Genomic DNA, 143,869 nt, shown 5'->3' with positions numbered 1-143,869 from the left:
CTTCCAGATATTGAACCCTGAACCACGCAGGACATGGAAGGAATCACTCAACACAGGACCTCACAGGGTCTGTAATTCCTGTAACAGAAGGCTACTATTTACCCCTTTACTATTTCCTTTTGTTTCAAACAGGCCTTCCCCAGTTTCCTACAGTTGAGATTTGTACCACCCCTGCCATGGGCATGGTCACACAGGCCTGAAAGACAGTATACAGGCTGCCAACTGTTAACTGTCTCTTAATAGAGACCAAAATCTGATGGGTATTCTTCTTTGCCCAGTTGGGCACCTGCCCTCTTGGCAGATACAGCTACATTCAAACCTTTGAGGGAGGGCAACTCAAGTTCACTGTCGACTCTTCCTACACAAAACAAAACTGTCCTGGACTCTCTGGAGCCATGTCCATGAGAAGAAGGTATCAGCCAAGTCCATCACGTAGGGTATTGCTCTAATGCCATACAGGGTGATCCATGCTCTTGGCTGTAACCAGCACCTGGGAATGTAGCAGGAGAGTCATCTTGCTCAGTTCTCTGCAAGCCACAGTCAGGGCTTGTGTGTGACGGTTATTCTTCTCTTCTCTAGCCACAAACACAGTCTGAACAATCTCTATAAAATGCATTCTGGCACAGGAGAAAGTTGTTTGCTGCACAGAGGCAGCTAACCTCTACACAACTGGGCTCGGACATCTGCCCAGCAAACTGCAGTCTATAAGTTCAATATGCAGCCTCCAGTTCTCCTAACCCAAGGAGGTTTCGGCCAGTCTCTGAATCAGACTCCTCCCCTCTTGGAGAATTTCAAAGTCCTGATGGCTCCCAGGTCCAGGGAAAGTACTCTTTTCTTTGCCCCTTTGTTAACCCTGTTTATTAGTTACAGGGCCCTGCTATCCTTGACTTCCCACCAGTCCCCTTTGTGGCAAAGCAACAACCAGGCCTCTCCCAAGGGAGTGCACTAGAAGAGGATATTAGCCCCTCCTCTTTCAGCAGCAACAGGTACTGAACCCTTTCAGTACATTTGCAAACAGGGAGCTTTCGCTAGCTCTATCCGCAGCTTTCCCTACTTCTCTCGCTGCTGCTTCTTCTTTCAGGGCAGCGGGCAACTCAGGCATCCAGCCCCCCCCCTTGTTTGACCTGGCTCCTAGGGGCTGAGTCTGCCTAGCAAACAGTTCTAAACTTCTAAGTCACCAGGGCAGCTGCGGATTTCAGGTCTGTTTCTCCTCCGCTTTTCACCGGGGAGTTTAGTTGTTTTTAATGTATTAGAATTATTCTTAGGAACCTTAATCTTTTAATGATTACCAAAAGTGAACAGTCAGAAATTTTAGATTAATATTTATGAACACATTTTAAAGTACTTTTACTCTTAAGATATATCTAGACCTTTTGTAATAAAACTAAGAGCAGGTATCGGTTTAATTTAGCATTGGAAGGGTTAAAAGAATAAACCAGGGCAGAGAAAGACTGTGCTTACAGAAAACTTGTTGTAACCTTGAAGTTAGTTGATAATGCATCTGTTAGCAGTCTGCAGCCAATAACATAACTGCTAACACCCCCCTTCTTTGTCTCAGCCCAAGCCCGTTTCTTTCCCTCACAGACTTCCCCCCCTACTTTTGATCTCTCCGACCAATTCCGCTGTCCCCCAGTCCAGCTGTTTGTCTCTCTTTAAACAGTGGGAGTTTCGAAGAAAACTATAGACTGCTCCTATAGAGTCCTCTCTCCCGGAGGCTGGGGTCCGACCCGTGGGGAAGCATGACTCTTAGTCGGCCTGGAAAGATAACAGGTACATAGGGAGATTTTTTTGCAGACAGAGAGCCTGGAGACCATCTGAAATTCAGTTACAGATGCTTTCAGAATCAGGATAAGGGAGGGAGGGAAAGACCAGATTATATCCCCTATGAGGATTTTAATAAATAACTGAAAATGGCAAGTCAAATAAAACACATAATCACAAAGACAAAGATAACAGACCACAAGAGACACACAATCAGGGGTTAACGGGGTCTATAGACAGTTAATAATAACTTCAGCCTTAGGGTCAGGGCCAGTAAATCTCTCCGTCCTGCAGAGCTGCAAGCCCCCCCCCCTCCCCCCCGTGTCTACCAAAGAGATAAGAAAACCATAAATAACAAGTTCTTTGAAATTTACTACTTTGTTAATTTGCTAAGCAAATAGTTAACTTGAAAAGGCTTCTCTCTTGCTTTTTACAAGCAATCTTGGAACCTAGCCAGCCTTTATTTTAGCCTTTAAATCTACCCTAGCACTTTAAAATTTCAATTTAAAACAGCGAATTTACAACCCAGGTAAGAGCAACTGATAGACAGAAATTTTTGTTAGCGAAGTGGGCTGATTCCTTCTCTAATGGCGAGCAAAAGACTCTGAGAACTATTAGAAACTCTTGCAGCCCATTGCGGGTCCAGCCCAAACATTCAGCCAGATGAATGAACAGAAATACAAAATAAATCAAAGTAGCTTTCACTTCACACAGACCAGTAATGAGCAGCCAAAATAGACAAGCACTCATATTCACACTCTCTCAGTAGACTAGCCCAGACTGGAGCTGAGCAGATAAACAAAACAATGCCCAACTCCCCAAAAGGGTATGGGGGCACTCCTGGCACCCATGTCCCAGAACAGAATTCTCGACCAACGTCTTGGTGAGAACCTACCGGAGGAGTTAAGACTGCATCCAGTCCCCCTTTTCAGTAGAAATTGGCTAGTCCCACACAAACAAACAGCTGTTCACTCACAGTTTAAACAAATTCCCAAATTCTAAACAAATTCCAAATTTCAAATTCTAAATTCTAACAAATTCCAAAATCCAAAACAAATTCCAAATTCCAAACAAATTCCAAATTCCAAACAAATCCCCAATTCCTAAGGGAGCTCTGTGGCTTCCTGGGAGGTGATCAAGCTCCCCTTCCACTCATTCCGAGTGGGCCAAATGGTAGGGTATTGGGGCCCCTACCTTACCAATTCTGTCAACAGGTCCCAAGGTGTGTCCATCCATGCTCTCCAGATGCTGGCCGGGTCCTGGGCTGAGGTCCGGGAGTGCCCGGAGTTCCCCCGGTTCAATTCTGCTAAATTAGCAGAGCGGCGCCTCCCGGGGGCCTATCCGGCTCCCCTGGTCCTCAAACCCAGTCCATACCGGAGGCCAAGAGGCCACGATGGGTGGTTCCCCGGTCTTCCCGAAATGTCAGGGAAGCAATTATGTTACAGAAAAAACCGGACCAGAACGAAACAATGCTCTGAGAGTTTGGAGTTACACTTTTATTCACTGCGGCGGGCTCAGGGAAATGAATCCAAATCTAAGCACAGCTACAAGCAGAACTTCCCTTTTTATAGAAGAGCCAGCCCTTTGTGTGCTTGCTGGCCGCGGCCTTGAAAACCATACAGTTCTATCCAATTAAAAAATGCACCTGGAATGGCATTGGGTGTATCTAGTCTCTGGCCTACAAGGTCAGATAGCTAAGTTTATCTCCCCCACTATTCAAGCAGGCTAGAAAGCAAAGTTACTTTTTCAGAATAAGAGGCCATCCAAAGAATAGCAGAGAATTCCAAACAGTATTTTTACAGAATAGGGGTTTTCCTTCACATTACAACTTGGTCACGTGAAAGGTCAACTGATCCCAAACCTTATATTTCTGGCCTGTCAACTTTTAGACCAAAGGCCTCTGTATACCAGTTGATTTTAATGACACTTGTGCTTAAGAAATTGGAAAGACACCTGGATGAAACACAGGCTCATAGGAGAGGCAACAAGGCAGGAAAGCAGCCCTCCTTTGTTCCCAGCGACCAGAGGCGACACCCCTCTTCCCACCACTCCACAGCCACACCTCAGATGTAGGACAGCAGGTCTGAAAGCAAAAAGCCACATGTAATAACCATGGTGTCAGATGGGTAGGAGCTCGATCGGGATGATCACTTAGTAAGTTATGTAATGACTAATCACTGGGATGTACACCTGAAGTTAATATAACACAGTATGTCACCTACAATTTAAAAATGAAAGATAATTCAAATAAATAAAGTGATTATTGATAGGTTAAAAAAAAAGAGGAAAACAAAAACCACACCTCCCAACAGCACACAGCTCAGTCTCTCTGTTAAGACCTTTTTCCTGTTACTGGAAAAAAAAAAAAAAAGCCCCAAGTTGGCAGCTTCTGAAATATGTCAGTTATGCAACAGTGAGCAAATAATCTTCAATTCAGGAGTCAGACCAGACTCCATCTGCCAGGGAGCTTAGAAAGGTATTTCATTGCAAATAGAAAGGAAAAAGAAGTGGATGTGGTTTAAGCCCAGGGAGGTATTTTTTCAAAGAATGAAGAGTTCTGAGGTGGCTCAAGGACTGTGGGAGCACAAGCAGTGCTGTGCGGTCTCCCTGCTTCTGCCTCTGCATCCGCGCCTCTCTCCCTCCTTCTCCCACCACCTTCTTCTGCTTTGGGCTCTCAGCTGCCCAAGCACAGAGTCATGTGTCACACAGAGATCAGAAACTCTCGCTTGATATCAGGTCAAAATTCCTGTGGAAGTGAATCTGCCTGTCTCAGATGCCCGCCTCTGGCCCAATAGACTAGGCCTGAGGGTGAACCACACAGCACAGTATGGACATTGGGACACATGGAAGGTCATGGTGGTCTGGCAGTCCCTCTACAAGTGACCACTTCCCATCCCAGGATATAAGGTAACCGATTTCTTTGACAAAAGTGGAGGGAGACAGCCAGTTGGCCTGGAGGTCAAATCCCCCCAGTATTAACTACAACAATCAAGGCTTAACTACAACAAGACGGCGCACAAAGACTCCTAGGGGGTGCACCAAGAAAGCATAAAAAAAATGCGGAGACAAAGAAACAGAACAAAATTGTCAATGGAAGATATAGAGTTCAGAACCACACTTTTAAGGTCTCTCAAGAACTGTCTAGAAGCCGCCGATAAATGTAGTGAGATCCTCAAGAAATCTAATGAGACCCTCGATGTTGTGATAAAGAACCAACTAGAAATTAAGCATACACTGACTGAAATAAAGAATACTATACAGACTCCCAACAGCAGACCAGAGGAGCGCAAGAATCAAGTCAAAGATTTGAAATGCAAAGAAGCAAAAAACACCCAACCGGAAAAGCAAAATGAAAAAAGAATCCGAAAATACGAAGATAGTGTAAGGAGCCTCTGGGACAGCTTCAAGCGTACCAACATCCGAATTATAGGGGTGCAGGAAGATGAGAGAGAGCAAGATATTGAAAACCTATTTGAAGAAATAATGACAGAAAACTTCCCCTACCTGGTGAAAGAAATAGCCTTAAAAGTCCAGGAAGCGCAGAGAACCCCAAACAAAAGGAATCCAAAGAGGACCACACCAAGACACATCATCATTAAAATGCCAAGAGCAAAAGACAAAGAGAGAATCTTAAAAGCAGCAAGAGAAAGAAACTCAGTTACCTACAAGGGAATACCCATACGACTGTCAGCTGATTTCTCAACAGAAACTTTGCAGGCCAGAAGGGAGTGGCAAGAAATATTCAAAGTGATGAATACCAAGAACCTACAACCAAGATTACTTTATCCAGCAAAGCTATCATTCAGAATTGGAGGTCAGATAAAGAGCTTCACAGATAAGGAAAAGCTAAAGGAGTTCATCACCACCAAACCAGTGTTATATGAAATGCTGAAAGGTATCCTTTAAGAAGAGGAAGAAGAAGAAAAAGGTAAAGATACAAATTATGAATAACAAATATGCATCTATCAACAAGTGAATCTAAGAATCAAGTGAATAAATAATCTGATGAACAGAATGAACTGTTGATTATAATAGAATCAGGGACATAGAAAGGGAATGGACTGACTATTCTTGGGGGGGAAAGGGGTGTGGGAGATGTGGGAAGAGACTGTACAAAAATCGTGCACCTATGGATGAGGAGAGTGGGTGGGGAGTGAGGGCGGAGGGTGGGGTGGGAACTGGAAGGAGGGGAGTTGTGGGGGGAAAAAAGAGGAACAAATGTAATAATCTGAACAATAAAGATTTAATTATATTAAAAAATAAATAAATAAAAAATAAAGAATGGACATTCTAAAAAAAAAAAAAAAAAGTGGAGGGAAATGTCATAACTGACTCAATAGGGAGAAAAGAACTGTCCTGTGGGGTTGAAGGCCAGGAATGTGGAGACCCCTGGCCCTAGGGCAGTGATGGCGAACCTTTTGAGCTCGGCGTGTCAGCATTTTGAAAAACCCAAACTTAACTCTGGTGCCGTGTCACATATAGAAATTTTTTTATATTTACAACCAAATATTTATATTTTTGATATTTATTTTATATATTTAAATGCCATTTAACAAAGAAAAATCAACCAAAAAACTGAGTTCGCATGTCACCTCTGACACGCATGTCATAGGTTTGCCATCACTGCCCTAGGAGAAGCTTTCGATCCACCTCAGCACGGGGTCTGGTTTGCTCTCCAGCACAGAGAACCAGTAAAGAGGGTCATTTCGGTTCTGTAGACACAACCTGACAAAAGCCATGGACTAAGGCAAGTATTTCAGAAATTCAGGTTTTCACCCTTTCTTGGCACAGAGACCTCTCCTACACTCACATTCATGGGCAGAGGTGAACACGGGCCTTAAACAGTATTAGCCCTGCCCCACCCCTAGTAGCCTTGGTCCCTAGTGAAGTAGCCTGGGTGCCAAGTGAAGCCAGGACTACCTGACTCTGACCTCTCAGGAGATGCTATGACCCTCACAGTGACAGACGACATCCTGGGAGCAGCCTGGGGTCCTTCCAGGTGTGGAGGGTGACAACCACAGCAGCTCCATGGGGAAGCCCCTGCTCAGTTCAATGGTATATTCTCAGATCACCTCCTGGTTCTCAGCCCTCCTGCTACCCAACCAACCCACTTCCCAGCATGAACTGACAGTGGGGCACACTCTGGTGTTTGCTGGTGTTAGGATCTTCTATCTTTGTCCTGAATTCCCTCAACATAAAACACCGAGAACTGAGTTGCTTAAGTTCGGGGCATTCTCAATCACTCTTGTCTTCGGATATACTTAATTCAAGCTTGCTGGTGTGCTTGGCCTTTTCAAGCTACCAGTGTTTATATATTAGAGCCAAGAACCCAGGTATCTACTAGAGGGGACAACATATTTATAAGCTAAATATCTATCCAGGCACCTCGTCATATCCTCATAGATGCTATAAGCCCTGAACATCCCTGATATGAGGGATAAGCTGAAGAACTGTGTTCCTGCACACAATAGAGGCCCTCAACAGGAAGATTTGCAATGCGTGGACGATTGTAAAACCTTTTAACCAGGAGAACAGAGATTCATGACTTTGTACGATCACCAAGCTACTCAGAGCCCAAGACACTTCTTATTATTGTCCATGCCGTGTCTATTAGGCCCCCTGATGACCCATAGCAGGTGTCGTCTCATAGGCTTTACTGTTGTTGCTTTTGTGTGTCTGTGAATATTTCAATCCGAGAGACCTTATGATGGCTGGTCTGTGACCTGTGTCGCTTCTGGGTAGAAGCAGATAAGGGCAGTTGCACCCTCTGAAATGCCCTTTTCTCTGCTGTCATGGTGGGTGCAGCAGCATTGGTGCTTATAACATGTTGTGTAACCCGGCATTCCCGAAACCTGAGCAAATGCAGGGGAAATAGCTGCTCTTGAAGATCACTTGGATGGATCTACCTGGACCTTGAGTGAGATTTGTAAGTTGTCACTGCAGCATACGTAGCCCATCTTTACTGCCTAAATTTTGAATACTAACCTACTTGACTTTCAGTTACCTAAGCAATAGAGTCTCTCTCAGGCTGCCTGACTCAAACAACCTTGAGCCACAGAGGGACTCACAAGGGCCCTCCCTACCTGAGCAAAACGGTACTTTGCATATTAGTTTAGTAAGAAGACAGAGTGAAAAAATGGAAGAGTTGAGTGAATGAAATCCTGAATTTCTATTTATAAGCCTGTTTGTATGGTTGAATAAAGTGTTTTCAAGACATTTCCAGGCCCATTGACCTGAGGAAATAGCACCGTCATCCTACTGCCAGCTTCTCTGCACTTTATTTTATTTTATTTTATTTTTTATTGCTTAAAGTATTACAAAGGGTATTACATATGTGTCCATTTCCCCCCCCCCGCCCTAGACAGTCCCCTAGCCTCCCCTATCCCCCAGTGTCTTATGTCCATCGGTTATGCTTATATGCATGCATACAAGTCCTTTAGTTGATCTCTTACCCCCCTACCTCCTGCCCCCCAACCCTCCCCGGCCTTCCCGCTGCAGTTTGACAATCTGTTTGAGGCAGCTCTGCCTCTGTTTCTATTATTGTTCAAAAGTTTATAATGGTCTCTATTATCCATGAATGAGTGAGATCATGTGGTATTTTTCCTTTATTGACTGGCTTATTTCACTTAGCATAATGCTCTCCAGTTCCATCCATGACGTTGCAAATGGTAAGAGTTCCTTCCTTTTTAGAGCAGCATAGTATTCCATCGTGTAGATGTACCACAGTTTTCTAATCCATTCATCTACTGATGGGCACTTAGGCTGTTTCCAGTTCTTAGCTATGGTGAATTGTGCTGCTATGAACATAGGGGTGCATATATCCTTTCTGATTGGTGTTTCTGGTTTCTTGGGATATATTCCTAGAAGTAGGATCACAGGGTCAAATGGGAGTTCCATTTTCAGTTTTTTAAGGAAACTCCATACTGTCTTCCATAGTGGCTGCACCAGTCTGCATTCCCACCAGCAGTGCACAAGTGTTCCTTTTTCTCCACATCCTCTCCAGCACTTGTCGTTTGTTGATTTGTTGATGATAGCCAGTCTGACAGGTGTGAGATGGTACCTCATTGTTGTTTTGATTTGCATCTCTCGGATGATTAGTGACTTTGAGCATGTTTTCATTTGTCTCTTGGCTTTCTGAATGTCCTCTTTTGAAAGGAGTCTATTTAGGTCTGTTGCCCATTTTTTGATTGGATTGTTTATCTTCCTTTTGTTAAGTTGTATGAGTTCCCTATAAATTTTGGAGATTAGGCCCTTGTCAGATATGTCATTGGCAAATATGTTTTCCCACACAGTGGGTTTTCTCGTTGTTTTTGCACTTTAATTAATTCCCAGAATGCTTCATTTCACATGCAAGTGGCTGGGGTCAGGCCAAGGTCAAAGGTCAGATGACAACTTCAGGCCAAGGGAATGTGTTCTGTGATCAGAGGGCTGGATCGGAGCAGAAAGAGGAGGCTACAAGCGCTGCTGAGTTTTGAGCAAGCCTAGGATGCCTGGCCCTGGCCACAGAGGCCTGAGAGGATAGGAAGTGAACTAGAGGGATGTGAGTTCTCCAAAGACTCAGTTCCAAAAAAAGAGTGAGGCTGGAGGACCTCATCAGGAGGTCTTATGATAGAATAAACAACCTAGAACAGTCAGAAAACTTACTTAAAAAACAATGAGAATGGAGTTGGTCCTCTTATGTTAAAAGTTTTTATAAAACTAACATAATTATAACAGTGTGTTACTAACACAGGACTAAATAGATCAAATGTAAAGGCCACCAAAACCAGGGCCACGTATGTCTATACCAGCGGTTCTGAACCTGTGGGTCGAGACCCTTTTGGCGGTCGAACGACCCTTTCACAGGGGTTGCCTAAGACCATCCTCCATATCAGATATTTACATTATGATTCATAGCAGTAGCAACATTACAGTTATGAAGTAGCAATAAAAATAATTTTATGGTTGGGTCACAACATGAAGAACTGTATTTAAAGGGCCATAAGGTTGAGAACCACTGCCCTAGGTGAACCCATTCAAAAATAGTGGGAGAGTTTTTATTCTGGAAGATGACTCCTGTGGAACTATTTGCAGTATGGTTAATCAGTCCCAGTAAAGGCAATTCAGGCTGTATTCGTGCTACTTGGGCTGAGGAGATTGCCTGCTCAATTCTTAGCAACTCCTTTCTAGCTTCATCTGTTAATGTTTGGGGTGAGGAAAGGTCAGATTCACTCCTAAGTATATTAAATAAATTTGTCATTTCTCCTGTAGAGATTTTCAGTTAAGGTCTTGACCAGTTAATGTCCCCTAATAATTTCTGAAAGACATTTAAAGTTTTAAGGCAATCTTTCCTTATTTCCACTCTTTGTGGCCTCATGCATAGACTTTCAATTATGGTTCCCAGATATTTGAAAGGTGTCTCTTTCTGTACCTTTTCTGGAGCAATTTTTTGAGACCCATTTGGGGAGCTCCTTTTCTAATTGGGAAAACATTTCCAAAGTCTGCTCTTCTTGTGGACTTGCTAAGAGCAAGTCATTCATGTAACGAATAATGAAACATTGGGAATATTTATCCTTTAAAGGCTGAACAGCTTGAGCCACATTTTTTGACACAAGGTGGGGCTATTGGCCATTCCTTGAGGCAAAACCTTCCATTGATATCTTTTCATGGGTTCTATATTATTAATAGATGGCACTGAAAATGCAAATCTTTGTTTATCTTGAGGTGGCAAGGGAATGGTGAAAAAACAGTCCTTAAGATCTACTACTATAAGAGACCAATCTAGAGAGATTTGCGAAGGTGCTGGGAGTCCAGGCTGTAAAGCTCCCATGGTATGCATAGTAGCATTAACTGCTCTAAGATCATGTAACAATCTCCATTTTCCTGCCACCTTCTTAGGTATAGTAAATATAGGCATATTCCAAGGGCTATTGGAAGGCTCTATGTGACCAGCTTCTATTTGCTCCTGTATTAATTCATGAATCTGACCTAATTTCTCCTTGGTTAATGGCCACCCATATAGGTTTATCATTTTTCCATTGTATAGGATTAGCATGAGAGTGAGAAGACTGAGCAGTGACCACCCCTAAAAAGGTTGATATCCTGATCCTCATCTTCCTGGGTTTCCTTCAGCTTGGATGGGCTCTTTAATTCCTAAGCCTTGACCAGTCTGATATCCCATCTGAGTTATTAACTGCTGTCCTTTGCCAGTAATAATACAAGTAAATCTCCTAAAACATTGGTCCCATAAATTAACTGCAATTCCAGAGACAATGTAGGGCTGAAACCATCTTGTCTGTCTTTCCTCATCTTGCCACCTTAAGACTGCAGCACTATGTTGTGTGTTATCAGGAACTCCCACCCCCCTAATTGAGCCCATAGCTTCTACCATGGACCAACTTGGAGGCCAGAATTCTTTGCTGATAACACTGACATCTGCTCCAGTGTCTACTAAGTCTTTAAACATTTTCCCTTCTATTCTTAAATTAATCATAGGACGGGTTTTGCTAATTTCCTGTATCCAATAGAAGCCTGAGCTTCCAAATCATTGCATTCTTCTTTTCTTATTTATAGCCTTTCCTTGCTGAACATAAGGTAAAAGTAGTATCTGAGCAATTCTTTGTCCTGGAGTAATTTGCATAATATGATTTCATTCTAATATAACTTTAATCTCTCCCTCATAGTCTGAATCTATGAGCTCAGGCAAAACAGTTAACCCTTTTATGTTTCCACTTCTCCCTAAGATTAATCCTAAAGTTCCCGGTGGCACAGGTCCCCAGATTCCTGTAAGAACAGCTCGCCAAACCATATCGGGGGTCAAAGTGACCGCTATAGTACTGTTAAGATCTAGGTCTGCACTCCCTGGAGAGGCTCAAATCAGGGAGTCCCCTGTGGGCCTTTCAGGGCAGATTTCCCCTATTGATGACAGGACTGGGGATAGCCCCTCTGGCCATTTCCCTGTGGTTGGCCATACCCTATGTCTTGATCTAATGGCTGCCCTTTTTTATGAAATTTCTATCTACATTGACCAGCCCAATGGTGGCCCTTCTGGCACCTAGGACGCAGAGAGTTTGAATTTGCGTTGATTGACTCAGGAGGCGGGATGTTCATGCCTTTCCATAGAGCGCCACCTTGTGTCCTTCTTGGTTGCCTACATTCTTTTTTAAAATGTCCTGTTTTTCCACAGTTATAACACCTTTTATTCCCCATTGTTATAGCAGTGGTGAGTAAATTTGCTTGAAAAGTCCCTGACCCCTCATTCTGACACGCTCAAATCATTTCTGTAATAGTACTATTTTTCCTTGGAGGTGTAAGGCATTTCTTACAATCAACATTGGCATTTTCATATGCTAATTGCTGAATTAAAATGTCCCCACCTATTCGCTGTTGCCACCTGTCTGGTGAATCTTTGTTTTTCCTCTCTAGGCAAAAGTCTTCTCTTCTAGATGTCCCTCGTTGAGGTGCCAGATGTGAATGTTCCCCATGTCCCACATGGTTCAGGGTTCAGGATCTGGAAGAGGGGCTGCACGCAAATGAAAGAGATGAGACAAGAAATAATAATTTGGAAATATTGGGGTCCAGGAAGGCAAGCCCAATGCAAGAGAAAGGACTTCCACCAGTGCCCAGGCCTTACCAGCTTTATATTCATTACTAGAGGCCCGGTGCATGAAATTCGTGTGTGTAGGGGGGGGGGCGGTATGTCCCTCAGCCCAGCCTGCACCCTCTCCAACCTGGGACCCCTCGAGGGATGTCCGACCCCCAGTTTAGGCCCAATCCAACATCAGGATTGGGCCTAAACAGGCAGTCAGACATCCCTCTCACAATCAGGGACTGCTGGCTCCCAACTGCTCGCCTGCCTGCCTGCCTGATTGCCCCTAACTGCTTCTGCCTGCCAGCCTGATCACCCCCTAACCACTCCCCTGCTAGCCCGATTGACGCCTAACTGCTCCACTGCCAGCCCAATTGTCCCCAACTGCCCTCTCCTGCAGGACTGGTTGCCCTAACTGCCCTCCCCCTGCAGGCCTGGTCCCCCCCCAACTACCCTCCCCTGCCCTTGGCATGCTGGCCTGGTCCCCCCCAACTGCCCTTCCCTGCTGGCCTGGTCCCCCTCCAACTGCCCTCCCCTGCAGGCCTGGTTGCCCCAACTGCCCTCCCCCTGCAGGCCTGGTACCCCCCAACTCCTCCCCTGCTGGCCTGGTTCCCCCAATTGCCCTCCCCCTGCAAGCCTGCTCACCTCCATGTGCCCTCCCCTGTAGGCCTGATCTTCCCCAACTGCCCTCCGCTGCTGGCTATCTTTGACCACATGGGGGCGGCCATCTTGTGTGTTGGAGTGATGGTCAGTTTGCATATTACTCTTTTATTAGATAGGATTGGATACACATCTAGCTCTTAGGCAGGTAATTGCGGTAACAGACAGACTATGTTAAAGGTCAGGAAATATTAGAAGGATTTACTCTGAGACTATTTGATCAGGAAATAACTTGAGCCCCCATTGTCTGGACTAGACAATCGGAGCATACCTCTGGCCCATGCCATGGGTTCAAGGTTCACCAGCATTCCGGGATCCTTGTTTGCACTTTTCTGATAGTAGAGACAATGGGTGGCTTCCTGCAGACAGAGCAGGAGAAAGTGTCAGCACAGGTGGTCAAAGTTTTCTCTCCAGAGGATGCACTTGCTGGGTAAAGGGTCACACTGGCAACTCTCCAATGGAATCTGATAGTGCTTTTGTGATCCCAATGCCACGGTTTGTTAGGTGAACAAGAAGCTGAACTTGGCAGAAGCACCAGGCAGAGCTGGGCAGTGGGTTCTTTTCCACACACCATCTCAGATCCATTGGTAGTCACTGCAGGGTTAAAATGGCTCTGGAGTCTCATACCGGCTGAGTATATGGCAGTTGAGTGGCCATGTCTGCTGCTGATATGGGGGAGGAGAGGGGCAACATGTGTGCTAGTGTTTGCTGTTCTTGGTGTAAGAGGACAGGGCTCCACAGGACCTGAGGGAACCCAACCAGGGGGAGCCACTGAGCTGCATCAGTGAGCAAGTGAAGGCACCTTCTGGGTCTCCTGCAATAATCCCGGTGCTCCCATCAGCTGGGCTTCCAGGAAGCCCAAGGTCAGTTACAACACAGACTGACAGCTAGTGGGACAACAATGTCATCTCCACTGGAGACCTGCAGGAGATCCCCACCATCTCTATGTGGGCTGAGCCCTCCTAGGTGTCCTCATGGGTACCAGGGCAGTCTCTCAAATTTCCTTCGTTATAGGTCCTCAGCCTGAACTCCTCTGCACCACAAAGGTCACAGGTAAACACGTAGCAATGTTGTAAAAAGGGACCTGGTTCAGAGAGAAGTTCAGTCTCTCCTGGCTGATGCTGACGGGGGAGTGGGGGTAACGAGTGGGGGTGGTGGGGAGTGGGGGGGGGAAGAGGGCAGCATAGAGCTTGATTCTGGTTGAGCTTTACAGAGATACACAGAGGCAGCTAAGGGGGATGCCCACACATCCAGCCTCCACAAGCAAATCCTGTCCTTGTAGGGATTCTGACATCAGCCTAGATCAGTGATCGCAAACCTATGGCACATATGTCAGAGGTGACACGCAAACTCATTTTTTTGGTTGATTTTTCTTTGTTAAATGGCATTTAAATATATAAAATAAGTATCAAAAATATAAATCTTTGCTTTACTATGGTTGCAAATATAAAAAAAAATTCTATATGTGACACAGCACCAGAGTTAAGTTATGGTTTTTCAAAATGTTGCCGAAACCGGTTTGGCTCAGTGGATAGAGCGTCGGCCTGCAGACTGAAAGGTCCCAGGTTCGATTCCGGTCAAGGGCATGTACCTGGGTTGCGGGCACATCCCCAGCGGGAGAAGTGCAGGAGGCAGCTGATTGATGTTTCTCTCTCATCGATGTTTCTAACTTTCTATCTCTCTCCCTTCCTCTCTGTGAAATATCAATAAAATATATTTAACAAAACAAAACAAAACAAAACAAACCCAAAATGCTGACATGCTGAGCTCAAAAGGTTCACCATCACTGGCCTAGACACAGAGATCTGAGGCGGGCAGATAAGAAGGAGGATGGGGTGGCACTCTGAAGAGCTCATAGTGAAGGTGTGAACATGAGAGAGACACACAGACAAGGACCAAAGAATGCCACCAGCTCCAGGGATTGTTGGACATGAGGGCTGTCTGGTCACCCAGTGGAAGAGTGTGTCTGGACCTGGCCCTACAGAGTAGGGACACTTAGGAAATGCATTCTAATGGGCATAGCAATCAGGACAGAAGGGAAGAAAGCCAGAACATCTGAAGTTGCATGCACTGGCTCCACCACTCTGGCCCCTATGCTGGCTCTCTGAATTTGCTAGCCATGTCTTAGAGACACCAGCAGAGGGCAGCATGAAGCCACTGCTCCTGCTGCCCAGCTAAGCCCAATTACCCAAGAAAGGAAGCTGTGCCCAGAGCCATTTCCAAAATAAGTCTCACAGCTTCCCTCTTGGTTCCAGCTTGGAGCTGAGTCAAGATCCAGAGAGGTTGTGGGGTACACATTTTTGGGAGGACTGCAGTTCCTTCATTTATTTCTTTGTTCATTTATTCATTCAACAGTTATGGAGAGTGAGGTAGTTCCCAGCCCTATTATGGGCCCTGGGACTTACTTCATTGTATGACTCAAGTGAACATACTAATCACAGTAACACCAAGAAGGAATGCTTGCACGGCATTCATCAGGGCCAGTGCTCTTCTGGCTGCCATACATGAGCCAGTCCATTTATTCCTCACAGCCCTGTGTGGGGGGCACTATTCATAGCCCATGCTTTTTTTTTTTTGTTATTATTGTTTTTTTTTTAGTTTTTTTTTTTTATTGCTTAAAGTATTACAAAGGGTATTACATATGTATCCATTTTATCCCCCCGCCCTAGACAGTCCCCTAGCCTCCCCTATCACCCAGTGTCTTATGTCCATTGGTTATGCTTATATGCATGCATACAAGTCCTTTAGTTGATCTCTTACCCCCCTACCTCCTGCCCCCCAACCCTCCCCGGCCTTCCCGCTGCAGTTTGACAATCTGTTTGAGGCAGCTCTGCCTCTGTATCTATTATTGTTCAAAAGTTTATAATGGTCTCTATTGTCCATGAATGAGTGAGATCATGTGGTATTTTTCCTTTATTGACTGACTTTGCCCATTTTTTGATTGGACTGTTTATCTTCCTTTTGTTAAGTTGTATGAGTTCCCTATAAATGTTGGAGATTAAATCCTTATCGGTGATAACATTGGCAAATATGTTCTCCCATGCAGTGGGCTTTCTTGTTGTTTTGTTGGAGGTTTCTTTTGCTGTGCAGAAGCTTTTTATTTTGATGTAGTCCCATTTGTTTATTTTCATTTTAGTTTCCAATGCCCTAGGAGCAGTATCGGTGAAGAAATTGCTTCGGCATATGCCTGAGATTTTGTTGCCTGTGGATTCCTCTAGTATTTTCATGGTTTCCCATCTTACATTTAAGTCCTTTATCCATTTTGAGTTTATTTTTGTGTATGGTGTAAGTTGGTGGTCTAGTTTCATTTTTTTGCACGTATCTGTCCAATTTTCCCAACACCATTTATTGAAGAGACTGTCTTGACTCCATTGTATGTTTTTGCCTCCTTTGTTAAATACTAATTGAGCATATTTGTTCAGGTCGATTTCTGAGCTCTCTATTCTATTTCATTGATCTATATGTCTGTTCTTGAGCCAGTACCAGGCAGTTTTGAGAACAGTGGCTTTGTAATACAGCTTGATATCTGGTATTGAGATCCCACCTACTTTGTTCTTCTTTCTCAGGATCGCTGCAGCTATCCCATGCTGACTTTTGGACCAAGAAACTGGCAGGCCTATCTAAGCTGCAGTTTTTCTCTGCTGCCTCTTGCAAAGAGTGAGGACCCGAAGGTCATGGCTCAGCGCATTCCTGGACAAGATGCTGGTGCTGAGACCTCTGTGGAGCCTGGGCTGTGACTCCAGGGTTGTGCCCAAGGGAGAACCAGGCCTGGGTGTCTGTGCCATGTTGAGGATGGAGGAGAGGCAGTAGGTTGGTGGGAAATGCAAGGTTGGCAAGCATCTCCCTGCCTAATGCATTGAGTGGCATGTGAGCTCCCTGGGCCTCAATCTCTATCTAAATTGCTCTGTCAAGGCTTCTCCCTGCTAAAACTGCAGGAGTCAATGGTCACACAGATTCAGATCCGTGGGGCCCATTTCAGGAGCAAACAGATCTCAGAACTGTTTTCAGTCTTTGTTACCTGCCATTGTGTCCAAAGTCATTGTGGCCTGAACACTGATCACTTGTTTCTCGAGTCCATAGAAAGGCAGATCAAGTAATTTAGAATGGTGAGTCCACCTTGCTCTCCAGATGGGAACCTTGAATTTAATGTACATGTAAGTCAGCGGTCCCCTGAGGGAGTATAGACCCCGGGGATTTGCTTCTGCTACCAGAGGGGAAACAGCTACCAAAGCTGGCAGCGTTCAAGACCCGGCTCCAGCTGGGCTCTGCACCTGGAATTGTAGGGCCTCATTCCTGCAGGATCATCCTTCTGTGGAGCCCTAGGGCTCTGCTGTTCTCACTCTCAGCCATTCCCAGGCCAGAGGTTGGGGACTTGGGGTTCCGGCTAATGGCCTGCCATTCGCATTCCTCAGCTCTCCTTTGTGCCCCGGGCCACCTGCTTCCCTCTGTGTGGCCATCAGAGATCCACCTGTGCCAGGTCACAGTCAGGGCTGGACTTGTACTTGCAGGTGGCAGAGGGCCTCTGACCTGGAAGATTGTCATATTGTGTAACTTCCCTGTGCATTAACATGCCAAATACCAGGAAATCATACCCGTTAACCAGGAAGATACCTGATGTCATCATGGGGATGTCGGGAAGTGAACTTTGCAAAGTGATGTTGTCTTTGTAACTCTGAGTGCCACCTCATGTGGCTCTTCAGAGGAGTGCCAGCAGAGCTCCCTGGAAGGCTTGGCAGAGTCATAGGGTCAAGTTGGTTCCACTCTGGACCCAGTGCATCAAAAGCTCAGAGACATTCACTGTTGTGAGGTCCCTAGGCCCGTGGTGGGCAAACTGGGGCTCATGAGCCACATGGGGCTCTTTGCCCCGTTGAGTGTGGCTCTTCCACAAAATACCACATGCGGGCGCGCACGTACAGTGCGATTGAAATGTCATGGCCCATGCTCAGAAGTCAGTTTTCAGCCTAGGCGAGTCTGTTTTGAAGAAGTACTGTTGATATTGGGCTCTGTTGACTAATGAGTTTGCCAACCACTGGCCTAGGCGATCCAGATGTTTGTCCAGTTTTGGAAACCACTGCTCAAGGAAATACAGCCATCCTAGCAGCTCTCTGCCTGCCTTTTACCTTCATAGGGAGACCCAGAAACCAGGGGGCCAGGGCTTCTCCATCCGTGTAGCCCTTCACAAGGTGAAGGGGGTCCTGCTTAAGTCCACAGTGTCAGATGCCACATAATATATTTCAACAGCTCATGTCCCTTTAGTAAAACACAACTCCTGACCCAAATCCTTCCCTCTGCATTTCCTGGTCTGACTGCCTCCTGGCTTCAGGCAATGGGCCTGGGTCTGGAACATCTCTGCCAAGTGTCAGAGAAGGTGAGGCACCGCACAGGTGAATCCTGAGTGGGGAATTGTGCACATGAATTTGGGATCTTTGTGCATGTGTGAGTGTGTGAGTTTCTGTATAGAAACCAGGAGACCCAGCATCCTGCTGTTAGCAGCCTCAGCCTATAACTCCCATCCCCACCCAGCCTATATCCAGGTGCCTTACTCTGCACACCCTCACTGAGGAGCATTGGTTGGTGGTGTCAGGGGCTCTGGGTGCGGTACATACATTCTTGGTCATGGACAAAGTGTTCACAAATGGCCTTGAGCTGAGCACTACGACCCCTGGCTCAACAGAGATTGTGTGGGTGATAACATGAATCCCCTCCTGCAGGTCCTGGCTCTTATTGTCACCATTGTCCTCCCCTTCAAAGCCTTTATCTGACCATTGAATGTAAGGCTACTCCAACCCCAGTCCCCATTACAACACCCAGGTTTATTTTCTTATTGGCAGTTGTGGACATCTGAAATCATCCTGACCATTTACTTGTTGGATTTTGTCAGTGTAGCAAAGTCATTAAGAGGACGCTGGAGCCCTGGCTGGTTGGGCTCAGTGCATAGAGCGTCGGCCTACAGACAGAAGGGTCCCAGGATGGATTCCAGTCAAGGGCACATGCCTGGCTTGCAGGAGTGTTGGGAAGTGAACTTTGCAAAGTGACATTGTCTTTGTAACCCTGAGTACCACCTCATGTGGCTCTTCAATGTAGTGCCAGCAGAGCTACCTGGAAGGCTTGGCAGAGTCATAGGGTCAAGTTGGTTCCACTCTGGACCCAGTGCATTAAAAGCTCAGAGACATTCACTGTTGTGAGGTCCCTAGGCCCGTGAGGGGTGTGCAGGAGGCAGCCGATCAATGGTTCTCTCTCATCATTGATGTCTCTCTCTCTCTCTCTCTCTCCTCTCCCTGCCTCTCTGAAATCAATCAAAATATATTTTAAAAAATAAAAAGAAGATGCGGAGCCAGACACCCTGTGCAGCTGAGGTCCTGAGCAAGTCAAACACACTCAGGGAGCTGGTTCCCTTCTTGGTAAACATGGGCTATGCAGCACAATTCACCATAGCTAAGATCTGGAAACAGCCTAAGTGCCCATCAGTAGATGAATGGATTAGAAAACTGTGGTACATCTACACGATGGAATACTATGCTGCTGTAAAAAGGAAGGAACTCTTACCATTTGCAACGTCATGGATGGAACTGGAGAGCATTATGCTAAGTGAAATAAGCCAGTCAATAAAGGAAAAATACCACATGATCTCACTCATTCATGGACAATAGAGACCATTATAAACTTTTGAACAATAATAGATACAGAGGCAGAGCTGCCTCAAACAGATTGTCAAACTGCAGCGGGAAGGCCGGGGTGGGTTGGGGGGCAGGAGGTAGGGGGGTAAGAGATCAACTAAAGGACTTGTATGCATGCATATAAGCATAACCAATGGACATAAGACACTGGGTGATAGGGGAGGCTAGGGGACTGTCTAGGGCGGGGGGATAAAATGGATACATATGTAATACCCTTTGTAATACTTTAAGCAATAAAAAAAATAAAAAAAAAGAAATATTACAAACAAACAAACAAACAAAAAAATGGGCAAAGAACCTAAATAGACACTTTTCAAAAGAGGATATTCAGAAAGCCAAGAGACATATGAAAACATGCTCAAAGTCACTAATCATCCGAGAGATGCAAATCAAAACAACAATGAGGTACCATCTCACACCTGTCATAATGGCTATCATCAACAAATCAACAAATGACAAGCGCTGGAGAGGATGTTGAGAAAATGGAATACTGGTGTACTGCTGATGGGAATGCAGACTGGTGCAGCCACTATGGAAGACAGTATGGAGTTTCCTCAAAAAGTTAAAAATGGAACTCCCGTTTGACCCCATGATCCCACTTCTAGGAATATATCCCAAGAAAACAGAAACATCAATCAGAAAGGATATATGCACCCATATGTTCATAGCAGCACAATTTACCATAGCTAAGATCTGGAAACAGCCTAAGTGCCCATCAGCAGATGAATGGATTAGAAAACTGTGGTACATCTACACAATGGAATACTATGCTGCTGTAAAAAAAGAAGGCATTCTTACCATTTGCAACAGCATGGATGGAACTGGAGAGCATTATGCTAAGTGAAATAAGCCAGTCAATGAAAGAAAAACACCACATGATCTCACTCATTTATGGATAATTAAGACCATTATAAAATGATGAACAAAAATAGATACAGAGGCAGAGCAGCATTGAACAGACTGTCAAACTACAGAGGTTAGGCCAGGGAGGGTTGGGGGGGTTGGTAAGAGATCAACCGAAGGACTTGTATGCATGCATATAAGCATAACCAATGAACACAAGACACTGAGGGGTATGGGAGGCTAGGGGAAGGTCAAGGGGAGAAAAAAAAAGAAGACATATATAATACTCTTTGTAATACTTTAAGCAATAAAAAAATTTTAAAAAAAAAAAGCCAGCCTGGGGAGGGATTTGGCAAACAGCAGGGGTCAAGAGTTTGCTCATTCTCTCCATTCCTGATGTCCAAGGGGAATGTGCTGCTTAAGGCCCAAAAGTCTGTCCTTGGAGCCCCTGGTTTCATTAGGTCCCTGTGCAAGAGGTGTCGTCATCCCATATCCCTGGGTGAAGGGAACTGCCAGTCCTTAGCCCGTGAGGGAGTGAGAGAGGCTGTCTGGAGAGTCTCCTTGAATCCATATGTCCCTCTTGTTCCAGGTCATGGGTTCCTGGGTTCCTGGATGAACTGTAGTTACTATCTTTAGACCCTCATGAGAATCCTGTATCTTTAGATTTATGCCACCTTCACAGGGGCTAACTTGCATGGGTCCCCCTATTGCTTATAAGATTTGGGAAGTGAATTTCAGGGATGTGGTTGCCTCAATCCTAGATCAAGGCAGAATAGTGACAGGCAGATGCATTTAGAGAGAGGAGCTCTGAACAGGGGATCAGGTGTGAGGTGAGGGGGAGAACAGGCAGAGCAGAAGGCTGGAAGGGGAATGCAAGAATTTGAGCTTGTCCTGTAGATTTTTACTATTCCCTGACTAAAAGGCGACCATTACATACTGGGAAACAATCCATGTGAAGTACCTGACTGTCTTCTACAATTTTATGTCTAAAGATACTGTCCTTCATGCACAGTATAAACATGAAGACATTCCCCTCAGGGCAGAGCATAATCCCACTACCCCTTATAGAAAACAAAAAGAATTATATAATGCTTACCAGTCCGTTTTCTCCTTGTTTTCTTGGCTGTGAGAAAATTTAGGCCTTTCCAGAAGGGAATGGCAAGAAATGTTCAAAGTGATGAATACCAAGAACCTACAACCAAGATTACTTTATCCAGCAAAGCTATCATTCAGAATCGAAGGTCAGATAAAGAGCTTCACAGATAAGGAAAAGCTAAAGGAGTTCATCACCACCAAACCAGGATTATATGAAATGCTGAAAGGTATCCTTTAAGAAGAGGAAGAGGAAGAAAAAGGTAAAGATACAAATTATGAACAACAAACATGCATCTATCAACAAGTGAATCTAAGACGCAAGTGAATAAATAATCTGATGAACAGAATGAACGGGTGATTATAATAGAATCAGGGACATAGAAAGGGAATGGACTGACTATTCTTGGGGGGGAAAGAGGTGTGGGAGATTCGGGAAGAGACTGTGCAAAAATTGTGCACCTATGGATGAGGAGAGTGGGTGGGGAGTGAGGGCGAAGGGTGAGGCGGGAACTGGGAGGAGGGGAGTTATGGGGGGGAAAAAGAGGAACAAATGTAATAATCTGAACAATAAAGATTTAATTAAAATAAATAAATAAATAAATAAAAAAGAAAATTTAGGCCTTAACTTTCATGCTTGGTTTCAGTAATCCTTTGCTGAGTCATCGTATGTATATCTCCCTTTCTTCTTAAAAGTTTCTGTTCTTTCCTTTTTCTATTTGCCTTGACGATTGGTTTGATAGGTGCCTCTAAACATGAAGTAGTCTCCCACTCCTCTGGTAAGCAGAACGGACTTTAATTGAAAATAGAGAATGGAATGAGCAGCTGAAACTAGTAACACTCACACCGAATTGGCGAAATTGCTCAGCTGGTGAGAGGGTTTGCAGCCGGGAAGAGCAGAACTCCCCTGGAAAGGTAAAAAAAAACCAGGGATTTGGGCAGGAAAGTTTGCCAGACCTCTGAGCCCAGAGGGTCGGAGGGAGACCGCGTGGCAGACAGCCGCGTCCCCTGGGACAGGCACAGCCCCTGACGGGGGAAAGGAGAACCGCGGGATTCCTGGCGCCGCCAGGGAAATTGAGAGCTGGGTTCTGTGACCGCGGAGGACTGAGCCTAAAGGGGGCAGCCTGAAGAGCTGACCTGACCATGCAGTCCCGGTAAGAGAAGAAGCTTACAGAAACCAAGCCTTCCCCGTTTCCGCGGCGGGCGTTTGTTTGTCTGTTTTCACTGAATCCTGTTCATGGGACATTTCGGATACAGACACTCACCTGTGCTGAAGAGAGGGAGAGTGTGCTGAGGAGTGGAATCTGGGGAGAGACTGGGGAGAGAGGGGTAGCCAGGAGAGGTGGCAGCGAATTGAGTGCTGAGACACCCCTGAGCCCAAGACTGGGGCAGCCATTCTCTCCAGAGAATGAGACTCCTCCCCCCCGGCCCCCAGGCAAGGAGCACAGCCACACCCAGACTCCACCCTGTACGAGATCAAGGATTAGAATAACCTTATCAGTCCCTGGGAGTTAACAGGGTCTGGCCTATAGAGGGATTTTCAATCCCAGCAACAACATAGCACTGGTAACTAACTATTATGCAGTCAGCTCTGGGCAGTGAACTTCCACTGGAAAGAGAGGCCCTATAGCCCCAGAGGCCAACCCCAGAACACTGCCACCCAGAGGCTGACCCACAAACTGACTCTTTGCTAAACACAAAATAAGGCAGTCTGGGAAATAAATGCGGCATGCTTTAAAATAAGGACTGTGGTTCACAACACAGAGGAACAGTATATCGCAGGGAAACTCAACACTCTCCTGAATACCTGGAAGGTCTAAGGCGAGCCACACTGAAGAATAGAAGAACTGAAGAACCTTCACTACTGCATTTTTTTTTCTTTTTTCACTTTTTAACTAAGAAATCAATTTTTTTTCTGTTCTTTTTTTTTTCTTTTTCCATCACCTGATTGTACCCTTTTAATTACTACCTTCTTATTTTTTAACCAGTATTATTACTGCTACCATTTTACCATTTTTTAAAGTGCCATTTTATTTTCTCTTTATTTTATTTTGGGATTAGTGTTCTCCATTCTATTTTCATTGTTATATTATTGGTTGATTCTAGTTTGTATTCATATCCAGGGAGCTGTTGCTGGAATTTGTTGGGATTAATGGCTGTTCTATAGGAGTATTCTCCTCATATAAAAAGTCTCTTCCCCTCTTCCACTTCATTCTCTCTTTTCGCTCTTTTTTTTTTCTTTTCTTTTCTCGCTTTTATTTTCCCCCCTCCTTTTTCCCAATTTCATTTTTGCACTCCTTTTTTTGGTCCCTACTTTTCTTTTCTTTTTTTTCTTTTATCTTTTTCTCTTCCTTCTTCCTTATCCCCTAATTCTCTTAATTCAGGTGGTCACCTTTATTTGGGGTTATTAATATTGTGAATATATTTGTGTATAGTGCATGGTACGTGGTGCCTTGTTGTGTTGTATTTTGTGCCTTTAAATCAAGGCAGCAGATCCAAGCAACAGCAACCTCCTGAGCACCACATCCTCTGCTGAGGAACAGCAGCTGTACGTGAAACCTCACCCCACCAGCCAGAAGAGCCACCACAGCTGTGAACAGCACCCACCAGAGGAGCTGCTGCCAACTGAAGAGCAGCAGCTACCGCAACCGCCCGAAGAGCAACCACAGACCAAGGAGTCACTGCCACCCAGGGAGCAACCACTGAACGACTCAACATCTAGATATGTCAGTGAGATCAAACATGGGTAGACAAAGAAACCCCCAAAGGAAAGAGAAGGAGGACTCTCCAGAAAAGCAGCTAAGTAATACAGAGGCATGCAACATGACAGATAAAGAACTCAGAATAAGGGTCCTAGAGTGCATAAACCGGATGGAGGAAAAAATCGACAACCTCTGCAAGAAGCAAGAAGAAACAGATGAAAAAATCGATAACATATGGAAGAAGCTAGAAGAAACAGATGAAAAAATCGATAACATATGGAAGAAGCTAGAAGAAACAGATGAAAAAATCAACAACCTAAGTAAGACCCAAGAAGAAATGAAGAGTGATATAGCTGCAATGAAAAACTCCATTGAAAGTATCAACAGTAGACTAGGAGAAGCGGAGGACCGAATTAGTGAATTAGAAGACAAGGAAGCAAAACACACCCAAAATGTACTGCAATTGGAGAAAAAAATTAAAAGACAGGAGGAGAGCCTAAGGGAGCTTTGGGACAACATGAAACGAAACAACATACGAATAATAGGAGTACCAGAACAACAGAAGGATGAACAAGGATTAGAAAACCTACTTGAAGAAATACTATCAGAAAACTTTCCTTAGGTGGGGAAGAAAAAAGTCACACAAGCACAGAGAGTCCCAAACAAGGTGAACCCGAAAAGACCCACACCAAGACACATCATAATCACCATGGCAAATGTTCAGGACAAAGAGAGAATCTTACAGGCTGCAAGAGAGAGACGGAAAGTTACATACAAGGGATCTCCCATTAGACTGTCAAATGACTTCTCAACAGAAACACATCAGGCCAGAAAAGAATGGACTGAAATTTACAAAGTGATGCAAAGCAAAGGACTGAATCCAAGAATACTCTATCCAGCAAGGGTATCATTCAAACTTGAAGGGGAAATAAGAAGCTTCACAGACAAAAAAAGGCTAAGGGAGTTTGTCACCACCAAACCAGCAATGCAAGGAATGCTAAAGGCACTGGTATAAAAAGAAGAAATAAAAAGCTCAGAAAGAAAACAGCCACACACACACACAAAAAGAAATGGCTACAAACAAGTACCTGTCAATAATAACTTTAAACGTAAACGGACTAAATGCTCCAACCAAAAGTCATCGAGTGGCTGAATGGATAAAAAAACATGACCCATACATCTGCTGTCTACAAGAAACCCACCTCATTAGAAGGGACTCACACAGACTGAAAGTGAAAGGATGGAAAAATATCTTTCAGGCAAATGGAAAGGAAAAGAAAGCTGGGGTAGCAATACTTATATCGGACAAAATAGACCTCAAAGTGAAGGCCTTAACAAGAGATAAGGAAGGCCACTTCATAATACTAAAGGGATCAATACAACAAGAAGATATAACCCTGGTAAACATATATGCACCCAATGTAGGAGCACCCAAATTCATAAAAAAACTCCTGGAAGATATCAAAGGAGAGATCGACAACAATACAATCATAGTAGGGGACTTTAATACACCATTGACAGCACTGGATAAGTCCTATAGACAAACAATCAGCAAAGATACAGCAATCCTAAATGACTCACTAGACCAGATGGACTTAATAGACATCTTCAGAACACTTCACCCTAAAGCCAGGGAATATACGTTCTTCTCAGGTGCTCATGGTACATCTTCAAAAATAGACCACATATTGGGTCACAAGCAAAGTATCCCCAAATTCAAGAAGATTGAAATCATAAAAAGCATCTTCGCAGACCACGATGGCATAATACTAGAAATAAACTACAATAAAAACAACCCCAAATACTCAAACACCTGGAAGCTGAATAGCATGCTATTAAATATTGATTGGGTTACCAATGAGATCAAAGAAGAAATTAAAAACATCCTGGAAACTAATGACAATGAAAACACAACAATCCAAAACCTATGGGACACAATGAAAGCAGTCCTGAGAGGGAAGTTTATAGCTCTACAGGCCTATCTCAAAAAACAAGAAAAAATGGTAGTAAATCATCTAACTCTACAACTCAAAGAATTAGAAAGAGAGCAACAAGAAAACCCCAGAGTGAGTAGAAGGAAGGAGATAATAAAGATTAGAGCAGAAATAAATGACATAGAGACCAAAAAAACAATACAGAAAATCAACGAAACCAAGAGCTGGTTCTTTGAAAGGATAAACAAGATTGACAAACCTCTAGCCAGACTCACCAAGAAGCAGAGAGAGAGGACCCAAATAAATAAAATCAGAAACGATAGAGGCGAAATAACAACAGACCCCACAGAAATACAAATGATCGTTAAAAAATACTATGGACAGCTCTACTCCAACAAACTAGACAACATGGAGGAAATGGACAAATTCCTAGAAAAATACAACATTCCAAAACTCAATCAGGAAGAATCTAAAAATCTCAACAGGCCAATAACTATGGAAGAAATTGAAGCAGTCATCAAAAAGCTTCCATCAAACAAAAGCCCAGGACCAGATGGCTTCACAGGGGAGTTTTACCAAACATTCAAGGAAGAACTAAAACCTATCCTCCTCAGACTACTACAAAAAATTCAAGAGGAAGGAACACTTCCAAGCTCATTCTATGAAGCCAGCATCACCCTAATACCAAAACCAGGTAAAGACAACACAATGAAAGAGAATTACAGGCCAATATCCCTCATAAACATAGATGCCAAAATCCTCAACAAAATCTTAGCAAATCGGATCCAGCAGTACATCAGAAAGATCATACACCATGACCAAGTAGGATTTATCCCAGGGATGCAAGGATGGTACAATATCCGCAAATCAATAAACGTGATACATCACATAAACAAATTGAAAGAAAAAAACCACATGGTCATATCAATTGATGCAGAAAAAGCATTTGACAAAATCCAACACCCATTTTTGATAAAAACTCTCAGCAAGGTGGGAGTAGAAGGATCATACCTCAACATAATAAAAGCCATATATGACAAGCCCACAGCCAACATCATACTCAATGGACAAAAACTAACACCATTTCCCCTAAGAACAGGAACAAGACAGGGATGCCCCCTCTCACCACTCCTGTTCAACATAGTACTGGAAGTGTTAGCCATTGCAATTCGGCAAGAAGAAGAAATAAAAGGCATCCAAATTGGAAAAGAGGAAGTAAAACTGTCCTTATTTGCAGACGACATGATATTATACATACAAAATCCTAGAGATTCCATCAAAAAGCTACTAGACTTAATACATGAATTTGGCAATGTAGCAGGATACAAAATTAACCCCAAGAAATCTGAGGCATTTCTATACACCAATAGTGAACTTTCAGAAAGAGAGATTATAAAAACAATCCCGTTTACCATTGCACCAAAAAAATTAAGCTACCTAGGAATAAACTTAACTAAAGAGGTAAAAGACCTCTACTCAGAAAACTACAGGACGTTGAAAAAAGATATAGAGGAAGACATAAACAGATGGAAGAACATACCGTGTTCATGGATTGGTAGAATCAACATCATTAAAATGTCCATACTACCCAAAGCAATCTATAAATTCAACGCACTTCCCATTAAAATACCAACGGCATACTTCAGAGATCTAGAACGAACTCTCCAAAAATTCATCTGGAATAAAAAAAGACCCCGAATAGCTGCAGCAATCCTGAAAAAGAACAAAGTAGGTGGGATCTCAATACCAGATATCAAGTTGTATTACAAAGCCACTGTTCTCAAAACTGCCTGGTACTGGCACAAGAATAGGCATATAGATCAATGGAATAGAATAGAGAGCCCAGAAATCGGCCCGAACCAATATGCTCAATTAATATTTGACAAAGGAGGCAAGAACATACAATGGAGCCAAGATAGTCTCTTCAATAAATGGTGCTGGGAAAATTGGACAGATATATGCAAGAAAATGAAACTAGACCACCAACTTACACCATACACAAAAATAAACTCAAAATGGATAAAGGACTTAAATGTACGACGGGAAACCATAAAAATTCTAGAAGAATCCAAAGGCAACAAAATCTCAGACATATGCCGAAGCAATTTCTTCACTGATACAGCTCCTAGGGCACTTGACACTAAAGAAAAAATGAACAAATGGGACTACATCAAAATAAAAAGCTTCTGCACAGCAAAAGAAACCATCAACAAAACAACGAGAAAACCCACTGTGTGGGAAAACATATTTGCCAATGACATATCTGATAAGGGCCTAATCTCCAAAATTTATAGGGAACTCATACAACTTAACAAAAGAAAGATAAACAATCCAATCAAAAAATGGGCAAAGGACCTAAATAGACACCTTTCAAAAGAGGACATCCAGAAAGCCAAGAGACATATGAAAACATGCTCAAAGTCACTAATCATCTGAGAGATGCAAATGAAAACAGCAATGAGGTACCATCTCACACCTGTCAGACTGGCTATCATCAACAAATCAACAAACGACAAGTGCTGGAGAGGATGTGGAGAAAAAGGAACACTTGTGCACTGCTGGTGGGAATGCAGACTGGTGCAGCCACTATGGAAGACAGTATGGAGTTTCCTTAAAAAACTGAAAATGGAACTCCCATTTGACCCTGTGATCCCACTTCTAGGAATATATCCCAAGAAACCAGAAACACCAATCAGAAAGGATATATGCACCCCTATGTTCATAGCAGCACAATTCACCATAGCTAAGAACTGGAAACAGCCTAAGTGCCCATCAGTAGATGAATGGATTAGAAAACTGTGGTACATCTACACGATGGAATACTATGCTGCTGTAAAAAGGAAGGAACTCTTACCATTTGCAACGTCATGGATGGAACTGGAGAGCATTATGCTAAGTGAAATAAGCCAGTCAATAAAGGAAAAATACCACATGATCTCACTCATTCATGGACAATAGAGACCATTATAAACTTTTGAACAATAATAGATACAGAGGCAGAGCTGCCTCAAACAGATTGTCAAACTGCAGCGGGAAGGCCGGGGAGGGTTGGGGGGCAGGAGGTAGGGGGGTAAGAGATCAACTAAAGGACTTGTATGCATGCATATAAGCATAACCAATGGACATAAGACACTGGGTGATAGGGGAGGCTAGGGGACTGTCTAGGGCGGGGGGATAAAATGGATACATATGTAATACCCTTTGTAATACTTTAAGCAATAAAAAAAAAAAAGAAAAGAAAATAGAGAACTGTTCTGCTCGACATCACAAAATTACTCTTGGCATTGCCCCCAGGTGCAGTGCTTGAAGGAGATTCTCTGGGGATTGAAAATCCAGTGATGTGACAGTCTAGGTGTGCTAGAGACCAGGTCCTGCCCTGTCACCCTACTTTTCCAGCCTTTAGCATTTCCCAGGCCACCTCTCACCCCTGCTCTACAGTCCTGCCGAAGGAGGGAACCTGGAAGAGCCCTCCCTATATTCACTTGTCAGATCCAATCCATGCATCCATGTGGGAATTTTTGGGGTGCACCTATTCAACAAATACTCACCAAGAACTTCCTAAGGTGATGGTGCTCTCTCTGGTAGTTCAGATACATAGAAAAACAGAACAGAATACTAATTTTAATAAAAACATTTTATTAAGTGGCTTTTGGCACATTCATGATCGATATTTCAATCTTATTTGGTGAATGGCTTCAAAGTAGAGCTGCAATTCACTCTCTCCCCAGTTGACTACAGGGGTTCTGCAACATCTCAGCTCCACCGACCCTGAGATTGCTAAAAGCATGCATAGTCATGAGCAGGATTGTGGGCCCACAGCATCAGAATCCTGCTCAGAGGGGGTTTGTTTGGCCTACTGGCTGATGCTGCATCATTTGACCCACAGGGTGTGAAGCTCACCATTGGGGAGTTTCTCCTCTTGTGTCTACTAATAGTGGACCCATTGACCTATAATGGGATGAGGATGTCCCAGGAGGAAGGGGCTCTGAACACGGACAGACTGAGACTGATGGTGCCCTGTGAAGAGGGAGGTCAGGAGTCTGCCTGACCTTTTGCCCCCCACAGTGACGCTGGCAGGGGCCATATCAAATCAGTCCTAAAAGTACGCTGGGAGGAAAGGCTGTCCTTTGTCCTCAAGATTGCCCTGGTGGCTCTAAGGAGGCCACAGCCACTTGCGGATTCCTGAGACTAATCATGGTACCATGTTGGTGTGGAAGCAAAAGGGATTCCAGGGAACGTAACCTCACAGGGTGGTGATCTGATCACAGATTTCTAACTGGGCAGGTCACAGTGAGTAGTCACACTCCAGGCATCTAGCGTTTGTAGTAAAAGGGTTAACACACCTTTGAACTGCCTCTTTGCAGAGCCCTCAAGAGAAACCACCCTCAAGAGAGCAGGCAATCTCGTCACCTACCCTGCAATCCATTCCCTGCCTGGCTTTCCTCCACCTTCAGTTTTCTCCCTTAGTTCCCTCCTCAATTCCAAGTGCACAAAGGAAGCTACAAACTGTCATTCTGAGAAGCATTTTCTCAGACTGTTGTCTGGCTTCCAGGTGTATCCTCTGTTCGGTTCAGATAAACTTTTATATAGATTCTCTACAGGTTTGGACTTCTAACATGGGTATTGGATATTGCGAGGTGTTACAGTAGGTGAAGGGTTTTCTGGTGCAGCACATGAGCAACTAAAGACATATCAATGTCATAAATAAGCCTGGGCTAGCCATGGGAAGGGATTGAGGGCATGAAGTGGTGGCAGCACTCTGACAAAAGGATTGGTTCTCTTGGAGGCTGAGATCCGCTGCTGACTGACACAGATGTGGCCCTTCATGGGTCTCTGTGACAGGACACAGTGTCCTCACTGAGAAAGGAGAAGGCTAGACTGGGCCCTTTCCATGGTTTGACTGTAACCCTGTGCTATGCTCTTAGTCAAGACAGAGGGTGTCCTCTGCCAAGAACTGGACCAGAAACCCTCATGTCAATCTCTTTTTACTCCCTAATCCCATAATCAAATTCATGCCTTCATTTTCCTTCCATCCCCACCAAAGAATGAGTCAACACTGGGCATAAGAAAAACATCACTGGATTTTCTTTTAGGGCAGCAGAGGGGCTGAGGAACTGCCTCTTCAGGCTGGGAATTCAGAGACAGCCATGAAGGAGGAAGAGCAGGAGACATCATTCCAGAGCCCATCCGTTAGAAGGATCACACAGTCCTCCCCTGAGCCAAAGTCATTAGGCTCCTCCTTCTTCCAGTTGCTATAGGTCAGCGTCCCTCCTGTCACATACACAAACTGGCCTTCGGTCCCTTCATCTGTGATGCCCAGGAAGGCATGGTCATTGGCCATGTCCATGTTGGCTTAGTTCTCCTCAGCATTCTTGGGGGGTGGCCACGGTGGCCTGGAGCTCAACGCACAGAGCCTTCACTTTGGAAAAAGTCATCCTTTCACCGTTGGTCACATCAAACTTCTTTCCAGATCTCTTGCTCAAGGAGAAGGTTTGCACTGAAATCACAAAGGATGGGTGGGATTGACTTGGCCTGAAGCTCAGGCCAGTAGGTGACCACGCCCTTGTCGGGGAGTCAAGACTCTGAAAAGGAGCCCCTCAGGTGAGGTCCCAGTGAGGAGGAGCTCCTCAGCGTAGGGAAGGTCCTGGCAGAACCCGACCTCTCCTGGGGGCGCCTGTCCTGGAGACAGTCCCCTGGCACAAACTGCCCCAGTGCAGGTGGACAGGGAAACAGGCATGGGCCCTGCTGCCAGGCTTGGATGCCAGGATAGAAAGGGGCAGGGACAGCCATCGGAGAACAGTGGGTGCTGAGGAAGAAGAAAGGATTTGGAGGCAGCAGATCTTCATGCAAGCTTTTCTTTGCTGCTTCCCACCTGGGTGATGCTGAATGAATTATCTGCAATTCCTGGACCTATTTTCTCTCACCAATAAATTAAATAAGCGTAATGCTTGCAAACAGCAGTGATGAGAGGACAGAATGAAACCATATTATGAGAAAATGCCAACCTAGCACAGGCCTTGGTATATAATCCGTGTTCACAATTGTTAGTTCTATTCCACCTCCTGAAAGCCCAGAGCGCTCAAGGACAAGCGGAGAGCGGGAACCCAGTGGGGCAGAAAGAAGCTTACATTTTTTGTGTCATCCAGTTCTGCCTCCAGGCTCCTCAGCTCTCTCTAAGTTAGCCAGCTTAGTCTCCGTAACTCCAAAGCAACGGGAGAAGGGCATATATTGAGAAAGAAACCCTAAATTCAAGAACAGAATATTTTTTAGGGGAAAAAATAGTATGCTTATACTGGAAAAATAAGAAAAAAAAGGAAGCGAGAAAACAAAACATAACTGTATTCCTTCTCGGACATAATTCATAACTTTTATAAACTGTAACTCTGAAACTAGTAATAACACTAACAATAATGGTAACTTGCAAAGTATAATTCTGGATCCTTTTCTTCACAAACTGCTTCAATACTGTAATGTTACATTCATTTATAGGAAAAGACTGAACTCATTCTCCTTTTTTTAATTTATAAATCTTTATTGTTCAGATTATTACAGATGTTCCTCTTTTTCTCCCCCATAGCTCCCCTCCACCTGGTTCCCACTCCACCCCATGCCCTTACCCCCTACCACTGTCCTCATCCATAGGTGTAAGATTTTTGTCCAGTCTTTTCCCACAACCCCTATACCCCCTTCCCCCTGAGAATTGTCAATCCACTCCCTTTCTATGCCCCTGCTTCTATTATATTCACCAATTTATTCTGACTTAATTTTTAGGTTAACTTGTTGATAGATATTTATTTGATGTCCATAATTTTTATCTTTACCTTTTTCTTCTTCTTCCTCTTCTTAAAGAATATCATTCAGCATTTCATATAATCCTGGTTTGGTGGTGATGAACTCCTTTAGCTTTTCCTTACCTGTGAAGCTCTTTATCTGATCTTCAATTCTACATGATAGCTTTGCTGGGTAGAGTAATCTTCGTTGTAGGTTCTTGCTATTCATCACTTTGAATATTTCTTGCCACTCCCCTCTGGCTTGCATGGTTTCTGTTGAGAAATCAGCTGACAGTCGTATGGGTACTCTCTTGTAGGTAACTAACTGTTTTTCTCTTGCTGCTTTTAAGATTCTCTCTTTGCCTTTAACCCTTGGCATTTTAATTATGATGTGTCTTGGTGTGGTCCTCTTTGGATTCCTCTTATTCGGGGTTCTCTGCACTTCCTGGACTTGTAAGTCTATTTCTTTCATCAGGTAGTGGAAGTTTTCTGTCATGATTTCTTCTAATAGGCTTTCAGTATCTTGCTCTCTCTCTTCTGGTACCCTGATAATTCGGATGCTTGTATGTTTGAAGTTGTCCCAGAGGCTCCTTAAGCTATCTTCATATTTTTGGATTCTTTTTTTGTTTTGCTTTTCCGGATGGATGTTTTTTGCTTCTTCGTATTTCAAATCTTTGACTTGATTCTTGGGATCCTCTAGTCTGCTGTTGGATCTCTGTATATTATTTTTAATTTCAGTCAGTGTATGCATAATTTCTGACTGGTCCTTTTCCATTTTTTTTGACATTCTCATTAAGATCCTTGAAGGTCTCACTAAGATCCTCACAGGTTCGTAGAAGATTCTTGAGTAACCTTATACCTGTGGTTTTGAACTCTATGTTTTCCATTAGTTTGCTTTCCTCCATTTCTTTCATTTGTGACATGTTTCTTTGTCTCTGCATTTTTGGCTGACTGCAAGGGCCCGCTGTGTCTATAGTGGAAGAACTGCTGTGCTGGACACACCCTCATGGGGTAGGACTTGCTTCAGTGGAACTTTGATGCTCACTGAGTCTGCTTCTTTTTTTTTTTTTTTTACCTGCACACTCACGCATGCACCCATGCACACACACGCACATGCACGCACCCATGCACCTGAGTCTGCTTCTTGAGTGTGTCCCTTATGGATGTGAGGAGTTGAAATCTGGTATCTGACCACTGGATACCCTGGCTCCTGGATCTCCAAGTCTACCACTGTGTGAGTCCACCCAGCAGGAGCTACAGCGATATCAGCAGATTTCTCCCCTTTTTTGGGGTTTGGAAGTTTTGGAGCTCTCTGACCCAGCTGCAGCTTGTTAGGTTAGGCTGCAAAATGGCAGGTCATTCCTTTGCGCCACTGTGCACAGCTTGGATGGGGATGTAAATTGAGTGGGGCAGGGTCTCAGAGAATCACCAGGACGGAGCAAACAGAAATGGCTTTGGCCAGCCGTCTCCACGACTCCTGGCGTCTCCGCGACTCCGTGTCTCTGCATCCCTGAGTCCTGCGCCCCCACAGTAACAATGATCCCTGCGAGCAGTTCTGTGAGAAAGCCACCCTCGCTTTCTGATCCACTACAAGACAGTCCAGTTTCTCCCCGTAGGAGTCTGGGACCCAGAATCTCGCCGTAAATGAGTTCAGTGCATTCGAGAGCTTGTATCCCCTTGCGACTGAAAAAAACTGTGCACCCAGGTGCAGGCAACTCGTACCCACAGCTCCATACCTCTGTTCTTGGGACCTCTGCACCTCCTATCTGGTCTCAATGCACTTTTTTCTTTCCTTCTAGTCATAGCACTTCCACTTGGCCAGCTTTCCCGTGGCTCTGGATGACAGTTGTTTTGTCTTATAGTTATTATTTTTAATGTGGTTGTCGGGGGCAGCATGTACAGGTTTATGCCTTATGCCGCCATCTTGGCTCTCCTCACTCTCCTTTTTGAAAAGTTTTCTTAATCATGCTTTCATTTCTTATTTCAGGTGAGCTCTTCAATCTCTATGATAAAAACCCCTTGGCCAGGATGCTGTCACGTCATAACAACAAAAGACTGGTCACCAGGAGGCTGTAGCCAAGGTTTGGGTGGTGGGTGGCGCTGTGTGCCTGGGGAGGCAGGTGCGGGTGGGCAGGAACATGACTCTGGGTCTCCTGGCCTAATGGGACTTGGGGTGTCCCTTGGCATGGTGGGATCACTAGTATTCTTATAATGATGATGGGCCAATGGACAAATATTTATGTGAGGTCATCACTTTTGTTTTGTTGTTATTAATTATTTTATTTCACTTTGGATGAATTGATTTAGTTCCTCTATTCATTACTCTATTGCACCAGGAATCTTATAAAGCAGACCATCTTCATGCCACTCTTGTGACAACAAACTTAAACCCAACACCTGAGGGGAGCAGTTTCCTCCCTCACATCCTGGAGCCTGGCATTGGCTGCTCCAGCTGAGGGAGCTGGTCCATCTGCAGGGGCCATGAAGGGTGGCCAGGAGGGTTGCAAGTCTGTTCTCAGGTGCCTGTGGGAATCCCTTCAGGCCCCAAGTAAGACTGGGAGGAGTGAGAGTCAGGAGGCATAGGGGAGGTCTGCCAAAGGGGCAGCGGAGAAGGGTTCCTCCCACCTGGCCCTCGAGTTCCCTGGCTGGTCCCCTCAGCCCACGCCATGCTGAGATGAGCTCCTTACCTGAACTGTCTCCACAATCTCCTTTTAGACCCTTCACTCCTTGTGTCCCAGGAGCCCCTCTACTTACTGGAGGCCCCAGTTTCCCTGGAGGGCCCTGCAAGCCTCGGAGCCACTGCCCTGTTGGAAGATGAAGGACATGTGACCCAGTGTCTGTCTCTCATTCTCTTCCTCCAAAAGCTCAGCACTAGATTCACATTGACTCCAGAAACCACCTGCCTCCAGCGCCAGCTGCCTGGGCTGCAGAATATCACCTCTTACGGACAACCACACACCACTGATTCCCCCTTTGAAAGGTAGGAACCAGGTCAGAGCAGTGTCTTTGTTTAGGAGAAAAGGACAATGTACAGGAATTATCCTGAGTGATTCATGCCCATCATAATGTAAGGGGAGCCTGCTCATGGCTCTGTCCCAGATCCCTCTGGGGAGTAAAGATTCAAGAAGTCAGACCAGCCTGGGTACCTAGTTCTCCTTTTTCTCCCTTGGCTCTGTCTCACCCATCTCTGCCTGGGGTGCCATTGGTGACCGAGATGCCACAGGCAATCACTGAGCAGGCCTTCTGGGCATCTTCACAGGTTGTGGGTTCTGAGAAGGACACTGTCACCACACACAGAAGGGTGGGAAGTGATACAAACCACAGCATGGTCCTCACCTGGTAGTGGAGGGAGTGAGGGAAAGAATTGCATCTCATCCCGTGTAGCCAACATCCGCTGCCACCTCTGGTGAGCTGGACCCTGTGCTCGGGACACAGACACACCAGCTTGGACTCTGAGTTTCTCCCAGGCTGCTAAGGAGATAGACAACTTACACATTAAATACTGTAATGTGTAATACCCATGAAACCATATTATGGTTTCATGTACATAATGCACTAGCTGAGTTCTCAAGGCCTCTAAAAACCATATACTTTTTTCCAACTGAATTAGAATTCTTAATTCTTAGAAAACTTAACCTGTGGTGACATCTGAAAGCAAGTAATTAGCATCTTTTTGGATTGACAAATTCATGAATACATTTTACAACTTCTAGAAATAGGTGTTTTTCATTGGCAAATAGACTCACATTTTCAAGCGACATACTTCAAATAAAGTACAAAATGTATTCATTTACAGATTCAAATTTATTTGTTCTTACCAACGGTATGAGATTTTAAAGTTAATTATTATCCAAGCCACTTTATTGACAAATTTTGTAACAGAGATAACATGAACTTTGTTTTGTAAGCCCAGACAAAACAAACATGTATTTTATGTTAATAACTTTGAAAGACCTTCACTAACCTTAAACCACCATTTGGCTTCTTGGTGATTATTGCATTCCTTTAGTGTGTTGCTTAATTACCTAGTTATCTTGCCAACTTTTAAAAAGGCTGGAGATGAGGGATGGTATTAGGCTTGGACACCTTCCACCACTTCAGTTTTTAAAGTGTCAGTTTTGCCATCTCACAGTTTGGGGGGCGGGGGGGGGGCAGTACCCCTACTGCTCCTACTGCCCACACAGAGTTTGGGGGAAGCACCATTTCCTGCACTGTCCCTGGGACCACAGCTTCCTCAGGGCCTCCTGAAGAATTTTGGGGATTTAAAAGAACCATTTTCTTTTCTTTTAAAAATATGTTTTTATTGACCTTAGAGAAAGAGAGAAAGGGAAAATGACAGAGAGAGAAACAAAAATTGGCTAACTCCTGCACACTCCCTACTGGGGATGCAGCCTGCAACTCAGGCATGTGCCGTGATCAGGAACTGAACTTGTGATCTTTCGGTTCATGGGATGATGCTCAACCAACTGAGCCACTCTGGCCAGGCAAGAGACCCATTTTCTTTATTTTCCTTTCATTTGCCAGTGGCAGCTTTCACACCACTATTTCCAGGACCAAAAATAGTCCTATTGGCATTTTCCAGGTGTTGTGGAGCAACATTCTCGAGAATAAGACCACCGACTCCAATTAGGTCTTAAACAGCAAGCGAGGATTTATTGAGCTGGCCAGCGACTACAGTTACAGCACCCTGCCGAAGCAGAGGTTGAACTGCAGCGCTGACTGCAAGAGTTACATTTTATTATTAAATTCTGTGGAGACCCAGAGAAAAATGTGCCTTTCAAATTCTGGGCCCCCAATGTGGAGGAAACTCTCTTTATTCACACTTTTTCCAGTCCTTTGTGTCTCCAAATTTGGAATGAGACTTCCGGGCCTTCTGAGAAAGAAGGCCTGCGTGCTGGGAAGGGGCCATGAGACCATATCTCAAGGCCTGGACTGATGTCAGTACCTTCCTATCTATGTGTTTTAGGAACAGACAGCACAGCATGAGCCGTCTGGCCAAAGCACCAGATATGCAGCCCAGCACACAGGTGGTTTGAAACTGTCAATTAGGATTGCCACCTAGGTTTTCCCCACTGCATTCACACCACCTACCGTCCTGCCTCCACCAACTGGACTGCGGAACTTGTTCTGCGAAGAGCTAAGGTCTGAGAAAAACATCAGTGTGTTGCTTGCTGATTTTTTTTTTTTTTATGATTTCAGAGAGTAAGAGTGATGAGAATCATTGATTGGCTGCCTCCTGCACACCTTGTACTGGGGATCGAGCCCACACCCCGGGCACGTGCCCTGACCGGGAATTGAGCCTGAGACCTAAGCCCTATCCACTGAGCCAAACCGGCTAGGGCTTGCCTGCTGGTTTTAAAGAAATAAACCAGAGGACTGGCTGGGAAGGACCTGGGTTTATTAGACTTATGAGGACACCCGTGGGGCCTGCTGGTGCAGTTTTCCCCATCACAGGCTTTAACAGTTCATGGTTATAGAGAGTCCAGAAAACAAAGCAAGCAGGTGTGGGCAGGGGCGGGGTGTACCTGTGTGCACACTGTGTGACATCAGATGCCAGCTGTGTCCCTGCAGTCTGCAGTCTGGGCTCACACACGCACCAGGCCCCCAAGGTCCCACGGTCCACTCCCAGACGGCCCTCCTCAGAGCCCGCAGGGTGCGAGCTCACACACCGCACACTGGTGCCTGTTATGGGATCTTCCCAAAGCAGAAAGGACTCGGGGGGTATGCCGTGAAGCTAAGCTGAAAATATGAATCTGAAGTAAGAGAGATTTTTAAAAAAGCTTTGATGACATAGGGAGGAAGATTAACCATAAGGCTGGCAACTTAGGGCCTTTGTTGACCTTTGCCAATGAGATTGAAATAATGGAGTAGGCACAGAGGCTCTAGTGATTGGAGTTGAGAAAAGAAATAAAGCAAGGAATTGAAAGTCTGCTGGAAATGTTTTCTGGAAGCAGCTTGATAGAGGAGGCACAGGGAAGGTTGCCACCTGGTGTGAATTCAAGATACTGAGAGAAAGAATAAAATAAAAATCAACTCATGTGAACTCTGGATATTGGGGGGAGGGAAAAAAAGCAGCAGATAAATGAGTTTAGGCTGAACCTTACTTTGGTTTCTCTCTTAGTCTCCAAACTCCTTCAACACTTCCAGCTCCGCACATGTCGCCTCTCCTACCTCAGAACACCCAGTGCGGCCCAGATGCTGGCTGAGCTCTCCAGGCCTCTAACTCCTAGCAGCAGCCAGGACCCATCTACAGGCCGGTCTCACAGGCCTCCATGAGGTCATCTGCCCATCAAGTCTGTTCCTGGTGCTTATCCTTCATTTTGGTTGGGGAGGCGTGATCTATGCTGGAATCAATCAGAAACTCCCTCCGCCTGCACCTCAGCCATTGACTTCCCCAATAAAAAATCATACTTTCACCTGCTCTATGTTCCTCTAGGTGCCGGGAGCCGGTCCATCCTTGCTGTTTCAAAGGACCTGGCATATATGGCATACTGTTCTTAATATGTTTGCTCACCTTCTTGGCACTATGTGTTTTAACCAAGGTCACCTCTCTGAGAAAGGTTGTTTCCCCAGGTAGGGATTTTCCCCTGAAGTTAGGGAGGGAATAAAACCCCTCAACTAAGTGCCAGGCGGGTAATTAATCACTTTAACTATGAACAATCATGCTTAAGCTACATAATCTTTACTCCCTGGAATGGAGATAAGAAACGCCCTAACCTTTGGAATAGAGATTGATAGGATTGGAATCAACCAGTATAAATACAGATGCAACAAGACAACAACAGACAGAATTCAGAAGACAGAACCTACACGGAGCCTGGAGACAGAAGAACTTCGCTGGAGAGAACATGGCAAAAGATCCTGGACTGAACCTGACTACAGAAATTGGCAAGAGAACCTGACTAGAACCTGGTGACTGAGCCTGGCTGGAGAGCCTGGACGGAGCCTGGCTGAAGAACCTAGCGAGGGAACATGGCTACAGAACCTCGCTGGAGATTCGAAGCAGAACCTCTCTGGAGATCCAGACCAGAACTTGGCAGGAGATCCTGGCTAGAGATCCTGGCTAGGCTGCTGATCAACTGAACGCTATCTCCGTGTCATTCCTTCTTCGCTGACTCCGTCCACACCTTTGGGGACCCCTGGACCCGCTGGGGTTGGACCCCGGCATCTGGGCATATTCCTCTTCTTAGAGTTGGACCTCAGGCAAGTTAATCTCTGTGCTTCAGTGTCCTCAGGGAGCCAAAACCCTTGTGATTTCAATGCCCCTATTATTTTGGCAACTAGAATGAAATAATTTAATTCTTTTCTTTCTTTTGAAATGTATCTATTTATTTATTGTATTGAATTTATTTTGGTAACATTGGTTAATAGGATCATATAGGTTTGCAATGACATTTCTATGATACATGACCTTTACATTGCATTGTGTGCCCACAAACCTTCGTCAAATCATCTTCCATTACCATACATTTGGCTTTTATATTTTCCCCCTCTACTACCCTCCACCTTCTTTTGTCTGGTAATCACCATAATGTTGTCTGTGTCTATGAGTTTCAGTTTCATATCTCACATATGAATTAAATCATATTGTTTTGGGGTTTCTCTTTCATTTTTCTTTTTTAATGTATTTTTATTGTTTTCAGAGAAGAAGGGAGAGAAAGAGAAAGAGATAGAAACATTAATGATGAGAGAGAATCATTAATTGACTCTCTCTTACACATCCCACTCTGGGGATCGAGCCCGCAATCTAGGCATGTGCCCTGCCCGAGAACTGAATCCTGACCTCCTGGTTCATAGGTCAACACTTAACCACTGAGCCATGCCGAACAGGCCTGACTGACATTTTTTGCATAAAATAATATTCTCAAGGTCAATTCATGTTATCACAAATGGCAGTATTTCATTTTTTCTTATGGCTGAGCAGTAGCCATAGTATGTATGCACCACATCGTTATCCAATCCTCTATCGAAGGACACTTGGGTTGTCTCCATGTCTTGGCCACTGTGAATAATGCTGCTATGAACACAGGGGTATATATATCTTTGTGAATAAATGTTTTTGAGCTTGGGGGTAGATACCCAGAAGAGGGACTGTTGGATTCTATGATAACTCTCTTCTTAATTTTTTGAGAATCATCCAAACTGTTTTCCATAGTGGCTGTACCAGTTTACATTCCCACCAGCAGTGAATGAGCGTTCCTTTTTCTTCACAACCTCTCTAACACTTGTTATTACCTGTCTTGTTGATAATAGCCATTCTAACAGGTGTGATGAGGTATCACATTGTAGTTTTTATTTGCATTTCTCTAATAGCTAGTGAAGTTTAACATCTTTTCATATTCTGTTGACTATATGTCTTCTTGGGAGAGCTGCTTGTTTAGGTCCTCTGCCCATTTCTTAATTGGATTGTTTGTTTCCTTGGTGTTGTCTGAGTTCTTTATATATTTTGGATATTAGCCCCTTGTTGGAGCTTTTGTTTGCAAATATCATCTCCCATTCAGTTGGTTGCCTTTTTGTTTTGTTGTCAGTTTCTTTTGCTGCACAGAGCTCCTTAGTTTGATATAGTTCATGTCATTTATTTTTTTCTTTTCTTTCCCTTGGGGTCAAATTCATAAAATGTTCTCTACAACCAAGGTCCCTATGTTTAGTACCTTTGTTTTCTTCTATGCAATTTATTGTTTGAGATCTTATATTTAGGTCCTTGATCCACTTTGTATTAATTTTTGTACCTGGGGACAAACTGTAATCTAGTTGAATTCTTTTGTATCTGGCTCTCCAACTTTCCCAGTGCCATTTATTGAAGAGGCTTTCTTTTCTCCTTATGGTATTTTGGGCTCCTTTGTCAAAAATTATTTTCCCATATACATGTGGATATTTCTGGGCTCTCAATTCTGTTGCATTGGTCTGTGCGTTTGTTTTTCTGCTAATGCCATACTGTTTTGATTATTATAGCTCTGTAGTATAATTTGAAGCAGGTAGTGTGATACCTCTGGCTTCGTTCTTTTTTTCCCCCCTCAGGGTTTCTCTGGGTGTTAGGGGGTCTTCGTGGTTCCATACAAAGTTTATGTTTTTGATTCTGTTTGTTTAAAAAAATGACTTTGGATTTTGACGGGGATCACATTAAATCTATATATTATTTTGGGTAATATGGCCATTTTAGCTATATTGATTCTTCCAATTCATGAATCTGGAATATCTTTTCATTTTATTGTGTGTTTTTCAATATCTTTTAATCATGCTTTGTAGTTTTCAGTACATAGGTCCTTCACATCCTTTGTTCAGTTTATTCCAAGGTATTTTATTCTTATGGTTGAAATTGCAAAAGGATTTTTTATCTTTCTTTTTTTTTTGAGGGTTTGTTGTTAGTATATAGAAAAGCAGTGGATTTTTTACATTGATTTTATATCCTGCAACGTTCAGTTTTACACCATTGAGTATGATAAAGGCTGGAGGTTTGTCATATATGGTCTTTATTATGTTGAGGTACTTTCCTTCTATCCCCATTTTATTGAATATTTCAATCATAACTGGGTTTTGTATCTTATCAAATGCTTTTTCTGCATCTATTGATAAGATCGTGTAACTTTTTATTCTTTATTTTGTTACTGTGGTGTGTTACCCTGATTGATTGTATATGCTGGCTGAGCTATCCTTGTGCCATTAGAATGAACCCCACTTAATCATGATGTATTATTTTTTTTAATGTGTTATTGCATTCCATTGCCTAGTATTTTGTTTAGGATTATTGCATCTGCATTTGTCAGAGATATTGGTCTGTAGTTTTCTTTTTCTGTGTTATTCTTGCCCAGTTTTGGTATGAGGGTTAGGTTGGCCTTATAAAATTTATTAGGAAGTATTGCCTCTTCTTCAATATTTTGGAAGATTTTCAGAAGAATAGGCATCAAATATTTGAATATTTGGTAGAATTTACTAGTGAAGCCATCTGGTGCTGTATTTTTATTTTATTTTTGTTGCATGGTTTTTGAATGCCATTTTATTTGTTATGCCTATGTTCCCTCCCTTTTCTCTCTTTTTCTTCTTAAAAAGTCACTTTAGCATTTTTTGCAATGCTGGTTGGGTGGCAGTACAGTCCTTTAGCTTTTGTGTGTGTTTTTGTGTGTGTGTGTGTGTGTGTCTGGGAAGCTTATTATTTCACCTTCAATTGTGAATGACAGCTTTGCTGGATAGAGTAGTCTTGGATTCGATCCTTGCTTTTCATGACTTTGAATGCTTCATGCCATTCACTTCTGGCTTATAGTGTTTCTGTTGAGAAATCAGCTGACAGCTTTATGGGAGCTCACTTGTAGGTAACTGACTGTCTTTCTTTTGCTGCCCTTAAGATTCTGTCTTTGTCTTTAAAGTTTGCCATTTTAATTGTGATGTATCTTGATGTGGGTCTCTTTGTCTTCATCTTTATTGGAACTTTCAGAACTTGTATGACATTTTCCTTCTCCAGGTTAGGAAGTTTCCTTTCATTCTTTCTTCAAACAGTTTCTTTCTCCCTTGCTCACTCTCCTCTCCCTCTGGTACCCCTATTTGTTGGTATTGTTACCTTTCATGATTTCCCAAATTTCTGTTACACTATCCTTGTTTTTTTGTTTTTTTAATTTATTTTGTTAAAGCGACATACTTGATTAGGTCCCAACCCATTTTGTTGCTCTGATTGTTTTTCTTTTTTTCTTGTTTTTCTTTTTTATTCAGCCATCTATGCTTTTAATGGGAAAATATAAAGACACATTTCTCACTTGCCAATTACACTGTTCCTGATACAGGGGAAATCTGATGTGGGGAGGAATGGTGCTAAGGTCTGTAGAGGCAGAGTACTGGTTACTGCTGCCGGCCTGGATGTTGGAATTTCAGGTGGGCAGAGACCTCCTGGTTGCCTGGAGTCCACAGGGGTGTGGCCTGGTCAGCCCACAGCTGTGCAAGGATAGGCTCTGATTTCCTTTCTTACTAGATGGTCCCCAGTGCCCATTCTGTCTTCAAATCCTCCACTCCTGGCAGCTGGGTGGTCCAGTGTGGCCACCTCCTCTGGTTGTGGTGGTCCAGCGCAGAGGGACGGGTTCAGCAGCAAGACATTTTCCTGGCGGCAGGTCCCCAGTCTGATGGAGAGTCCAGCTGAAACTGGCAGGCTGGTCAGGCACTTTGGGCACCAGTGGATCCACAGGCTCAGAGCAGATTGACAACTGTAGATCTGCCTCCAAGCCATGGGCCAGTCCACCTCTCCGGGCCTGGATTCTCTTGCCAGCACCTACATGACTAGCAGACAGCTCATCCCCGAACCAGAGCTGGAGAGGGTGCTGGCAGGCACTGCTCCTGAGAAGGGCACTGCGTGAGGTCCACCGGGGCCGGCACACGGGAGATGCTCAGTAACGCTGGCAGTCCTCCTCACCCACTGATGAAGGTCTCTCTGACGCAACCACAGCAGGATGCTTCCCCTTCCTGCCCGAGGGCTTGCCGCATTGCTGAGGGCAGCCCGAGCAGGACGGTGAGTCTGTCTGGTTCTCAGGGGAAACGGACACAGTGTAGCTGACCACGCAATAAAGCCATGAACTCCGCCCTCTGACTGTTTTTCTTAAATTGACTTTTAAATCCCTGATTCTCTCCTCTGTTTCTTCCAGCCTGTTTTAAATTTTTTTTTTCCAGTGTATTCTTGATGTCAGCTAAGGGAAACTTCATTTCTGGCTGGTTCTTATTCATGAAAGCCATTGTCATCATCATTTGAGTTCTGACTCTTCTCACCTGTGTTGGTGTAACTGAGGAAGGCAAAGGTTATCATTGTAACAGGAGTGTCTGGGTTGGATCATAAATAAAATTAGACCTTGTTGTAATGTGGAGATAGACGAAGGAAACACTATAGTTTGTGTGATAGGGCTATGGTGTGCAAACTGCAGTTCGCGAGCCACATGCGGCTCTTTGGCCCCTTGAGTGTGGCTCTTCCACAAAATACCACGTGCGGGCGCACACATACAGTGCAATTGAAACTTCGTGGCCCATGCACAGAAGTCGGTTTTTGGCCTGGGAGAGTCTATTTTGAAGAAGTACTGTTTGTATTTGGCTCTGTTGACTAATAAGTTTGCCGACCTCTGTTATAAGGGCATACGAAGGCATTGAGAGGGAGTACTTAATAGGCTAGGAGGTAGCAATTAATAGAAGCAAAGTTGCAAACAGAGAAAACATATAGGGCTTCTGAAATAAAAGTCACCATAAATAGGAGTTAGTCTAGCTACCAGGATACGACTTGACAGGTAGGCTCTGTGGGGAGTGGAGAGCAATAGTTCAGTTCAGTTCAGCCTCCATGCTGATCCAGATCTCTGGGAGGCACACGAACATCCTAGGATGGGGATGTTAATAATGAAAGAGTTTTATCATTTGGGGCCCAAGTGGCTCTACTATGGGATCCTGCTTCAAAATAATGGCATTATGGGAAACAAGAGCCTCTCCTACCAGCTGAGGAAACTGGCAGTAGAGCCTCTACAACACACAGGGGGATGCCACAGCAGCAACAACACCCAGGAGCAGTTGGCACCACCAATGGAGTGGCCAAAGGAGAGCACTGCGGGCATAGGCAGCTGGTGTGTGGACCTAGGCAAAGGCTTGATGCAAGAGATGAAGTCACGCCCTAACTGGTTTGTCTCAGTGGATAGCGGAATGGCCTGCAGACTGAGGGGTCCCAAGTTCGATTCCTGTCAGGGGCATGTACCTTGGTTGCAGGCACATCCCCAGTGTGGGGTGTGTAGGAGGCAGCTGATCGATGTTTCTCTCTCATAAATGATTCTGACACTCTATCCCTCTCCCTTCCTCTTTGTAAAAAATCAATGAAATATATTTTTTTAAAAAAGTAATGAAGTTACATGGATCTAGAAAGGAGCAGAGAAGACAGTAACAGCAGTAGGGCAGGCAACTGCCCCATGGCCACTGGAAGTTAGAATTTCCTGGGGGATGCGTGCAATAGTGTATCTGGGGCTCAGGGGTCCAAACTGCTTCCTAGAGCAATACACAGAGGAAACACCAGCTAAGGAAGTGGAGAGATGAAGGCAAGGATGTAAGGACTCCATCCCATAGAAAGCAAGTGAGGGGCTCTCCAACATCTAGACCAGGAAGCAAAAGAGTGACCCCTGCAGGTGGCAGCTCCCCAGCCACTGTCCTCACAGAATGCTGCAGCCTCTGCAACCCCTCTCGCTCCTCCACCCCTGCCCAGAAATGCCAAGAAGCTCCCAGCCCTTTCCCACTATCTGGGCAGTAATGTTGAGGTGAAGGACAAAGAGAAGTTGGCAGAGCAAGCCCTGACTGTTGAAATACAGAGCTCAGTGAGGTGGAGATGAGGTCATGGACTGAGGGTGCTCTCTGAACTCTAAGGTGACATGTGTGTAGTGGCAAGTTTCCAGAACCCAGATGGGGTGAATGTGAGTCAACAAGGAAGAAAGTTGTCCAAAAGAGTTCTTAAAAGACCAACACCGGGTGGTGGCTCAGCATAAATAGCCCGTGCCTGTGGGTCAAGGAAGCGCTCATTTGCCTGGAGACACTGAGCCCTCGAGGAAGCAATGGTGAGTGTTAGAGCCGGCCTCTTTTGGTTTTCTCTGTGTCCAGCGAATGTCCCCCTGCCCATTTGGGGTGCTCTAATGTACTGGTGTTGAGGAAGACAGGGTCTATGTAGCTCTTCTGCTCTGGGAGGTGTGGGTGTGGGTCTGAGAGGGCAGCATAGCAGGGAAGAAGGACCATTCTCTGCCCCTCACTCTGCTTCCTTTGCTCAGTGGGAGATTAGCCTTCTGGGCTGGGGGAGGGTGGGTGAGTGGGATATGACACCCACCTGGACCCAAGATGCCATTGTCAGGAAGCCTCAGGTGGGAATGCAATTTCAACTTCTCGCTTGGCTCTCTCCATCCCTGATTTCTTCAAAGGAAGGTGGTGGAGGAGAAACAGCCTGGGCATTCCCAGGCCCAGGGTCAAAGTCCATCCTGGTACCAACTGCCCATTGGACACGGATAAACATGATTTTCTCTTAGCTTCATATATTGTTTTAAAAATACACCCACTGGATAAGTTTACTGATATTCAATTAATTTTTAGAGGCATACTTTTTCAATAATACTTTAGTCTAACATTGAGGCATAAAGTGAACATTATGTCATTTAAGGTGATGTGGCTCTGCCCAATACTGCTATAGGCTCAGTGAAGAGGCCTCATTCCAGTCTCCAACCCTGTGAGGTGGCTCCTGCCCCGGGCTCTTTCTGCTACAATGAGCTGTGGTGCCCTCTGTGCCATCTTGAGCTGTTGGGCAGAATGTCTGTTCCTTTTCATTCTTCCCCAGATGTGGGCACAGGGCCCTTGAATTGTGGCAGCTGCACATCAGGGGGCAATGCCTGGCTCTGCCTGGAGCCTTTGGTGCTCATGGCCGAGCCTCTGCCCCAGCAAGTGCCACGCTGCCGGCCTGTGAGCTTGCCTGGTATTTAGAGACTCCCATGATGCCCGAGGAAGTGGCAAACTCAGAATGAGAAAGAACTGGTGCCAACAGGGTCCTCCGCAGCCCAGAACCACCAGCAGGTGGAGAAGAAAGCACTTCTGTGGCCAGGAAGGCCCTCCACTGCCTCCCCCTCAGGCTGCCTGGCAATCCCTTCTCCTTTGATCTGTTCCTTTGCTTTTTCTCAGCCTCTGCAACTCCCTTGCACGCTTTCCTGGCTCCTAACTTTACAGTTTCTCTCAAAAGGAAAGAAGCCCACCATTAGGAGTGACCAGGTCCTGCACCAACCCTGACCTCACTTAGCTGCGGAGTCCCTCTCACATGTCACTGGACACCCTATTGAACATCTGTTTTTTCCCCACCTGAAACTACCCTTTCCCTGACGGAGCTTACCTCACATGCCCTCCTCCACGAGCCCCTCTCCCACGTCGTCCCAGGTGGAGGGGCAGCACTCTAGGCGTCCCAGGGTCTCTCCAGCTATTCTGAGAACTTTTTCTGGTTTCTATCTGGAACTTTCTTCATGGAGACAGCATCTAGTCCAGAAATAGCAGACCACCTGGCAAACATGTAGCCATGTACCCATCTTGTGTTAGGACACATGTCACTGAGCATTCTGGCTCTTTCCTGACAAGCACTGAAACGGCCAGTGCTGGTCCATCCAAGGCTACAAGTGACAGGAAATGGGTTTGCCCGACCACCTTGCTGATACAGACAGGGAGAAGGAGGTTCAAAGAGGGAACTGTCCTGCCCAAAGGCACTTCATGAGTCCTTCCTGATGTGACAAGTGGCCTCAGTGAGTTCACATCGTAGCTGTGCCGATGGCAGTGAAAGGGAAGTCACTAGAAGGGACAAAACGGGGCATCTGAGAAGAGGTAGATGTTGCTGATAACCCATGTCAGAGTTCAGCTGGGTAACTCGTGCCCTCCCAGGCCAGGATGTATGGCTGCATAGTCCTAAATTGCTTTTGGAATCCTGATGCTCCTGATTCCATAGAAGGGGCAAGGTGGTAGGAAAGTGCCTTTCTGACTTCCGGGCACTGGGCTAAGCACTAACTCGTGTTCTGAAACCAAGAGCATGTCCTTTCTCTTTCTGTCCACCCCTGAAGGCCATGCTTCTTCTCCTCTCTGTGCTGGTCCTGCTCACACAGCCTCCAACGTCATGGGGAGAAGAAGTGACAACCCTTCCTCAGAAACCTTTGATTGATGACTGCACCCTGGTCACGTGTAGCCCTGATCGAGATGGACAAGATGGGAAAGAGGGCTCCTTGGGCGAGAAGGAGGATCCAGGTAGAGCTGGAACCATAGGCTTGTCCTGGTGGGCATGGGTGGGCACTGGAATTGTAACCAACTCAGCAACTCTGGATGTTCTCCATGGAAATGGAAATGGAGACCCACCTCCTTGGGAAGAAGTCCCCTAGACATTCAGTTCACTAAAGCACTTCATTAAAAGTTGGCAAATGACAGGCTGCCCTGAGCCCGGAGGTGTTATTCCCCTCCCCTAGCTGTCAGGATTTCTCCCCTAAGATCTTCTGATTCTTCTCACCCCAAGGATGAGCAAATCATGGGTAAATGACTGGTCTTTGGGGCCCCATAGAACCAAGCTGCAGCACTTATAGTTTTTCATTATGGTTGAATGATTTCTGTGCAGTGTGTTAATATCTAACTAAATTCTACTGCATGAGAGGTGGGCAAAGATGAGGCCCTGTGGCCCACACTCAGGCCTGTTCAAAGGGATTTACCTAAATGCACTACAGAGGAGAGGAAAGGGAGCTCATGTTTTATAACTGGACTTTTGTAGCTTTTGACCTTCACCCATTTTGCCCACCACCCAGCTCCCTTCTTATGCAACCACCAATAATCTGATCTCTGCATTTATAAGTTCAGGTTCTTTATTTTGTTTCTTAGAATCCAGATATAAGTGAGATCATACTGTATCTGTCTTAATTTGTATGACTGGTGGCACTTAGGATAATTCCTTCAAGATCCATTCATGTTGATGGCAAATGGTAGGATTTTTTTATGGCTGAATAATATTCCAATGTGTGTGTGTGTGACATTGTTATCCATTCATCCATTATGGATACCATTAAGTTGTTTTCATCTCTTGGCTACTGTAAGAAATGTTGCAATGAACATGAGGGTACAGACATCTTTTCAAATTAGTGTTTTATTTCCTTTGGATAAAACCCAGAAGTGGTATTGCTGGATCATAATTTTTTTTTAAATGATCTTTTTAATATCTTAAGGAAAATCCATACTGGTCTCCGTAGTTGCTGCACCAAATTACAATCCCAGCAACAGTGCATAAGGGTTCTTCTTCTCCTCATCCTCACCAACACTTGTGAGCTTTTGTGTTTTTTATAGTTGCCATTCTAGGAGGGGTGAGATGATATCTCTTGGGTTTGATTTGCATTTCCCTGGTGACTCATGTCAGGGATCATTTCTGATATAAAGTTTGGTCCTAGGAAGGGGAAAGCAATGAGTCCATGATCCAGGATAAAAGCTGGCAGACCCCGTGCTGTAAATCCTCAGCCTTGGGGCAGGGAGGGTGCATTGCATGGAAACCAGACAGTTCTTGGCTTAACCACCCCTCCAGCTCTGGCAGCCCTGTTTCCCCACCTGTGAAACAGGGATGTGCACACCCACCTCCTGGGTCACCACTGGCCTGAGGAGTGTGGAGGTGGAATGTCTACACCTGAGGAAGCTGAAGGAATGCAGGGGCTGACCCGCAGGTGCTGCTCCTCCTAGGCCCAGGGCCAGGTTTATGTCCATTTCTTCTGCTGCTACAGGTTCACTAGGAGAGACAGGGGCAACGGGGCTGCTGTATCTCCTTATAGGGGACAATAGCTCTGCTGGAGAAGCTGGACTGATGGAAGACTCCGAGCCACATTGTGAGCAGTGGCGTGGACTGCAATGCCTGCCACTAGGCCATGCAGGAAGATGCACATACCCGTCCCAGGAAGGAAAGTGCCCTGCAGGTGGCACTGGGTTCACACAGGGAAGGCTGTAATACTGCTGGCGGCATCTGTAGGATGTTGCTGTTCTCTGGCCTCTGTGACTGCTCTCACTTTCTCACGCTCTCCCCCTTTGGAGAAGACTCAGTGCACTGACTGGCTGGTTCTTTTCCCAGGACCTCCAGGAACTGCAGGTGTGCCCAGGCCAGCTGGAACAGAGAGTCCCTCAGGAATGCAGGGAATGTAGGACCCCCAGTTAAACCAACCCCCGAAAGAGAGCCTGGAGCACCAAATAACCCAGGGTTGCGGAGTACTTCAGGGATGTGCAATGCCATCTCTCCCCCCAGCGATGTGCTCCCAGACTCTCAGAATTTGCTGTGAAATGCCATCTGGATCAGGGTTAGCGGGGTGCCAGGACCTGCTCAGGGCACAGTGTGCTCACAACACAGCCTCAGGGACCCTGTGGGCAGCAGGGCCAGCTGTGTCAGCGGCTGTGGGCTTCCTGGGGCCCAACCCTTTACCCTCCCCCAGGAAAGCCTGTCACTGAGCACCCTTCCCTTGGGACCCGGACTCTGATCCGACCCCTGGCTGTGAGGGTCTGGTCTTCATTGGGCCTCTCTCTCCTGCAGACATCGCGGCTCTAAGGCGGCAGGTGAAGGCCTTGCAGGTAGCGTTCCTTCAGTATAAGAAAGGTGAGTTCCTGGACCTGGACCTGAGCCAGTTGCCAAGGGCAGGCCCCAGGCGGGGTTTGTGTTTGGGTTTGGAGTTGGCCGGGCCTGAATCAGGCCTGGTTGTAGGATTGGGGTCTCTAGGGTGGTAGTGGGTTTGGATGATATGATGGACCTGGGACTGGGGCAGGACCTGGAGCTAAGCATAGGGTGGGGCAGAGCAGGGCAGCCACATCGTCCAGGAGCTGGAAGCAGATACCAGGGACACGGAGCAGGGTGTGGCCCTTACACCAGCTCAGTGGGCTGGCGCCACATGGTCAAGTCTACCAGCTCCAACCCCCACCATCACAGCCACCTGTGACCCGAGCCAGATCAATGTTCCAAGCCCAGTGCAGTTCAGACCTTCCCTCCTGCTCACCGGTGCTGGTCCCTGGACAACCAATTACCCAGGATGCATTTCTTATCTCTATGTGGCTGGAGGTGCAAACCCCTCAAGATGTAGCTGCCCAGCCCACAGCAGCGGTGACTCCAGACACTGTCCTGAGAGTTGGGGCTGAGAAGCTGTGCTTGGTTTCACGGCTGTGAGGGTCTGACCTTGGCATGTGGCCATTGAGAGTCTCAACTGAGACAGGCCCTGGGTCCGGCAGGGGGCAGGCTGCCTCTGGGCTCTGCCCATTGCTGGGCTCTCCCACTCCTCCCTGGGTGTTCATGGTGGAGACTCTCCCCTAACCTGGGTGCTGAGGAGTCAGAGGCTCCAGGAGCGCAGCCCAGTGCCTGTGCCTGTGGGCATCTCCACCTCAGTCCCTAATTTGCCCCCCTCCTCCCCGCTTTCCCCATGTCAGCTTTGAGCTCAAATCATTCAGCAAATCTCATTGATCCAAAGAGGAGTTTCTGAAGGAGGAGAGCACACAGGGCTGAGACATAGGGTTGGCTCCTACATACCTAAGGCCACTGAGTACCCACATACCAAGGGTGAGGTTTCAAGCATTTGGTATGTTCCCTCTCTCCACAAACATGCATGTGCACTCTCTCCCTCACATGCACACTGATGCAAACAAAGGAAAAGTCATCATATGTACCTGCCACATGTATGTGTATTACACACATGCCATCACTCACCTCATGTCATCTACACCCAGGAGCACACACGCATATTCACACACACCAGGTGGGCCTTCAGTGCTTCCATGTGCCTTCAGATGGACATGTGGCCATATTCGTGTATGCACACACAGACCCACCCGGGTGCATGTAGTGAATGGCAGGTGAATTCCTGTTGAGGTCTGCTCTGGGTGCCCTCCTGAGCCTGTGAAGAGTTTGGCCCCTGAACCCTTGTGGAAGGGTCACAGTGGGTCGGGGTGCAGCCTGGGCTCCTCACGAGCCCTTTAGAGCAGGAGGACCGGCCTCTCAGAAGCCCTAAAGGCTTCTAGGCATGAAACCAGAAGTCAAGGGGATGGAAAATGAGCCCGGCCAGCATGGCCCAGTGGTTGAGCGTTGGCCTATTAACCAGGAGATCATGGTTTGATCCCTGGTTAGGGCATGCGCCTTGGCTGTGGGCTTGACCCCCATAGGGAACGTGCAGGAGGCAGCCAATCAATGATTCTCTCCATCATTGATGTTTCTATCTCTCTCTCCCTCTCCCTCTCTGAGATCAATAAAAATATATTAAAGCACGCACACACACACATACACACATACATAAAGGATGGAAAATGAGATCGAATGAGAACATATAGTTGAATGTCACACAGATGATGGTTTTATAAATTGTATTCCCATCTTAGAGATGAGGAACTGGAAACCCCGAAAAGGAACTGACTTTCCCTTGTCCACCTGGACAGTCATGGCCAAGGCGGGGCTGAATACCTGGCCCTCAGACTCCCAGACAGGCCTCTCTCCAGCACTGACTCTCTCCTGCCTCTGACGCCCATGCACCTCTCAGCTCTCCTTGTCCTCTCTCCCAGCTCTTCAGCCTCCCCTACATGCACACCTAGAGGCCAGCACTGGGCGCACACAGTGCAGAGATTAGCACAGCGCTGCCCTCAGATGGCCCACCCTCTCCTTTTCTTTCCCACATCCACATGCAGCACGGACCTTCCTGTCAATGCCACATGCCCTGCTGTTATGCAGGGTCCACAGTGAGATCAGAAGGAGCACCTTCCTTGTTTCCAGCGCTCAGAGGCCGCAATGCCATTTTACTGCACGATGCTAAAGCTTCCCAGTCCCACCCAATAACTGGGAAACCGATTCTGCCATGCAACTTGGGGTGCAATAGAAAGAGCACGTCTCAGCTCTAGTGTGAGATCAGATAAGGGTAACCCCCCAATTCTGCATGTGATGGTCACATGGAATTGAGCCTCTTACTTAACCTCTCTGAGCCCAGCGTTCTCACCTGTAACTAGACAGGCAGATCCACCTCCCAGAGCGCACCGCAGACCCAGGGTCTCACCTTTCTCCTCCCTGGTGCTCTGAGGCCCTATATGGGAGGCCTGGGGCTCTGGTTGGAGCACAAAGGTCTCAGAGCCATGGAGCTTTAGCAGGTGCCCCCAGAGCCCCAACCTGACTGTCCTCTCCTCCTAGTGGAGCTCTTCCCCCACGGCCGAAGTGTTGGCCAGAAGGTCTTCAAGGCAGCAGGCTTTGAGAAACCTTTCCAGGAGGCAGAGCAAGTGTGCGCACAGGCCGGGGGGCAGCTGCCCTCCCCACACTCTGAAGCTGAGAACCACACCTTGCAACAGCTGGTCGAGGCTGAGGACAAGGTTGCGTTCCTAAGCATGACTTTCTCCAAGGCGGAGGGCAAGTTCACCTACCCAGGAGGGGAGCCCCTGGTCTATTCCAACTGGGCCCCCGGGGAGCCCAACAATGCTGCAGGCAATGAGCACTGTGTGGAGATGTACACCAACGGCAAGTGGAACGACACACCCTGTGGAGAGAGGCGCCTTGTGATCTGCGAGTTCTGAGCCCTTGGGGTGGGTGGGGCAGCTGTGGTCCAGGATCCTGGCTCAGACACGTGTGCTGCCCACATGACAAGGAAGAGCTGAGGGCTCTGTGGCTGGGCTTCTGCACAGAGCCGTGGGATGACGCCAGCCAAGGGCTCCCATGGAACTCCTCTCTTAGAATAAAATACGAAACTGGCTTCATATACTGCCTGTTCTGTCGTAGGAAGAAGGGGCCAGCCTGCATTCTCAGTTGCAAGGGATAAAATTAGGTCCCAAAATCCAAAGACTCCTCCTCAGCCAGCTGCTTCCTCAAACTGTCAACCCAGCAAGTCACTCCCTCTTCTGTCACTCCCTCCTCTTGCTTTGGTTTCCCCTTACGGCAGTTCCTTATCTTCCTCTTTTGCTAGCCCTTCATCCTCTTCTTGACCACTTAATGGTGACCTGCTCAAGCCTTAGCTCTTCTCCTTTCTCTCCCCTCCTCACCCTCACTCCAGGGATGAGCTCATTCTGTCCAGGGCTCAGATCTCTGGCACCCACTTTACATGCCTTCCCAGGACCTCCTGGAGCCCCAGACCCCTTGGCCAATGCCAGCTGGAGCTCCAGGGCTGGGCGATTCCAGTGGCTGCTCCTTGTTTCAAGGCATGAGCCCCGGAAGGTGCAAAGCACCATGGGATGACCTGGCAGGTCATCTCCCTCCCTGGCAGGACTGTGTGGCCCAGTTGAGTAGCCTCCTCCGCATCCCAGCACACCAGGACCTCATTCTACCCTGTCATTGTGACTGCCTGTCGGCTCATGGGAGGGAGTCCCACCTGCACATCCCCATTCCAGCTGAGATCTCAGGCACAGAGGGTCCAGCTATGCTCAGGTTCACCCCCAGTCCTGCGCTGGCCTCATTCCAGGAGGTTCTTCCCCCATGCCACCTCAGAGACAGCTGGGCAGTTCCTCCTCCTCCTCCCACAGAGAGGGGGAGAGACTTGATCAAGGCCCCAGGTGTGTCAGTGCTACAACTTGGTTTCCTGAAAGGTCATCAGATCCCAAACCTTATATTTCTGGCCTGTCAACTTTTAGACCAAAGGCCTCTGTTGACTTTAATGACACTTGTGCTTAAGAAATTGGAATGAAACCTGGAAGAAACACAGTTTCATAGGAGAGGCAAGAAGACAGGAAAGCAGCCCTCCTTTGTTCCCAGGGACCGGAGGCCACACCCCTCTTCCCACCAGTCCACAGCCACACCTCAGATGTAGGACAGCAGGTCTGAAAGCAAAAAGCCACATCTAATAACCATGGTGTCAGATGGGGAAGAGATTGATCGGGATGATCACTTAGTAAGTTATGTAATGACTATCCAATAGGATGTACACCCGAACTTAATATAACACAGTATGTCCCCTATAATTTAAAAATGAAAAATAATTGAAATAAAGTGATTATTGATAGGTTATAAAAAAAAAAGGAAAACAAAAACCACACCTCCCAACAGCACACAGCTCAGATTCTCTGCTAAGACCTTTTTCCTGTTACTGAAAAAAAAAAAAAGCCCCAAGTCCTGGCAGCTTCTGAAATATGTCACTTATGCAACAGTGAGCAAATAATCTTCAATTCAGAAGTCACACCACACTCCATCTGCCAGGGAACTTAGAAAGGTATTTCATTGCAAATAAAAAGGGAAAAGCAGTGACATGGTTTAAGCCCAGGGAAGCATTTTTTGTAAGAATGAAGAGTTCTGAGGTGGTTCAAGGACTGTGGGTGCACAAGCAGTGCTGTGCGGTCTCCCTGCTTCTGCCTCTGCATCCTCGCCTCTCTTCCTCCTTCTCCCACCACCTTCTTCTGCTTCAGGCTCTCAGCTGCCCCAGCACAGAGTCATGTGTCACACAGAGATCAGAAACTCTGGCTTGATATCAGGTCAAAATTCCTGTGGAAGTGGATCTGCCTGTCTCAGATGCCCGCCTCTGGCCCAGTAGACTAGGCCTGGGGGTGGACCCCACAGCACAGTATGGCCATTTGGACCCATGGAAGGTCATGGTGGTCTGGCAGTCTCTCTAAAACTGACCTCTTCCCATCCCCACTCATAAGGTAACCTATTTCTTAGATAAGAGTGGAGGGAAATGGTATAACTGACTCAATAGGGAGAAAGGATGTGTCCTGTGGGGTTGAAGGCCAGAAATGTGGAGACCCCAGGCCCTAGCAGAAGCTTTAGATCCACCTCAGCACGGGGTCCGGTTCACTCTCCAGCACAGAGAACAAGTAAGGAGGGTCATTTGGGCTCTGTAGACACAGCCCAATGAAAAGCAAGGATTAAGGCCAGTATTTCAGAAAATTCAGGTTTTCACCCTTTCTCAGCACAGAGACCTCTCCTACACTCACACTCATGGGCAGAGGTGAACACGGGCCTTAAACATCATTAGCCCTATCATCAACAAATCAACAAACGACAAGTGCTGGAGAGGATGCAGAGAAAAGGAACACTCGTGCACTGCTGGTGGGAATGCAGACTGATGCAGCCACTATGGAAGACAGTATGGAGTTTCCTCAAAAAGTTAAAAATGGAACTCCCGTTTGACCCCATGATCCCACTTCTAGGAATATATCCCAAGAAAACAGAAACACCAATCAGAAAGGATATATGCACCCCTATGTTCATAGCAGCACAATTTACCATAGCTAAGATCTGGAAACAGCCTAAGTGCCCATCAGCAGATGAATGGATTAGAAAACTGTGGTACATCTACACGATGGAATACTATGCTGCTGTAAAAAAGAAGGCATTCTTACCGTTTGCAACAGCATGGATGGAACTGGAGAGCATTATGCTAAGTGAAATAAGCCAGTCAATGAAAGAAAAATACCACATAACCTCACTCATTTATGGATAATAAAAACCATTATAAACTGTTGAACAAAAATAGATACAGAGGCAGAGCAGCCTCGAACAGACTGTCAAACTATAGCAGGAAGGCTGGGGAGGGTTGGGGCCTGGGAGAGGGGGTAAGAGATCTACCGAAGGTCTTGTATGCATGCATATAAGCATAATCAATGGACACAAGACACCGGGGGATACGGGAGGCCAGGGGAATGTCAAGGGGGTGAAAAAAAATGAGACATATGTAATATTCTTTGTAATACTTTAAGCAATAAAACAAAATTAAAAAAAAAAACTTTATTAGCCCTGCCCCACCCATTGTAGCCTTGGCCCCTAGTGTAGTAGCCTGGGTGCCAAGTAAAGCCAGGACCACCTGACTCTGACCTCTCAGGAGATGCTTATGACCCTCACAGTGCCAGGTGTCATCCTGGGAGCAGCCTGGGGTCCTTCCACGTGTGGAGGGTGACAACCACAGCAGCTCCATGGGGAAGCCCTGTTCAGTTAAATATATGGTCTCAGATCACCTCCTGGTTCTCAACCCTCTTGCTACTCAACCAACCCACTTCCCATCATGAACTGATAGTGGGGCACACTCTGATGTTTGCTGGTGTTAGGATCTTTTATCTTTGTCCTGAATTCCCTCGACATAAAACACTGAGAACTGAGTTGCTGAAGTTCAGAATATTCTCTATCACTCTTATCTTCGGATATCCTTAATTCAAGCTTAATGGTGTGCTTGACCTTTGCAAGCTACCAGAGTTTATATACTAGAGTCAAGAACCCAGGTATCTACTAAAGGGAACAAAATATTTCTAAGCTAAATATTTATCAGGATGGATCTTTCTGGACCTTGAGTGAGATTTGGAGGTTGTCACTGCAGCATATGTAGCCCATCTTTACTGCATAAATTTTGAATATTAACCTACTTGACTTTCAGTTACCTAAACAATATAGTCTCTCTCAGGCTGCCTGATCAAACAACCTTGAGCCACATTGGGATTCATGAAGGTCATCCCTACCTGAGCAAATTGGTACTTTTCATATTTGTTTAGTGAGAAGACAGAGTGAAAAAAATGAAAGAGTTGAGTGAATGAAATCCTGATTTCCTATTTGTAAGCCTGTTTGTATGGTAGAATAAAGTGTTTTTAAGATATTTCCAGGCCCATGGACCTGAGAAAATAGCACTATGACCCCACTGCCAGCCTCCCTGCACTTTTATTGATTCCCTGAATGCTTCATTTCACATGCAAGTGGCTGGAGTCAGGCCAAGACCAAAGGTCAGATGACAACTTCAGGCCAAGGGAATGCGTTCTGTGACCAGAGGGCTGGATCGGGCCAGGAAGGAGAGGGTACAAGTGCTGCTGTTTTTTGAGCAAGCACAGGACGCCGGCCCCTGACCACAGAGGTCCTGAGAGGATAGAAAGATGAGGAGAGAGATGTGAGTTCTCCAAAGACTCAGTTCCAAAAAAGGAGTGAGGCTGGAGGACCTCATCAGGAGGCCTTATGATCAAATAAACATCCTAGAACAGTCAGAAAAAGTACTTAAAAAACAATGAGAATGGAGTTGGTCCTCTTATGTTAAAAGGTTTTATAAAACTAACATAATTGTAATAATGTGTTAATAACACAGAAACAGATGGACCAAATGTAAAGGTCACCAAAACCAGGCCCAAGTATGTCTATACATATATGTCATTTATGCATGATAAAAATAGATTACCAAGTTTATAGGAAAATGATGAATGGTTCAATTAATAATTCACAGTTAAATGGTTAAGCATTTAGAGGAAAAATAAAATCAGATTTTTTACTTACATATAAAATTCAAAATCAGAATTAATTAATATATAAAACTTCTCTGCCAAAAATAAAGCAATGTAAGATTAAAATTGAAATGCTTATTTATCTGCAAAGTATATAACATAAATCAAGAAGACAATGATGACTATTGAAGTAAGAATGAGAAGAGAAATAGCTAAGAATGAGAAGAGAAAATTCATGAAATAAGATATACTGATGGCCAATTATAAAGAAACATGAAAAATGTAAAATATTAGTAGTAAAGAAATTCAAATTAAACAGCAATAAGCTTCCAAAAATTTATGGACTAGAGTTCAAACTCTACTAGAGGAAAAGGTACTTTACTTTCATTATTAAAAATGACAAAATAAAAGCATGGACATTGAGTGTGGTGTTAGGCCATCTCTGAAGCATCTATCCATCCTCCATCTCAGACCGTGGGTGCTTCTGCCTCTGGACTCCTCAGACCCCTTCCACATGGTGCATCCTAAATGCACTTCACCTTTCCGGGTCCCTGCCCTTGGAATGCTTGGGAACCAGACCTCATGTAAGGGGAGAGGCTCACCTAGGAACTGCAGACAGAGCAGGAGAAAGGGTCCTCAGAGGTGGCCAAGGTTTTCTGTCCAGAGAATGCACTTGCTGGGTAAAGGGTCACACAGGCAACTCCCCTATGGAATCTGATAGTGCTTTTGTGGTTGCCAATGCGACAGTTTGTTAGGTGAACAAGAAGCTGACTTGGCAGAAGCACCAGGCAGAACTGGGCAGTGGGTTCTTTTCCACACACCATCTCAGATCCGTTGGTAGTCACTGCAAGGTGAAAACAGCCCTGGGATCTCATCCCGGCTGAGTATATGGCAGTTGAGTAGCCATGTCTGCTGCTGATATGGGGGAGGAGAGGGGCAACATGTGTGCTAGTGTTTGCTGTTCTTGGTGTAAGTGAACAGGGCTCCGCAGGACCTGAGGGAACCCAACCAGGGGGAGCCACTGAGCTGCATCAGTGAGCAAGTGAAGGCACCTTCTGGGTCTCCTGCAATAATCCCGGTGCTCCCATCAGCTGGGCTTCCAGGAAGCCCAAGGTCAGTTACAACACAGACTGACAGCTAGTGGGACAATAATGCCATCTCCACTGGAGACCTGCAGGAGATCCCCACCATCTCTATGTGGGCTGAGCCCTCCTAGGTGTCCTCATGGGTCCCAGGGCAGTCTCTCAAATTTCCTTCGTTATAGGTCCTCAGCCTGAACTCCTCTGCACCACAAAGGTCAGAGGTAAACACTTAGCAATATTGTAAAAAGGAACCTGGTTCTGAGAGAAGTGCACAGTCTCTCCTGGCTGATGCTGAGGGCGGGGAAGAGGGCAGCATAGAGCTTGATTCTGGTTGAAGGTCACAGAGATTAACAGAGGTAGCTAAAGGGGAGGACCACACATCCAGCCTCCACAGAGCCAGTCCTGTCCTTGTAGGGATTCTGACATTAGCCTAGACACAGAGATATGAGGCGGGAATGTAAGGAGGAGGATGGGGTGGCACTCTAAAGAGCTCGCAGTGAAGATGTGGACATGAGAGAGACACAAGGACCAGGAGCAAAGAATTCCACCAGCTCCAGGGATTGCTGGACATGAGGGCTGTCTGGTCACCCAGTGGGAGAGTATGTCTGGACCTGGCCCTACAGAGTAGGGGCATTTAGGAAATGCATTCTAACTGGTTATAGCAGTCAGGGCAGAAGGGAAGAAAGCAGGAACATCTGAAGTTGCAGACAAGGGCCCTACCACTCACCTGGCCCTCCATGTTGGCTCTCTGAGTTTGCTAGCCATGTCTTAGAGACACCAGCAGAGGGCAGCATGAAGCCACTGCTCCTGCTGCCCAGCTAAGCCCAATTACCCAAGAAAGGAAGCTATGCCCAGAGCCACATTCCAAAATAAGTCTCACAGCTTTCCTCTTGGTTCCAGCTTGGAGCTGAGTCAAGATCCAGAGAGGTTGTGGGGTCACACATTTTTGGGGAGGACTGCAGTTCCTTCATTTATTTGTTTATTCATTTATTCACTCAACAGTTGTGGAGAGTGAGGTGGTCCCCAGCCCTATTATGGGCCCTGGGACTTCATTGTATGACTCAGGTGATCATACTAATCAAAGTAACACCAAGAAGGAATGCTTGCACAGCATTCATCAGGGCCAGTGCTCTTCTGGCTGCCATGCTTGTGCCAGTCCATTTATTCCTCACAGCCCTGTGAGGGGGGCACTATTCATAGCCCATGTTTACCAAGAAGAGAACCAAAGCCCAGAGTGTGTGTGACTTGCTCCGGACCTCAGCTGCACGAGGTGTGAATCCAGGCAGTCTGGCTCCAGTGTCTTCTTTTTATTTTTTTAAATATATTTTTATTGATTTCAGAAAGGACGGTAGAGGAGAGAGAGATAGAGACATCAATGATGAGAGAGAATCATTGATTGGCTGCCTCCTGCCTGACCCTCACAGAGGATCAAGCCTTCAACCCAGGCATGTGCCCTTGACTGAAACGGAACCTAGGACCCTTCTGTCTGTAGGCCAATGCTCTATGCACTGAGCAAACCAGCCAGGGCTCCAGCGTCCTCTTAATGACTTTGCTACACTGACAAAATCCAACAGGTAAACGGTCAGGATGATTTCAGATGTCCACAACTGCCAATAAGAAAATAAACCTGGGTGTTGTAATGGGGACTGGGGTTGGAGTAGCCTTACATTCAATGGTCAGATAAAGGCTTTGAAGGGGAGGACAATGGTGACAATAAGAGCCAGGACCTGCAGGAGGGGATTCATGTTATCACCCACACAATCTCTGTTGAGCCCAGGGATTGTAATGTTCAGCTCAAGGCCACTTGTGGGCACTTTGTCCATGACCAAGCATGCACATACCTCACCCAGAGCCCCTGACACCACCCCAGGCCAATGCTGCTCCGTAAGGGGTATGTAGAGTAAGGCACCTGGATATAGGGTGAGTGTGGGAGGCGGGGAGGTAGGGGCTGAGGCTGTTAACAGCAGGATGCTGGGAATTTCAACTACTGGGTCTCCTGGTTCCTATACAGAAACTCACACACTCACTCATGCACAAAGACCCCAAATTCATGTGCACAATTCCCTCCTCAGGGTTCACCTGTGCGGTGCCTCTCCTTCTCTGACACTCGGCAGAGATGTTCCAGACCCAGGCCCATTGCCTGAAGCCAGGAGGCCGTCAGACCAGGAAATGCAGAGGGAAGGATTTGGGTCAGCTGTTGCGTTTTACTAGTGGGACATGAGCAGTTAAAGGAGATTATTTGGCATCTGACACCGTGGAGTTAAGCAGGACCCCTTCACCTTCTGAAGGGCTACACGGATGGAGAAGCCCGGGCCCCACGGCTTCTGGTTCTCCTTGTGGAGGTAAAACGCAGCCAGAGAGCTGCTAGGATGGTTGTATTTCCTTGAGCAGTGGTTTCCAAAACTGGCCAAACATCTGGATCGCCTAGGGACCTCACAACGGTGAAGTAGTGAGCTTTTGATGCACTGGGTCCAGAGTGGAACCAACTTGACCCTATGACTCTGCCAAGCCTTCCAGGTAGCTCTGCTGGCACTACACTGGAGAGCCACATGAAGTGGTTAAGCATCCATCTTTTTTTTTTTTTATTGCTTAAAGTATTACAAAGGGTATTACATATGTGTCCATTTTATCCCCCCGCCCTAGACAGTCCCCTAGCCTCCCCTATCACCCAGTGTCTTATGTCCATTGGTTATGCTTATATGCATGCATACAAGTCCTTTAGTTGATCTCTTACCCCCCTACCTCCTGCCCCCCAACCCTCCCCGGCCTTCCCGCTGCAGTTTGACAATCTGTTTGAGGCAGCTCTGCCTCTGTATCTATTATTGTTCAAAAGTTTATAATGGTCTCTATTATCCATGAATGAGTGAGATCATGTGGTATTTTTCCTTCATTGACTGGCTTATTTCACTTAGCATAATGCTCTCCAGTTCCATCCATGATGTTGCAAATGGTAAGAGTTCCTTCCTTTTTAGAGCAGCATAGTATTCCATCATGTAGATGTACCACAGTTTTCTAATCCATTCATCTACTGATGGGCACTTAGGCTGTTTCCAGATCTTAGCTATGGTGAATTGTGCTGCTATGAACATAGGGGTGCATATATCCTTTCTGATTGGTGTTTCTGGTTTCTTGGGATATATTCCTAAAAGTGGAATCACAGGGTCAAATGGGAGTTCCATTTTCAGTTTTTTAAGGAAACTCCATACTGTCTTCCATAGTGGCTGCACCAGTCTGCATTCCCACCAGCAGTGCACAAGTGTTCCTTTTTCTCCACATCCTCTCCAGCACTTGTCGTTTGTTGATTTGTTGATGATAACCAGTCTGACAGGTGTGAGATGGTACTCGTTGTTTTGATTTGCATCTCTCGGATGATTAGTGACTTTGAGCATGTTTTCATATGTCTCTTGGCTTTCTGAATGTCCTCTTTTGAAAGGTGTCTATTTAGGTCCTTTGCCCATTTTTTGATTGGATCGTTCATCTTCCTTTTGTTAAGTTGTATGAGTTCCCTATAAATTTTGGAGATTAGGCCCTTATCAGATATGACATTGGCAAATATGTTTTCCCACACAGTGGGTTTTCTCGTTGTTTTGTTGATGGTTTCTTTTGCTGTGCAGAAGCTTTTTATTTTGATGTAGTCCCATTTGTTCATTTTCTCTTTAGTTTCAAGTGCCCTAGGAGCTGTATTAGTGAAGAAATTGCTTCGGCATATGTCTGAGATATTGTTGCCTTTTAAGCATCCATCTTATATAAAAACTGCTGTTTGAAATTTTTTTTTTTTATTGCTTAAAGTATTACAAAGGGTATTACTTATGTATCCATTTTATCCCCCCGCCCTAGACAGTCCCCTAGCCTCCCCTATCACCCAGTGTCTTATGTCCATTGGTTATGCTTATATGCATGCATACAAGTCCTTTAGTTGATCTCTTACCCCCCTACCTCCTGCCCCCCAACCCACCCCGGCCTTCCCGCTGCAGTTTGACAATCTGTTTGAGGCAGCTCTGCCTCTGTATCTATTATTGTTCAAAAGTTTATAATGGTCTCTATTGTCCATGAATGAGTGAGATCATGTGGTATTTTTCCTTTATTGACTGGCTTATTTCACTTAGCATAATGCTCTCCAGTTCCATCCATGACGTTGCAAATGGTAAGAGTTCCTTCCTTTTTACAGCAGCATAGTATTCCATCGTGTAGATGTACCACAGTTTTCTAATCCATTCATCTACTGATGGGCACTTAGGCTGTTTCCAGATCTTAGCTATGGTGAATTGTGCTGCTATGAACATAGGGGTGCATATATCCTTTCTGATTGGTGTTTCTGGTTTCTTGGGATATATTCCTAGAAGTGGGATCACAGGGTCAAATGGGAGTTCCATTTTCAGTTTTTTAAGGAAACTCCATACTGTCTTCCATAGTGGCTGCACCAGTCTGCATTCCCACCAGCAGTGTACAAGTGTTCCTTTTTCTCCACAACCTCTCCAGCACTTGTCGTTTGTTGATTTGTTGATGATAGCCAGTCTGACAGGTGTGAGATGGTACCTCATTGCTGTTTTGATTTGCATCTCTCGGATGATTAGTGACTTTGAGCATGTTTTCATATGTCTCTTGGCTTTCTGAATGTCCTCTTTTGAAAGGTGTCTATTTAGGTCCTTTGCCCATTTTTTGATTAGATTGTTTATCTTCCTTTTGTTAAGTTGTATGAGTTCCCTATAAATTTTGGAGATTAGGCCCTTATCAGATATGTCATTGGAAAATATGTTTTCCCACACAGTGGGTTTTCTCATTGTTTTGTTGATGGTTTCTTTTGCTGTGCAGAAGCTTTTTATTTTGATGTAGTCCCATTTGTTCATTTTCTCTTTAGTTTCAAGTGCCCTAGGAGCTGTGTCAGTGAAGAAATTGCTTCGGCATATGTCTGAAATTTTCTTGCCTTTGGATTCTTCTAGAATTTTTATGGTATCCTGTCGTACATTTAAGTCCTTTATCCATTTTGAGTTTATTTTTGTATATGGTGTAAGTTGGTGGTCTAGTTTCATTTTCTTGCATATATCTGTCCAATTTTCCCAGCACCATTTATTGAAGAGACTATCTTGGCTCCATTGTATGTTCTTGCCTCCTTTGTCAAATATTAATTGAGCATATTGGTTCAGGCCGATTTCTGGGCTCTCTATTCTATTCCATTGATCTGTATGCCTATTCTTGTGCCAGTACCAGGCAGTTTTGAGAACAGTGGCTTTGTAATACAACTTGATATCTGGTATTGAGATCCCACCTACTTTGTTCTTTTTCAGGATTGCTGCAGCTATTCGGGGTCTTCTTTTATTCCAGATGAATTTTTGGAAAGTTCGTTCTAGATCTCTGAAGTATGCTGTTGGTATTTTAATGGGAAGTGCGTTGAATTTATAGATTGCTTTGGGTAGTATGGACATTTTAATGATGTTGATTCTACCAATCCATGAACACGGTATGTTCTTCCATCTGTTTATGTCTTCCTCTATGTCTTTTTTCAACGTCCTGTAGTTTTCTGAGTAGAGGTCTTTTACCTCTTTAGTTAAGTTTATTCCTAGGTAGCTTAATTTTTTTGGTGCAATGGTAAACGGGATTGTTTTTATAATCTCTCTTTCTGAAAATTCACTATTGGTGTATAGAAATGCCTCAGATTTCTTGGGGTTAATTTTGTATCCTGCTACATTGCCAAATTCATGTATTAAGTCTAGTAGCTTTTTGATGGAATCTCTAGGGTTTTGTATGTATAATATCATGTCATCTGCAAATAAGGACAGTTTTACTTCCTCTTTTCCAATTTGGATGCCTTTTATTTCTTCTTCTTGCCGAATTGCAATGGCTAACACTTCCAGTACTATGTTGAACAGGAGTGGTGAGAGGGGGCATCCCTATTTTGTTCCTCTTCTTAGGGGAAATGGTGTTAGTTTTTGTCCGTTGAGTATGATGTTGGCTGTGGGCCTGTCATATATGGCTTTTATTATGCTGAGGTATGATCCTTCTACTCCCACCTTGCTGAGAGTTTTTATCAAAAATGGGTGTTGAATTTTGTCAAATGCTTTTTCTGCATCAATTGATATGTCCATGAGGTTTTTTTCTTTCAATTTGTTTATGTGATGTATCACGTTTATTGATTTGCGGATATTGTACCATCCTTGCATCCCTGGGATAAATCCTACTTGGTCATGGTGTATGATCTTTCTGATGTACTGCTGGATCCGATTTGCTAAGATTTTGTTGAGGATTTTGGCATCTATGTTTATGAGGGATATTGGCCTGTAATTCTCTTTCATTGTGTTGTCTTTACCTGGTTTTGGTATTAGGGTGATGCTGGCTTCATAGAATGAGCTTGGAAGTGTTCCTTCCTCTTGAAATTTTTGTAGTAGTCTGAGGAGGATAGGTTTTAGTTCTTCCTTGAATGTTTGGTAAAACTCCCCTGTGAAGCCATCTGGTCCTGGGCTTTTGTTTGATGGAAGCTTTTTGATGACTGCTTCAATTTCTTCCATAGTTATTGGCCTGTTGAGATTTTTAGATTCTTCCTGATTGAGTTTTGGAATGTTGTATTTTTCTAGGAATTTGTCCATTTCCTCCAGGTTGTCTAGTTTGTTGGAGTAGAGCTGTCCATAGTATTTTTTAACAATCATTTGTATTTCTGTGGGGTCTGTTGTTATTTTGCCTCTATCGTTTCTGATTTTATTTATTTGGGTCCTCTCTCTCTGCTTCTTGGTGAGTCTGGCTAGAGGTTTATCAATCTTGTTTATCCTTTCAAAGAACCAGCTCTTGGTTTCATTGATTTTCTGTATTGTTTTTTTGGTCTCTATGTCATTTATTTCTGCTCTAATCTTTATTATCTCCTTCCTTCTGCTCACTCTGGGGTTTTCTTGTTGCTCTCTTTCTAATTCTTTGAGTTGTAGAGTTAGATGATTTACTACCATTTTTTCTTGTTTTTTGAGATAGGCCTGTAGAGCTATAAACTTCCCTCTCAGGACTGCTTTCAATGTGTCCCATAGGTTTTGGATTGTTGTGTTTTCATTGTCATTAGTTTCCAGGACGTTTTTAATTTCTTCTTTGATCTCATTGGTAACCCAATCAATATTTAATAGCATGCTATTCAGCTTCCAGGTGTTTGAGTATTTTGGGTTGTTTTTATTGTAGTTTATTTCTAATATTATGCCATCGTGGTCTGCGAAGACGCTTTTTATGATTTCAATCTTCTTGAATTTGGGGATACTTTGCTTGTGACCCAATATGTGGTCTATTTTTGAAAATGTACCATGAGCACCTGAGAAGAACGTATATTCTCTGGCTTTGGGGTGAAGTGTTCTGAAGATGTCTATTAAGTCCATCTGATCTAGTGAGTCATTTAGGATTGCTATATCTTTGCTGGTTGTTTGTCTATAGGACTTATCCAGTGCTGTCAATGGTGTATTAAAGTCCCCTACTATGATTGTATTGTTGTCGATCTCTCCTTTGATATTTTCCAGGAGTTTTTTTATGAATTTGGGTGCTCCTACATTGGGTGCATATATGTTTACCAGGGTTATATCTTCTTGTTGTATTGATCCCTTTAGTATTATGAAGTGGCCTTCCTTATCTCTTGTTAAGGCCTTCACTTTGAGGTCTATTTTGTCCGATATAAGTATTGCTACCCCAGCTTTCTTTTCCTTTCCATTTGCCTGAAAGATATTTTTCCATCCTTTCACTTTCAGTCTGTGTGAGTCCCTTCTAATGAGGTGGGTTTCTTGTAGACAGCAGATGTATGGGTCATGTTTTTTTATCCATTCAGCCACTCGATGTCTTTTGGTTGGAGCATTTAGTCCGTTTACGTTTAAAGTTATTATTGACAGGTACTTGTTTGTAGCCATTTCTTTTTTTGTGTGGCTGTTTTCTTTCTGAGCTTTTTATTTCTTATTTTTATATCAGTCCCTTTAGCATTCCTTGCAATGCTGGCTTGGTGGTGACAAACGCCCTTAGCCTTTTTTTGTCTGTGAAGCTTCTTATTTCCCCTTCAAGTTTGAATGATAGCCTTGCTGGATAGAGTATTCTTGGATTCAGTCCTTTGCTTTGCATCACTTTGTAAATTTCAGTCCATTCTTTTCTTGCCTGATGTGTTTCTGTTGAGAAGTCGTTTGACAATCTAATGGGAGATCCCTTGTATGTAACTTTCCGTCGCTCTCTTGCAGCCTGTAAGATTCTCTCTTTGTCCTGAACATTTGCCATGGTGATTATGATGTGTCTTGGTGTGGGTCTTTTCGGGTTCACCTTGTTTGGGACTCTCTGGGCTTGTGTGACTTTTTTCTTCCCCACCTCAGGAAAGTTTTCTGATATTATTTCTTCGAGTAGGTTTTCTAATCCTTGTTCATCCTTCTGTTGTTCTGGTACTCCTATTATTCGTATGTTGTTTCATTTCATGTTGTCCCAAAGCTCCCTTAGGCTCTCCTCCTGTCTTTTAATTTTTTTCTCCAATTGCAGTACATTTTGGGTGTGTTTTGCTTCCTTGTCTTCTAATTCACTAATTCGGTCCTCCGCTTCTCCTAGTCTACTGTTGATACTTTCAATGGAGTTTTTCATTGCAGCTATATCACTCTTCATTTCTTCTTGGGTCTTACTTAGGTTGTTGATTTTTTCATCTGTTTCTTCTAGCTTCTTCCATATGTTATCGATTTTTTCATCTGTTTCTTCTAGCTTCTTCCATATGTTATCGATTTTTTCATCTGTTTCTTCTTGCTTCTTGCAGAGGTTGTCGATTTTTTCCTCCATCCGGTTTATGCACTCTAGGACCCTTATTCTGAATTCTTTATCTGTCATGTTGCATGCCTCTGTATTACTTAGCTGCTTTTCTGGAGAGTCCTCCTTCTCTTTCCTTTGGGGGTTTCTTTGTCTACCCATGTTTGATCTCACTGACATATCTAGATGTTGAGTCGTTCAGTGGTTGCTCCCTGGGTGGCAGTGACTCCTTGGTCTGTGGTTGCTCTTCGGGCGGTTGCGGTAGCTGCTGCTCTTCAGTTGGCAGCAGCTCCTCTGGTGGGTGCTGTTCACAGCTGTGGTGGCTCTTCTGGCTGGTGGGGCGAGGTTTCACGTACAGCTGCTGTTCCTCAGCAGAGGATGTGGTGCTCAGGAGGTTGCTGTTGCTTGGATCTGCTGCGTTGATTTAAAGGCACAAAATACAACACAACAAGGCACCACGTACCAGGCACTATACACAAATATATTCACGATATTAATAACCCCAATTAAAGGTGACCACCTGAATTAAGAGAATTAGGGGATAAGGAAGAAGGAAGAGAAAAAGATAAAAGAGAGAAAGGAAAAGAAAAGTAGGGACCAAAAAAAAGGGAGTGCAAAAATGAAATTGGGAAAAAGGAAGGGGGAAAATAAAAGCGAGAAAAGAAAAGAAAAAAAAAGAGCAAAAAGAGAGAATGAAGTGGAAGAGGGGAAGAGACTTCTTATATGAGGAGAATACTCCTATAGAACAGCCATTAATCCCAACAAATTCCAGCAACAGCTCCCTGGATATGAATGCAAACTAGAAACAACCAATAATATTACGATGAAAATAGAATGGTGAACACTAATCCCAAAATAAAATAAAGAAAAAATGAAATGGCACTTTAAAAAATGGTAAAATGGTAGCAGTAATAATACTGGTTAAAAATAAGAAGGTAGTAATTAAAAGGGTAAAATCAGGTGATGGAAAAAGAAGAAAAGAAAAAAAAAAGAACAGAAAAAAAAGTGAAAAAAAATTGGTTTCTTAGTTAAAAAGTGAAAAAAGAAAAAAAAAATTGCAGTAGTGAATGTCCTTCGTTTCTTCTATTCTTCAGTGTGGCTCGCCTTAGACCTTCCAGGTATTCAGGAGAGTGTTGAGTTTCCCTGCGATATACTGTTCCTCTGTGTTGTAAACCACAGTCCTTATTTTAAAGCATGCCGCATTTATTTCCCAGACTGCCTTATTTTGTGTTTAGCAAAGAGTCAGTTTGTGGGTCAGCCTCTGGGTGGCAGTGTTCTGGGGTTGGCCTCTGAGGCTATAGGGCCTCTCTGTCCAGTGGAGGTTCACTGCCCAGAGCTGACTGCATAATAGTTAGTTACCGGCGCTATGTTGTTGCTGGGATTGAAAATCCCCCTATAGGCCAGACCCTGTTAACTCCCAGGGACTGATCAGGTTATCTTAATCCTTGATCTCGTACAGGGTGGAATCTGGGTGTGGCTGTGCTCCTTGCCTGGGGGCTGGGTGGAGGAGACTCACTCTCAGGAGCGGGTGGCTGCCCCAGTCCTGGGCTCAGGGGTGTCTCAGCACTCAATTCACTACCACCTCTCCCGGCTCCCCCTCTTTCCCCAGTCTCTCCCCAGATTCCACTCCTCAGCACACTCTCCCTCTCTTCAGCACAGGTGAGTGTCTGTATCCGAAATGTCCCATGAACAGGATTCAGTGTAAACAAACAAATAAATGCCGGCCGCAGAAACGGGGAAGGCTTGGTTTCTGTAAGCTTCTTCTCTTACCGGGACTGCATGGTCAGGTCAGCTCTTCAGGCTGCCCCCTTTAGGCTCAGTCCTCCGTGATCACAGAACCCAGCTCTCAATTTCCCTGGCGGCGCCAGGAATCCCGCGGTTCTCCTTTCCCCCGTCAGGGGCTGTGCCTGTCCCAAGGGACGCGGCTGTCTGCCACGTGGTCTCCCTCTGACTCTCTGGGCTCAGAGGTCAGGCAAACTTTCCTGCCCAAATCCCTGGTTTTTTTTTTACCTTTCCAGGGGAGTTCTGCTCTTCCCGGCTGCAAACCCTCTCACCAGCTGAGCAATTTCGCCAATTCGGTGTGAGTGTTACTAGCTTCAGCTGCTCGCTCCATTTGCTCCGGGACACGACCTGGGACACGTCAGCCTATATCGCCGCCATCTTGGTTCTCTCCCTGCTGTTTGAAATTTTAACTCTACTATTTTGCTCCTGTAAATGCTTGCTTGCTTAAATAATAGGGAAAATAAGACTACTCCCATTCCAGAGAGGCCATAAACCTTCCCTGGACGAAGTTATCAGCGCTGGCACCAGGCCAGGTCTTTGATTGAGGTCTTAAAGCCCCAGCACAAGGGTTCTTTAAGAACTTGCAAAGGGGACCAGGAAAACCGTTATTTGGGAGACAATGAACTGGAAAAAGTATAAATAGAGTGAGTTTCCTCCATGTTGGGGGGCTCAGAATTTGAAAGACACATTTTTCTCTGAGCCTGCGCATAATCATAATTAAGATGTAACTCCCTTTCTCTAAGCGTTGCACGGTTTTTCTTCTCTCTTCTGTAACATTAATGGTTCCCTGACCAAGAAGAAGGCCAAACATGCTGGCCTTTTGGCCTCTGGTGAGTGGACCGTGTTTGGGGACTGGGGAAGCCAGATAGGCCTCTGGGAGGCGCCACTCTGGTGATTTAGCAGAATTGAATTGTGGGACTCTAGGCACTCCCAGACCTCAGTCTAGGACCCGGCCAGCATCTGGAGAGAGTGGACGGACACTTCTGGACCTGTCAACAAAAACTGTAAGGTAGGTGCCCCTATCAGTCAGGCGCACTCTGAGTGAGTGGAAGGGGGAGCTCAATCAACTCCCTGGAGGTCATGAGACTTCCTCAGGCAAATTAATCAGGAATCAGGTGGACTGTTTAAACTCTGAGTAAATGTCTGGTAGAAGCCAAAAACTCTGACTGTCTGGCAAATAAATGTAAGTGTGACAGTCTGTGTAAAGCAAAAGCTACTTTGTGCCGTCTGGCTGTCCACATGAGAGTATTCGTTATCTCTTTCTGTTGTTTAATTTGTTCAAATATAGGGCAAACCCCGCTTTAGGGGCAAGCCTCATTGTGTATGGTGAAACTGTCCCAAGCAACTGCTAGGAATTCTTTTCTCAAGGTTGCTCTTGCTCTCTATCATGGAGATAATTAGCCCCCTTAGCTAATGGAATTTCTGTCTATGTTTGTACAGTAGAGACTCTAATTTGCTTTTCCCTGATTTGTGATTTTGCTGTGTTAGTTTAACATTTTGGAATTCTAGGGTTAATTTGTAAAGGTTGCAACCCAGAGAAGTTTAAACAAAGGCTTGTTTGGTTAGGATTGGTACATTTTCTCATGGGCTGTGTAGGGCGAGGGAGAGGGACTACTGAATTTTTATCATGTGGTTCCGAGACCTGTGACCTGCCTGCCCTTCCTGATAGATGTACAGTGGGTCTCTGTTAGGGGCAGCATCCACTCTGACTAGGGGAGGAGGAGAGTTGAAAACTATTCTTCGGGTGTGAGATAGGGTGGTGGCGGTAGGACTTGCTGGGTAGGGTGGTAGGCTCTCAGCCTGCTGAGATAGAGGAGCCCTGGGCTGGGGGACAGGGGGATGGTTGGAGAGATCAAAAGTGGTAAAGGAGGAGGAGTATTTGAGATCCTCTGGGGCTTAGAGTAAAGAAGGAAAATCTGGGAGGGAGAGCAGCTAAGGACAGAGTAAATGGTTAATACAGAAAAGTGGGGGTACCGGCAGGAAGAGATAGGTTTCTGTTGATTTTTACTTATCTGAACTATGCTGGACTCAAGGCTGTTAGCTGCTACTAAGCACAATAAGCTTTCTCTGCCCCGTTTTGTTCTCTTTAACCCTTCCTTACTAAATTAAAAATTGTGCCCTAACTGGTTTGGCTCAGTGCATAGAGTGTCGGCCTGCGGACTCAAGGGTCCCAGGTTCGATTCCGGTCAAGGGCATGTACCTTGGTTGCAGGCACATCCCCAGTGGCAGGAGGCAGCTGATCAATGTTGCTCTCTCATCGATGTTTCTAACTCTCTATCCCTCTCCCTTCCTCTCTGTAAAAAAATCAATAAAATACATTTTAAAAATGCATAAAGAAGAATATAGCAGTTTTTACAAGACAAGTTTTAATTTACCTGCTCTTAGTAATCTGAGAAATGCTGGCTGTTTACTTTTTAGTAATCATTAAAGGATTGAGGTTTCTAAAAATAAGGAATTACTGAGTAGAAGATCTGAAGCATGGCTATGCATTTTTAAAACACATACAAAGAAGGTTTGAAGGCTAATTTAGAAGTGTAAAATTTATAAAGGTTGTGTATGTAATAAGAAGGAGAAGAGGAAATTAATCAAATAATACAGGCCAGTAAGCCAGGAAGAGTAAATAATTTACATTCTGCCTCCCTAAACAGAGGGTAAATAATTATGCCAGGGGGTACTGATAAAAGAAATCCAACAGTTACTCTTTTGTTCTGGAGAGTCCATAAAAAGGACTGGCAAGGAAAATCAGAAGATCTTAAAGCAGGTCAGTATATTTTTCTCCTTATACAATTCCTCCAAAATTTGGCAATACTTAATAAATCATGGCAATACATTTCTTTTCATAAATTCAATAAGACCGGTTTCCAATAGTGGTTTTATTAACCGAAAACGTTGACTGGAGTATCATGTTTTAAAGAATCCTGCCTGAGCTCTGAAGACTTGAAGCCAATAAGAGTGCCATGGAGAAAGCCTGGTGTCCTGCTTGGTAGCCCTGAAAATAACTGGCGCTGCAGCATCAGGCCCACATCCTACCATCACTGGCAGTTGGTCAGAGTAGAAGGGGAGCAATAAGGGCACCTCTGCATCCCTGCAGAACCCCCACACACTCTCAGCCATGTTGAGTAGAAGGGTTGCTTAGATGGGCCTTGAAGCCTAGGGCCCGGGCCCAGGTGGAGTCACTACAGGTGAGGAATTCACCTAACTCAGCAGATACTGCAGGCAGGCCTGATGGCTGCTGGATGGCTTGGCTTCCTGGCCCTATGGGGCACATAAGATTCAATCATGAAATTCCAGCAAAGATAGTCAGTTACCATTCTTGTTGTGTTTATCCAAACAATCAGGCCAAATGGAATACAATAGATAAATTAGTCTTGATTTGGCTCTTTTAATAAACAGAGGGGTAATTTTAAGGAGAAAAATTCTATTTCAGTAGGAATTATTATAAGTGAAATGTTTTCTTTCCCTTCCACCAGACCATTTGTTGTAACTCTTACTATTCTAATTGCTCAATAATACTAAATTTTATAATACAGTTTGTCTCTGCCAGGTCACAAGCCCACCTCCTTCTGTGCCCAGGCCTCCTTGTCCCTCTGACAGACAGCAAGGGTCTCTTTGCTCTGAGAGAAACCTCTGAACCACCTCAGCAGGAAGTAATTACAGAAGAAATCTAACGTCCATTTTCCCTAAAAGAATTCAGAGCCAGGATCCTTGAGGTAATATATTAGGCAGTAAGACAGACATGAGCAGAGCAAGGATGATGGGCCAACTAGCGCTACCAAATGTGACTAAGTCTTTCCACCTCTTCCTATGTGAGACAAGGGGAATCCCCAGAAGCAAGAGGAAAATAGGCTGCAGATGAAGCCACCTGGGGGGGCGACCCTAAAACCAGTGGGGCCTTTACAGATTCTAGTAACTCTTCCAGACCCTGACCTACCCACCTCACCAGCTTACACGGAAACCCAATCTATAACCAATCTTTACTCAGGTTCTTACAGGCTTTACAGTCCACCAAGAAAGCAGTCCAGAAGCACGTCCAAGATGCTCTGCCTGCACCAACTTCTGATCCGTTTAATCCCTCCGCCCTGGTGACTCTGTTTGGGTAAAGAAATTTTCCACTCAAGGACTGACTCCTACCTGGAAAGGACCACCCCCATGGCAGTCAAGGTAAATGGGATCCCGACGTGGCTTCATCACACCTGGCTTAAGACAGCCCAGGCAAAATAGAGAGTCAAGACTCTTTGGAACCTCTAAGATTACTCCTGGCCCTCATTCTGGGCCCTTATCTTATAAAAAGGCCCACAAACTTTATTCAGCAGAAAATTAATTATATCAAGCACATTGTCCTCAGGGGTCAATATAACTGTGTCCCCAACAATAACCCAAAAGAGTCAATGATTTCACTCATGTACTTAAAACCAGTGGGAAATGAAGCATCCATCTTATATAAAAACTGCTGTTTGAAATTTTAACTCTGCTAGTTTGGCAACTATAAATGTTTGCTTGCTTAAATAATAGGAAAAATAAGACTGGTCCCATTCCAGAGAGGCCATAAACCTTACCCGGGTGAAGTTATCAGTGATGGCCAGGCCAGGCCTTTGGTTGATGTCTCAAAGCCCCAGCACATAGGGATCTTTAAAAATTTGCAAAGGGGACCAGAAAAAAAACCCTTATTTGGGAGACAAAGAGCTAGAAAAAGTATAAATAGAGAAGCTTTCTCCATGTTTCTTGGACCAGAATTTAAAAGGCATTTTTCTCTGGGCCCACGTGTAAATAATAAAGTGTCACTCCATTTTTCAAAATGGTGCTTGGTATGCTCTGGTCTTCAGTAACAGTGGCACTCAGGGTTACAAATACAATATCACTTTGAAAAGTTCACTTCCCGACATCCCCATGATGACATTTGGTCACTTCCTGGTTAATGGGAAATGAATCCGTGATTCTTGGCAGGTTCTAATGGACAGATCAGTTACACAATTATGACAAACAACCTTCCAGGTCAGAGGCCCTCTGCCACATGCAAATACAAGTCCAGATCTGACTATGCCCCAGCCCTGGTCGATCTCCAATGGCCACACAGAGGGAAGCAGGTGGCCAGAGCACAAAGGAGGGCTGAGGAATGCAAATGCTAGGCCATTAGCCAGTACCCCAAGTCCCCATCCTCTGCCGTGGGCATGGCTGAGAGTGAGAAAAGCAGAGCCATGGGGCTTCATAGAAAGATGATCCTGCAGGAATGAGGCCCTGCAATTCCAGGTGCAGAGCCCAGCTGGAGCCGGGCCTTGAACACTGCAAACTTCTGTAGCTGTTTCCCCTCTGGTTGCGGAAGCAAATCACATTGGCTGGGTCTATACTCCCTCAGGAGACCACTTACTTACATGTACTTTAAATTCAAGGTTCCCATTTTGAGAGCAAGGTGGACTCGCCATTCTAACTTACTCCGTCTGGCTTTCTATGGACTTGAGAAACAGGTGATCAGTGTTCAGGCCACAATGACTTTGGACACAATGGCAGGTAACAAAGACTGAAAACAGTTCTGAGATCCTGCAGCGTTTGCTCCTGAAATGGGCCCCACGGATCTGAATCTGTGTGACCATTGACTCCTGCAGCTTAAGCAGGGAGAAGCCTTGACAGAGCAATTTAGATAGAGATTGAGGCCCAGGGAGCTCACATGCCACTCAATGCATTAGGCAGGGAGATGCTTGCCAACCTTGCATTTCCCACCAACCTACTGCCTTTCCCCCAGCCTCAACATGGCACAGACACCCAGGCCTGGTTCTCCCTTGGGCACAACCCTGGAGTCAGAGCCCAGGCTCCACAGATTTCTCAGCACCAGCCTCCTATCCAGGAATGCGCTGAGCCATGACCTTCAGGTCCTCACTCTTTGGAAGAGGCAGCAGAGAAAAATTGCAGCTCAGATAGGCCTGCCAGTTTCTTGGCCCAAAAGCCAGCCTGGGGAGGGACATGGCAAACAGTGGGGCTCAAGAGGATGGACAGTCCTCGCCATTCCTAGTGTCCAAGGGGAATGTGCTGCTTAAGGACCAAAGGTTTGTCGTTGGAGCCCCTGGTTTCATTAGGTCCCCTGTGCAAGAGATGTCATCATCCCGTATCCCTGGGTGAAAGGAACTGCCAGCCCTTAGCCTGTGAGGGAGTGAGAGAGGCTGTCTGGAGAGTCTCCTTGAATCCATATGTCCCTGTTGTTCCAGGTCCTGGGAAGCCTGGATGAACTGTAGTTGCTTTATATATATTTATTTATTTATTGTCATTATGCCTTTATTTTATTTTAATTTTTTAAATTAAATCCTTATTGTTCAGATTATTACAGTTGTTCCTCTCTTCCCCCCCCGCCCCCATAGCTCCCCTCCACCCAGTTCCCACTTCACCCTATGCCCTTACCCCCCACCCCCACCACTGTCCTCATCCATAGGTGTACGATTTTTGTGCAGTCTCTTCCCGCACTCCCCAAACCCCTTCCCCCACCCCCGAAAATAGTCAGTCCTTTCCCTTTCTATGCCCCTGATTCTATTATATTCACCAGTTTATTCTGTTCATCAGATTATTTATTCCCTTAATTTTTAGATCCACTTGTTGATAGATGTGTATTTGTTGTTCATAATTTGTATCATAATTTGTATCTTTACCTTTTTCTTCTTCTTCCTCTTCTTAAAGGATACCTTTCAGTATTACATATAATACTGGTTTGGTGGTGATGAACTCCTTTAGCTTTTTCTTACCTGTGAAAATCTTTATCTGACCTTCAATTCTGAATGATAGCTTTGCTGGATAAAGTAATGTTGGTTGTAGGTTCTTAGCATTCATCACTTTGAATACTTCTTGCCACTCCCTTCTGGCCTGCAAAGTTTCTGTTGAGGAATCAGCTGACAGTTGTATGGGTGCTCCCTTGTAGATAACTGACTGTTTTTCTCTTGCTGCTTTTAAGATTCTCTCTTTGTCTCTTGCTCTTGGCATTTTAATTATGATGTGTCTTGGTGTGGTCCTCTTTGGATTCCTTTTGTTTGGGGTTCTCTGCACTTCCTGGACTTGTAAGTCTATTTCTTTCACCAGGTAGGGGAAGTTTTCTGTCATTATTTCTTCAAATAGGTTTTCAATATCTTGCTCTCTCTCTTCTTTTGGCACCCACATAATTCGGGTGTTGGTACACTTGAAGTTGCCCTAGAGGGTCCTTACACTATCTTCATATTTTTGGATTCTTTTTTATTTTTGTTTTTCCAGTTAGGTGTTTCTTCCTTGTTTGTATTTCAAATCTTTGACTTGACTCTTGCGATCCTCTAGTCTCCTATTGGAACTCTGCATAATATCCTTTATTTCAGTCAGTGTATGCTTAATTTCTTTTTTTTTCATGTATTTACTTTATTTTTTTTTTGCTTAAAGTATTACAAAGGGTATTACATATGTATCCATTTTATCCCCCCGCCCTAGACAGTCCCCTAGCCTCCCCTATCACCCAGTGTCTTATGTCCATTGGTTATGCTTATATGTATGCATACAAGTCCTTTAGTTGATCTCTTACCCCCCTACCTCCTGCCCCCCAACCCTCCCCGGCCTTCCCGCTGCAGTTTGACAATCTGTTTGAGGCAGCTCTGCCTCTGTATCTATTATTGTTCAAAAGTTTATAATGGTCTCTATTGTCCATGAATGAGTGAGATCATGTGGTATTTTTCCTTTATTGACTGGCTTATTTCACTTAGCATAATGCTCTCCAGTTCCATCCATGCTGTTGCAAATGGTAAGAGTTCTTCCTTTTTACAGCAGCATAGTATTCCATCGTGTAGATGTACCACAGTTTTCTAATCCATTCATCTACTGATGGGCACTTAGGCTGTTTCCAGTTCTTAGCTATGGTGAATTGTGCTGCTATGAACATAGGGGTGCATATATCCTTTCTGATTGGTGTTTCTGGTTTCTTGGGATATATTCCTAGAAGTGGGATCACAGGGTCAAATGGGAGTTCCATTTTCAGTTTTTTAAGGAAACTCCATACTGTCTTCCATAGTGGCTGCACCAGTCTGCATTCCCACCAGCAGTGCACAAGTGTTCCTTTTTCTCCACATCCTCTCCAGCACTTGTCGTTTGTTGATTTGTTGATGATAGCCAGTCTGACAGGTGTGAGATGGTACCTCATTGCTGTTTTGATTTGCATCTCTCGGATGATTAGTGACTTTGAGCATGTTTTCATATGTTTCTTGGCTTTCTGGATGTCCTCTTTTGAAAGGTGTCTATTTAGGTCCTTTGCCCATTTTTTGATTGGATTGTTTATCTTTCTTTTGTTAAGTTGTATGAGTTCCCTATAAATTTTGGAGATTAGGCCCTTATCAGATATGTCATTGGAAAATATGTTTTCCCACACAGTGGGTTTTCTCATTGTTTTGTTGATGGTTTCTTTTGCTGTGCAGAAGCTTTTTATTTTGATGTAGTCCCATTTGTTCATTTTCTCTTTAGTTTCAAGTGCCCTAGGAGCTGTGTCAGTGAAGAAATTGCTTCGGCATATGTCTGAAATTTTCTTGCCTTTGGATTCTTCTAGAATTTTTATGGTATCCTGTCGTACATTTAAGTCCTTTATCCATTTTGAGTTTATTTTTGTATATGGTGTAAGTTGGTGGTCTAGTTTCATTTTCTTGCATATATCTGTCCAATTTTCCCAGCACCATTTATTGAAGAGACTATCTTGGCTCCATTGTATGTTCTTGCCTCCTTTGTCAAATATTAATTGAGCATATTGGTTCAGGCCGATTTCTGGGCTCTCTATTCTATTCCATTGATCTGTATGCCTATTCTTGTGCCAGTACCAGGCAGTTTTGAGAGTAGTGGCTTTGTAATACAACTTGATATCTGGTATTGAGATCCCACCTACTTTGTTCTTTTTCAGGATTGCTGCAGCTATTCGGGGTCTTCTTTAATTCCAGATGAATTTTTGGAGAGTTCATTCTAGATCTCTGAAGTATGCCGTTGGTATTTTAATGGGAAGTGCGTTGAATTTATAGATTGCTTTGGGTAGTATGGACATTTTAATGATGTTGATTCTACCAATCCATGAACACGGTATGTTCTTCCATCTGTTTATGTCTTCCTCTATGTCTTTTTTCAACGTCCTGTAGTTTTCTGAGTAGAGGTCTTTTACCTCTTTAGTTAAGTTTATTCCTAGGTAGCTTAATTTTTTTGGTGCAATGGTAAACGGGATTGTTTTTATAATCTCTCTTTCTGAAAGTTCACTATTAGTGTATAGAAATGCCTCAGATTTCTTGGGGTTAATTTTGTATCCTGCTACATTGCCAAATTCATGTATTAAGTCTAGTAGCTTTTTGATGGAATCTCTAGGGTTTTGTATGTATAATATCATGTCGTCTGCAAATAAGGACAGTTTTACTTCCTCTTTTCCAATTTGGATGCCTTTTATTTCTTCTTCTTGCAGAATTGCAATGGCTAACACTTCCAGTACTATGTTGAACAGGAGTGGTGAGAGGGGGCATCCCTGTCTTGTTCCTCTTCTTAGGGGAAATGGTGTTAGTTTTTGTCCATTGAGTATGATGTTGGCTGTGGGCCTGTCATATATGGCTTTTATTATGTTGAGGTATGATCCTTCTACTCCCACCTTGCTGAGAGTTTTTATCAAAAATGGGTGTTGAATTTTGTCAAATGCTTTTTCTGCATCAATTGATATGACCATGTGGTTTTTTTCTTTCAATTTGTTTATGTGATGTATCACGTTTATTGATTTGCGGATATTGTACCATCCTTGCATCCCTGGGATAAATCCTACTTGGTCATGGTGTATGATCTTTCTGATGTACTGCTGGATCCGATTTGCTAAGATTTTGTTGAGGATTTTGGCATCTATGTTCATGAGGGATATTGGCCTGTAATTCTCTTTCATTGTGTTGTCTTTACCTGGTTTTGGTATCAGGGTGATGCTGGCTTCATAGAATGAGCTTGGAAGTGTTTCTTCCTCTTGAATTTTTTGTAGTAGTCTGAGGAGGATAGGTTTTAGTTCTTCCTTGAATGTTTGGTAAAACTCCCCTGTGAAGCCGTCTGGTCCTGGGCTTTTGTTTGATGGAAGCTTTTTGATGACTGCTTCAATTTCTTCCATAGTTATTGGCCTGTTGAGATTTTTAGATTCTTCCTGATTGAGTTTTGGAATGTTGTATTTTTCTAGGAATTTGTCCATTTCCTCCATGTTGTCTAGTTTGTTGGAGTAGAGCTGTCCATAGTATTTTTTAACGATCATTTGTATTTCTGTGGGGTCTGTTGTTATTTCGCCTCTATCGTTTCTGATTTTATTTATTTGGGTCCTCTCTCTCTGCTTCTTGGTGAGTCTGGCTAGAGGTTTGTCAATCTTGTTTATCCTTTCAAAGAACCAGCTCTTGGTTTCATTGATTTTCTGTATTGTTTTTTTGGTCTCTATGTCATTTATTTCTGCTCTAATCTTTATTATCTCCTTCCTTCTGCTCACTCTGGGGTTTTCTTGTTGCTCTCTTTCTAATTCTTTGAGTTGTAGAGTTAGATGATTTACTACCATTTTTTCTTGTTTTTTGAGATAGGCCTGTAGAGCTATAAACTTCCCTCTCAGGACTGCTTTCATTGTGTCCCATAGGTTTTGGATTGTTGTGTTTTCATTGTCATTAGTTTCCAGGATGTTTTTAATTTCTTCTTTGATCTCATTGGTAACCCAATCAATATTTAATAACATGCTATTCAGCTTCCAGGTGTTTGAGTATTTTGGGTTGTTTTTATTGTAGTTTATTTCTAGTATTATGCCATCGTGGTCTGCGAAGATGCTTTTTATGATTTCAATCTTCTTGAATTTGGGGATACTTTGCTTGTGACCCAATATGTGGTCTATTTTTGAATATGTCCCATGAGCACCTGAGAAGAACGTATATTCTCTGGCTTTGGGGTGAAGTGTTCTGAAGATGTCTATTAAGTCCATCTGATCTAGTGAGTCATTTAGGATTGCTGTATCTTTGCTGATTGTTTGTCTATAGGACTTATCCAGTGCTGTCAATGGTGTATTAAAGTCCCCTACTATGATTGTATTGTTGTCGATCTCTCCTTTGATATCTTCCAGGAGTTTTTTTTATGAATTTGGGTGCTCCTACATTGGGTGCATATATGTTTACCAGGGTTATATCTTCTTGTTGTATTGATCCCTTTAGTATTATGAAGTGGCCTTCCTTATCTCTTGTTAAGGCCTTCACTTTGAGGTCTATTTTGTCCGATATAAGTATTGCTACCCCAGCTTTCTTTTCCTTTCCATTTGCCTGAAAGATATTTTTCCATCCTTTCACTTTCAGTCTGTGTGAGTCCCTTCTAATGAGGTGGGTTTCTTGTAGACAGCAGATGTATGGGTCATGTTTTTTTATCCATTCAGCCACTTGATGACTTTTGGTTGGAGCATTTAGTCCGTTTACGTTTAAAGTTATTATTAAAAGGTACTTGTTTGTAGCCATTTCTTTGTGTGTGTGTGTGTGGCTGTTTTCTTTCTGAGCTTTTTATTTCTTCTTTTTATACCAGTCCCTTTAGCATTCCTTGCATTGCTGGCTTGGTGGTGACAAACGCCCTTAGCCTTTTTTTGTCTGTGAAGCTTCTTATTTCCCCTTCAAGTTTGAATGATAGCCTTGCTGGATAGAGTATTCTTGGATTCAGTCCTTTGCTTTGCATCACTTTGTAAATTTCAGTCCATTCTTTTCTGGCCTGATGTGTTTCTGTTGAGAAATCATTTGACAGTCTAATGGGAGATCCCTTGTATGTAACTTTCCGTCTCTCTCTTGCAGCCTGTAAGATTCTCTCTTTGTCCTGAACATTTGCCATGGTGATTATGATGTGTCTTGGTGTGGGTCTTTTCGGGTTCACCTTGTTTGGGACTCTCTGGGCTTGTGTGACTTTTTTCTTCCCCACCTCAGGAAAGTTTTCTGATAGTATTTCTTCAAGTAGGTTTTCTAATCCTTGTTCATCCTTCTGTTGTTCTGGTACTCCTATTATTCGTATGTTGTTTCGTTTCATGTTGTCCCAAAGCTCCCTTAGGCTCTCCTCCTGTCTTTTAATTTTTTTCTCCAATTGCAGTACATTTTGGGTGTGTTTTGCTTCCTTGTCTTCTAATTCACTAATTCGGTCCTCCGCTTCTCCTAGTCTACTGTTGATACTTTCAATGGAGTTTTTCATTGCAGCTATATCACTCTTCATTTCTTCTTGGGTCTTACTTAAGTTGTTGATTTTTTCATCTGTTTCTTCTAGCTTCTTCCATATGTTATCGATTTTTTCATCTGTTTCTTCTAGCTTCTTCCATATGTTATCGATTTTTTCATCTGTTTCTTCTTGCTTCTTGCAGAGGTTGTCGATTTTTTCCTCCATCCGGTTTATGCACTCTAGGACCCTTATTCTGAATTCTTTATCTGTCATGTTGCATGCCTCTGTATTACTTAGCTGCTTTTCTGGAGAGTCCTCCTTCTCTTTCCTTTGGGGGTTTCTTTGTCTACCCATGTTTGATCTCACTGACATATCTAGATGTTGAGTCGTTCAGTGGTTGCTCCCTTGGTGGCAGTGACTCCTTGGTCTGTGGTTGCTCTTCGGGCAGTTGCGGTAGCTGCTGCTCTTCAGTTGGCAGCAGCTCCTCTGGTGGGTGCTGTTCACAGCTGTGGTGGCTCTTCTGGCTGGTGGGGCGAGGTTTCACGTACAGCTGCTGTTCCTCAGCAGAGGATGTGGTGCTCAGGAGGTTGCTGTTGCTTGGATCTGCTGCATTGATTTAAAGGCACAAAATACAACACAACAAGGCACCACGTACCAGGCACTATACACAAATATATTCACGATATTAATAACTCCAAATAAAGGTGACCGCCTGAATTAAGAGAATTAGGGGATAAGGAAGAAGGAAGAGAAAAAGATAAAAGAAAAAAAAGAAAAGAAAAGTAGGGACCAAAAAAAGGAGTGCAAAAATGAAATCGGGAAAAAGGAGGGGGGAAAATAAAAGCGAGAAAAGAAAAGAAGAAAAAAAAAAGAGCGAAAAGAGAGAATGAAGTGGAAGAGGGGAAGAGACTTCTTATATGAGGAGAATACTCCTATAGAACAGCCATTAATCCCAACAAATTCCAGCAACAGCTCCCTGGATATGAATGCAAACTAGAAACAACCAATAATATAACAATGAAAATAGAATGGAGAACACTAATCCCAAAATAAAATAAAGAGAAAATAAAATGGCACTTTAAAAAATGGTAAAATGGTAGCAGTAATAATACTGGTTAAAAAATAAGAAGGTAGTAATTAAAAGGGTAAAATCAGGTGATGGAACAAGAAAAAAAGAAAAAGAAAAAAGAACAGAAAAAAAAATAAAAAAAAATTGATTTCTTAGTTAAAAAGTGAAAAAAGAAAAAAAAAATGCAGTAGTGAAGGTCCTTCGGTTCTTCTATTCTTCAGTGTGGCTCGCCTTAGACCTTCCAGGTATTCAGGAGAGTGTTGAGTTTCCCTGCGATATACTGTTCCTCTGTGTTGTGAACCACAGTCCTTATTTTAAAGCTGGTCGCATTTATTTCCCAGACTGCCTTATTTTGTGTTTAGCAAAGAGTCAGTTTGTGGGTCAGCCTCTGGGTGGCAGTGTTCTGGGGTTGGCCTCTGGGGCTATAGGGCCTCTCTTTCCAGTGGAAGTTCACTGCCCAGAGCTGACTGCATAATAGTTAGTTACCAGTGCTATGTTGTTGCTGGGATTGAAAATCCCTCTATAGGCCAGACCCTGTTAACTCCCAGGGACTGATAAGGTTATTTTAATCCTTGATCTCGTACAGGGTGGAATCTGGGTGTGGCTGTGCTCCTTGCCTGGGGGCCGGGGGGAGGAGCCTCACTCTCTGGAGAGAATAGCTGCCCCAGTCTTGGGCTCAGGGGTGTCTCAGCACTCAATTCGCTGCCACCTCTCCCGGCTCCCCCTCTCTCCCCAGTCTCTCCCCAGATTCCACTCCTCAGCACACTCTCCCTCTCTTCAGCACAGGTGAGTGTCTGTATCCGAAATGTCCCATGAACAGGATTCAGTGAAAACAGACAAACAAACGCTGGCCGCGGAAACGGGGAAAGCTTGGTTTCTGTAAGTTTCTTCTCTTACCGGGGCTGTATGGTCAGGTCAGCTCTTCAGGCTGCCCCCTTTAGGCTCAGTCCTCCGCGGTCACAGAACCCAGCTCTCAATTTCCCTGGCGGCGCCAGGAATCCCGCGGTTCTCCTTTCCCCCTTCAGGGGCTGTGCCTGTCCCAGGGGACGCGGCTGTCTGCCACGCGGTCTCCCTCCGACTCTCTGGGCTCTGAGGTCTGGCAAACTTTCCTGCCCAAATCCCTGGTTTTTTTTTACCTTTCCAGGGGAGTTCTGCTCTTCCCGGCTGCAAACCCTCTCACCAGCTGAGCAATTTCGCCAATTCGGTGTGGGTGTTACTAGTTTCAGCTGTTCATTCCATTTGCTCCGGGACACGGCCTGGGACGCGTCTGCCTATATCGCCGCCATCTTGGTTCTCTCTACGCTTAATTTCTAGTTGGTCCTTTTTCATATCCTCGAGGGTCTCACTAGATTTATCTAGGGTATCACTAAATTTATCATCGGTTTCTAGAAAATTCTTGAAAAACCTTATAACTGTGTTTTTGAACTCTATGTCCTCCATTAGTTTGCTTTCCTCCATTTCTGTCATTTGTGACCTGTTTCTTTGTCTCTACATTTTTTATGCTTCCCGGTGTTGATAGAGTGGCTTTCTGTGCTAGGTGTCCTATAGGGCCCAGTGGCTCAGCCTCCCCAATTACCTGAGGTGGACAGTCTTGGTGCACCCCTTTGTGGGCTTTGCGCACAGTCTTGTTGTAGTTAAGCCTTGATTGTTGTAGGTATCATCGGGAGGAATTGACCTCCAGGCCAATTGGCTGTGAGAATCAGCTGTGTCTACAGTGGGAGAACTTCTGTGTTGGAGACACCCTTCTGGGGCAAGACTTGCTTCAGTGGGCCTTTGGTGCTCACTGAGTCTGCCCCCTGAGTGTGTCCCTTATGGATCGGAGGAGTTGTAATCTGGATGGTCCCACTCTGACCACTGGGTACACTGGCTCTTGGACCTCTAAGGAGGTGCTAATTTAGTTTCTTCCTGAGGCTACCTAGCAGGAGCTATGGAGAGATCTGCAGATTCCTCTTCTTTGTTTGGAGTTTGGAGGTGCCCAGATGAGGCCCAGCTGAGAAGCAATGCAAGCTGCTGTGTGGCCTTGGGCCTTCTTTTGGAAGTTCTGGATCTCTCTGGCCCAGCTGCAGTGTGTTAGGTAATTTTCAGATTGCAAAGGGCCGGGCCTTTCGTATGCAAAAGCCTCTGCCCACAGCTTGGGTGGGGCGGGGTCTCAGGGAATCAACAGGGCAGAGCAAACAGGTATGGCTGATCCTCAGTCCTACCCTAAGAGGCCTCGAGTCTCAGTGTCCCAATAATCGCTGCAAGCACCTCTGAGATAAAGCCACCCTCGAGTTACGACCAATGCCAGACAGTCCAGTTTCTCCCTGTATGAGTCTGGGTCCCCAGAGACTTTCCCAGAACTGGAGTTCAGAGTAGTCGGGAGCTTGAGACTCCCTCTGGATTGAAAAAGACAGTGGTGTCCTCAGTTGCCAGCCCTTTCTGTACCTCTGAACTTTAATTCCGTACCAACTCTGAGTCTCAGTGTGCTTTTCTTTTTCCTTCTAGCTGTAGAATTTCCACTCAGCCAGCCTTCCTGTGGTTCTGGATGATGTCTGTTTTGTCTTTTAGTTGTATTTTTGAAGTGGTTGATCAAGGCAGCAATTTCCGGTGTTTACCTTTGCCGCCATCTTGGTTTTCTCCCTGTAGTTACTATCTTTAGACCCTCATGAGAATCCTGTATCTTTAGATTTATGCCACCTTCACAGGAGCTAACTTGCATGGGTTCCACTACTTGCTGATAAGAATTGGAAAGTGAATCTCAGGAAGGTGGTTGCCTCAGTTCTAAATTGAGGCAGAATCGTGGCAGGCAGTTGCATTTAGAGAGAGGAGGTCTGAAAAGCCGATCTGGTGCAAGGTCAGGGGAAGAACAGGCAGAGCAGAAGGCTGGAAGGGGAATGGAAGAATTTCAGCTTATCCTGTAGATTTTTACTGTTTCTCTGACTAGGGGCGACCACTACATATGGGGAAACAATCCATGTGAAGTACCTGACTGTCTTCTACAATTTTATATCTAAAGATACTGTCCTTTATGCACAGTATAAACATGAAGACATTCCCTTCAGGGCAGAGCACGAATCCCCCACCCCTTACAGAAAACAGAAATAATTATGTAATGGATACCAGTGAGTTTTCTCCTTGTTTTCTTGGCTGTGAGGATATTTAGGCCTTCACTTCCATGCTTAGTTGCAGTAATCCTTCTTTGCTGAGTCATCTTATGTGTATCTTCCTTTCTTCTTGGAAGTTTCTGTTCTTTCCTTTTTCTATTTGCCTTGATGATTGGTTTGATAGGTGCCTCTGAACTTGAAGTAGTCTCCCACTCTCTGGTAAGCACAATGGACTTTAATTTAAAATAGAGAATTGCTCTTCTCGACATCACAAAATTACTCTTGGCATTGCCCCCAAGTGCAGTGCTTGAAGGAGATTCTCTTGGGATTGAAAATCCAGTGATGCGACAGCCTAGTTATGCTAGCAGTCAGATCCTGCCCTGTCACCCCTACTTTACCAGCCTTCAGCATTTCCCAGGCCACCTCTCACCCCTGCCCTACAGCCCTGCAGAAGGAGGGCACCTGGGAGAGGCCTCTCTCTACATTCACTTATCAGATCCAATCCATGCATCCATGTGGGAATTTTTTGAGGTGTGCCCATTCTACAAATACTCATCAAGCACTTCCTAAGCTTATGGTACTCTCTCTGGTAGGTCAGATACAAAGAAAAACAGAATAGAAAACTAATTTTAATAAAAATATTTTTTAATTGAAGTTTTATTTTTTAACACATTTTTATTGATTTTTTTACAGAGAGGAAGGGAGAGGAATAGAGAACTAGAAACATTAATGAGAGAGAAACATCAACCAGCTGCCTCCTGCACACCTCCCACTGGGGATGTGCCACAACCATGGTACATGTCCTTGACCAGAATCAAACCAAGGACCCTTCAGGCCTCTGGCCAATGCTCTATCCACTGAGCCAAACCGGTCAGGGTAATAAAAACATTTCATTAAGTGGCCTTTGGCACATTCATGAACTATTTTTCAACCTTATTTGGTGAATGGCCTCAAACTGGAGCTGAAATTCACTCTCTCCCCAGTTTGCTGCATGGGTTCTGCAGCCTCTCAGCTCCACTGCCCCTGTGATTGCTAAAAACATGCGTGGTCATGAGCAGGCTTATGGGTCCACGGCATCAGAATCCGGCTCAGAGGGGGTTTGGTCAGCCGACTGGTTGATGCTGCATCATTTGACCCTCAGGGTGTGAAGCTCACCATTGTGGAGTGTTTCCTCTTGTGTCTACTAATAGTGGACCCATTGACCTATAATGGGATGAGGATGTCTCCGTAGGGAGGGAACACTGACCATGGACAGACTGAGACTGCTAGTGCCCTGTGAAGAGGGAGGTCAGGAGTCTGCCTGACCCTTTGCCCCACAGTGACGCTGGCAGGGGCCATATCAAATCAGTCCTAAAAGTACGCTGGGAGGAAAGGCTGTCCTTTGTCCTCAAGATTGCCCTGGTGGCTCTAAGGAGGCCACAGCCACTTGGGGATTCCTGGGACTAATCATGGTACCATGTTGGTGTGGAAGCAAAAGGGGTTCCATGGAACATAACCTCCCAGGGTGATCTGATCACAGATTTCTAACTGGGCAGGTCACAGTGAGTAGTCACACTCCAGGCATCTAGCGTTTGTAGTAAAAGGGTTAACACACCTTTGAACTGCCTCTTTGCAGACCCCTCAAGAGAAACCACCCTCAAGAGAGCACGGAATCTCGTCACCTGCCCTGCAATCCATCCTCTAGCCTTTAAATACAGTTCCTCATGTTGTGACCCAACCATAAAGTTATTTTTGTTGCTACTTCATAACTGTACTGTTGCTACTGTTATGAATCATAATGTAAATATCTGATATGCAGGATGGTCTTAGGCAACCCCTGTGAAAGGGTCGTTAGACCGCCAAAGGGGTCGTGGCCCCCAGGTTGAGAACTGCTGCTCTTAGGCAAGACAATGTGACCTCTGCCAAGAACTGAAACAGAAACCCTCATGTCAGCCTCTTTTCACTCCCTAATCCCATAATCAAATCCATCCCTTCATTTTCCATCCATACCCACCAAAGAATGAGTCAACATTGTGCATGAGAAATACATCACTAAATTTTCTTTTAGAGCAGCAGAGAGCTCAGCAGAGCCAAAGAGGGGTTGAGGAACTGCCATTTCAGGCTGGGAATTCACAGAGGCCATGAAGGAGGAAGAGCAGGAGATGTCATTCCAGAGCCCATTCTCCTGAAGGCACACACAGTCTTCCCCTGAACCAAAGTCATTAGGCTCATCCTTCTTCCAGTTGCTATAGGTCAGCCTCCCTCCTGTCACATACACAAAATGGCCTTCGGTCGCTTCATCTGTGATGCCTAGGAAGGCATGGTCATTGGTCACGTCTGTGATGGGTTTGTTCTCTTCAGCATTCCGGGGGGTGGCCTGGAGCTCAGCACAAAGGCATCTTTTCACCATTGGTCACATAGAGCTTCTTTCCAGATCTCTTGCCCAAGGAGAAGGTTTGCACTGAAATCACAAAGGATGGGTGGGATTGACTTGGTGTTGTAAATGTTTCCCTCCACTTCCCGCGTGGCTCAGGGTTCAGGATCTGGAAGAAGAGCTCCACACAAATGAAAGAGAAAAGACAAGAGATAATTTGGGAATATTGGAAGGCCAGGCGGATAAGTCCAACTCAAGAGGAAGGACTTCCACCAGTGCTCAGGCCGCACCAACCATTTTTATAGTCAGAGGTAAACAAGGTAGTGGTTACCATAGTTACACTGTTCTTGTGCGTTTCACTTGTTTTGACCATAGTTTCATTTCCTGCACCTCCCTCAGCCCACTAGCTTCCCAGATAAGCTCTAGGGATTGTTATAAGTTCAAGTCTAATTATACTAAGAGGACTGTGCCCTCTAAGCTGGGATTTGTTTGTGACTTTTCCAACAGGTCAGTCCGAGGCTTAACCCTATATCGGCTCCCCACAACTTGGCCTGGAACCCAGGCCAGTAGGTGACCACGCCCTTGTTGGGCAGTCAGGACTCTGAAAAGGAGCCCATGTGCAAGCCCCTCAGGTGAGGTCCTAGTGAGGAGGAGCTCCTCAGGGTAGGGAAGGCCGTAGCAGAGCCCGGCCTCTCCTGGGGGTGCCTGTCCTAGAGACAGTCCCCTGGCACAAACTACCCCAGTGCAGGTGGACAGGGAAACAGGCATGGGCACCGCTGCCAGGCTTGGATGCCAGGATAGAAAGGGGCAGGGACAGCCATCTGAGAACAGTGGGTGCTGAGGAAGGAGAAAGGATGTGGAGGCAGCAGACCTCCATGCGAGCTTTTCTTTGCTGCTTCCCACCTGGGTGATGGTGAATGAATTGTCTACAAATCCTGGACCTATTTTCTCTCACATGTAAATTAAACAAGCGTAATGCTCACAAACAGCAGTGTTGAGAGAACAGAATGAAACCATGTTATGAGAAAATGTCAACCTAGCACAGGCCCTGGTATATAATCCGTGTTCACAATTGTTAGTTCTATTCCACCTCCTGAAAGCCCAGAGCGCTCAAGGACAAGGAAAGAGTGGGAACCCAGGGAGGCAGGAGGAGGCTTACATTTTTGATGCAGTCCAGTTCCGCCTCCAGGCTCCTCGCTCTCTAAGTTAGCCAGCTTAGTCTCTGTAACTGCAAAGCAACGGGAGAAGGGCATATATTGAGAAAAACACCCTAAATTCAAGAACAGAGTATTTTGGAGGGGAATAAAAGCTTATTAAGAAGTATTCTTATTCCAGAAAATAATGAAAACGAAAGGAGGTGATAAAACAAAACAACTGTATTCCTGCCTTCTCAGACATAATTCATAACTTTTATAAACTGTAACTCTGAAACAGCAATAACGGTAACTTGCAATCTGTAGCTCTGGATTCTTTTCTTCGCATACTGCTTAAATACTGCAATATTATACTCATTTATAGGAAAAAAATGAACTCCTTTATGAAAAATTTTCTTAATCATGCATATATTTATTATTCCAGATGAGCTCTTTAATCTGTATTATGAAAACCCGTTTGCCATGACCCCGACACTCCGTAATGACCAAAGACTGGTCACCAGGAGACTGTGTGTGCTGGGAGGTGCGTGCGAGTGGGCGGGGCTGCGTGCGTGGTGAGGTGTGCACTGATGGCCGGGACTTGATCTTGGTCTTGAGGAGCGGAGGGACTGGACTCTGGGTCTCGCAGCACCGAGGGACTCAGGGGAGTCATGCGGTGTGGTGGAGTCACTAATCCTATCTAATAAAAGAGAAACATGGTAATTGGCGTACGACCGCTACCCTTCCCATTGGCTAATAAGGGCAATATGCAAATTAACTGCCAGCCAAGATGGCAGCGGGCAGCCAGGCAGCTTGAAACTAACATGAGGCTTGCTTGCTTCAGTGACGGAGGACTCCAGCGTTCCCCGCCTGCTGCTGCAGGCCTCTGAGCTGCAACTCTAAGCAACTATGTAACAAATATCCGCCAGGCTTCAGCCAGCTGGATCGCAACATTGTAAGCAAAGGCCAGAAACCTACTTTCAGCAGTGGAGGCCTAAGAGCTGGAGCCAAGCCTCAAAGCTAAATCAGGCCCAGAATAAAAACAAAAAAAAGAAAAAAAGGAGTGGTTGGGAGCTTCAGTCACCCCCAGCCTGAAAACAGCCCTCAGACCCTCACCCAGACTGACCAGGCACCCCAGTGGGGACACCCACCCTGATCCAGGACACACTTCAGGGCAAACCAGCTGGCACCCACCCGTGCACCAGGCCTCTACCCTATATAGTAAAAGGGTAAAATGCCTCCCAGCACCGGGATCAGCGGAGCCATGAGGCCTCCCGGCACCGGGATCAGCGTGACAGGGGGCAGCGCCCAAACCCCCTAATTGCCCTGTGGCTCTGTGTGTGACAGGGGCGGGGCCACAACCTCCCTATCCACCCTGCTCTGTTCGTGACAAGGGAAGGCGCCCCAACCCCCTGATCAGCCCTGCTCTGTGCCTGATAGGGGGGAGCTCCCAAACCCCCTGATCGCCCTGCGGCTCTGTGTGTGACAGGGTACAGTGCCCCAACCCCGCCCCTCCCCCATGGGCCCTGCTCTGTGTGTGATGGGGTAGAGCCATAATCTCCCCATCAGCCCTGCCCTGAGTGTGAGAGTGGCAGCGCCCCAACCCCCTGATCGGCCCTGCTCTGTGGGTGATAGAGGGCGGCGCCCCAACCCCCTGATGGGCTCTGCTCTGTGCGTGACAGGGGGCAGCGCCCCAACCCCCTGATTGGCCCTGCTCTGTGCTTGACAGGGTACAGAGCCCCAACCCCCCTGATGGGCCCTGCTCTGTGAGTGACAGGGGTCAGCGCCCCAACCCCCTGATCGGCCCTGCTCTGTGGGTGATAGAGGGCGGCGCCCCAACCCCCTGATGGGCTTTGCTCTGTGCGTGACAGGGGACAGCGCCCCAACCCCCTGATTGGCCCTGCTCTGTGCGTGACAGGGGGTGGCGCCGCAACCTCCCCATCAATCCTGCCTTGAGTGTGACAGGGGACGGTGCCCCAACCCCCCAATCAGCCCTACCCTGAGCATGACTGAGGGTGGCATCACAACCTCCCGATCACCCTGCTCTGTGTATGAAAGGGGGCGGCGCCCCAACTCCCCAATCGGCCCTTCTCTGAGCCCGACCAGGGGCTGTACCTAGGGATTGGGCCTGCCCTCTGCCACCCGGGAGCAGGCCTAAGCCAGCAGGTCGTTATCTCCCAAGGGGTCCCAGACTGCGAGAGGGCACAGGCCAGGCTGAGGGACCCCCCTCCCCCCATGAGTGCACAAATTTTTGTGCACTGGGCCTCTAGTATTCATATAATTGTGATGTGCCAGTGAGCAAATATTTATGTGAGTTCATCATTTTATTTTTGTTGTTACTAATTACTTTATTTCACTTCGGATTAATTTATTTATTTGCCCTATTCATTACTCGATTGCACCAGGGATCTTATGAAGAAGACGATCTTCATGCCACTGTTGTGTCAATAGACTTAAATGAAACTCCCGAAGGGACCAGTTTCCTAACTCGCATCCTGGAGCCTGGCATTGGCTGCTGCAGCTGAGGGAGCTGATCCATCTGCAGGGGCCACGAGGGGTGGCCAGCAGGGTAGCAAATCTGTTCTCAGGCGCCTGTGGGAAACCCATCAGGCCCCAAGTAGGACTGGGGGGAGTGAGAGTGCTGGGTCAGGAAGCAGAGGGGAGGTCTGCCAGTGGGGCAGCAGAGAAGGGCCCCTCCCACCCGGCCTTCCAGTTCCCAGGCTGGTCCCCACAGCCCACGCCATGCTGAGATGAGCTCCTAACCTGAACTGTCTCCACGATCTCCTTTTTGGCCCTTCACTCCTTGCGGCCCAGGAGCCCCTCTACTTCCTGGAGGCCCCAGTTTCCCTGGAGGGCCCTGCAGGCCTCGGAGCCCTGCCCTGTTGGAAGATGAAGGACATGTGACCCAGTGTCTGTCTCTCATTCTCTTCCTCCAAAACCTCAGCACTAGATTCACGTTGACTCCAGAAACCACAGCAAACCAGTGGTGACCTGCGAAAGAAAGACCTCCTGCCTCCAGCACCAGCTGCCCCGGCTGCAGATACCGCCTCTTACGGACAACCACACACCACCGATTCCTGCGTGGAAAGGTGGGAGCCAGGTCACAGCAGAGTCTTTGTTTAAGAGAGAATGACAATGTACAGGAATTATCCTGAGAGATTCATGCCCATCATAATGTAAGGGGAGCCTGCTCATGGCTCTGTCCCAGATCCCTCTGGGGAGTAAAGAATCAAGAAGTCAGACCAGCCTCGGGTACCTGGTTCTCCTTTTTCTCCTTGGCTCCGTCTCGTCCATCTCTGCCTGGGGTGTCATTGGTGACCGGGATGCCACAGGCAATCACTGAGCAGGCCTTCTGGGCACCTTCACAGGTTGTGGGCTCTGAGAAGGACACTGTCACCACACACAGAAGGGTGGGAAGTGATACAAACCACAACATGGCCCTCACCTGGTAGTGGAGGGAGTGAGGGAAAGAATTGCATCTCATCCCGTGTAGCCAACATCCGTTACCACCTCTGGTGAGCTGGCCCCTGTGCTCGGGACACAGACACACCAGCTTTGAGTTTCTCCCAGGCTGCTAAGGAGACAGACAACTTACACATTCCATTACCAACACCATATACGTATTCCAACTGAATTACAATTCTTAATTCTTAGAAAACTTAACTGATAGTGACACCTAAAAGCAAGTAATTACCATTTCCTGAATTGTCAAATTTATGAATACATTTCATGACTTCTAGAAACAGGTATTTTTCATTGGCAAATAGACTCACATTTGCAAGAGACATACTTCAAATAAAGTACAAAATCTATTCATTCACAGATTCAAATTTATTTGCTCTTACCAACTGCATGAGCTTTTAAAGTTAATTATTACCCAAGCCATTTTATTAACAACTTTTATAACAGAGATAAATAACATGAACTTAGTTTTGTAAAACCTGTCAAGACAAACTTGTATTTTATATTAATAACTTTAAAATAAGAACCTGAAGTTGGAGAGTTTTTAAAAAAATTTTGATGACTGAGGGAAGAAGTTTAACCATAAGGCTGGCAACTTAGGGCCTTTGTTGACCTTTGCCAATGAGATCAAAATAATGGAGTAGGCAAGAGGCTCTAGTGACTGGAGTTGAGAAAAGAATTAAAGCAAGGAATTGAAAGTCTGCTGGAAATGTTTTTTGGAAGCAGCTTGATAGAGGAGGCACAGGGAAGGGTGCCACCTGGTGTGAATTCAAGGTACTGACAGAAAAAAATAAAACCAAAAAATAGCTCATGTGAACTCTGGATTATTGGGGGGCAGGAAAAAAGCAGCAGATAAATGAGTTTAGGCTGAACCTTACTTTGGTTTGCTCTCTTAGTCTCCAAACTCCTTCAACACTTCCAGCTTCACACATGTCGCCTCTCCTACCTCAGAACACCCAGTGCGGCCCAGATGCTGGCTGAGCTCTCCAGGCCTCTAACTCCTAGCAGCAGCCAGGACCCATCTACAGGCCGGACTCACAGGCCCCCATGAGGTCATCTGCCCATCAAGGCTGTTCCTGGTGCTTATCCTTCATTTTGGTTGGGGAGGCGTGATCTATGCTGGAATCAATCAGAAACTCCCTCCGCCTGCACCTCAGCCATTGACTTCCCCAATTAAAAATCGTGCTTTCACCTGCTTTATGTTCTCCTGGTCATATTTCTCTTCTTAGAGCAGTGGTTCTCAACCTTGGCCGCACTTTAGAATCACCTGGGAATCTTTTTAAAATCCTGATTTCTGGGCCTCATCCTCCAGAAATTCTGTTTCTTTGTTACTATGTTGTGGCCCCGCCCCATAATAAAGAAACAGATCAGGCCTACAGGGAAGGGCATTTGGGGAGAGACCAGGCTTTCAGGGGAGGGCAGTTGTGGGGAACCATGCCTGCAGAGGAGGGCAGTTGGAGGTGACCAGACAAGCAGGGGAGGGTAGTTTGCGGCAATCAGGCCGACCGGGGAGGACAGTTAGGGGCAACCAGGCTGGCAGGAGAGGGCAGTTAGGGGGGGGACCAGGCCAGCAAGGGAGGGCAGTTGAGGGTGACCAGGCTGGCAGGGAAGGACAGTTACTGTCGACCAGGCCGGCAGGGGAGGGCAGTTGGGGTGACCAGGCTGGCAAGGGAGGGCACTTAGGGTGATCAGGCTGGCAGGGGAGGGCAGTTGGGGCAACCAGGCTGCAGGGGAGGACAGTTAGGGGTGACCAGGCTGGCAGGGGAGGGCAGTTAGGGGCAATAGGGCCTGTAGGGGAGCAGTTAGGCATTGATCAGGCTGGCAGGGGAGTGGTTAGGGGGTGATCAGGTTGGCAGGCAGAAGCAGTTAGGGGCAATCAGGCAGGCAGGCAGGTGAGTGGTTGGGAGCCAGCAGTCCTGGATTGTGAGAGGGAAATTTCACTGCCCGTTTAGGCCCAATCCCAGTAAACGGGCAGTCGGACATCCCTCAAAAGGTCCCGGATTGGAGAGGGTGCAGGATGGGCTGAAGGACACACACGCCTCCCCTCCCGCCCAACCCCCACCCCCAACATGCACAAATTTCATGTACCGGGCCTCTGGTTGGTTAATAGGAACATGTTGGTTTCAAATGTATATTTCTATGATACATGAGCTTTACATTGCATTGTGTGCCCACAACCCTTTGTCAAATCATCTTCCATTACCATACATCTGGTCTTTTTTTGTTTTGTTTTAACTCTCTACTACCCTCCATCTTCTTTTGTCTGGTAACCACTATAGTGTTGTCTGTGTCTATGAGTTTCAGTTTTATATCTCACATATGAATTAAATCATATTGTTCTTAGGATTCTCTGACTGACATTTTTTCTCTTTTAATGTATTTTTATTGATTTCAGAGAGGTGTGGAGAGGAAGAGAAAGAGATAGAAACATTAATGATGAGAGAGAATCATTAATTGGCTGTCTCTTACACACCCCACTCTGGGGATCGAGCCCGCAACCTGGACATGGGCCCTGACCGAGAATTGAACCGTGACCTCCAGGTTCATAGGTCAACACTTAACCACTGAGCCATGCCGGCTGGACCTGAGAGACATTTTTTGCATAGGATAATATTCTCAAGGTCAATTCATGTTATCACAAATGGCAGTATTTCATTTTTTCTTATGTCTGAGCCATAGCCATAGTAGCTATGTACCTCATCTTTATCCAATCCTCTATTGAAGTACACTTGGGTTGTCTCCATTTCTTGGCCACTGTGAATAATGCTGCTATGAACACAGGGGTATATATATCTTTGTGAATAAATGTTTTTGAGCTTGGGCGTAGAGACCCAGAAGAGGGACTGTTGGATTCTATGATAATTCTCTTCTTAATTTTTTGAGAATCATCCATACTGTTTTCCACAGTGGCTGTACCGTTTACATTCCCACCAGCAGTGAGTGAGCGTTCCTTTTTCCTCAGAGCCTCTCTAACACTTGTTATTACCTGTCTTGTTGATAATAGCCATTCTAACAGGTGTGATGAGGTATCACATTGTAGTTTTTCTTTGCATTTCTCTAGTAGCTAGTGCAGTTTAACATGTTTTCATATTCTGTTGACTGTATGTCTTCTAGGGAGAGCTGCTTGTTTAGGTCCTCTGCCCATTTCTTCTTCGGATAGTTTGTTTCCTTGGTGTTGTCTGAGTTCTTTATGTATTTTGGATATTATCCCCTTGTCGGAGCTGTTGTTTGCAAATATCATCTCCCACTCAGTTGGTTGCCTTTTTTGTTGTTGTTGTTGTTGTTCTCGGCTTCTCTTGCTGCACAGAATTTCTTAGTTTGATATAGTTCATTTCACTTATTTTTTCCTTTTCTTTCCCTTGGGTTCAAATTCATAAAATGTTCTCTACAACCAAGGTCCCTATGTTTAGGACCTATGTTTTCTTGTATGCAATTTATTGTTTGAGATCTTATATTTAGGTCCTTGATCCACTTTGTATTAATTTTTGTACCTGGGGACAAACTGTAATCTAGTTTCATCCTTTTGCATCTGGCTTTCCAACTTTCCCAGTGCCATTTATTGAGGAGGCTTTCTTTTCTCTTTATGGTGTTTTGGGCTTTTTTGTCAAAAATTATTTGTCCATATACATGTGGTTTTATTTCTGGGCTCTCAATTCTGTTGCATTGGTCTGTGTGTTTGTTTTTCTGCTAACGTCATGCTGTTTTGATTATTATAGCTCTGTAGTATAATTTGAAGCCAGGTAGTGTGATACCTCTGGCTTCATTCTTTTTCTCAGGATTGCTCTGGGTATTAGGGGGTCTTCGTGGTTCCATACAAAGCTGACGTTTTTGGTTCTGTTTGTTTAAAAAAAAATGACTTTGGATTTTGACGGGGATCACATTAAATCTATATATTATTTTGGGTAATATGGCCATTTTAGCTATATTGATTCTTCCAATTCATGAATATGGAATATCTTTTTATTTCATTGTGTCTTTTTCAATGTCTTTTAATCATACTTTGTAGTTAGTTTTCAATACATAGGTCCTTCACATCCTTTGTTCAGTTTATTCCAAGGTATTTTATTCTTATGGTTGAAATTGCAAAAGGACTTTTTTTCATTTTTTAGGTTTTATTGTTAGTATATAGGAAAGCAGTGGAATTTTTACATTGATTTTATGTCCTGCAACTTTCAGTTTTACACCATTGAGTATGATATAGGCTGGAGGTTTGTCATACATGGTCTTTATTATGTTGAGGTACTTTCCTTTTATACCCATTTTATTGAGTATTTTAATCATAACTGGGTGTTATATCTTATCAAATGCTTTTTCTGCATCTATTGATAAGATCATATGACTTTTTATCCTTTGTTTTGTGACTGTGGTGTTTTACCCTGATTGATTGTATATGCTGAGCTGTCCTTGTGCCCTCAGAATGAACGCCTCAGCCCAGCCTGCACCCTCTCCAATCCAGGACCCCTTGGGGATGTCCGACTGCCAGTTTAGGCACCATCCCGCACAATCAGACATCCCTCTCACAATCTGGGACTGCTGGCTCCTAACCACTTGCCTGCCTGCCTGCCTGATCACCCCTAACCGCCTCTGCCTGATGGCCTGATCACCCCTATCTGCCTGCCTGCCTGATCACCCTAATTGCTCCCCACTGCTGGACTGATTGCCCCTAACTGCTCTTCCATGCCAGCCTGATCACCTCTAACAGCCCTACCCTGCCAACCTGATCACCCCTAACTGCCTTCACCTGCCAGCCTGATCGCCCCTAACCACCTCTGCCTTGGCCCCTGCCACCATATTTTTGTCCATATGGATGTCCAGAAGATATCTGGTCTAATTAGCATACTACTCTTTTATTAGTATAAATGGATACTTATTTATTGTATTTATTGCCATTTTTAGTGTTTATGCCTATGTTCACTCCCTTCTCTCTTTTTCTTTTTACAACAGTCTCTTTAGCAAATCTTGCAATGCTGGTTGGGTGGTAATAAAGTCCTTTACCTTTATGTGTGTTTTTGTGTGTGTGTCTGGGAAGCTTTTTATTTCACCTTCAATTGTGAATGACAGCTTTGCTGGATAGAGTAGTCTTGGATTCAGATCCTTGCTTTTCATGACTTTGAATACTTCATGCCATTCACTTCTGGCTTATAGTGTTTCTGTTGAGAAATCAGCTGACAGCTTTATGGGAGCTCACTTGTAGGTAATTGACTGTCTTTCTTTTGCTGCCCTTATGATTTTGTCTTTGTCTTTAAAGTTTGCCGTTTTATTTTTGGGGGGGGGTTTTAAAAATATATTTTATTGATTTTTTACAGAGAGGAAGGGAGAGAGATAGAGAGTTAGAAACATCGATGAGAGAGAAACACCGATCAGCTGCCTCCTGCACATCTCCCACTGGGGATGTGCCCACAACCCAGGCACATGCCACTGACCGGAATCGAACCTGAGACCCTTCAGTCCGCAGACCGACACTCCATCCACTGAGCCAAACAGGTACCGGCTAAAGTTTGCCATTTTAATTGGGATGTATCTTGATGTGGGTCTCTGTCTTCATCTTTATTGGGACTTTCTGAACTTGTATGACATTTTCCTTCTTTAGGTTATGAAATTTCCTTTCATTCTTTCTTCAAACAGATTCTTTCTCCCTTGCTCACTCTCCGCTCCCTCTGGTACCCCTATGTGTGGGTATTGTTATGTTTCATGTTGTCTAAAAGTTCCCTTAAACCAGCCGTGGGCAAACTACGGCCCGCGGGCCGGATCTGGCCCATTCGGCTGTTCTATCTGTCCCGCGGAGCCGAAAGAGCGGAGGGTTCTCTTGCTCTCCCCTCCGCTCCTTCACCAGCAGCAGTGTTAACATGGCAACATCAGGAAACTCGGCCGCAGCTCCTTCTTCTGAGTCCAGTTTAAGAACCCATTGTGGCCCTCGAGTCAAAAAGTTTGCCCACCCCTGCCTTAAACTATCCTTGGTTTTGTTTGTTTTTTTAATTATTTTGTTGTTGTTGCTCTGACTGGGTGTTTTTCCAACATTGTCTTAAATCACTGATTATATCCTCTGCTTCATCCAGTCTACTTACCATACCATGTCAGCTATGGTAATCTTCATTTCTTATTCATGAAAGCCATTGTGATCATCATTTGAAATCTGATTCTTCTCACCTGTGTTGGTGTAACTGAGGAAGGCAAACATTATCATTGTAACAAGAGTATCTGAATGGATCATAAATAAAATTAGACCCTGTTGTAATGTGGAGTTAGATGAAGAAAACACTATAGTTTGTGTTACAGCGGGATCCCAAGGATTTGAGAGGGAGTACTTAATAGGCTAGGAGGTAGCAGTTAATAGAAGCTAAATTGTAAACAGAGAAAACATATAGGGCTTCTGAAATAAAAGTCACCATAAATAGGAGTTTGTCTAGCTACCAGGACCAGACTTGTCAGGTAGGCTCTGTGGGGAGTGGAGAGCAATGGTTCAGTTCAGTTCAGCCTCCATGCTGATCCAGATCTCTGGGAGGCACATAAACATCCTAGGATGGGGATGTTAATAATGAAAGAGTTTTAGCATTTGGGTCAAAAGTGGCTCTACTATGAGGTACTGCTTCAAAAAAATTGCATTATGGGAAACAAGAGCCTCTACTACCAGCCGATGAAACTGGCATTAGAGCCTCTACAACACACAAGGAGATGCCACAGCAGCAACAACACCCAGGAGCAGTCAGCACCACCATTGGAGTGGCCAAAGGAGAGCATTGCAGGCATAGATAGGCAGCTGGTGTGTGGACCTAAGCAAATGCTTGATGCAAGAGGTGAAGTCACACCCTAACTGGTTTGGCTCAGTGGATAGCGTGACGGCCTGTAGACTGAGGGGCCCCAAGTTCGATTCCTGTCGGGGGCATGTACCTTGGTTGAGGGCACATCCCCAGTGTGGGGTATGCAGGAGGCAGCTGATCGATGTTTCTCTCTCATCAATGTTTCTGACTCTCTATCCCTCTCTTTTCCTCTTTGTAAAAAATCAATAAAATATATTTTTTAAAAAGTGATGAAGCCACAGGGATTTAGAAGGGAGCAGAGATGACAGCAACAGCAGTAGGGCAGGCAACTGCCCCATGGCCACTGGAAGTCAGAGTTTCCTGGGGGATGCCCGCAATAGTGTATCAGTGGCTCAGGGGTCCAAACTGCTTCCTAGAGCAATACACAGAGGAAACACCAGCTAAGGAAGTGGAGAGATGAAGGCAAGGATGTAAGGACTCCATCCCATAGAAAGCAAGTGAGGGGCTCTCCAACATCTAGACCAGAAAGCAAAGGAGTGACCCCTGCAGGTGGCAGCTCCCCTGACACTGTCCTCACAGAATGCTGCAGCCTCTGCAACCCCTCTCGCTCCTCCACTCCTGCCCAGAAATGCCAAGAAGCTCCCAGCTCTTTCCCACTATCTGGGTAGTAATGTTGAGGTGAAGGACAGAGAGAAGTTGGCACAGCAACTCTTAAATATGCATATGCTTTTGCAATAGTTGTAGGTTATTGTGCAACTTGCTTCCTCATCTGCCCCTCACTCTGCTTCCCTGGCTTTGGTCTTCTCAGGAATTCAGATTCGTGTAAATCTGTAAAATCCAGACACTGATGATGCCACTTAACTCACAGGGATCAGTGAGGTGCAGATGAGGTCATGCACTGAGGGTGCTTTGTAAACGCTAAGGGACATGTGTGTGGTGTTGGGAAAGTTTCCAGAACCCAGGTGGGGTGAAGGTGAGTGAGGCAACAAGGAAGAAAATTCTCCCAAAGAGTTCTTAAAAGACCAACGCATGGTGGCTCAGGTAACAGGGCAGCATAAATAGCCCGTGTGTGTGGGCCAGGGAAGCGCTCATTTGCCTGGAGACCCCAAGTCCTCGAGGAAGCAATGGTGACTGTCAGTGCCGGCCTCTCTTTTGGTTTTCTCTGTGTCCAGCGAATGTCCCCCTGCCATTTGGGGTGCTCTAATGTACTGGTGTTGAGGAAGACAGGGTCTATGTAGCTCTTCTGCTCTGGGAGGTGTGGGTGTGGGTGTGGGTGTGGGTGTGGGTGTGGGTGTGGGTGTGGGTGTGGGCATGAGAGGGCAGCATAGTTGGGAAAGAAGGACAATTCTTCTGGCCCTCACTCTGCTTCCTTTGCTCAGTGGGACATTAGCCTTCTGGGCTGTGGGAGGGTGGGTGAGTGGGATATGACACCCATCCGGACCCCAGATGCCATTGTCAGGAAGCCTCAGATGGGAATGCAATTTCAACTTCTTGCTTGGCTCTCTCCATCCCTGATTTCTTCAGAAAGGAAGGTGGTGGAGGAGAAACAGCCCAGGCATTCCCAGGCCCGGGGTCAAAGTCCCTCCTGGTACCAACTGACCATTGGAGAAGGATAAACACCTTTTCTCTTAGCTTCAATTCTTTGTTTTAAAAATACACCTACTGGACAAGTTTACTGATTTCCAATTACTTTTTAGAAGAATCATTTTTCCATAATATTTTAGTCTGAAATTGAGGCATAAAGGGAACAGTATGTGGGTTTAAGGGGGTTTGGCTCTGCCCAGTACCGCTATAGGCCCAGAGAAGAGGCCTCATCCCAGTCCTAGGTCTCCAACCCTATGAGGTGGCTCCTGCCCAGGCCCCTTTCCACTACTATGAGCTGTGGTGCCCTCTGTGCCATCTTGAGCGGTTGGGTAAAATGCCTGTTGCTTTTCATTCTTCCCCAGATGTGGGCACAGGGCCCTTGAATTGTGGCAGCTGCACACCAGGGGGCAATGCCCTGGCTCTGCCTGGAGCCTTTGGTGCTCATGGCCGAGCCTCTGCCCCAGCAAGGGCCACGCTGCTGACCTGTGAGCTTGCCTGGTGTTTAGAGACTCCCATGATTCCTGAGGAAGTGGTAAACTCAGAATGAGAAAGAATTGTTGCCAACAGGGTCCTCCGCAGCCCAGAACCACCAGCAGGTGGAGAAGAAAGCACTTCTGTGGCCAGGAAGGCCCTCCACTGCCTCCCCCTCAGGCTGCCTGGTGATCCCTTCCCTTTGGCTCTGTCCTTCAGGCTTGTTCCCAGCCTCTGCAACTACCGTGGGCCCTTTCCTGGCTCCTAACTTTACAGTTTCTCTCAAGAGGAAAGAAGCCCCCCATTGGGAGTGACCAGGTCCTGCACCCACCCTGACCTCATTTAGCTGCAGAGTCCCTCTCACATGTCACTGGACACCCTATTGAACATCTGTTTTTTCTCCACCTAAATCCACCTTTTCCTGATGGAGCACACTTCACATGCCCTCCTCAATGAGGCCCCTCTCCCAAGTCTTCCCAGTTGGAGGGGCAGCACTCTAGGCATCCCAGGGCCTCTCCAGCTATTCTGAGAACTTTTTCTGGGTTCCATCTGGAACTTTCTTCATGGAGAAAGTGTCTAGTCCAGAGAAAGCACTGAAACCACCAGTGCTGGTCCATCCAAGGTTACAAGTGACAGGAAATGGGTTTGCCCAGCCACCTTACCGATACAGAGAGGGAGAAGGAGGTTCAAAGAGGGGAACTGTCCTGTCCAAAGGCACTTCATGAGTCCTTCCTGATGTGACAGGTGGCCTCAGTGAGGAGTTCACAGCCTAGCTGTGCCGATAGCAGTGAAAGGGAAGTCACTAGAAGGGACAAAACGGGGCATCTGAGAAGAGGTAGATGTTGCTAATAACCATGATGTCAGAGTTCAGCTGGGTAACTCATGCCCTCCCAGGCCAGACTGTATGGCCGCCTTGCCCTAAATTGCTTTCGGAGTCCTGCTGCTCCTGATCTCACAGAAGGGGCGAGGCGGTAGGAAAGTGCCTCTCACTTCCGGGCGCTGGGCTAAGCACTAACTTGTGTTCTGGAACCAAGAGCATGTCCTTTCTCTTTCTGTCCACCACTGAAGGCCCTGCTCCTCCTCTCCGTGCTGGTCCTGCTCACACAGTCTCCAAGGTCACGGGGAGCAGATGTGACGATCCTTCCCCGGAAACCTTTGATTGATGCCTGCACCCTGGTCATGTGTAGCCCTGTGGAGGATGGCCTGCCTGGTCGTGATGGACGAGATGGGAGAGAAGGCCCCCGGGGCGAGAAGGGGGATCCAGGTAGAGCTGGGACCATGGGCTTGTCCTGGTGGGCATGGGTGGGCACTGGAATTGTAACCAACTCAGCAACTCTTGGTGTTCTGCTGTGGAAGCCCTGGAAATGGAACCCACCTCCTTGGGGAGAAGTCCCCTAGCCAATCAGTCCACCTACAGCACCTCGTTACCAGTTGGCAAATGACAGGCTGCCCTGAGCCCTGAGGTGTTATTCCCCTCCCCTAACTGTCAGGATTCCTCCCCTAGGATCTTCTGATTCCTCTCACCCCAACAATGAGCAAATTGTGGGTAAATGACTGGTCTTCAGGGCCCTCTAGAACCAAGCTGCGGCACTTGCAATTGTTCATTGTGGTGTGATGATTTCTGTGCAGAGTGTGAAATATGTAACTAATTCTACTGCCTGAGAGGTGGGCAAAGATGAGGCCCCCTGGTCCCACACTCAGGCCTGATCAAAAGGATTTATCTAAATGCACTATGGAGAGGAGGGAAGGGAGCTCATATTTCTTTGTCCAGCCCTCTTTAGGCCATTCACTTGCGTGATTCACTTAATCCTACTTATAAGTGACATATTAACCTCATTTGACAGGTAATGAAATTGTGACATCCTATATGGAAGGTGATAAGGACACGGGCTTCTGTGCCAGGCAGATCTGTGCTTGATTGCTGGCTCCCCTCCACAGCAGGGACCCCTGGGACAAGCCGCTCAGTGTCCCTGAGTCTCCGTGTGCTCATCTGTAAGTGGGAAGAATCCCACACGGTGACAAAAATTGAGCCAAGGCTTTATTCTTTGTTGAGTCTTCAGGATAAAGTTGTGTCTCCCTCTGTACCATCAGGTGAATTCTCCTGCGCTTTCTAAAGGTGCTATGATTAAGGGTGTTATCCAAGAAATACTCCCCATAGGGGAGAGTCTGGGTCTGATTGACAAGAAGAGAGAATTCAATAAGCCAGCAACAAGGATGAAGGGGCCTTTGTGGCCCTGGGTGGGCTAAGGAGGGATCCAGTGTGACCTTTATCTTTGTGGAGTTTGCATTTTGATTGAAGGAAGAAGAAGACATTTAAGCTGGAAAGAATAGGTAACATTGCCAGCTTGGTGGGGTGAGGAACAAGGAAGTATTCATCTGTCCCTTACAGAGAGAAGGTGGCTCCCAATGGGACTGGGCTGGGGCTTAAGAAGGCCGCCTGGAAGTGGACCCAGAAGAAGGGTGGTATGCAAGGTGCCAGCTCTCTCTTGGAGAATCTCAGCTCCCTTTAGCTCGCAGTGGGGCTCTGAATTGAACCGAGAGGGAGCCTTTCCCTCTGAACTGTGGCATGGAGTATGGCTGAGACCTCCCTCTCTTCTGCAGGTGCCTCATGCACATTCCAAGCCTAGCCTTGGGTTGGGGCTTGGAGAGAGAACGGTGCCCAGTCAGACTGGGGACTACATTCCACCCTGGCTCCTTAATCCCAGGCACTTCAGTCACGTAACCCTTATGGGTCCAGAATTTCCTGGAGAGCTTGGGGCAGCCTCAGACCCTGATCCAAGTATGTCTGGGTGGGACTTATGACCACCTGCCCTGCAGATTCCGATGCACGTGGTCCCAAGAAGTTGCCATCGAGGTCAAGATGGACTTGAACAGGAGACCCTTGAGCAGAGGAGAAGGGTGGAGCCGGGGTCCCATGGAGATGCCCTCTGGGTTCCATTTCTTTCCTAGTGAGGCTGTAGCTGAAAGCAGGACACAATGCCCAGCACACAGCCTCTTAAAGTCACCAGTTCCCCACCCCACCTTGCCCTACTGGGCCTGGCCCCCCTGCCCTGGGAGCATGGATTCCATGTCAGAAAACTCACCTCTCCTCTACAAATCTCTCTAAATCTTCCTCACCCTTGAAGCACCATTTCCTCCATCAGGAAAAGAGCTCTGAGTACAGGAGTATGTGCTCTGAGTGGGGAGCTGGGATGGGTTGAGGGGCACCTCACACATTGTCTTCCACACTCATTACTGTGCCTCAGGGTTCAATATTCTGCTACTAATCCCTTACAGAACAGGACCTGGTGCTCACACTTGCATCTTACCTGGTGCGAAGCATGAAGTTATGTTTCCAGTGAACAAATAAATAAAATAATGAGCAAATGGACAAGGAAGTGAATGAACAAGTTGGGTTTATTTCTCTCTCTCTCTCTCTCTCTCTCTCTCTCTCTCTGCTTCATTACTCATACTGTAATAAATCAGTGCTACTCATTTATTTTTTATTGAATTTATGGGGTGACATTGGTTAATAAATTATATAGGTTTCAATATAATACATCATCTGTATATTGTATTATGTGTTCACCACCCAAAGTCAAGTTTCCTTCCATCACCATTTATCACTCATTTACCATCTCCTACCTTCCCCCACCTGTCTTTCCTTCTGGTGTCTTTTCTTTTCTGTTTGCCCATGAAGGTTCATAGCAGCTTAATTCACAATAACCCAATGTCCATCAACTGATGAATAGATAAGCAATATGTGTTCTATCCATAAAATGGTGTATTATTCGGTTATACAATGGCATATTATTGAACCATTCAATAGCGTATTATTGAGTTATACAAAGAAAATGTTACATTCTACGAAGTGAATAAACCTCAAGAACTCACTCCAAGTTAAAGAAGGCAGACACAAAAGGTCATATAGTGTATGATTCCATTGATAAGAATTATCTGGAGTAGGTAATAGAAACAGGAAGCAGAGCTGTGATAGCCAGGGGTGGGGAGGGGGAGAGGGGGTAGGGAGTGACTGCTGAATGCTTATGAGGTTTTCCTTTGGGATGATTAAATGTTTTTGAACTAAATGGAAGTGGTAGTTGCACGACATTGTGAAGGTGCTAAATGCCACTAAACTGTATACTTTAAAAAGGTTGGTTTTACATTCTAGAACTTTCTGCCAGGGCTGACCAGCAGCCCCTGAGTGACGGATGAACAGATCACTCCGAAACAGGTGTCTGTGAAAGAGAGGGCTAAGGGACTCTTTTACTTCAGTCCTAAAAGCAGGCCTGTTCGCCTGCCTTGTTGTCTTTTTATTGTCACAACAGCTTGAACTCAAATTAACCTCAAGATACAATCAGCAGGGCAAGTATCCTTGAGAAAGTATGTGCTTCTTCAAGGTCAGGTCTTTAAAGACTAAATATAGAGATTCTAGCAAAAGACCCCAGGGAATGGGACTTGTTTGGAAAAGTCAAGGCAGGGGTTGCCGCCTTGGGCAAGGTCCCCTCAGAGGTCCCGACCTTTCAGAGAATCCTCCTCACAGACATTCCAACCAAGTTCTGTGCTTCCCCACAACTTTCACTTCAATAAAAAGGAAGAACCAAACTCATAGAATTAAGTGTAAAATCCTTAAATGTTAATAGCCATTTGCTCCCTTTAGTGTCTTTTTTTGTTAATCCTCATCCCAGGCTGTTTTTCCCATTGATTTTTAGAGAGGGAAAAGGAGGGGGAGAGACAAAGAGACAGGAACATCGATGTGAGAGAGACACATCAATTGGTCGGATGGAGCCTGCAACCGAGGTACATGCCCTTGACCAGCATCGAACCCAGGACCCTTCAGTCTGCGAGCTGATGCTCTAACCCAGGAGTCGGCAAACTCATTAGTCAACAGAGCCAAATATCAACAGTACAACGATTGAAATTTGTTTTGAGAGCCAAATTTTTTAAACTTAAACTATATAGGTAGGTACATTGTTATTAACTTAATTAGGGTACTCCTAAGGCTTAGGAAGAGCCACACTCAAGGGGCCAAAGAGCCGCATGTGGCTCTCGAGCCGCAGTTTACTGACCACCGCTCTAACCACTGAGAAAAACTGGCTGGCGCTGCTTCCTTTCTTTTTGGGAAAATCTTGTAAAACTTAAGGCTTAAGCAGCCTTTCTTTGGGTAACAGGTCTTTTTAAAATGTTTGACTATTTTTCCAATAAAAAATACTATGTGGTCACTAAAGATAAACAACAAGAAGAAAGTTAAAATTACCTTTGTGACACTTAGAAAAAAACTATTTAACATTTTGTATATGCCTTTCCTGGGGTTTTTCCAATAAGTATGACATGTGCACACACCCTACAATGTCTGTAGATGCTCATGAAACAGAATCATATTCAATATAGTATTTACCACGTCCTTTCCCCCCTTAATGATGCATTAGATAATAATTTGGTCTGTTTTCTATAGGTTCCAGGGCATGTGACAATGCTTTTTCTATTTTTTATGGAGATGTAACCTATATATATAAAAGCCTAATATGCTAAGTGTCCGACCAAGTGGTCGACCAAATTGTTGACTGCTCGACTGTTCACTATGAGGTGCACTGATCACCAGGGGGCAGACGCTCTGACAGGTAGGTTAGCTTGCTGCTGGTGTCGGCCAATCAGGGACTGGATGATATTGGCCAGACATCCCTGGAGCCCTTTCTCGGCTCCTCCCTGGCCAGCCAACCTCCCACAGGGACTGGGAGAGTTGGCCCCTATTGGCCCCAATTGCCAGACAGGTGGAGGGACCCCATCTGTGCAAGAATTCATGCACTGGGCCTCTAGTTGACATATAACATTGTATTACTCTTAGGTGGTGTACAACATAATGATTCAATATTTGTATATATTGTGAAATGATCATTCAACATCACCCATAGTTACTTTTTTTCCTTGTGATGAGTGCTTTTAAGATATATTCTCTTGGTAATGTTCAAATATATAATACTAGTGACCTGGTGCATGGATTCGTGCACATTGAAAGGAAATTAATTAGAAGGTGGTCAGTGGGGTGGAACTGGGTGAGACAGGCCGGACATGCCCTGGAGCCAACTTCCCCAGGTCCCTCCGTGGCCGGCTGCACCTAGGAGGGTGCAACAGTGGGGTCCCTCTGCCAGGTGGGGTCCCTTGGCCTGGCCTGTGGGGATTGGGCCAAAACTGGCTCTCCAACATCCCCCGAGGGGTCCCAGAGTGCAAGAGGGCACGATGCAAAGTTGCTGTCATACAGGGTGTGGAACGCAAACACAAGTGTGCAATAAACTAGATTCAGGGTCAACTGTTCCCCAGCAACAACATAACCCATGGCCAAAGGTGGAATCGCATGGCCCCTCGAGGAATCGGGCTTCCTCCTTTCTGGTTCGGGGTGCATCACCCGAGAGCCATCGCTGTCAAATCACTGCAGTTCAGCAGCTCCTGTGTTGAGGGCCTGCTGCCTGGTGGTCAGTGGGCGTTATAGCAGCTGTACGGAGGCTCAGATACTTAGCATAATAGCCTTTTATATGGAGAGATAGTAGTATTAAATATAGTCACCATTCTGTACATTGCATCCCTAGCTCTTATTTATTTTATAACTGACCTTCAACCTTTTTGCTTACCACCCAGCTCCCATCTTATGCAACCACCAAAAATCTGACCTCTGCACTTCTGAGTTCAGGTTCTTTGTTTTGTTTCTTAGAATCCAGATATAAGTGAGATCATACTGTATCTGTCTTAATTTGTATGATTTAGGGGACTTAGCATAATTCCTTCAAGGTCCATTCATGTTGTGGCAAATGGTAGGATTTTTTTATGGCTGAATAATATTCCAGTGTGTGTGTGACATTTTTATCCATTCATCCATTATGGACAGTATTAGGTTGTTTCCACCTCTTGGCTACTGTAAAAAAAAGTTGCAATGAACCAGATATCTTTTCAAACTAGTATTTTATTTCTTTTGGATAAAACCCAGATGTGGTATTGCTGGATCATATATATTTTTTAATTATCTTTTTAATGTCTTAAGGAAACTCCATATTGATCTACATGGTGGCTGTACCAATTTACAATCCCACCAACAGTGCATAGGGGTTCTTCTTCTCCACATCCTCATCAACACTTGTGAGCTTTTATGTTTTTTATAGTCGCCATTCTAGGAGGGGAGAGATGATATCTCATGGGTTTATTTGCATTTCCTTGGTGACTCATGTCAGGGATCATTTCTGATATAAAGTTTGGTCCTAGGAAGTGGAAAACAAGGTGTCCATGATCCAGGGTAAAAGCTGGCAGATCCCCTGCTGTAAATCTTCAGCCTCTGGTCAGGAAAGGTGCACTGCATGGAAATCAGACAGTTTTTGGCGTGACCCCCTCCAGGTCTGGCAGGCCTAGTTCCTCACCTGTGAAATGGGGATGTGCACACCCGCCTCCTGGGTCACCACTGGATTGAGGAGTGTGGAGGTGGAATGTCTACACCTGCGGAACCTGAAGGAATGCAGGGCTGACCGGCAGGTGCTGCTTCCCCTAGTCCCAGGGCCAGGTTTATGCCCATTTCTTCTGCTGCTGCAGGTTCACCAGGAGCTAGAGGACCCATAGGGATGCCTGGACCTGCTGGCCCAGTTGGGCCCAAAGGGGACAACGGTCCTGCTGGAGAACCTGGACCGAAGGGAGACTCGGGGCCATGTGGTGAGCAGTGGGTGTGGACTGCAATGCCTGCCACTAGGCCATGCAGGAGGATGCACATACCCATCCCAGGAAGGAGGGTGCCCTGCGGGTGGCGCTGGGTTCACACAGGGAAGGCGGTAATACTGCTGGGCGGCGTCTGTAGGATGGCACTGTTCTCTGAACTCTATGACTGCTCTCACCTTCTCACGCTCTCCCCCTCCCAAGAAGACTCCATGCACTAACTGGCTGGTCCTTTTCCCAGGACCTCCGGGACCTCCAGGTGTGCGCGGGCCGGCTGGACCAGGGGGTCCCTCAGGAATGCAGGGGAATGTAGGACCCCAAGGCAAACCAGGCCCCAAAGGAGACGTTGGACCCAAAGGTAGGAGGTTGGTGTGTGGAGGTCCGGAAGGGAGAGGGAGGAGTGACAGTGGCAACCCATGATGTGACCTAAGGATGCTCAGCGTGCCAGGGAAGCCAGGCCATCACCACTGGAAGGCCCTGCTGTGGCCCCTGCCCCCCAAATTCCCACATCTGGAGGATCCCAGACAGTGGGGTGCATAGACCCCAGTTCTCCTTCTCCACGTGGAACCGAGGAAATGATTCAGCCTGCAGACACTCTCAGCAGCCTTTGTCCCAATCTGTTCCTTCCTCAGGAGAAGTGGGTGCCCCAGGCGTGCAGGGCTCTGCAGGGACAAGAGGACCCCCAGGTCCCAAAGGAGAGAAAGGTGCCCCTGGTGAGCGTGGAGCCCCTGGGCGTACAGGGGAATCAGGTGAGTGATGGGAAAAGCTGGGCGGGCCTTCGGTCCTCCTGTGTCCACCTGAAGCTGCAGATGCCTGTCCCTCCCCCATCACCCGCCAGCTCAGAGCTGCAACACTGGGCCTTGGGGAGTCTATGAAAGGAGGTGCCTCCCTGGGCTTGAGCTCTGTAACTGGGGAGAGTGCGCTGTGAACAGAAGGGACAGTCTGCATCCGGGGAAGGCCGGGTGCGGGGTGATGGGTCAGTAGTCTGCAGAGAGGGTGCGTGGCTGGCTTTGGGACAGACTGTACGTGGGAGGGTGTATTGCTGGACAATAGCACAGCCCCTATGCCGGGAGGGGGAAAATGGGGGAAAATGTGTGCTGAGCTCACCCTCCTCTTCTTGTCTGATCTCAGGGCCTGCAGGACCCCCGGGACCACAGGGACCTCCAGGCGCCAGGGGCCCCCCAGGACTGAAGGGGGACAGAGGTGCTCCTGGGGAGAGAGGACCAAAGGGAGAGAGTGGGCTTCCAGGTAAGGTCGCCTCCCCTGGCTCTGGGCGCCCCACCAGGGTGCAGAGGGAGGTGGGCCCTCTAGCTCAGTGGTCAGGCCATTGTGGGGGCAGGAGGCGGGTGTGAAACTGGGAAAGGCTGTCAGGCTGAAGGTAGGAAGATGAGGCTCTGGATAGACCCTGTGCTCGGGGGAGCGCCTGCCTGAGCAGCTTCCCATCTGATCACTGGGACACCTCAGCTCCCTTCCCAGTTCATCAGAGAGCTTTGAGCACCAAATAACCCAGGGATGGGGAGTGCTTGAGGAATGAGCAATCGCTGCCCCCACCACCCCTACCCCCACCAGAGATGTGCTCCCAGACTCAGAATTTGCTGTGAAATGCCATCTGGATCAGAGTTAGTCGGGTGCCAGCACCTGCTCAGGGCACAGTGTGCTCACAACAGAGCCTCAGGGACCTGTGGGCAGCAGGGCCAGCTGTGTCAGCGGCTGTGGGCTTCCTGGGGTCCAGCCCCTTAACCCTCCCCCAGGAAAGCCTGTCACTGAGCACCTTCCCTTGGGACCCCGACTCTGAGCCAATCCCTGGCTGTGAGGGACTGGTCTTCACTGGGCCTCTCTCTCCTGCAGACATCGCTGCTCTGAGGCAGCAGGTGAAGGCCTTGCAGGGGCAGGTAGGACAACTTCAGGGAGCCTTCCTTCAGTATAAGAAAGGTGAGTTCCTGGACCTGGACCTGAACCTGAGCCAGTCACCAAGGGCAGGCCCCAGGCAGGGTCTGTGTTTGGGTTTGGAGTTGGCCGGGCCTGAGGCAGGCCTGGTTCTAGGATTGGGGGCTCGAGGACAGTGATGGCAAACCTATCACACGCGTGTCAGATGTGACAAGCGAACTCATTTTCTTGGTTGATTTTTCTTTGTTAAATGGCATTTAAATATATAAAATAAATATAAAAATATAAATCTTTGTTTTACTATGGTTGTAAATATCAAAAAATTTCTATATGTGACACGGCACCAGAGTTAAGTTAGGGTTTTCAAAATGCTGACACGCCGAGCTCAAAAGGTTTGCCATCACTGCTCTAGGGTGATAGTGGGTTTGGACAATGGGCAGGACCTGGGGCTAAGGATAGGGTGGGGCAAAGCAGAGCAGCCACATGTTCCTGGAACTGGAAGCAGATTTAAGGGACATGAGGCAGGGTGTGGCCCCAACACCAGCTCATTGAGCTGGCGTCAGCATGGTCAAGGCTACCAGGCTCCAGCCCCCACCATCACAGCCACCTGTGACCCGAGCAAGATCAATGCCCCTAGCCCAGTGCAGTTTAGACCTTCCCTCCTGCAACCTGTGATGGTCCCTGGACACCCCACTACCCAGGATGCATTTCTTTCTTTTTTTTAATTAAATTTTTATTGTTCAGATTATTACATTTGTTCCTCTCCCCCCCCCCCCCATAGCTCCACCTGGTTCCCACCCCACCCTCTGCCCTTACCCCCCCCCCCCGCCACACACACACTGTCCTGATCCATAGGTGTACAATTTTTTTCCAGTCTCTTCCTGCACCCCCCATACCCCTTTCCGCCCCAAGAATTGTCAGTCCACTCCCTTTTTATGTCCCTGATTCTATTAGACTTACAAGTTTATTCTATTCATCAGATTATTTATTCACTTGATTTTTAGATTCACTTGTTGATGTATTTGTTGTTCATAATTTTTATCTTTAACTTTTTCTTCTTCCTCTTATTAAAGGATACCTTTCAGCATTTCAGATAATACTGGTTTGGTGGTGATGAACTCCTTTAGCTTTTTCTTACCTGTGAAAATCTTTATCTGACCTTCAATTCTGAATGATAGCTTTGCTGGGTAAAGTAATCTTGGTTGTAGGTTCTTGCTATTCATCACTTTGAATATTTCTTGCCATTCCCTTCTGGCCTGCAAAGTTTCTGTTGAAAACCAGCTGACAGTCGTATGGGTACTCCCTTGTAGGTAACTAACTGTTTTTCTCTTGCTGCTTTTAAGATTCTCTCTTTGGCTTTTGCTCTTGGCATTTTAATTATGATGTGTCTTGGTGTGGTCCTCTTTTGATTCCTTTTGTTTGGGGTTCTCTGCACTTCCTGGACTTGTAAGTCTATTTCTTTCACCGGGTAGGGGAAGTTTTCTGTCATTATTTCTTCAAATAGGTTTTCAATATCTTGCTCTCTCTCTTCTTCTGGCATCCCACAATTTGGATGTTGGTATGCTTGAAGCTGTCCCAGAGGCTCCTTACACTATCTTCATATTTTTGGATTCTTTTTTCTTTTTGTTTTTCCAGTTGGGTATTTTTTGCTTCTTTGTATTTCAAATCTTTGACTTGATACTTGAGATCCTCTAGTCCAGTGGTTCTCAACCTTCCTAATGCCACAACCCTTTAATACAGTTCCTCATGTTGTGGTGACCCCCAATCATAACATTATTTTTGTTGCTACTTCATAACTGTAACTTTTCTACTGTTATGAATCATAATGTAAACATCTGATATGCAGGATGTACTTAGGCGACCCCCAAAGGGGTTGCGACCCACAGGTTGAGAACCGCTGCTTTAGTCTGCTGTTGGATCTCTGTATAATATTCTTTATTTCATTCATGTATGCTTAATTTCTAGTTGGTCCTTTTTCATTCCTCGAGGGTCTCACTAGATTTATCTACGGTCTCACTTAATTGATAGGCGGTTTCTAGAAAATTCTTGAAAAACCTTATAACCATGGCTTTGAACTCTATATCCAGTAGTTTGCTTTCCTCCATTTCTGCCATTTGTGACCTGTTTCTTTGTCTCTGCATTTTGGCTGCTTTCCTGTGTTGATAGAGTGGCTTTTTGTGCTAGGTGTCCTATAGGGCTCAGTGGCTCAGCCTCCCCAATTACCTGAGGTGGACACTCTTGGTGCACCACTTTGTGGACTTTGTGCACAGTATTGTTGTAGTTAAGCCTTGATTGTTGTAGGTATCACTGGGGGGAATAGACCTCCAGGCCAATTGGTTGTGTGAATCAGATGTGTCTATGGTGGGAGAAATTCTGTGCTGGAGACACCCTTCTGGGGCAAGACTTGCTTCAGTGGGGCTTTGGTGCTCACTAAGTCTGCCCCCTGAGTGTGTCCCTTATGGATCTGAGGAGTTGTAATCTGGATGGTCCCAGTCTGACCACTGGGTACACTGGTCTTGGATCTCTAAGGAGGTGCTGATTTAGCTTCTGCTTGAGGCTACCCAGCAGGAGCTACGGAGAGATCTGCAGATTCCTCTTCTTTGTTTGGGGTTTGGAGGTGCCCAGATGAGGCCCAGCTGTGAAGCAATGTAAGCTGCTGTGTGGCCTTGGACCTTCTGGGTCTCTCTGACCCAGCTGCAGTTTGTTAGGTAATTTTAGATTGCAAAGGGCCAGGCCATTCATATGCAAAAACCTGGGCACACAGCTTGGGTGGGGCGGGGTCTCAGGGAATCAACAGGGCAGAGCAAATAGCTATGGCTCTTCCTCAGTCCTGCCCTAACAGGCCCCTGGTCTCAGTGACCCGTGGTAATCACTGCAAGCACCTCTGAGAGAAAGCCACCCTCGAGTTCTACCCAATACCAGACAGTCCAGTTTCTCCCCGTATGAGTTGGGTCCCCAGAGACTAGCCAGGAACTGGAGTTCAGAGCGGGAGCATGTGTCTCCCTCCTGATTGAAAAAGACAATGGTGTCCTCAGTTGCAGCCCTTTCTGCGTGTGCCTCCGTACCTCTGCACATGACTTCTGCACCTCCTCTGTGTGTCAGTGTGCTTTTCTCTTTCCTTCTAGTTGTAGAATTTCCACTCAGCCAGCCTTGCTGTGGTTCTGGGTGATGTCCGTTTTGTCTTTTAGTTGTATTTTTGAAGTGGTTGTGTGAGGCAGCAATTTCAGGTGTTTACCTATGCCGCCATCTTGGCTTCTCCCCAGGATGCATTTCTTATCTCTATGGGGCTAGGGGTGCACACCCCTCAAGATGTTGCTGCCCAGCCCACAGCAGCAGAGACTCCTGACACTGTCCTGAGAGTTGGGGTTGGCATGCTGTGCTTGCATTCAAGGCTGTGAGGTCTGACCTTGGCATATGGCCATTGAGAGTCTCGCCTGAGACATGCCCTGGGTCTGGCAGGGGGCAGGCTGCCTCTGAGCTCTGCCTAGTGCTGGACTCTCCCACTCTTCCCTGGGTGTTCATAGTGGAGACTCTTCCCTAACCTGGGTGCTGAGGAATCAGAGGCTCCAGGAGCACAGCCCAGTGCCCTGTGCTTGTGGCATCCCCACCACAGTCCCTAATTTGCCCCTCCTCCTCCCTGCTTTACCCATGTCAGCTTTGAGCTCACATCATTCATCAAATCTCATTGATCCAAAGAGGAGTTTCTGAAGGAGGAGAGCATGCAGGGGTGAGACATGGAGTTAGCTCCTACGTACCTAAAACCACTAAGTACCCACGTACCAAGGGTGAGGTTTCAAGCATTTAGTATGTTCCCCCGCTCCACAAACATGCATGTGTACTCACTCAAACACATGCACACTGATACAAAGGAAAAGTCATCATATGTACCTGCCACATGTATGTGTATTACACACATGCCATCACTCACCTCACGTCATCTACACCCACAAACACACATGCATATTCACACACACCAGGTGGGCCTTCAGTGCTCCCATGTGCCTTCAGATGGGCACGTGGCCATATTCGTGTATGTACACAGACCCACCCAGGTGTTCCTGTCCAGGGCTTCTCTGGATGCCCTCCTGAGCCTGTGGAGAGTCTGCCCCCTGAACCCCTGTGAAAGGGTCACAGTGGGTCAGAGGGCAGCCTGGGAACCTCACCAGCCCTTTGGGGGTGGAGCACAGCCCTCTTAGGAGCCCTGAAGGCTTCTATGCATGAACCCAGAAGCCAAAGGGATGGAAAATGAGCCCGCCCAGAGTGGCCCAGTGGATGAGAGACAGCCTATGAACCAGGAGATCATGGTTTGATTCTTGGTCAGCGCATGTGCCTGGTCTGTGGGCTTGATCCCCAGTAGGGGGCATGCAGGAGACAGCCAATCAGTGACTCTCTGTCATCATTCATGTTTCTATCTCTCTCTCCCTCTCCCTTCCTCTCTGAAATCACTAAAAATATATTAAAGCACACACATACACACACACACATACACACACAACAACAACAAAGATTTAGAAAATTAGATGGAATGAAAACATATAGTTGAATGTCACAGAGATGATGCTTTTATAAATTGTATTTCCATCTTAGAGATGAGGAACTGGAAACCCCCAAAAAGGAACTGACTTTCCCTTGTCCACCTGGACAGTCATGGCCAAGGCGGGGCTGAATTCCTGGCCCTCTGACTCCCAGACAGGCCTCTCTCAGCACTGACTCTCCCCTGCCCCTGACGCCCACGCACACCTCTCAGCTGTCCTTGTCCTCCCTCCCAGCTCTCCAGCCTCCCCCACATGCACACCTAGAGGCCAGCACTGGGCGCACACAGTGCAGAGATTAGCACAGCGCTGCCCTCAGATGGCCCACCCTCTCCTCTTCTTTCCCACATCCACACCTGGCACGGACCTCCCTGTCAATGCCACATGCGCTGCTGTTGTGCAGGGTCCACAGTGAGGTCAGAGGGAGCTTCTTCCTTGTTTCCAGCGCTCAGAGGCCGTGATGCCACTTCACTGCATGATGCCAAAACTTCCCAGTCCCGCCCAGTAACTGGGAGACCGATTCTGCCATGCAACACGGGTGCAATAGAAAGAGCATATCTCAGCTCTAGTGTGAGATCAGATAAGGGTGACCCCCAACTCTACATGTGATGGTCACATGGAGCTGAGCCTCTTACTTAACCTCTCTGAGCCCAGTGTCCTCACCTGTAACTAGACAGGCAGATCCACCTCCCAGAGCGCACCGCAGACCCAGGGTCTCACCTTTGTCCTCCCTGGTACTCTGAGGCCCTATATGGGAGGCCTGGGGCTCTGGTTGGAGCACAAAGGTCTCAGAGCCATCGAGCTTTGGCAGGTGCCTCCACAACCCCAACCTGACTATCCTCTCCTCCTAGTGGAGCTCTTCCCCAATGGCCGAGGTGTTGGCCAGAAGGTCTTCAAGACAGCAGGCTTTGAGAAACCTTTCCAGGAAGCAGAACAAGTGTGCGCACAGGCCGGGGGGCAGCTGCCCTCCCCACGCTCTGCAGCTGAGAACGAGGCCTTGCAACACCTGCTGGAGGCTGAGAACAAAGGAGCTGCGTTCCTGAGCATGACTGACTCCCAGACGGAGGGCAGGTTCACCTACCCAGGAGGGGAGCCCCTGGTCTATTCCAACTGGGCCCCCAGGCAGCCCGACAACTATGGCGGCATTGAGCACTGTGTGGAGATCTTCACCAATGGCAAGTGGAACGACACACCCTGTGGAGAGAAGCGCCTTGTGATCTGCGAGTTCTGAGCCCTTGGGATGGGTGAGGCAGCCATGGTCCAGGATCCTGGCCCAGACCCGTGTGCTGCCCACATGACAAGGAAGAGCTGACATCACTGTGACCGGGCTTCTGCACAGAGCCGTGGGATGAGACCAGCCAAGGGCTCCCATGGAACTCCTCTCTCAGAATAAAATATGAAACTTGCTTCAGTGGCTCTTCTGTCAGAGGAATTAGGGGCCAGCCTGCTTTCCCTTTCACAAGGGATAAAATTAAGTCCCAAAATCCACAGGCTCCTTCTCAGTCCTCTGCCTCCTCAAACTGTCAACCCACTAGTCACTCCCTCCTCTGTCACTCCCTCCTCTGTCACTCCCTCCTCTGTCACTCCCTCCTCTGTCACTCCCTCCTCTTGCTTTGGTGTCCCCTTATGGCAGTTCCTTATCTTCCTCTTTTGCTAGCCCCTCCTCCTCTTCTTGACCACTTAATGGCGACCTGCTCAAGCCTTAGCCCTCCGTTCTCTCCCCTCCTCATCCTCACTCCAGGGAGGAGCTCATTCTGTCCAGGGCTCAGATCCCTGGCACCCACATTACATGTCTGCTCAGGTCCTACTGGAGCCCCGGACTCCTTGGCCAATGCCAGCTGGAGCCCCAGGGCTGGGCAGTTCCAGTGGCTGCTCTTTGTTTCAAGGCCTGAGCCCTGGAAGTGGGCTGACCTGGCAGGTCATCTGCCTCCGTGGCAGGACTGTGTGGCCCAGTTGAGTAGCCTCCTCCACATCTCTGCACACCAGGACCTCATTCTACCCTGTTATTGCGTCTGCCTGTCGGCTCATGGGAGGGAGTCCCACATTCCAGCTGAGATCTCAGGCACAGAGGGTCCAGCCACGATCAGGTTCACCCCCAGCCCTGCCCTGGCCTCCATCCTGGAGGTTCTTCCCCCACGCCGCCTCAGAGACAGCTGGGCAGTTCCTCCTCCTCCTCCCACAGAGACAGGGTCAGAGGGATGGAGGGGAAGACTTGCTCAAGGCCCCAGGTGTGTCAGTGCTACAACTTGGTCTTGTGAATGGTCATCTGATCCCAAACCTTATATTTCTGGCGTGTCAACCTTTAGGCCAAAGGCCTCTGTATGCCAGTTGACTTTAATGACACTTGTGCTTAAGAAATTGGAAGGACACCTGGATGAAGCCCAGGCTCATAGGAGAGGCAACAAGACAGGAAAGCAGCCCTCCTTTGTTCCCAGGGACCGGAGGCTACACCCCTCTTCCCACCACTCCACAGCCAAACCTCAGATGTAGGACAGCAGGTCTGAAAGCAAAAAGCCACATGTAATAACCATGGTGTCAGATGGGTACGAGGTTTTTCGGTATGATCACTTAGTAAGTTAGGTACTGACTAATCACTGGGATGTACACCTGAAGTTAATATAACACAGTATGTCACCTACAATTTAAAAATGAAAGATAATTCAAATAAATAAAGTGATTTTTGATAGGTTAAAAAAAAAAAAAGGAAAACAAAAACGACACCTCGCAATAGCACACAGCTCAGTCTCTCTGCTAAGACCTTTTTCCTGTTACTGAAAAAAAAAAATATTTCATTGCAAATAGAAAGGAAAAAGCAGTGGGTATGGTTTAAGCCCAGGGAGGCATTTCTTGTAAGAATGAAGAGTTCTGAGGTGGCTCAAGGACTGCGGGTGCACAAGCAGCGCTGTGCGGTCTCCCTGCTTCTGCCTCTGCATCCTCGCCTCTCTTCCTCCTTCTCCCACCACCTTCTTCTGCTTCAGGCTCTCAGTTGCCCAAGCAGAGAATCATGTGTCACACAGAGATCAGAAACTTTGGCTTGACATCAGGTCAAAATTCCTGTGGAAGTGAATCTGCCTGTCTCAGATGCCCACCTCTGGCCCAATAGACTAGGCCTGGGGGTGGACCACACAGCACAGTATGGCCATTGGGGCCCATGCAAGGTCATGGTGGTCTGGCAGTCCTTCTGAAAGTGACCTCTTCCCATCCCAGCACATAAGGTAACCTATTTCTTTGACAACAGTGGAGGGAAATGGCATAACTGACTCAATGGGAAGAAAAGAACTGTCCTGTGGGGTTGAAGGCCAGGACTGTTGAGACCCCGGGCCCTAGGAGAAGCTTTAGATCCACCTCAGCACGGGGTCTGGTTTGCTCTCCAGCACAGAGAACAAGTAGAGAGGGTCGTTTGAGTTCTGTAGACAAAACCTGACGAAAGCCAAGGACTAAGGCAAGCAATTCAGAAAATTCAGGTTTTCACCCTTTCTTAGCACAGAGACCTCTCCTACACTCACATTCATGTGCAGAGGTGAACACAGGCATTAAGGAGTATTAGCCCTGCCCCACCCATAGTAGCCTTGGTCCCTAGTGTAGTAGCCTGGGTGACTACTACCTCTCAGGAGATGCTATGCCCCTCACAGTGCCAGGTGACATCCTGGGAGCAGCCTGGGGTCCTTCCACGTGTGGAGGGTGACAACCACAGCAGCTCCATGGGGAAGCCCCTGCTCAGTTCCATAGTATATTCTCAGATCACCTCCTGGTTCTCAACCCTCCTGCTACCCAACCAACCCACTTCCCAACATGAACTGACAGTGGGGCGCACTCTGGTGTTTGCTGGTGTTAGGGTCTTCTATCTTTGTCCTTAATTCCATTGAGACAAAAAAACACCGAGAACTGAGCTGCTTAAGTTCGGGGCATTCTCAATCACTCTTATCTTCCGGATATCCTTAACTCAAGCTTAATGGTGTGCTTGACCTTTTCAAGCTAACAGTGTTTATATATTAGAGCCAAGAACCCAGGTATCTACTAGAGGGAACAACATATTTATAATTTAAATATTTATCAGGATGTATCTGCCCGGACCTTGAGTGAGATTTGGAGGTTGTCATTGCAGCATATGTAGCCCTTCTTTACTGCATAAATTTTGAATATTAACTTACTTGACTTTCAGTTACCTAAACAATACAGTCTCTCTCAGGCTGCCTGACTCAAACAACCTTGAGCCACAGAGGAACTCATGAGTGCCCTCCCTACCTGAGCAAATTGGTACTTTTCATATTTGTTTAGTGAGAACACAGAGTGAAAAAATGAAAGAGTTGAGTGAATGAAATCCTGATTTCCTATTTGTAAGCCTGTTTGTACGGTTGAATAAAGTGCTTTCAAGACATTTCCAGGCCCACTGACCTGAGGAAATAGCACTGTGACCCTACTGCCAGCCTCTCTGCACTTTTATTAATTCCCTGAATGATTCATTTCACATGTAAGTGGCTGGGGTCAGGCCAAGGTCAGATGACAACTTCAGGCCAAGGGAATGCGTTCTGTGATCAGAGGGCTGGATTGGGGCAGGAAGGGGAGGGTACAAGCTCTGCTGGGTTTTGAGCAAGCCCAGGACGCCTGGCCCTGGCCACAGAGGGCCTGACAGGATAGGAAGAGGATGAGAGGGATGTGAGTTCTCCAAAGACTCAGTTCCTAAAAAGAGTGAGGCTGGGACGACCTCATCAGGAGGTCTTATGATCAAATAAACATCCTAGAACAGTCAGAAAAATTACTTAAAAAACAATGAGAATGGAGTTGGTCCTCTTATGTTAAAAGGTTTTATAAAACTAAAATAATTGTGATAGTGTATTACTAACACAGGAACAGATGGGCCAAATGTAAAGGCCACCAAAACCAGGCCCAAGTATGTCTATACATGTATGTCATATATGCATGATAAAAACAGGTTAACAAGATTATAGGAAAATAATGCATGGTTCAATTAATAATTCTCAGTTAACACTAGATTGCCCAAGGAAGTCATTTTGACTGCTTTTTAATTTCAATTAGAAAAACAATTATGTATATAAGGACACAATGTCTTAGAATTTTGTGACTTTTTGTACAACATATAAATGCGTTTATTAATAATTGTAGTTACCTTCCCCTCCTTCATTTCTGGTATATATATATATATATATATATATATATATATATATATATATGTGTGTGTGTTATACCTATATTGCCCAAAAGCAGTCATTTTGACTGCCTGGGGAAATTTTAAATAATCAAATGACTCTTATTATTGAATTAAGTAAATTTCTTATATGACCAGTTCGGCTCTGTATTGAAATAACAGTTTTCGCCGAAACCGGTTTGGCTCAGTGGATAGAGCGTCGGCTTGCGGACTGAAGGGTCCCGGGTTCGATTCCGGTCAGGGGCATGTGCCTGGGTTGCGGGCATATCCCCAGTGCGGAGTGTGCAGGAGGCAGCTGATCGATGTTTCTCTCTCATCGATGTTTCTAACTCTCTATCTCTCTCCCTTCCTCTCTGTAAAAAATCAATAAAATATATTTAAAAAAAAAGAAATAACAGTTTTCATTTTTTTTCGATTACCGTCACATGATAACATACAAGTACATGATAAATTGTCGATACTTGATAAGTTGCAGTTGCTCAATAAGCTAAACTAGTACTTGTTATTCGAATCTTTATGCAGTGATACTTGTTCTAATAAGTTGTTTGTTTTATTTCTTTTGCGCCCTAAATTCATGAAAGAAATGTCGAATAGAAGTGAGTTATTGGAAAAGCTAAGGAACATAAGTGAAGAGTGCTCCGATATTATTCTTTCACAATGCAGTCATTTTGACTGCTTTTGGGCAACATAGATATATACTAAGTTTCAGTCTTTCTAGTGTTAAATGGGTAAGCATTTAGAGGAAAAATAAAATCAGAATTAAAATATAAAACTTCTCTGCCAAAAAGGAAAGCGATGTAAAATTAAAATTGAAATGCTCATTTATCTTCAAAGTATATAACAGACAAAACAACAAGAAAATGATGAATATCAAAGTAGGAATGAGAAGAGAAATATCTAAGAATGAGAAGAGAAAATTCATGAAATAAGATATACTGATGGCCAATAGTAATGAAACATGAAAAATGTAAAATCTTAGTAGTAATTACACAAACTTAAATTAAACAGCAATAAGCATCCAAAAAATTATGGACTAAAGTTCAAACTATACTCAGAGGAAAAGGTACTTTACTTTCATTGTAAAAAATGACAAAATAAAAGCATGGACATTGAGTGTGGTGTTAGGCCATCTCTGAAGCATCTATCCATCCTCCATCTCAGACTATGGGTGCTTCTGTCTCTGGACTCCTCAGACCCCTTCCACATGTGCATCCAAAATGCACCCACCTTTCCGGGTCCCTGCCCTTGGGATGCTTGGAAACCAGACCTCATGTAAGGGGAGAGGCTCACCTAGGAACTGCAGACAGAGCAGGAGAAAGGGTCAGCACAGGTGGCCAAGGTTTTCTCTCCGGAGGATACACTTCCTGGGTAAAGGGTCACACAGGCAACTCTCACAAAAGCACTCCCAATGGCACAGTTTGTTAAGTGAACAAGAAGCTGAACTTGGCAGAAGCACCAGGCAGAGCTGGGCAGTGGGTTCTTTTCCACACACCATCTCAGATCCGTTGGTAGTCACTGCAGGGTTAAAATGGCCCTGGTGTCTCATCCCGGCTGAGTATATGGCAGTTGAGTAGCCATGTCTGCTGCTGATATGGGGGAGGAGATGGGCAACATGTGTGCTAGTGTTTGCTGTTCTTGGTATAAGTGGACAAGGCTCCGCAGGACCGCAGCGAACCCAACCAGGGGGAGCCACTGAGCTGCATCAGTGAGCAAGTGAAGGCACCTTCTGGGTCTCCAGCAATAATCCTGGTGCTCCCATCAGCTGGGCTTCCAGGAAGCCCAGGTTCAGTTACAACACAGACTGACAGCTAGTGGGACAACAATGTCATCGCCACTGGAGACCTGCAGGAGATCCTCGCCATCTCTATGTGGGTTGAGCCCTCCTAGGTGTCCTCATGGGTCCCAGGACAGTCTCTCAAGTTCCCTTAGTTGCAGGTCCTCAGCCTGAACTCCTCTGCACCACAAAGGTCAGAGGTAAACACTTAGCAATGTTGTAAAAGGGAACCTGGTTCTGAGAGAAGTTCAGTCTCTCCTGGCTGATGCTGAGGGCGGGGAAGAGGGCAGCATAGAGCTTGATTCTGGTTGAAGGTCACAAAGATACACAGAGGTAGCTAAAGGGGATGCCCACACATGCAGCCTCCACAGAGCCAGTCCTGTCCTTGCAGGGATTCTGACATCAGCCTAGACACAGAAATCTGAGGCGGGCAGATAAGAAGGAGGATGGGGTGGCACACTAAAGAGCTCACAGTGAAAGTGTGGACATGAGAGACACACAGACAAGGAGCAAAGAATTCCACCAGTTCCAGGGATTGCTGGACATGAGGGCTGTCTGGTCACCCAGTGGGAGAGTATGTCTGGACCTGGCCCTACAGAGTAGGGGCATTTAGGAAATGCATTCTAACTGGTTATAGCAGTTAGGGCAGAAGGGAAGAAAGCAGGAACATCTGAAGTTGCAGACAAGGGCCCTACCACTCACCTGGCCCTCCATGTTGGCTCTCTGAGTTTGCTAGCCCTGTCTTAGAGACACCAGCAGAGGGCAGCATGAAGCCACTGCTCCTGTTGCCCAGCTAAGCCCAATTACCCAAGAAAGGAAGCTATGCCCAGAGCCATTTCCAAAATGAGTCTCACAGCTTCCCTCTTGGTTCCAGCTTGGAGCTACAGAGAATGTTGTGGGGTCACACATTTTTGGGGAGGACTGCAGTTCCTTCATTTATTTGTTTATTCATTTATTCACTCAACAGTTACAGAGAGTGAGGTGGTCCCCAGCCCTATTATGGGCCCTGGGACTTCATTGTATGACTCAGGTGATCATACTAATCACAGTAACACCAAGAAGGAATGCTTGCACGGCATTCATCAGGGCCAGTGCTCTTCTGGCTGCCATGCTTGTGCCAGTCCATTTATTCCTCACAGCCCTGTGAGGGGGGCACTATTCATAGCCCATGTTTACCACGAAGGGAACTAACGCCCAGAGTGTGTGTGACTGGCTCAGGACTTCAGCTGTACAGGGTGTGAACACAGGCAGTCTGGCTCCAACTTCCTCTTTTTATTTTTTTAAATATATTTTTATTGATTTCAGAGAGGAAGAGAGAAGAGAGAGAGATAGAGACATCAATGATGAGAGAGAATCATTGATTGTCTGCCTCCTGCATGACCCTCACAGGGGATCAAGCCTGCAACCCAGGCATGTGCCCTTGACTGGAATCCAACCTGGGACCCTTCTGTCTGTTGGCCGACGCTCTATGCACTGAGCCAAACCAGCCAGGGCTCCAGCATCCTCTTAATGACTTTGCTACACTGACAAAGTCCTACAAGTAAATGGTCAGGATGATTTCAGATGTCCACAACTGCCAATAAGAAAATAAACCTGGGTGTTGTAATGGGGACTGGGGTTGGAGTAGCCTTACATTCAATGGTCAGATAAAGGCTTTGAAGGGGAGGATAATGGTGACAATAAGAGCCAGGACCTGCAGGAGGGGATTCATGTTATCACCCACACAATCTCTGTTGAGCCCAGGGGTTGTAATGTTCAGCTCAGGCCACTTATGGGCACTTTGTCCATGACAAGGCATGCACGTACCTCACCCAGAGTCCCTGACACCACCTAGGCCAATGCTGCTCCATAAGCGGTGTGTAGAGTAAGACACCTGGATATAGGCTGGGGGTGGGGTGTGGGAGGTAGGGGTGAGGCTGTCAACAGCAGGATGCTGGGAATTTCAAGCACTGGGTCTCCTGGTTCCTATACAGAAACTCACACACTCACACATGCACAAAGATCCCAAATTCATGTGCACAATTCCCTCCTCAGGGTTCACCTGTGCGGTGCCTCACCTTCTCTGACACTTGGCAGAGATGTTCCAGAGCCAGGCCAATTGCCTGAAGCCAGGAGGCAGTCAGACCAGGAAATGCAGAGGGAAGGATTTGGGTCAGCAGCTGCTTTTTACTAAAGGGACATGAGCAGTTAAAGGAGATTATTTGGCATCTGACACCGTGGAGTTAAGCAGGACTCCTTCACCTTCTGAAGGGCTACACGGATGTAGAAGCCCGGGCCCCACGGCTTCTGGTTCTCCTTGTGGAGGTAAAAGGCAGCCAGAGAGCTGCTAGGATGGTTGTATTTCCTTGAGCAGTGGTTTCCAAAACTGGCCAAACATCTGGATCGCCTAGGGACCTCACAACGGTGAAGTAGTGAGCTTTTGATGCACTGGGTCCAGAGTGGAACCAACTTGACCCTATGACTCTGCCAAGCCTTCCAGGTAGCTCTGCTGGCACTACACTGAAGAGCCACATGAGGTGGTTAAGCATCCATCTTATATAAAAACTGCTGTTTGAAATTTTAACTCTACTATTTTGCTCCTGTAAATGCTTGCTTGCTTAAATAATAGGGAAAATAAGACTACTCCCATTCCAGAGAGGCCATAAACCTTCCCTGGACGAAGTTATCAGCGCTGGCACCAGGCCAGGTCTTTGATTGAGGTCTTAAAGCCCCAGCACATAGGGTTCTTTAAGAACTTGCAAAGGGGACCAGGAATACCGTTATTTGGGAGACAATGAACTGGAAAAAGTATAAATAGAGTGAGTTTCCTCCATGTTGGGGGACTCAGAATTTGAAAGACGCATTTTTCTCTGAGCCTGCGCATAATCATAATTAAGATGTAACTCCCTTTCTCTAAGCGTTGCATGGTTTTTCTTCTCTCTTCTGTAACATTAATGGTTCCCTGACCGAGAAGAAGGCCAAACATGCTGGCCTTTTGGCCTCTGGTGAGTGGACCGTGTTTGGGGACTGGGGAAGCCAGATAGGCCTCTGGGAGGCGCCACTCTGGTGATTTAGCAGAATTGAATTGTGGGACTCTAGGCACTCCCAGACCTCAGTCTAGGACCCGGCCAGCATCTGGAGAGAGTGGACGGACACTTCTGGACCTGTCAACAAAAACTGTAAGGTAGGTGCCCCTATCAGTCAGGCGCACTCTGAGTGAGTGGAAGGGGGAGCTCTATCAACTCCCTGGAGGTCATGAGACTTCCTCAGGCAAATTAATCAGGAATCAGGTGGACTGTTTAAACTCTGAGTAAATGTCTGGTAGAAGCCAAAAACTCTGACTGTCTGGCATATAAATGTAAGTGTGACGGTCTGTGTAAAGCAAAAGCTACTTTGTGCCATCTGGCTGTCCACATGAGAGTATTGGTTATCTCTTTCTGTTGTTTTATTTGTTCAAATATAGGGCAAACCCCGCTTTAGGGGGAAGCCTCATTGTGTATGGTGAAACTGTCCCAAGCAACTGCTAGGAATTCTTTTCTCAAGGTTGCTCTTGCTCTCTATCATGGAGATAATTAGCCCCCTTAGCTAATGGAATTTCTGTCTATGTTTGTACAGTAGAGACTCTAATTTGCTTTTCCCTGATTTGTGATTTTGCTGTGTTAGTTTAACATTTTGGAATTCTAGGGTTAATTTGTAAAGGTTGCAACCCAGAGAAGTTTAAACAAAGGCTTGTTTGGTTAGGAGTGGTACATTTTCTCATGGGCTGTGTAGGGCGAGGGAGAGGGACTACTGAATTTTTATCATGTGGTTCCAAGACCTGCGACCTGCCTGCCCTTCCTGATAGATGTACAGTGGGTCTCTGTTAGGGGCAGCATCCACTCTGACTAGGGGAGGAGGAGAGTTGAAAACTATTCTTCGGGTGTGAGATAGGGTGGTGGCGGTAGGACTTGCTGGGTAGGGTGGTAGGCTCTCAGCCTGCTGAGATAGAGGAGCCCTGGGCTGGGGGACAGGGGGATGGTTGGAGAGATCAAAAGTGGTAAAGGAGGAGGAGTATTTGAGATCCTCTGGGGCTTAGAGTAAAGAAGGAAAATCTGGGAGGGAGAGCAGCTAAGGACAGAGTAAATGGTTAATACAGAAAAGTGGGGGTACCGGCAGGAAGAGATAGGTTTCTGTTGATTTTTACTTATCTGAACTATGCTGGACTCAAGGCTGTTAGCTGCTACTAAGCACAATAAGCTTTCTCTGCCCCGTTTTGTTCTCTTTAACCCTTCCTTACTAAATTAAAAATTGTGCCCTAACCGGTTTGGCTCAGTGCATAGAGTGTCAGCCTGCAGACTCAAGGGTCCCAGGTTCGATTCCGGTCAAAGGCATGTGCCTTAGTTGCAGGCACATCCCCAGTGGGGAGTGTGCAGGAGGCAGCTGATCGATGTTTCTCTCTCATTGATGTTTCTAACTTTCTATCCCTCTCCCTTCCTCTCTGTAAAAAAAAATCAATAAAATACATTTTAAAAATGCATAAAGAAGAATATAGCAGTTTTTACAAGACAAGTTTTAATTTACCTGCTCTTAGTAATCTGAGAAATGCTGGCTGTTTACTTTTTAGTAATCATTAAAGGATTGAGGTTTCTAAGAATAAGGAATTACTGAGTAGAAGGTCTGAAGCATGGCTATGCATTTTTAAAACACATACAAAGAAGGTTTGAAGGCTAATTTAGAAGTGTAAAATTTATAAAGGTTGTGTATGTAATAAGAAGGAGAAGAGGAAATTAATCAAATAATACAGGCCAGTAAGCCAGGAAGAGTAAACAATTTACATTCTGACTCCCTAAACAGAGGGTAAATAATTATGCCAGGGGGTACTGATAAAAGAAATCCAACAGTTACTGTTTTGTTCTGGAGAGTCCATTAAAAGGACTGGCAAGGAAAATCAGAAGATCTTAAAGCAGGTCAGTATATTTTTCTCCTTATACAATTCCTCCAAAATTTGGCAATACTTAATAAATCATGGCAATACATTTCTTTTCATAAATTCAATAAGACCGGTTTCCAATAGTGGTTTTATTAACCGAAAACGTTGACTGGAGTATCATGTTTTAAAGAATCCTGCCTGAGCTCTGAAGACTTGAAGCCAATAAGAGTGCCATGGAGAAAGCCTGGTGTCCTGCTTGGTAGCCCTGAAAATAACTGGCGCTGCAGCATCAGGCCCACATCCTACCATCACTGGCAGTTGGTCAGAGTAGAAGGGGAGCAATAAGGGCACCTCTGCATCCCTGCAGAACCCCCACGCACTCTGAGCCATGATGAGTAGAAGGGTTGCTTAGATGGGCCTTGAAGCCTAGGGCCCGGGCCCAGGTGGAGTCACTACAGGTGAGGAATTCACCTAACTCAGCAGATACTGCAGGCAGGCCTGATGGCTGCTGAATGGCTTGGCTTCCTGGCCCTATGGGGCACATAAGATTCAATCATGAAATTCCAGCAAAGGTAGTCAGTTACCATTCTTGTTGTGTTTATCCAAACAATCAGGCCAAATGGAATACAATAGATAAATTAGTCTTGATTTGGCTCTTTTAATAAACAGAGGGGTAATTTTAAGGAGAAAAATTCTATTTCAGTAGGAATTATTATAAGTGAAATGTTTTCTTTCCCTTCCACCAGACCATTGGTTGTAACTCTTACTATTCTAATTGCTCAATAATACTAAGTTTTATAATACAGTTTGTCTCTGCCAGGTCACAAGCCCACCTCCTTCTGTGCCCAGGCCTCCTTGTCCCTCTGACAGACAGCAAGGGTCTCTTTGCTCTGAGAGAAACCTCTGAACCACCTCAGCAGGAAGTAATTACAGAAGAAATCTAACGTCCATTTTCCCTAAAAGAATTCAGAGCCAGGATCCTTGAGGTAATATATTAGGCAGTAAGACAGACATGAGCAGAGCAAGGATGATGGGCCAACTAGCGCTACCAAATGTAACTAAGTCTTTCCACCTCTTCCTATGTGAGACAAGGGGAATCACCAGAAGCAAGAGGAAAATAGGCTGCAGATGAAGCCACCTGGGAGGGGGGGGGCGACCCTAAAACCAGTGGGGCCTTTACAGATTCTAGTAACTCTTCCAGACCCTGACCTACCCACCTCACCAGCTTACACGGAAACCCAATCTATAACCAATCTTTACTCAGGTTCTTACAGGCTTTACAGTCCACCAAGAAAGCAGTCCAGAAGCACGTCCAAGATGCTCTGCCTGCACCAACTTCTGATCCGGTTCATCCCTCCGCCCTGGTGACTCTGTTTAGGTAAAGAAATTTTCCACTCAAGGACTGACTCCTACCTGGAAAGGACCACCCCCATGGCAGTCAAGGTAAATGGGATCCCGACGTGGCTTCATCACACCTGGCTTAAGACAGCCCAGGCAAAATAGAGAGTCAAGACTCTTTGGAACCTCTAAGATTACTCCTGGCCCTCATTCTGGGCCCTTATCTTATAAAAAGGCCCACAAACTTTATTCAGCAGAAAATTAATTATATCAAGCACATTGTCCTCAGGGGTCAATATAACTCTGTCCCCAACAATAACTCAAAAGAGTCAATGATTTCACTCATGTACATAAAACCAGTGGGAAATGAAGCATCCATCTTATATAAAAACTGCTGTTTGAAATTTTAACTCTGATAGTTTGGCAACTATAAATGTTTGCTTGCTTAAATAATAGGAAAAATAAGACTACTCCCATTCCAGAGAGGCCATAAACCTTACCCGGGTGAAGTTATCAGTGATGGCCAGGCCAGGCCTTTTTTTAATGTCTCAAAGCCCCAGCACATAGGAATCTTTAAAAATTTGCAAAGGGGACCAGAAAAAAAACCCTTATTTGGGAGACAAAGAGCTAGAAAAAGTATAAATAGAGAAGCTTTCTGTTTCTTGGACCAGAATTTAAAAGGCATTTTTCTCTGGGCCCACATGTAATAAGAAAGTGTCACTCCATTTTTCAAAACGGTGCTTGGTTTGCTCTGGTCTTCAGTAACAGTGGCACTCAGGGTTACAAATACAATATCACTTTGAAAAGTTCACTTCCCGACATCCCCATGATGACATTGGGTCTCTTCCTGGTTAATGGGAAATGAATCTGTCATTCTTGGCAGGTTCTAATGGACAGATCAGTTACACAATTATGACAAACAACCTTCCAGGTCAGAGGCCCTCTGCCACGTGCAAATACAAGTCCAGCTCTGACTATGCCCCAGCCCTGGTCGATCTCCAATGGCCACACAGAGGGAAGCAGGTGGCCAGAGCACAAAGGAGGGCTGAGGAATGCGAATGCTAGGCCATTAGCCAGTACCCCAAGCCCCCATCCTCTGCCGTGGGCATGGCTGAGAGTGAGAAAAGCAGAGCCATGGGGCTTCATAGAAAGATGATCCTGCAGGAATGAGGCCCTGCAATTCCAGGTGCAGAGCCCAGCTGGAGCCGGGCCTTGAACACTGAAAACTTCCGTAGCTGTTTCCCCTCTGGTTACGGAAGCAAATCACATTGGCTGGGTCTATACTCCCTCAGGAGACCACTTACTTACATGTACTTTAAATTCAAGGTTCCCATTTTGAGAGCAAGGTGGACTCGCCATTCTAACTTACTCCGTCTGGCTTTCTATGGACTTGAGAAACAGGTGATCAGTGTTCAGGCCACAATGACTTTGGACACAATGGCAGGTAACAAAGACTGAAAACAGTTCTGAGATCCTGCAGCGTTTGCTCCTGAAATGGGCCCCACGGATCTGAATCTGTGTGGCCATTGACTCCTGCAGCTTTAGCAGGGAGAAGCCTTGACAGAGCAATTTAGATAGAGATTGAGGCCCAGGGAGCTCACATGCCACTCAATGCATTAGGCAGGGAAATGCTTGCCAACCTTGCATTTCCCACCAACCTACTGCCTTTCCCCCAGCCTCAACATGGCACAGACACCCAGGCCTGGTTCTCCCTTGGGCACAACCCTGGAGTCAGAGCCCAGGCTCCACAGATTTCTCAGCACCAGCCTCCTATCCAGGAATGCGCTGAGCCATGACCTTCAGGTCCTCACTCTTTGGAAGAGGCAGCAGAGAAAAATTGCAGCTCAGATAGGCCTGCCAGTTTCTTGGTCCAAAAGCCAGCCTGGGGAGGGAGATGGCAAACAGTGGGGCTCTAGAGGATGGACAGTCTTCCCCATTCTTGATGTCCAAGGGGAATGTGCTGCTTAAGGACCAAAGGTTTGTCGTTGGAGCCCCTGGTTTCATTAGGTCCCCTGTGCAAGAGATGTCATCATCCCATATCCCTGGGTGAAGGGAACTGCCAGCCCTTAGCCTGTGAGGGAGTGAGAGAGGCTGTCTGGAGAGTCTCCTTGAATCCATATGTCCCTGTTGTTCCAGGTCCTGGGAAGCCTGGATGAACTGTAGTTACTTTATTTATTTATTTATTTATTTATTTATTTATTTATTTATTGTCATTATGCCTTTATTTTATTTTAATTTTTTAAATTAAATCTTTATTGTTCAGATTATTACAGTTGTTCCTCTCTTCCCCCCCGCCCTCATAGCTCCCCTCCACCCGGTTCCCACTTCACCCTATGCCCTTACCCTCCCCCTCCCGACTGTCCTCATCCATAGGTGTACGACTTTTGTCCAGTCTCTTCCCGCACTCCCCACACCCCTCCCCCCACCCCCGAAAATAGTCAGTCCTTTCCCTTTCTATGCCCCTGATTCTATTATATTCACCAGTTTATTCTGTTCATCAGATTATTTATTCCCTTAATTTTTAGATCCACTTGTTGATAGATGTGTATTTGTTCTTCATAATTTGTATCTTTACCTTTTTCTTCTTCTTCCTCTTCTTAAAGGATACCTTTCAGTATTACATATAATACTGGTTTGGTGGTGATGAACTCCTTTAGCTTTTTCTTACCTGTGAAAATCTTTATCTGACCTTCAATTCTGAATGATAGCTTTGCTGGATAAAGTAATGTTGGTTGTAGGTTCTTGGCATTCATCACTTTGAATACTTCTTGCCACTCCCTTCTGGCCTGCAAAGTTTCTGTTGAGGAATCAGCTGACAGTCATATGGGTGCTCCCTTGTAGGTAACTGACTGTTTTTCTCTTGCTGCTTTTAAGATTCTCTCTTTGTCTCTTGCTCTTGGCATTTTAATTATGATTTGTCTTGGTGTGGTCCTCTTTGGATTCCTTTTGTTTGGGGTTCTCTGCACTTCCTGGACTTGTAAGTCTATTTCTTTCACCGGGTAGGGGAAGTTTTTTGTCATTATTTCTTCAAATAGGTTTTCAATATCTTGCTCTCTCTCTTCTTTTGGCACCCACATAATTCGGGTGTTGGTACACTTGAAGTTGCCCTAGAGGGTCCTTACACTATCTTCATATTTTTGGATTCTTTTTTATTTTTGTTTTTCCAGTTGGGTGTTTCTTCCTTGTTTGTATTTCAAATCTTTGACTTGACTCTTGCGATCCTCTAGTCTCCTATTGGAACTCTGCATAATATCCTTTATTTCAGTCAGTGTATGCTTAATTTCTAGTTGGTCCTTTTTCATATCCTCGAGGGTCTCACTAGATTTATCTAGGGTATCACTAAATTTATCATCGGATTCTAGAAAAATCTTGAAAAACCTTATAACTGTGTTTTTGAACTTTATGTCCTCCATTAGTTTGCTTTCCTCCATTTCTGTCATTTGTGACCTGTTTCTTTGTCTCCACATTTTTTATGCTTCCTGGTGCTGATAGAGTGGCTTTCTGTGCTAGGTGTCCTATAGGGCCCAGTGGCTCAGCCTCCCCAATTACCTGAGGTGGACAGTCTTGGTGCACCCCTTTGTGGGCTTTGTGCACAGTCTTGTTGTAGTTAAACCTAGATTGTTGTAGGAATCACCGGGAGGAATTGACCTCCAGGCAATTGACTGTGAGAATCAGCTGTGTCTACAGTGGGAGAACTTCTGTGTTGGAGACACCCTTCTGGGGCAAGACTTGCTCCAGTGGGCTTTTGGTGCTCACTGAGTCTGCCCCCTGAGTGTGTCCCTTATGGATCGGAGGAGTTGTAATCTGGATGGTCCCACTCTGACCACTGGGTACACTGGCTCTTGGACCTCTAAGGAGGTGCTAATTTAGTTTCTTCCTGAGGCTACCCAGAGCTATGGAGAGATCTGCAGATTCCTCTTCTTTGTTTGGAGTTTGGAGGTGCCCAGATGAGGCCCAGCTGTGAAGCAATGCAAGCTGCTGTGTGGCCTTGGGCCTTCTTTTGGAAGTTCTGGATCTCTCTGGCCCAACTGCAGTGTGTTAGGTAATTTTCAGATTGCAAAGGGCCGGGCCTTTCATATGCAAAAGCCTCTGCCCACAGCTTGGGTGGGGTGGGGTCTCAGGGAATCAACAGGGCAGAGCAAACAGCTATGGCTGATCCTCAGTCCTACCCTAAGAGGCCCTGAGTCTCAGTGTCCCAATAATCGCTGCAAGCACTTCTGAGATAAAGCCGCCCTTGAGTTACGACCAATGCCAGACAGTCCAGTTTCTCCCCATATGAGTCTGGGTCCCCAGAGACTTTCCCAGAACTGGAGTTCAGAGTAGTCGGGAGCTTGAGACTCCCTCTGGAATGAAAAAGACAATGGTGTCCTCAGTTGCCAGCCCTTTCTGTACCTCTGAACTTTAATTCCGTACCAACTCTGAGTCTCAGTGTGCTTTTCTTTTTCCTTCTAGTTGTAGAATTTCCACTCAGCCAGCCTTCCTGTGGTTCTGGATGATGTCTGTTTTGTCTTTTAGTTGTATTTTTGAAGTGGTTGATCAAGGCAGCAATTTCCGGTGTTTACCTTTGCCGCCATCTTGGTTTTCTCCCTGTAGTTACTATCTTTAGACCCTCATGAGAATCCTGTATCTTTAGATTTATGCCACCTTCACAGGAGCTAACTTGCATGGGTTCCACTACTTGCTGATAAGAATTGGAAAGTGAATCTCAGGAAGGTGGTTGCCTCAGTTCTAAATTGAGGCAGAATCGTGGCAGGCAGTTGCATTTAGAGAGAGGAGGTCTGAAAAGCCGATCTGGTGCAAGGTCAGGGGAAGAACAGGCAGAGCAGAAAGCTGGAAGGGGAATGGAAGAATTTCAGCTTATCCTGTAGATTTTTACTGTTTCTCTGACTAGGGGCGACCACTACATATGGGGAAACAATCCATGTGAAGTACCTGACTGTCTTCTACAATTTTATATCTAAAGATACTGTCCTTTATGCACAGTATAAACATGAAGACATTCCCTTCAGGGCAGAGCACGAATCCCCCACCCCTTACAGAAAACAGAAATAATTATGTAATGGATACCAGTGAGTTTTCTCCTTGTTTTCTTGGCTGTGAGGATATTTAGGCCTTCACTTCCATGCTTAGTTGCAGTAATCCTTCTTTGCTGAGTCATCTTATGTGTATCTTCCTTTCTTCTTGGAAGTTTCTGTTCTTTCCTTTTTCTATTTGCCTTGATGATTGGTTTGATAGGTGCCTCTGAACTTGAAGTAGTCTCCCACTCTCTGGTAAGCACAATGGACTTTAATTTAAAATAGAGAATTGCTCTGCTTGACATCACAAAATTACTCTTGGCATTGCCCCCAAGTGCGGTGCTTGAAGGAGATTCTCTTGGGATTGAAAATCCAGTGATGCGACAGCCTAGTTATGCTAGCGGCCAGATCCTGCCCTGTCACCCCTACTTTACCAGCCTTCAGCATTTCCCAGGCCACCTCTCACCCCTGCCCTACAGTCCTGCAGAAGGAGGGCACCTGGGAGAGGCCTCTCTCTACATTCACTTATCAGATCCAATCCATGCATCCATGTGGGAATTTTTTGAGGTGTGCCCATTCTACAAATACTCATCAAGCACTTCCTAAGCTTATGGTACTCTCTCTGGTAGGTCAGATACAAAGAAAAACAGAATAGAAAACTAATTTTAATAAAAATATTAACTAAAGTTTTATTTTTTAACACATTTTTATTGATTTTTTACAGAGAGGAAGGGAGAGGAATAGAGAACTAGAAAAATTAATGAGAGAGAAACATCAACCAGCTGCCTCCTGCACACCTCCCACTGGGGATGTGCCGCAACCATGGTACATGTCCTTGACCAGATTCAAACCAAGGACCTTTCAGTCTGCTGGCCAATGCTCTATCCACTGAGCCAAACCGGTCAGGGTAATAAAAACATTTCATTAAGTGGCCTTTGGCACATTCATGAACTATTTTTCAACCTTATTTGGTGAATGGCCTCAAACTGGAGCTGAAATTCACTCTCTCCCCAGTTTGCTGCATGGGTTCTGCAGCCTCTCAGCTCCATTACCCCTGAGATTGCTAAAAACATGCATGGTCATGAGCAGGCTTATGGGATCACAGCGTCAGAATCCTGCTCAGAGGGGGTTTGATCAGCCGACTGGTTGATGCTGCATCATTTGACCCTCAGGGTGTGAAACTCCCTGTAGTGTGTTTCCTCTTGTGTCTACTAATAATGGACCCATTGACCTATAATGGGATGAGGATGTCTCCGTAGGGAGGGAACACTGAACACGGACAGACTGAGACTGATAGTGCCCTGCGAAGAGGGAGGTCAGGAGTCTGCCTGACCTTTTGCCCCCACAGTGATGCTGGCAGGGGCCATATCAAATCAGTGTCCTACAAGTATGCTGGGCTGAAACCGGTTTGGCTCAGTGGATAGAGCGTCGGCCTGCGGACTGAAAGGTCCCAGGTTTGATTCCGGTCAAGGGCATGTACCTGGGTTGCGGGCACATCCCCAGTAAGAGATGTGCAGGAGGCAGCTAATCGATGTTTCTCTCTCATTGATGTTTCTAACTCTCTGTCTCTCTCCCTTCCTCTCTGTAAAAAATCAATCAAATGTCTTTAAAAAAAAAAAAAAAAGTATGCTGGGAGGAGAGGCTGTCCTTTGTCCTCAAGATTACCCTGATGGCTCTAAGGAGACCACAGCCACTTGGGGATTCCTGAGACTAATCATGGTACCATGTTGGTGTGGAAGCAAAAGGGGTTCCATGGAACATAACCTCCCAGAGTGATCTGATCACAGATTTCTAACTGGGCAGGTCACAGTGAGTAGTCACACTCCAGGCATCTAGCGTTTGTAGTAAAAGGGTTAACACACCTTTGAGCTGCCTCTTTGCAGACCCCTCAAGAGAAACCACCCTCAACAGAAACCACCCTCAAGAGAGCACGGAATCTCATCACCTGCCCTGCAATCCATCCTCTAGCCTTTAAATACAGTTCCTCATGTTGTGACCCAACCATAAAGTTATTCTTGTTGCTACTTCATAACTGTACTGTTGCTTCTGTTTTGAATCATAATGTAAATATCTGATATGCAGGATGGTCTTAGGCAACCCCTGTGAAAGGGTCGTTAGACCGCCAAAGGGGTCGTGAACCCCAGGTTGAGAACTGCTGCTCTTAGGCAAGACAATGTGACCTCTGCCAAGAACTGAAACAGAAACCCTCATGTCAGCCTCTTTTCACTCCCTAATCCCATAATCAAATCCATCCCTTCATTTTCCATCCATACCCACCAAAGAATGAGTCAACACTGTGCATGAGAAAAACATCACTAAAATTTCTTTTAGAGCAGCAGAGAGCTCAGCAGAGCCAAAGAGGGGTTGAGGAACTGCCATTTCAGGCTGGGAATTCACAGAGGCCATGAAGGAGGAAGAGCAGGAGATGTCATTCCAGAGCCCATTCTCCTGAAGGCACACACAGTCCTACCCTGAACCAAAGTCATTAGGCTCATCCTTCTTCCAGTTGCTATAGGTCAGCCTCCCTCCTGTCACATACACAAACTGGCCTTCGGTCGCTTCATCTGTGATGCCTAGGAAGGCATGGTCATTGGTCACGTCCGTGATGGATTTGGTCTCCTCAGCATTCCGGGGGGTGGCCTGGAGCTCAGCACAAAGGCATCTTTTCACCATTGGTCACATAGAGCTTCTTTCCAGATCTCTTGCCCAAGGAGAAGGTTTGCACTGAAATCACAAAGGATGGGTGGGATTGACTTGGTGTTGTAAATGTTTCCCTCCACTTCCCGTGTGGCTCAGGGTTCAGGATCTGGAAGAAGAGCTCCACACAAATGAAAGAGAAAAGACAAGAGATAATTTGGGAATATTGAAGGGCCAGGCGGATAAGTCCAACTCAAGAGGAAGGACTTCCACCAGTGCTCAGGCCGCACCAACCATTTTTATAGTCAGAGGTAAACAAGGTAGTGGTTACCATAGTTATACTGTTCTTGTGCGTTTCACTTGTTTTGACCATAGTTTCATTTCCTGCACCTCCCTCAGCCCACTAGCTTCCCAGATAAGCTCTAGGGAGTGTTATAAGGTCAAGTCTAATTATACTAAGAGGACTATGCCCTCTAAGCTGGGACTTGTTTGTGGCTTTTCCAACAGGTCAGTCCGAGGCTTAACCCTATATCGGCTCTCCACAACTTGGCCTGGAACCCAGGCCAGTAGGTGACCACGCCCTTGTTGGGCAGTCAGGACTCTGAAAAGGAGCCCATGTGCAAGCCCCTCAGGTGAGGTCCTAGTGAGGAGGAGCTCCTCAGGGTAGGGAAGGCCGTAGCAGAGCCCGGCCTCTCCTGGGGGCGCCTGTCCTAGAGACAGTCCCCTGGCACAAACTACCCCAGTGCAGGTGGACAGGGAAACAGGCATGGGCACCGCTGCCAGGCTTGGATGCCAGGATAGAAAGGGGCAGGGACTGTTGGGGGCCAGATGTAAGCTGGCAAGGTCCTTGCACCTGTAGGGGCTAGCAAGGCTGGGATCCTTACCCACACAGTTTTCCCAGACTTGTTTGGATGGCGATTATCAGTAGAATGGGAGTAACATTTGTAGAATGAGAACAGCCTTTCATAGCTTGCCAAGAAGTCTATAACTATTTACTGAGATATGCTGTACTGAGAACTTGTCCTTCTGCTGTATCTATCCCTTGGAGATTAAGAGGATCAAAGAATACATTCCTCTTGACAGACCTCCGATTCAGTGTGTTGTGTATAAATAGGATTATATAGCTAATAAACTCGCTCCAGTTCATCAAGAGAACTGGGGTCCTCCCGACCCCGCTTTCCTATCTTTCTTTCTTTTCTCAATTCCCACCTCCCTGCCTCAGCCCGGCTCAACCCTGTCAGGCTGGCCCTGACAAGTGACAGCCATCTGAGAACAGTGGGTGCTGAGAAAGGAGAAAGGATGTGGAGGCAGCAGACCTCCATGCGAGCTTTTCTTTGCTGCTTCCCACCTGGGTGATGGTGAATGAATTGTCTACAAATCCTGGACCTATTTTCTCTCACATGTAAATTAAACAAGCTTAATGCTCACAAACAGCAGTGTTGAGAGAACAGAATGAAACCATGTTATGAGAAAATGTCAACCTAGCACAGGCCCTGGTATATAATCCGTGTTCACAATTGTTAGTTCTATTCCACCTCCTGAAAGCCCAGAGCGCTCAAGGACAAGGAAAGAGTGGGAACCCATGGGGGCAGGAGGAGGCTTACGTTTTTGATGCAGTCCAGTTCCGCCTCCAGGCTCCTCGCTCTCTAAGTTAGCCAGCTTAGTCTCTGTAACTGCAAAGCAACGGGAGAAGGGCATATATTGATAAAAAGACCCTAAATTCAAGAACAGAGTATTTTGGAGGGGAATAAAAGCTTATTTTTTTTTTTACATTAGAAACTTATTTATTAAGTTAACAATATTGTATTGGTTTTGGCTATCTGCTTATTTATTTATTTATTTATTTATTTATTTATTTATTTTTTATTGCTTAAAGTATTACAAAGGGTATTACATATGTATCCATTTTATCCCCCCGCCCTAGACAGTCCCCTAGCCTCCCCTATCACCCAGTGTCTTATGTCCATTGGTTATGCTTATATGCATGCATACAAGTCCTTTAGTTGATCTCTTACCCCCCTACCTCCTGCCCCCCAACCCTCCCCGGCCTTCCCGCTGCAGTTTGACAATCTGTTTGAGGCAGCTCTGCCTCTGTATCTATTATTGTTCAAAAGTTTATAATGGTCTCTATTGTCCATGAATGAGTGAGATCATGTGGTATTTTTCCTTTATTGACTGGCTTATTTCACTTAGCATAATGCTCTCCAGTTCCATCCATGCTGTTGCAAATGGTAAGAGTTCCTTCCTTTTTACAGCAGCATAGTATTCCATCGTGTAGATGTACCACAGTTTTCTAATCCATTCATCTACTGATGGGCACTTAGGCTGTTTCCAGATCTTAGCTATGGTGAATTGTGCTGCTATGAACATAGGGGTGCATATATCCTTTCTGATTGGTGTTTCTGGTTTCTTGGGATATATTCCTAGAAGTGGGATCACAGGGTCAAATGGGAGTTCCATTTTCAGTTTTTTAAGGAAACTCCATACTGTCTTCCATAGTGGCTGCACCAGTCTGCATTCCCACCAGCAGTGCACAAGTGTTCCTTTTTCTCCACATCCTCTCCAGCACTTGTCGTTTGTTGATTTGTTGATGATAGCCAGTTTGACAGGTGTGAGATGGTACCTCATTGCTGTTTTGATTTGCATCTCTCGGATGATTAGTGACTTTGAGCATGTTTTCATATGTCTCTTGGCTTTCTGAATGTCCTCTTTTGAAAGGTGTCTATTTAGGTCCTTTGCCCATTTTTTGATTGGATTGTTTATCTTCCTTTTGTTAAGTTGTATGAGTTCCCTATAAATTTTGGAGATTAGGCCCTTATCAGATATGTCATTGGCAAATATGTTTTCCCACACAGTGGGTTTTCTCGTTGTTTTGTTAATGATGAGAGAGAATCATTAATTGGCTGTCTCTTACACACCCCACTCTGGGGATCGAGCCCGCAACCTGGGCATGGGCCCTGACCGAGAATTGAACCCTAACCTCCAGGTTCATAGGTCAACACTTAACCACTGAGCCATGCCGGCTGGACCTGAGAGACATTTTTTGCATAGGATAATATTCTCAAGGTCAATTCATGTTATCACAAATGGTAGTATTTCATTTTTTCTTATGGCTGAGCCATAGCCATAGTAGCTATGTACCTCATCTTTATCCAATCCTCTATTGAAGTACACTTGGGTTGTCTCCATTTCTTGGCCACTGTGAATAATGCTGCTATGAACACAGGGGTATATATATCTTTGTGAATAAATGTTTTTGAGCTTGGGCGTAGAGACCCAGAAGAGGGACTGTTGGATTCTATGATAATTCTCTTCTTAATTTTTTGAGAATCATCCATACTGTTTCCCATAGTGGCTGCACCCGTTTACATTCCCACCAGCAGTGAATGAGCGTTCCTTTTTCCTCAGAGCCTCTCTAACACTTGTTATTACCTGTCTTGTTGATAACAGCCATTCTAACAGGTGTACGAGGTATCACATTGTAGTTTTTCTTTGCATTTCTCTAGTAGCTAGTGCAGTTTAACATGTTTTCATATTCTGTTGACTGTATGTCTTCTTGGGAGAGCTGCTTATTTAGGTCCTCTGCCCATTTCTTCTTCGGATTGTTTGTTTCCTTGGTGTTGTCTGAGTTCTTTATGTATTTTGGATATTATCCCCTTGTCGGAGCTGTTGTTTGCAAATATCATCTCCCATTCAGTTGGTTGCCTTTTTTGTTGTTGTTGTTCTCGGTTTCTCTTGCTGCACAGAATTTTTTAGTTTGATATAGTTCATTTCACTTATTTTTTCCTTTTCTTTCCCTTGGGCTCAAATTCATAAAATGTTCTCTACAACCATGGTCCCTATGTTTAGGACCTATGTTTTCTTGTATGCAATTTATTGTTTGAGATCTTATATTTAGGTCCTTGATCCACTTTGTATTAATTTTTGTACCTGGGGACAAACTGTAATCTAGTTTCATCCTTTTGCATCTGGCTTTCCAACTTTCCCAGTGCCATTTATTGAGGAGGCTTTCTTTTCTCTTTATGGTGTTTTGGGCTTTTTTGTCAAAAATTATTTGCCCATATACATGTGGTTTTATTTCTGGGCTCTCAATTCTGTTGCATTTGTCTGTGTGTTTGTTTTTCTGCTAACGTCATGCTGTTTTGATTATTATAGCTCTGTAGTATAATTTGAAGCCAGGTAGTGTGATACCTCTGGCTTCATTCTTTTTCTCAGGATTGCTCTGGGTATTAGGGGGTCTTCGTGGTTCCATACAAAGCTGATGTTTTTGATTCTGTTTGTTTAAAAAAAATGACTTTGGATTTTGACGGGGATCACATTAAATCTATATATTATTTTGGGTAATATGGCCATTTTAGCTATATTGATTCTTCCAATTCATGAATATGGAATATCTTTTTATTTCATTGTGTCTTTTTCAATGTCTTTTAATCATACTTTGTAGTTAGTTTTCAATACATAGGTCCTTCACATCCTTTGTTCAGTTTATTCCAAGGTATTTTATTCTTATGGTTGAAATTGCAAAAGGACTTTTTTTCATTTTTTAGGTTTTATTGTTAGTATATAGGAAAGCAGTGGAATTTTTACATTGATTTTATATCCTGCAACTTTCAGTTTTACACCATTGAGTATGATATAGGCTGGAGGTTTGTCATACATGGTCTTTATTATGTTGAGGTACTTTCCTTTTATACCCATTTTATTGAGTATTTTAATCATAACTGGGTGTTATATCTTATCAAATGCTTTTTCTGCATCTATTGATAAGATCATATGACTTTTTATCCTTTGTTTTGTGACTGTGGTGTTTTACCCTGATTGATTGTATATGCTGAGCTGTCCTTGTGCCCTCAGAATGAACGCCTCAGCCCAGCCTGCACCCTCTCCAATCCAGGACCCCTTGGGGATATCCGACTGCCAGTTTAGGCACCATCCCGCACAATCAGACATCCCTCTCACAATCTGGGACTGCTGGCTCCTAACCACTTGCCTGCCTGCCTGCCTGATCACCCCTAACCGCCTCTGCCTGATGGCCTGATCACCCCTATCTGCCATCCCCTGCCTGCCTGATCACCCTAATTGCTCCCCACTGCTGGACTGATTGCCCCTAACTGCTCTTCCATGCCAGCCTGATCACCTCTAACAGCCCTACCCTGCCAACCTGATCACCCCTAACTGCCCTCACCTGCCAGCCTGATCGCCCCTAACCACCTCTGCCTTGGCCCCTGCCACCATATTTTTGTCCATATGGATGTCCAGAAGATATCTGGTCTAATTAGCATACTACTCTTTTATTAGTATAAATAGATACTTATTTATTGTATTTATTGCCATTTTTAGTGTTTATGCCTACGTCCACTCCCTTCTCTCTTTTTCTTTTTACAACAGTCTCTTTAGCAAATCTTGCAATGCTGGTTGGGTGGTAATAAAGTCCTTTACCTTTATGTGTGTTTTTGTGTGTGTGTCTGGGAAGCTTTTTATTTCACCTTCAATTGTGAATGACAGCTTTGCTGGATAGAGTAGTCTTGGATTCAGATCCTTGCTTTTCATGACTTTGAATACTTCATGCCATTCACTTCTGGCTTATAGTGTTTCTGTTGAGAAATCAGCTGACATCTTTATGGGAGCTCACTTGTAGGTAATTGACTGTCTTTCTTTTGCTGCCCTTATGATTTTGTCTTTGTCTTTAAAGTTTGCCGTTTTATTTTTGGGGGGGTTTTAAAAATATATTTTATTGATTTTTTACAGAGAGGAAGGGAGAGAGATAGAGAGTTAGAAACATCGATGAGAGAGAAACACCGATCAGCTGCCTCCTGCACATCTCCCACTGGGGATGTGCCCACAACCCAGGCACATGCCCCTGACCGGAATCGAACCTGAGACCCTTCAGTCCGCAGGCCGACACTCCACCCACTGAGCCAAACAGGTACCGGCTAAAGTTTGCCATTTTAATTGGGATGTATCTTGATGTGGGTCTCTGTCTTCATCTTTATTGGGACTTTCTGAACTTGTATGACATTTTCCTTCTCTAGGTTACGAAATTTCCTTTCATTCTTTCTTCAAACAGATTCTTTCTCCCTTGCTCACTCTCCGCTCCCTCTGGTACCCCTATGTGTGGGTATTGTTATGTTTCATGTTGTCTAAAAGTTCCCTTAAACCAGCCGTGGGCAAACTACGGCCCGCGGGCCGGATCTGGCCCATTCGGCTGTTCTATCTGTCCCGCGGAGCCGAAAGAGCGGAGGGTTCTCTTGCTCTCCCCTCCGCTCCTTCACCAGCAGCAGTGTTAACATGGCAACATCAGGAAACTCGGCCGCAGCTCCTTCTTCTGAGTCCAGTTTAAGAACCCATTGTGGCCCTCGAGTCAAAAAGTTTGCCCACCCCTGCCTTAAACTATCCTTGGTTTTGTTTTGTTTTTAATTATTTTGTTGTTGTTGCTCTGACTGGGTGTTTTTCCAACATTGTCTTAAATCACTGATTATATCCTCTGCTTCATCCAGTCTACTTACCATACCATGTCAGCTATGGTAATCTTCATTTCTTATTCATGAAAGCCATTGTGATCATCATTTGAAATCTGATTCTTCTCACCTGTGTTGGTGTAACTGAGGAAGGCAAACATTATCATTGTAACAAGAGTATCTGAATGGATCATAAATAAAATTAGACCCTGTTGTAATGTGGAG

At 45.7% G+C, this 143,869-nt stretch overlaps 2 protein-coding genes across 4 annotated transcripts; both read left to right on the top strand.

The window, feature by feature from the left end:
• The first annotated feature begins 35,961 nt into the window (after positions 1 to 35,961).
• On the top strand, positions 35,962 to 54,225 carry LOC132214778 (pulmonary surfactant-associated protein D-like). 2 transcript variants are annotated; one of them, XM_059662214.1, is made up of 4 exons: positions 35,962 to 35,986; positions 48,573 to 48,753; positions 51,050 to 51,112; positions 53,669 to 54,225. In XM_059662214.1, the coding sequence occupies exons 2-4, from the start codon at positions 48,576 to 48,578 to the stop codon at positions 54,043 to 54,045; spliced, it is 618 nt and encodes a 205-aa protein (XP_059518197.1). In that variant the 5' UTR covers positions 35,962 to 35,986; positions 48,573 to 48,575; the 3' UTR covers positions 54,046 to 54,225. The 2 variants fall into 2 exon arrangements, with proteins under 2 accessions (XP_059518197.1, XP_059518196.1); XM_059662213.1 differs by lacking the exon at positions 35,962 to 35,986 and adding an exon at positions 46,437 to 46,553.
• Positions 46,310 to 118,263, top strand: LOC132214777 (pulmonary surfactant-associated protein D-like). Of its 2 annotated transcripts, XM_059662210.1 has the most exons (9): positions 46,310 to 46,412; positions 101,199 to 101,352; positions 103,349 to 103,544; positions 109,832 to 109,948; positions 110,190 to 110,306; positions 110,581 to 110,697; positions 111,080 to 111,196; positions 111,797 to 111,880; positions 117,219 to 118,263. In XM_059662210.1, exons 2-9 carry the CDS (start codon positions 101,350 to 101,352, stop codon positions 117,596 to 117,598), a joined length of 1,131 nt encoding a protein of 376 aa, XP_059518193.1. In that variant the 5' UTR covers positions 46,310 to 46,412; positions 101,199 to 101,349; the 3' UTR covers positions 117,599 to 118,263. The 2 variants fall into 2 exon arrangements, with proteins under 2 accessions (XP_059518193.1, XP_059518194.1); XM_059662211.1 differs by lacking the exon at positions 110,581 to 110,697.
• The last annotated feature ends 25,606 nt before the right edge of the window (positions 118,264 to 143,869 follow it).

Source organism: Myotis daubentonii, chromosome 13 (assembly GCF_963259705.1).
Source record: "Myotis daubentonii chromosome 13, mMyoDau2.1, whole genome shotgun sequence".
In the NCBI taxonomy this organism is placed as follows: Eukaryota; Metazoa; Chordata; class Mammalia; order Chiroptera; family Vespertilionidae; genus Myotis; species Myotis daubentonii.
This window is presented reverse-complemented; position numbering and strand designations above follow the sequence as displayed.

What these genes read in the sequence shown, in the direction of transcription:
- LOC132214778 (XM_059662213.1), top strand. An exon ending in GGGCGAGAAGGAGGATCCAG is followed by an intron (nt 48,754 to 51,049) that starts GTAGAGCTGGAA and finishes TCTCTCCTGCAG; the next exon opens with ACATCGCGGCTCTAAGGCGG. An exon ending in GTTCCTTCAGTATAAGAAAG is followed by an intron (nt 51,113 to 53,668) that starts GTGAGTTCCTGG and finishes CTCTCCTCCTAG; the next exon opens with TGGAGCTCTTCCCCCACGGC.
- LOC132214777 (XM_059662210.1), top strand. An exon ending in TGGGCGTACAGGGGAATCAG is followed by an intron (nt 110,698 to 111,079) that starts GTGAGTGATGGG and finishes GTCTGATCTCAG; the next exon opens with GGCCTGCAGGACCCCCGGGA. An exon ending in CTTCCTTCAGTATAAGAAAG is followed by an intron (nt 111,881 to 117,218) that starts GTGAGTTCCTGG and finishes CTCTCCTCCTAG; the next exon opens with TGGAGCTCTTCCCCAATGGC.